Below are 144,179 nucleotides of genomic sequence, written 5' to 3' on the forward strand. Positions count from 1 at the left end.
CCCAGGGGTGCAAAGTTCTCGCATCCTGACCCCCAAACCCTGGTAGGTGCCAAAGCCAGGGGGGAAATAGGCTGACCAGATGTTCCGATTTTATAGGGACAGTTCTGATTTTGGGGGCTTTTTCCTATCGAGGTGCCTGTTACCCCTCCCACCCCCATCCCGAGTTTTTACACTGCCTATCCGGTCACCCCAGAGGGAAAGGACTGGGAGCTTAGTATTAACAAAACCGAACAGCCCCGCAACCCCCCCGCCTGGGATTTTCAATCCGAGCTGGTTTCTGGGGGTCTGTGAACTCTTGGGATGGGTCAGACTGAAGGCTGCGCTACGGCCTCGACCCGCGGGGTCCCGACCTGCCCCGGGGGTGGGGGGAGCCGGCCCCCCACCCCCTCGGATCCCGCCCAGCCTCCCCGCCCCTGAGGGGAGCCGGCCCCCAACCCAGGGTCCCGCCCCCGCCGGCCGTGGGGGCGGGGGGGACAGAGGCGCCTGCCCCGCCTCAGCCTCCCCCGGGGCCCAGGCTCCTCTCCCCGCACCGCCAGTAGGTGGCCGGGGCAGGTCACATGACCCCCCCCAGTTGCTACCGCAGAAGCAGAAGCGGGGAGCCTCGGAGAGTCCCAGCCACCGACCGGCCCGGCAGCGGCAACGGGGGAGGCACCGGCACCGGCACCCTTGGCTCCGCCGCCCTCGCCGCCGCCGTCTCCAGCGCAGGGCACCGGCCGGGAGGCTCCCGGGGCTGCAGCTCCCCGCGCCCAGGTGAGGCGGGAAGGGGGGCGAGCGAGCCCGAGGCTGCGGGTGAGGGGGCTGGAGGAGGGTGCGCGCGCTCCCCGGCCGTTGGCCCAGCGCGCCACCCCCCCTCCCCGGCCGTTGGCCCAGCGCCCGGGCGGCACCTGTCCCCCGGCCGGGGGCTCTCGCCAGCCCTGGGCTCTGCAGCGGCGGGGCCGGGGCCGGTCTGCAAAAAGAAGGAAGGAAACGCTGCAGCGCTGGGAGCCTTTGACAGCTGCAGGCGCGGCCCGAGCGAGGCGGGGCGCGTGCAGCCGGAGCTCCCTGCGCTCGGGGTCGGGGAGGGCGGCGGGCGAGCCGGGGAGCGGGTGCAGAGGTCTGGGTGTTTGGGCCTGGCCTTGCCGGGTTGTTCCTGGGGCTGCAGCGGGGCACTTGGGTAGAAAGGCCCTTTGGGGCTGCTTCTCCCTTCCCTTCTGGCCGGCCTGAAGCTGTCCCGAGGGTAACTTCTGCTGAGAGCCCTGCCCAGTTGCGCTAGGCGCTGTACAAACCCAGCTCCAGGCGGTCCCTGCCCAAACAGCGCTTGCGATCTAAGTAGCTAAGACCAAGCAGGGTGGTGAATGCAGGTACTACTAACTCCTTTTACAAAGGGGATTTAGGCCAAACAAATAGTGAGTGACCTGCCAGAGGTCAGAGATCTCCAGATGCTACTGCCACACCATCCTTCCTGTCCCACCTAGGATCCCTGGAAAGTACCTTGCATATCATGTGTGCAACTGCAAGAAATTATTATCATAACAAATGCTGCAGCATCACATGAGCCTACATTTGTTATAATTTGCATTTAGTGCAGTTCTTTCTCTTTTCCCTGCTTCGCAGCAAAGGTCTGTTAGCAGGTAGGTGTGGAGAGCTCTTGGAATACAAAGAAGTTGTCTTTACAAATTATGAAGCACTATAATAGAGTAACTCAAGTTACCGTTGCCTGAATAAATAAAGGTAGTATATCTTCTGTTCGCATTGTAGTTGTTCTTAGTTATTTGAAATGTTTTTCTAGCCTTTAGTGCCAGTTAGTGAGATTATACAGTAAATTCAGTGTTCCCAGTCCTGCAGTGTGATGTGTGCAAGACCCCCCATCACCTCTATTGTCTGCCCACATCAGACTGTGGGAGTAGGAAGGGATAATCTAGTTAACTGGGGACTAGATATGTGTTTAGAACTGTTACTGTGTTCAATTCCCAGCTCAGTCATAGACTTCTTTTGCACTGGTCATTTATTTTCCCCTCTACTCCAGGTCCTTATCTTTAAAAGAGGGATAACACTTCTGTTCGTCACAGTGGTACTGTGAGGCTGAAGTCCACTGACTGTGGCATGCTCAGATACTGTGATAATAAATAAATACTTTGATGAATAGACAAAAAAAATTTCTGATAGGTCAAATAGTACATCTACATTGGTTAAAAAAAAACCAAAAAAACACAAGGAGTCCTTGTGGCACCTTAAAGACTAACAAATGTATTTGGGCATAATTTTTTTTGTAGGCTAGAACCCACTTCATCAGATGTATGAAGTAAAAGATACAGGACCAGGTATAAATACATGAAAGGATGTGGGTTGCTTTACCAAGTGTTAGGTCAGTCTAAGGAGATAAATCAGTTAAGAGCAGGATACCAAGGGAGGAGAAATAACTTTTGAAGTGGTAAGAGAATGGCTCATTACAGACAGTTGAGAAGAAGGTGTGAGTAACAGTAGGGAGAAATTAGTACTGGGGAAATTAAATTTAGGTTTTGTAATGACCCAACCGCTCCCAGTTTTTATTCAGGCCTAATCTGATGGTATCTAGTTTGCAAATTAATTCCAGTTCTGCAGCTTCATGTTGGAGCCTGTTTTTGACGTTTTTGTTGAAGAATTACCACTTTGAGGTCTGTTACTGAGTGACCAGAGAGACTGAAGTGTTCTCCTACTGGTTTTTGAATGTTATGATTCCTGATGTCAGATTTGTGTCCATTTATTCTTTTGCATAGAGGCTGTCCGGTTTGGTCAATGTACATGGCAGAGGGGCATTGCTGGCACATGATGGCATATATTACATTGGTAGATGTGCAGGTGAATGAGCCCCGGATGGTGTGGCTGATGTGGTAAGGTGTCCCTTGAATAGATATGTGGACAGAGTTGGAACCGGGGTTTGTAGCAGGGTTTGGTCCCTGGGTTGGTGTTTTTGTTGTGTGGTGTGTAGTTGCTGGTGAGTATTTGCTTCAGGTTGGGGGGCTGTCTGTCAATTTAAGATTTTTAGTCCACCCAACAGATCTTTCTCCATGTCTGTTCAATGAAGTAGATATAATTAAATTTAGGATGATTTCAGAGTACAGCACAAACCTGATCACTGATAATGTATCTTGAGATTTAGAATTAATGATCAAATAACTAATGAAGATGGATACATCTTTAGTGGGGAAAAGATAATCTTTTATAATTCTCAGAAAATTTAGGAGCAGAAATTTATTAAAACCAATGTACCATATACATTGAAAAGTGTACAAAAGACTACCCTCACTAGGCAACTTCCTGTGTTAAAAGACTGCCCAAAAGCATTCCTCAAATGAAATAAACATAATCCTTTAATTTGTCAGGTTTCTCTTCACAGCTAGTGTTGGTCCCTATAAAAGACTGTTTTGTTAAATTTATCTCATTTTCTTGATAATCTAGTAGTCAGGCCCTTGACTGTATATAATTCAGTGGAGCATTAAAAAACCCGAACTTCTAAAAGTTATTTTTTGAAGACTCAGTGCTACAGATTTGAATTATGGTCTGATTGATGTTAATGCAATTCTTAATTTTGGGTCGTGTGCGGGGGAGGGAAGGGGGGAGGAAGGAAGGAAAGAAAGAGTGAGAACAGTAGTGCATGTTTAAAAGTCAGATCAAGGATTTCCTTTGATTTTTTTTTTCCCCCCTCATGAATTGCCATTATATCCTGTTATTGGAAGGCATTGTAACAAGGGATTATGGGTAGATCACTAGATATGAATCCACTATAATTTCATGAATGAATTATGTGATTAGTCCTATAGAGACAAAAGGGTCGATTGCACTTTCGGCTAAATCCTACCCACACAATGGCCCTGAAAGGTAATTTGTCATCGTTCCCTGGGGATTGGCGTATATAACTCCCATTAGAGTTAGTAGAATAATTTAATATGAATAAATGGGTACAGAACACCATAAACCCCTGTAGTGCTTTGCAAAACATGGGCTAAGGCATGGTCCCTGCTCCAGAGAGCTTAGAATCTAATATAAAAGTGTACAGTAGGAAGAATTCAGTGAAGAAGTATTATTTAAGAAGGGATTTGAAAGAGAAGGGTGACTATAGCAGAGAACTTTGAGAAGGTTGGGAGAGTGGACATTGTGAAAGGAGTGGATGATGAGATGGTGAAAAGAAAGTAAGTGTTGAGAGAGAGAGAGAGAGAGAGGAGGAGGGAGATCTGAAGAGAATAGTATGTAGTAAGGATCAGGTCAGGAGGCGGTGATGGGGGGGAAGATAGGTTAAAGAAGGAGGTTACAAGGGAAACAAGCAGCAGCAGATTCAGATTGGTTATCCACATGGAAACTGAAACTGTTCATGTTGAAGGGTAGTGGATTTAGGAGAGGAAGAGAACCAGAGGAGATTCTGGAGCTGGTAGTTGAAGCTGCTCTGAGGGGCTTTAAGCCCTTCCTACTACTGGCCTTGGTTGAGAGAGATGTCAAGAAAGCTGTGGTGACAGCCACTGTTTCTTGTGCAAAAATTAAACCACTTCCTCCTTTGCTCGTGGATGAAAGAGTAGGCTCCACAGTGTCCATTGTGTGCAGGATTCTGCACCAGGGTGAGGTGTACCTGCGACTGTAATTAGTTCATGGCTGCAGTGATGTGCAGGAGACTGAGACATGGAAGCCTTTCGATATTTATGAGAGTTGCAGCATGTGTATTGGGCCTCTTGTGTCTCTCAGCAGTGCTTAATTTGTGCCAGGTCTCTAGGCTTGCCAGTTCATAGTCCCGGCACCTCTGAGCTTGCTGCATTAGTTATGAATGTAAAAAAAAATGGCTTGAGCCTCTGCACCTCTCTCATTACAAATTAAGCACTGTGTCGCAGCGGTCTCCTCGCTTGATGGCTGTCATGTACAGAAACATGTGCCATCGGTCACATAAATAAGAGATGAAGTGACCATGTGGAGATGTAAGTACTGTATGGTCATAAGGCTTTAAAAGTGCAAAGACTGACATTAAATACAATATTGTAATTTGTTTGTATTTTTCCCTGTGGTCTTTCTTGTCCTCTTCTGAGTCATGGGTCATAGCCTCAGCTGGTGTAAATTGTCATCACTCTACTAACTTCAGTGGAGCCTTGACAGTTTACACCAACTGAGGATCTGACCCAGGATGTAGCCTTTTCTTGCATTATCCCAAGTTTCAGTCACCATCCTTCCTGCAGCACTCTCAGCTCCTCTTGGTGTAGTGGCAGAGAGACAGCAACACTAATTTGGGTTCTTCCCAGCCAACTTTCTGCCCAGACATCAAAGGCCCCCTCAAGTGTCAATTTAATACTTTCTTTATAGGACAGAGCAAGAGAATAATTAGTTCTTTTTCCCTTCTCACCCCAATTAGAAATAATCCAGGCTTTTCCCCAAGCAGTTTATAAGCAGCATTTGCACCCTGGAAGAAGGCCAGACTCAGAGTTAGGGATAAATTATTTAAGAATGGTAAGTTTTTTGGCATACTTGAAAACTGTTGCAGAGCCTTATTCTCCCTTATTGGTATCTAAGCCACTATGCTCTTAATACCCAGGATGTAAAGGGTTTCTAGAGATTTCTGACAGGAAGGGAAATCGTAATATCCGGCTTTCAGGCTCAAAGGGTATGTCTACACTGCAATTAAAAACCTGTGGCTGGCCTGTGCCAGCTCACTCAGGCTTGCGGGGCTCAGTCATGTAGATATCTGCAGGTGGGAGGGTCCCAGATCTCAGGCTGCAGCCCAAGCTGGAATATCTAAACCACAATTAAACAGTATGTTAGCCCAAGCCCTGTGAGTGGGCCAGCCGCGGGTGTCTAAATGCAGTGTCAACGTGCCCTAAAAGTTTTAGTTTGCACATAGAACACTTGAAAAAAACTGATATAGAAGATAAATATGGTGGTATTCTAAAATGGGAAGACTTATAGGGAGAGAAAGTGAGCAGTGCTTTCACATTTGGAATAAAGCTGCTACCTTCTCTATATGTGTCTCTATTAAAGAGAATTGCTAAGAGTGATGGGTCAGTGGTCCCTCACTCCTTGTAAAACAATAATAGTTTTAAAATAGAAAAAACCCTTTCTGACGGTTGTTGGAGAGCTGGGCCATGGGGTGGAAGGTACGTCATTTAACATCTGCTGAGACTACCCAAAGAAGGCCAAATTCTGGACATTTGCCTGTGATTTAATCTTTGAATTCACCGGATCCAGACTGCATTGGCCCCTCTAGTGATACTACTGGGTCGCCATGTAAAAGAGAATTATTCGCTGAAGGATTCAAAGCTTATTTTTTACCTTTTGGTGTCAATGGGGTGCACCTTAGTAAAAGAAAGACCCTGTAGACATTATTATGTGGCGTAAAAGGACCCAGGGCACACTTCTTATGGAAAAGTTTACTGACCACACAGAAATGGGTTCCAGTGGTTACAATACAATTTGGATCAATTTGTTAGGCCAAGTCTATGCTGGAAAAGGGTTGCCAGTCTAGATATACTAGATATACTGGTATACTAGATACTAGGTATACTAGATATACTGGTATAGCTATACTGGCAAACTCTCCTGTTGTTGACACAGTTTACACTGGTAAAAAAGGTTATTTTGCTGGTATAGTTTATACTGGTTTGGTAAGCAAAATAAGATATACTGACAGGTATTTTTGTGCCAGTGGAAACTGCATTATACTAGGCCTTTTGCTGCTTTAGAAATGTTGCAAACAAATCACACTTCTAACTGAGGTTCCTATACCAGCAAAAGTTTCTAATGTAGACCTAGACTTAGAATTTGAACAAAATAATCCCTCACACTTATCTGGTTTCTTGATTATTTTTAGCTGCTTTCTTTGTTATAAGATAGGCACAGTCTTCTCTCATGTACACGTGCATCTCCTTTTAGTTTCAGATGCTTTCTCCTCTTTGTCACAGCTATGCTTATAGTGAGCGTATCTCTTATGTCTCTTCTTATACTGTTTTCTCTCCCATGTCTTCTCTGTTGTTTCTGGGGAGAATCAAATCATCCACTGTATAAAATATAATTTTGAGCCTCCTGCATAATGTTGCAGATAATATTTGAAAGAGACAGACCACATTTGTAACTGTGTGTGCATGCAAATCAAGAGTCGTGCATTTGTGCTACCTTTTCATGCTTGCAATCCCAGCTTTCCTGCATACACCAAAGAGATGGGGAGAGCATTTGTTCACATACTGTTATAAATTTGGGCCAGAATGACCTTAGCACGCCTTATGCTACTATGGAACGTTAGATAGTCATTATCGTTGCATTGTTGATGAAACAGTGGAGTTCTTGTTTTGTTGTTTAGTATCTGAGATCATATTTCATTGAACGCTAAGGCTGCTCCACCCAGCTGATTGTTCTGAATCCTGCTGCACTGGGTCACTGATCCCTCCCCCAGTGAAACACTTTTCATAAAACCTCACAGACTAGGTAGGACTGTTGTCAAGGTTAACCAGATAGCTATAAGACAATATGCTTGCACCTGAAGTGCAGTGATTCATATTGATCTTTTTTCAACACTGATGTGCTTTTTTTTTTTTTTTTGGTAAATTGAAGGAATTAAAACAAAATAAAGTTATTTAAATATTAAATTTTGCTCCTTTCTCTCCTCCCCCTTTTCAGCACATCAGGAACGTATCAGTTTGATGAAATTTGATTTTAAAAAATGTCCAGGAAGAGCACAGACTATGGAGTGCTGCCGGAGTATGAGAAGAGCCAGATCAAAAGGGCTCTGGAGCTGGGAACAGTTATGACAGTGTTCAGTCTCAAGAAGTTTACTCCAGAAAGGAGAACTATCCAAGTCATAATGGAAACCAGGCAGGTGGCCTGGAGCAAGACAGCTGACAAGATTGAAGGTTTCTGTGAGTATTGGCAAGGCATGTCAGAACTTGGAATTTATTACTGATAAATGTAATTGACAAAGGGTCATTTAAATCAGTATTTAACAGTTTGCTTCTTTTCACCCAAGAGCGTAATTAAACTTTAAAAATTGCATTCTGCGAGCCCTGTTCGTTTACTGTAATGTAGACCAAATGTCTCCTACAGTTCACTAGTTAGGCAGCTAGCCCCGCTGAAGGCTAACTTATTGCTACTCAGGCTTTTCTTCCTAGAGGCCTTTTGTCAAAGACTAAAGATTCAGATCCTGATTTTGCAACCTTACTTTCCATGAGTAAGGGATAACTTGCCTAATTAAAAGTAGTAGGATCAGGCTGTAAATACTTACTAAAAAAACAAACACAACCAAATTTAAAACATGCTGGAAAGAAACTTAACTCAGTTTGAATGAACTAGGGAGGCTGGGTTGGGAAAGCTGACTTGCAAACTTTGTTGTTGTTTTTCTTTACCTGTAACTCATTAATGTTTTTAAAAATAAATCTTTGCAGATTATTAGTTTGTACTAAGAGTCCGTGTCTTAGATTATTTTCAATTCTGAGCCATTTCATTACAAGAGGGGGAAAATATTCTGAGTATCGATGGCAAACTGGGATCATCCATTAATTGCAGTCTCATTGTAAGGGCACAGAGGTCTGAAATGCAGCCCTACCTTAAATTTTACTAGATGTGCAAAGGTGTGTTTCCTTGGTACGAAAGCTTTGTTGCCATAGGCTCTGTGTTTAAAAAAATAAAAATCATTTCTGTATACATGGATCTCTTAGTCTTCAAAATCAAATCAAATCACAATTAATTAAAAAAATAAAATCAGACAACAAAAATAACACACAAAAATGAAACTATCCAACAAAAACTACTTTGGGATCTGAAGGAAAAGGACAAAAGAATCATAGAAATATAGGACTGGAAGAGGCCTTGAGAAGTCATTAAGTTCAATCCCTGTGCTGAGGCAGGACTAAGTATACCTAGACCATCCCTGACAGATGTTTGTGTAACCTATTCTTATCAACCTCCTTTGGAAATCTATTCCAGAACTTAACTGCCCTTTCCTCGGTGGGTGGGATTGAACCGGGGACCTCTGGAGCTTAGTGCATGATCCTCTACCGCCTGACCTAAAAGCCCGCTGGCTGAAGTGCAGACTCATTTAACTCTCTCTCTTTCTAAGTGGTCTTGGTGCCACTAGATGGGACAGAACACCACCCCCATGAGATGTGTAGGTTACATATTTCCCCTAGCTGAGAAAGCACCTCCCGAGCTTCAGAGACTTTTTAGTTGAAGTCCCAGATGAGCCCCTACTTGTAATGCCAACAGACCCCAGTTGTCGGTGGGATTGAACCAGGGACCTCGGGAGCTTAGTGCATGAGCCTCTACCGCATGAGCTAAAAGCCAACTGTCTGTTAGCTACGGCTGTAGAGCAGACTCATTTAACTCTCTCTCTTTAAGTGGTCTCGGTGCCACTAGATGGGACAGAACACCACACCCAGAAGGTGTGTGGGTTACGTAACCACATCACATTGTTGACTTTTATTCAATTTGTGATCCTCTGTCACTTCCAGATCCTTTTCAGCAGTACTACCACCTAGCCAGTTATTCCCATTTTGTAGCTGTGCATTTGATTTTTCTTTCCGAAGTGAAATACTTGTCTTTATTGAATTTCATCTTACTGATTTCAGACCAGTTCTCTAATTTGTCAAGGTGGTTTTGAATTCTAATTCTGTCCTCCAAAGTAATAGCAGCCCCTCCCAGCTCGGTGTCATCCATGGATTTTATAAGCATGCTCTCTACTCTATTATCCAAGTCATTAAGGAAAATGTTGACAAGTACCAAACCCAAGACTGACCCTTGTGGGACTTGCTAAATACATCCTCTCAGTTTGACAGCAAACTATTGATAACTACTCTTTGAGTATGTTTTTTCAACCAGTTATCCACCCATTTTATAGTAATTTCATCTAGACCATATTTCCCTAGTTTGTTTATGAGAATGTCATGTGGTATTGTGTCAAAAGCCTTACTAACATCAAGTTATATCATGTCTACTATTTCTTCTCATCCACTAAGCCAGTAACCCTATCAAAGATGGAAACTGTGTTGGTTTGGCACAATTTATTCTTGACAATGCCATGCTGGCTACTCCTTATAACCCTGTTGTCCTTTAGGTGGTCACAAATTGATTGTTTAATAATTTGTTCCAATATCTTTCCAAGTATCTAAGTTAGGGCTGCCTGGTTTATAATGCCACGGGTCTTCCTTGTTTCTCTTTTTAAAGATATGTACTGTGTTTGCCCTTCTTCAGTACTCTTGGACTTCACCCGTCTTCCATGAGTTCTGGAAGATAATTGCTAATGGTTCTAAGATTGCATTAGCTGCTTAAAGTATCCTAGAATGAATTTCATAAGCCCCTGCTGACATGAATACATTTATCTTATCTAAATAGACTTTAACCTGTTCTTTCTCTCTTTTAGCTTGCATTCCTTACTCCTTGTCAATGTTAATTATCTTGAGTATTTGGTCACCATTAACCGTTTTAGTGCAGACTGAAGCAAAATAGACATTGAACCGCAGCCTTCTTGTTGTCATCATTTTTTAGCTCTCTTTTGCCATGAAGTAGAGGACCAATACTTTCCTTCATATTTCTGTTGCCCCTAATGTAGAAAGTAAATTTGAAGTACTCTAGTAGCTAGGCATTATGGACTACTACTAATTATTTTCTCGTTATGCCCAGGAAGTCCCTTTTGCCCGGATTCTGCAATGGAATCTATCTGGTTAGTCCAGTTGGCTTCAGTGGGACTCTAAACTGGTAGATCTAAATTTGCAGAATTAGGGAGATAATCTGGAATTTACAGGTTTGGGTAATTTTCCCCTGGTCCTCTCCTTTAACCCAGTGGTGTGTGTGTGTGTATGTATGTATGTATGTTTATATATATATATATATGTGTGTGTGTGTGTCTATATATATATAATTAATAAGCATATGTGTATGTATGTATTACCATAGGAGATGTCTGATTGCAGAATATCAGGTGCAAATACTTTGTCAATGTGGTGTAAGTTTCTGTAAAAGTGAAATCCACAATTTTTGGCCTGAAAGGTATTGAGTTAGCCTCTGTTTCTATATAGCATAAAATCTGGTTTAATATCTGAGGCTGATCCCATACTTCAAGGACCTTTTATTTTATCACTGTACTGTTTTTGTCTGCCTATTTCCATTATAATATTGTACTATGTAAGAAAGCAAATTAAAATAGTTAAAAGAACTATAGTGGTGTGTGAGAGAGAGACAGGAATTAGACAATAATTTACCAGTATACATTTACTGACAACATTTTCCTTTCTTTTTACAAAGTTGCATTTAAAATGAAAATGATATATAAATGTGTCAGTCCTGTTCAAGACATTAAAATGATGAATTCTTGTCCATGTTTCCAGTAGAAATAAGTATGTTGACATTTTAAAATGTATATGTATTTAATTTTTTTGTTTTAATTTTCTTCCTGTCCCTGTATACGGAAAAAGTTCTCCTTTCCTCTCTGTGGTAGTGGCAAGCTTGCTTTTCCATGACCCGCCCTTATTCTTTCAATAAAGAAATTGAAGATGAAAGGGATGCTGTTAAGTATTTTAGGTCCAGAATGTGAGGTTTAATTATATTTAATTAAAAAGTAAAATTGAAAACATATTTTCCATGCAAAGTTGGACACTTTAACACTAACAGTATTCTGATAATGGTAAAGAGCCAGAAAGTGAGAGTGATTATAAACAATCAAACTGACAAGTTCAGCTTCATTGTCCAATTTAAGTGTCAGGTATATAGTAGTAAAAAAAAAAAAAATTATAAATTGTAAAATGTAAATTTTAAACTTCCACAGTTAAAGTGTTTCCTTATCTGTTTTATTCATAGTATCTTAATTTTTTTTTAAACATCTAAGATTTTGAAGTCTCATTCACCATTCTGTTACTCTAGTTGTACACTAGTATGACAGTAATATTATGGCAGTAAAAATGGTGTATTGTAGTGATCGTCAGAGATGCTTTCTGAAGCTTAATCAATAAATATTTAAACAGTGCTCTGAGATTCTTGGATGAAAGAAACTGTATTGAGGGTGGGGCTGGTAGTGCTACCTATTCAGGTTACTTGATCTCCCCATTACAAGACCCTGTTTTTAGTTGCTTATAACTTTGTCAGACTTTAACTATTTGAGCTGAAATGTTCCATGCTGGATGTCTGCCTCAGGGGAATTATTATTATTATTTTATTTTAATTTCAGACACAAGAGTGAAGCTAGATATGTTGTTTTACCCTTGTTAAGTTCTGATGACCTTTTATTTGAAAAGCTCTAACGCCCCCATGCTTTGGAGCAGGGACTTGAAATTTAACAGGTGGGCTAAAGATGTGTCTGGGATGTGCCTTTTGCATCCCTGTGAAAATCCACTTAAGTTTGGCCAAGGCCTTTGAAAAATGGCAGTTTGCACATGCTCAGCAGACATGACTTAGACTTTAGCAGCTAAATTCCACAAAGATTCTGTCCTCAGTGAGCATGCTCCAGCACAGGGCTGAGCAGGACTTTACTTGCAATTGCAGTTCTGGACTGCGGTGGGCCATCCTGGGTCTGGGCATCTGAACTGAGATCAGGGAGCCTATATGTCCTGTGCTCTCAGTGACCTCCCTACTGGGCCCAGGCAGCATGGAGGGGAAAACTGCTTGCTTCAGATGCAGAGGGGACAAGTGCTAGACCTGTGCAAGGGGAAGGTGGCAGGGGAAATGTATTGGGACAAGGAGCCTGGGAGTGGGGCAGAAATTGGTACTGGAGACTGATAGTGGGTAGGGAAGAGGGAAACTGGGATTGGGAGGGTAGGGTAGATTGGGATTGACTGGGTAAAGAGACTGGAACTGGGAGCCAAGAAGCAAAACGGGTGAGTGTGCTGGGAGCCAGAGAGTGGGCGGATGAAAGACTGAGACAAATAGTATGTGATAATGCAATTAAAGACTGTATCATGATGCATACAGAGAAGGGGGCATTTCCTAACTTTTGAATGATTGACTTTGCAACCTTCTTTTAATGTAGCTTTGGTGGTTTGTGTAATAATAATCCTTGTTATTTATATAGTTCTTTACATTCATAAAAATGTACCAAAGCAATTTGCAAAGGTAGATGAGCAACGTTATCTCCATTTTACACTTGGGAAAACCAAGGCACAGAGAAGCCTAGCAACTTGTTTATGGATATGCAGTGATTCAGTAGCAGAGCTGGGAATATAATCCATGTGTCTTGATGCTTAGTCCTGTGATTTACCATTGGGGCCATGTTGCTTCTCTCCGTGTAAGCGGAAGTATTAATGTAATTCGACTTCACAGTTATGTAATTACCCTTTTTAACGATGGAATTTTGCAAATATGAAGTGTCCCTAGGCATGAAAATCAAAAGATTCCATTGTAAAATACTATTTTGCAGGATCTTTTCTTTAGGACATGCTGTAACTCATGTTAATGACAAATCACAGCTGATCTGCTTGAAAGTAAAGTTACTGTAACTTTGACTGGTTGACAGTGTTTCTGCTTAAGAGGAAGAAAACCTGTTTTTTTAAATTAAAGCTTGTTTTTGCCTTTTTTCACAAATATGAACCCAGACTTCCACTTTGTTGAGGCAGTAGAGGTAGTTTATGAATCTAAAGTTTATGTAGCACAGTGGTTAAATGTCAATGGAACTCAAAAGAATTAAAAAAAATCTCCATCCAAAAGAATTATAACTCTTATTTCTACAGAGCTATAACATAAAGATATCAAGCTTGTCGTAGTTTTAAAAAAATGAAAATCCCTGTCAAACTGTGTAAAATATAAAAGAGAGAAAAATATTCAGCTACAAATTATGGTAACATTGTAAAAAACCACATCTGGAATATTTTAATGGTCAAGAAAATGAGTCCTTATTCAGTTTTCTATTACACAGTTTAAAAAAAAAAAGTCATGTAGAAGTTGCAACAAAACTGAAGTTGCACTAATAAAAGGGTTTTTTGAATATAGTTTAATAATTTTCAATATATCAGGCAACATGGCACGGTATGGTGAAACCTGGAGCTTCTGAAAGATAATCCTGGTAATAAAATATACACTGAAGACAGCAAATATGTAAGTGATTTTATTATTTAAATAGCACACACAGAAAAAGTTTTCTTTCTGTTAAAAATGTAGAAAATTTGAAAGCAAAAAACTTCATTTAACATTAGTTAAGTTTGCTCTCATCCATAAATTAAACCATAATATATTAGGAAATACAAAGTTAAGGATTAAAAGGTTGCGAATTCAAGCACTCTCAAATTGGTACCAGAATTAATGTTCCCATGCAGCCTTAATTTGGCCCCCTGATTCTTTCAGCGTACAAGATGGATCTGCTCTGGGGATGAATCAGGGTTGTGTAATGAAGGAATCTGTTTTCTGTAGAATCCCTGCTTCTTCATATCTGCATGTTGTTAAAGGCTGTATCATAATGCATGCTCACGGGGGGACCAAATTAAGGTTGCATGGGCAATGTTCATTTTGGCTTTTCCTGTTTTGAGAGTTCTTGACTTTGTAATCTTTTACAGTAGAACCTCAGAGTTACAAACACCTTAGGAATGGAGGCTGCTCATAACTATGAAATGTTTGTAGCTCTGAACAAAATGTTATGCGCTGTTCTTTCAACAGTTTACAACTGAACATAGACTTAATACAGCTTTGAAACTTTACCATGCAGAAGAAAAATACTGATTTCCATGTATTTTTTTAGTAGTTTGTTTAACACGGTACTGTACTATATTTGCTTTTTTTTTTTTTTTTTTTGTCTTTGCTGTTGTCTGGTAGTATACTTCTGATTCCAGATCGGGGGTGCGGTTGACTAATCAGTTCGTAACTCTGGTGTTCTTAACTCTGAGGTTCTTTTTTAATCCTTAACTTCGTATTTTCTAACTTTGCATAGCTTTGCTCATTGATGAGAGCAAACATAATTAATGTTAAATGAAGTTTTTTGTTCGTGAATACCAGTATAATTCCCTGTATATACATTCATATTCTGTTATATAAGAGGGTCTTTTTCTGATTTAGTTTGTCATTTTGGAAGTGGTTAAAGTTAAGATTAATAAAAAAGCCACTTTTTTGTTCTGAAATAAGTGCGTCCATGCAGAAGGGATATATGGGTATAATTACAGCTGTTTATTTCTAAGGTATAACTCGAAGAATCTCCTGTATAGATGATTCCTGAGTCTCAGGGCATGACAGTACTTGTATGGTTGAAATCCTGTTTCCTCTTGGAGAGAGTTGTGATTGTGGTCATTTCTGTATAACAGCCTGTCTGTCTTTAATGGGATGGTGGAGTTTCTAAAACTGCACTTCATTTCCAGCCCAATGCAAGCGGTTGTTGCTGGACAAAGAATTTTGGATGGAGATACTTCCCTGGTTCCAGAAGAGGTGATCCGTTAAAGCCTAGAGACCTGGGCCTTACAGGTGATAGCAAATGAGGATGCCCAGAGGCTAGCCAATCTCCATTTTCACAGTCCTCAACTCCACTATGGTATTTTATGTTCTGTTTTAAACTTAAAACTCCCCTCTGCCAGCTTGACTGGACGAGCATTTCATTATAGAGAGTATCAACAATTTAAACATCGCGGTGTACAAAGGAGATTTTTTTGACAAAAGTAGTCTTGTGTGAAACCGTTTTGTGTTTCTTTCACTCAGAGTTACATATTACTCATGTTCTCTTGGAAGGAAGTGCTGTGTCAATGAAAGATCACTGGGCCAGATTTACAACTGAAATAAATCAAGTAAATCCCTTGACTTCAACAGAGCTACACTGATTTAGAGCTGCTAAGAATCTGGCCCCTATGTGTTTGGCCTATGCATTACTCCAATGGAAATGAGACTGCTGCTTCTAATATCTTTGGGACTAAGAATACTTATTTATTTAGGGAGGAGGGGTCTGACTTTACAATCCAGCCTGAATAAGGGATAGCAGGTTGCAATCTTGTTCCTGCTTCCCCGGGCTCTGTGTAGGAGGAAGAGGAAGTAATGTGCCCCAGCACTTCTGGCACAACTTACTTCCCACTCTGCCCGTCAGCAATAATATTGCTAAGTGCCTTGATGACAGAAGAAGCAAACGTCAGCCCCTGATGTGTTTGTTATCAATCTCCTTTGTGACCTGGAGAATGTCTAGCTTTAGTGCTGTGGCATCTGAGGTGAATCTAAGGAAATCTAAGTTGGGCAAGAGGATTAAAGTAGATTTTATTAGGTGCACTAGAAATTCCAGAGCCTTTAGGAAATGCACTGTGGCTGGCGTGTGCAGATTCCTAGCTCTGCTGAAATTGAGATACCAGATCAGTTGCTTGCTTTCCTTTGTGGCTGCATCTTCTGTTGCAGAGGAGTAAGACTTGCCTTCTAGTTGGAAGGTGAGAGGTTGCCAATAAGTAATCAAGCATCTGCGTGTCCCAGGCTGCTTGACTAGATTTAATGTGTCCCTTAAAGGTTCTTGGTGCCAGTATTCTTTTTCTTTCCACTCCCAATATTTTATTACTGCAGAATAGCCTATGTAGCCCTCCTGCTAGCTATGCTGTGTAAAAATCAAATGTAGCCTGTTGTGCAGTTTAAAAGCCAGATAGACTGAAGAAAATAACACACCTTTGTGAGAGAGCTTTTCCCAGCAGGTGCTGGGCACAGAGGATTTTGTGAACTTATTAAAATTAAAACCAACAACATGTGTATCCTTATATGGCAATGCAAAGTATTATGCAAATAGCTGTCTGTAAAAAACAGATCTGAGCTTGCACTGGCCATGTTCACTCATGCTTGAGGTGTTTTTGGCCATCTTGATATTGTTCTGCACAAAAAGACATTTTTTATGTTTGTGCAGCACTGAATTCCCCAAGATACAAAACAGTGAGATAAATTCAACTGCAGAAATTGGCTGCAAAATAATGGGTTTCTTCCCAAACCCCCAGTTATTATATACTGTTTCTTATAGCACCTCAGATAGTCCTCCTGACACCTTAGAAACTGTCATACATATAAGATATTTTAGAGGGGCGAAGGTATTGGTGATCAGCTACCAAACCCTATAAGTCACTAGCTCAAAACCATCCTATATTAGCAGTAACCAAAAATTATTTAACCTCAGATGGCTGAAACTTTGCCCGTAAACTGGTTTCCATTGTGCTTAAATACCACACCATCCCATTTGTAGTACATGGGATTACCCAGTATTCAGAAACCTTCATTTTATTTTTATTTCAAATTTTTGGTAATGCTGTGCACTTTGGGCTCCATCTTGCGTCCTCCAAAGTCAGTGGGAATCTTATCATTGATTTCAATAGGAGTATTGGTCCCATATTACTTCAGTGGATTTGCACTGATGAGCTTTGCAGAAGAAGTGTGCTTTAAGGATAGATCTGAGTGATTACCGTGTGGTCATTTTGGTGTAAGAGCACTGGACTGTTCATCAGGAGGCTTGGGTTATATTTCTGTCTCTGCCTCTGTGACTCTTGGCATATTACTTAACCTCTGTGTCTCAGTTTCTCCATCTGTAAAATAGAGATAATGCTGCTGTTGTAAAGCATTTTGAGAGTAAAAAAACAAGTGTTATCTTAGGATGGGGCAAGAAGTTCTGGATGGAGGTGATAGCATGTGAGAAAGTGCAAAGAAAGATTTTTGTGACAAAGACGCACCGTCCCACTGGAATTTTTACTGGAGATGCTCACAGGCCCTGAACTTTGACACACTGCTGCTAGTATCTAACACATCTTCAAGATAAGGAAGCTGATCTCATAAAGGACAAGTCTACGCTACCGCTTAAGTTGATCTAACTTATGTTACTCAGGGGTGGGAAAAAGACACTTCCTGACTCTGAGCCAGGGGTGCCAGAACAGGGTGGGCCAGGGGGCTGTGTCCCTCCAACTTTTTACCAGCCGTAAAGGCGAGCAACAGGGAGAGGTGGTGGAGAGGAGCAAACGGGGGGCAGGGCCTCTGGGGAAGAGGTGGCGCGGGGGAGGGGCCTCGGAGGAAGAGGCAGTGCGGGGGAGGGGCCTCGGAAGAGGTGGCATGAAGGCAGGGGCTCAGGGAGAAGGGGAGGTGTGAGGGCAGATATTGGGGGAAGGGCCATGGTTCAGGTGCCTGTGGCCCTCCCACTTTCAGGACGCTTCCACTGCTCCTACCTTGAGTGATGCAAGTTACAGCAACCTAAGCGCTGTCCACGCTGGCGCTGTGTCGGCTGGAGATGCTCTTCCATCAACATAGTTTCCATCTCTCATGGAGGTGGAGTATTTATGCTGACAGGAGAGCACTCTCTTGTTGGCATAGAGCGTCTTCACCAGAGGTGTTATAGCGTCGCAGGTGTGCTGATGTAGGACTTAGACCTGCCCAAAGTCTAGATCCTTTAATCACTGTAGCAAAGGTGAAATAATGGTGGTATCATGGTCTAATCCAGAAAGGAAGGCTTGGAGTGTCTGACATTGGGTGCATTAATTTGTTCTTTTAATTTGCAGCAATTGTTTCTGTTTTGCCCATACCATCTTAGAGATGTTGGGGATGCAGTTGCAAGGTTCTAACTCATGCTGACCTTGGTTAGCAGTGCCTTGTTCGTTATGTGGTTTCCTTACAGTTCTGCTGTATATTTTCAGTGCCTAGGTGGTCTTTAATTTAAGACTAAGTATGCGTCTGGCTACTTTTGGACTGTATGAAAGGTTGAAGATCTCTTCGCCCATGAGTTTGCTAGTGAAAGTGTATTTTCTGCTCCAACCTCTTCTGTTAGTGTAATATGAGAACAGTCAGCGAGAGTAGCAGGCAGTTGTTGTTGGTCTTTTCTAGCCAAGCCAGGATTTCCTATAATAATAATAATAATTAGAATATTTTCATCTAAGCCTATCTAATTTAGCCTCACAAATCTCCTGGTATTATGATGTCCCTTTTACAGATGAGTAAACTGAGACCTAGAGAAGTTATGACTTGCTCAGGATCATGCAGCAAGCAGTTGACAAGATCAGGGCTCAAAGAGACCAATCCATAACAACCATTTCATCCTTTAACTACATTGAGCTGCTTCGTGGAAAGCCTCTGAGGGGAAGTTTGTGGTGACTAGGTTCTGCTGGAGTCAGTGGAAGATTTGCAATTTTCTGCAAACCTGTTCCTGGATTCCCACTGCTTAACTTCCAGCTGGATGATTCACAGCTGTGCGAACTTACACTCAGATGAGTTAATGGTGTCGCAGTTGAATGTGAAAAAGGTGCATGCATGCATGCAAAGATTTTGAAAAGAAGCTTCTTGCTGAAGGTAACAGGGTGCTTTATCTTGACATTTCTTTATCTACTGGGTCATTTTGAGAGCACCTCCAATCCTCTATAAAATGACTTCTGCAATCTTTTTTTAAGAAAAAGGACGCTGACCTAGATTGTCAATATTTTTGATTTCTTCCATTGTGGTAAAATCAAGTTAACTTTCAGATATGTGGGAATGTTTATAAAACTGGGACAGGTCACATCTACTAGTCAGGAAGTGGGGGAAAATTTGGGAAGGTTCCTCTTTTCGCTAGCTCTTGGCAATAAATGCCAGTAGTTTGATCCTACAGTTTGGAATAAACATATTATGGGCTAGCTCCTACCCAGGTGTATATTTCCCTCTCCCACTTGTCAAATTTAAAAAAGACTTTGATTTTAAAGATATCCAAACTAGAGTGGTAAATTTTATTTTAAAAAAAACAATTAATTGATTTAAAAAGAAATTAAATTAACTACAGGGTTATTTCTTAAAAATAAATAATTTTTTAAAATTAAATTTGAAATTGACCATGTATGTTAAGGCCTACATTTATTATAATCTATTAACATAATTTAAATTAAATACAAAAATATTAAACAGTACCTGAATGCCACCAAGTTAAAAATTTTTTTAAAAAAACCACTGAACTGGCGGAAGTCACTAGCTAAGCACCTAGAAGGGGCTAACCCAGTTTTTGACAACAACAGCCTCTTCTCCAGGTGCAGAGAGAATATTTTTTTCAGTTTATTCAACCAGTTCAGTTCCATTGATTAGTTCATTCAAAGTTAGGAAACCAGCTGGGAGTTGAAAAATAGGGAAAGCTTGTCTTCATTTTCCAATCTATGAATGAAAATGAGGTGTGAGAGTATGAGACCTACTAGTTTTTAAAATCTTAAAGGACATGGTGATGAGAAACAATCAGTTTAATTAATTAATTACAGGTAATATTTCCTTTGTTTAATACATTGAAAAACATGTTTTGATAAAGTTTTTTTTTCTTATGTATCCAGCACATTGAAGGGAATTTTATTTAATAATAAAATTAAAATGCTGTTTTTATGCATTTTAAATTAAATTTGGATTTCTATCCAAACAGAGCTTGACTCAAATCGCAAATAAAAAAGAAATAAGAAATGGATTAGTCACCATATCCTGACACAATAAAAAATATAAAAATTAAGAGTATGAAGTTAAGCTATGTAATTGCTTAAATAAATGTGTATAGGTGTAGTATATTCTGTTGGTTAGCAAAAAGAAACACCAAATTTACTGTAAAGGCTATATTTAATTGCAAATCAACATGTTTTAAACCAATGACAATCAACCTTTCTTTAGGAAAATAACTAAAAAGTAAAAATGTAAAACACATTTAAAACTGATAAATTAAAATCAAGGTTTCCTTCTTGCTGAATTAAAATCAGTGATTTAAATCACTTTGATTTAAATCAGTCCACCTTGATCCAAATCAGTCCACCCTGACCCAAAACCATTAAGCTTCTGTTTGGAAGCTGGTATGTCAGTAGATACTAACTAGGTAATCATAGCATCCCATCAGACTACTGATATAGTCGTCCGTAGGGTGCATAGTTCTCATCCTCTGAGAACTCTAAACTCCTGTTGGATTGGTTTAGGCAGGGAGTGAGGTAACAGGAAGGCTGGTTAAAATAATCAAGGCAAGAGGTGACCAAGGCACAGACAAGGATTTTAGCTGGTAGAATGGAGAGGAAAGGATGAAGTTTAAAGGAGGAAGTTACAGGATTTGGTGATGGTCTGGTTGTGGGAGAAGTGGGCAGAGATACATCTGACGTGCAGATTGTGAACATCACTAGGCTGTAGGGAGGGCGATGGAATTATTGACATTGATGAAAGGGGGAAGTTTTGCAAGGAAGCTGAGAAGTTCAGTTTTCAGTTGGAAGTGGGATATACAGAAAAAAATGGTCAGTCATGTGTGGCTGCACAGAAGGTAAAGGTAGATTTTGAGAGTCAGCAGGGTAAAGGTGGGAATTGTAGCCATAAGAATGGACTATGCCACCCAGGGATAAGTTGGAGAGGCAGAAGAGGAGGGAGGTCAAGGACGGAGGTAGGCTGACAGTTTGGGAGGAGAGAAATGCGTGTAGATGTGGTCTCCTCTTCTTATTACTTATAATTATTAAATTGTCTGTTCTCTGTCTCCCTCTGCACACTTCTGCCACAGTATGGCTGCTAGTCCCACATCGAGCCCCTGTCAGCTCTCTCTGAGTTTGCAACAAACATGGGGTTTTGCTGTTGTGCAAATCCAAGCTCTTCATGAGCTGTCTGTGATCTGCATAAGAACTGGACTGACAGTAAAGCTCACAAAATTTCATTTGGAATGGAGTCTCCAAGTCTTCTTCCTCTTTCTCATCATCATTCTCTTTATAGTATTGTAGTAGCTGCTTGGAACCTGAATCGGGGCCCATTGGGCTAGGTACTTTACAAACACTTTCTAGAAAGATGGTTCTTGTCCCAAGAGCTTACAATTGAAGTATAAGATGGGAGACAACAGTTAGATACAACGAATGGATGTGGGGAGTCAAGACAGCAGTGGGATGGTTATGAAGAGTCATCAACTGTGGTTGTAGCATATCAGCTGTCAGACCTTTATCTGATGTGTTTTTTGGTAGGCCTCACATCAGCGGGGAGTTTCAAGGAGAACAATCAGGAGGTTTTTTTTAACGGTCTTTATTTTTTCTGCAATTGTTGTTTTTCTTAGAAGGTTAAACAGCTGTGTTTGTGAGTGACAGACATGGACACCCAGAGGCTTTGCACAGATAATGGGCTAACCGTTGTTAAACACTGGAATATAAGCTATCTGAATTAAGGCTTTTAATGCTGATGATATGCATCAGAGTAGAGCATAATAACCATTTCTTCTTTCTTAAGCCCAGTGCTAGCTGGATGCAGTGTAAGAATATTGTGCTTGCTGCTGTCTGCTACTTCCTTCATTTCTAGTGGAAAGATGTGAAAAGCTCCATAGTGCAGCATATTTTATTTTAGTATAAACTAAAATAAAATACTTATTATTTAACATAACCTCTTGCTGCCTCAGTTTCTTAATTTGTAAAAAGAACATAATTTTTGTATTCTAGCTAAAAAATAAATCTGGCTATGGAGAACTTTTTCCTCTTAGTTCTCCCCTTTCCAGTATTGGCATGCAAATATGTCTTTATAACATATGGCCTGTGTTTTCTGATTGCAGCTACCCTTCTTGCACATGCAAATATTAAAGATTTGGGGAAGCATTGTGGCCTAGCAGATAGAGAACTGCACTAGGGTCAGAAGATTTGGGGTCTATTTCTGGCTCTGTCACCGGCCTGCTGGGTGACTTCAGCAGGTCACTTCCCCTTTCTATGCCTCAGTTTCCCTGTCTGTAAGAGGGGATAATGATACTGACCTCTTTGTAAAGCGCTTTGTCATCTACTGATGGAAAGCTTTATAAAAGGGCTTGGTATTATTATTTGTGCTTGTAAATTGGGTGGTTAAGTTCCCAACTATCCGATGTACAATCATGAACCATATGGGTTTTTGTGAGAGACTGCATTGTGGAAAATGTGGGCTTAAGAGCTTTGTAACAGCCCTGTGAAATAGGCACTATTCTACCCATGCAGTCCAGGAGCCTTGAGAGTCCCCCTGCCTAACAAAGGGAATTCCACTGAATTCATGTTTAAAACAATCAACCAACCAACCCTTTCCCTCCTCCCCCACTTCCTTTCTGGAGGATAGGTGGGATTTTCATGCTCCAGTACTGTATTTACAGTGGATGAATTTAAGGCAGAGAATTAATCTGGCAAGTCAGTGGCAGACAGAAATAGAATCTAGGAGTCCTGTTTTGTGGGTCTGCTCATGAGATTGCACTGCTTTTGTTCTCATTCTCAGATTGGATTACTCTGTAGATAGGAAACTCTGCCCGTGAAATGTGTCCCTTGCAGTATTTCACCCTTTTAAGAGGATATCTGATTATCAAGGTTTGCCAGAGCTGCACTACACAGAAGCATAGTGTGATTATCTGGATACCAGATGGCAGACTGGGCAGCCATCAGGATTGGACAAGAGGAGTTTGATGTAGATATTGATACAGTCATATCTATCATGCCAAAGATATCGCCACTCTGATTACTAAGGGTGGTATTTCTTTTAAATTAAATTCTGATCTGTATAACTCTTGAACTGTATACTGTTGTGCAAAGTTTGTGTCTGAAAACAACTGTTAATTTTAGTTTGAGAATCTTAGTTAATGGCCTTCCAATGAGAGAACAATTCAATTGTGCACAACTCCCCAGCGTTCAGAGACAGTTGTAAACATTTTTTAAAACACCTGTGAGTGCTATTTTAAAAGTGATGTAAGTGCTTAAATCTCATTGAAAGTCACTGGGATTTTGCCTCCTCAGCATGTGAGTTGCTTTTGAAAATGTAACTTAGGCACCTGAGTCACTTAGTTGCTTTTGAAAGTTTTACTCAAGATCATCTTGCTGAAGGGAACATGCTGTGTAGTGGAAAACGCTCGTCTCTTTCCCCTTCATATGAACTGATCTAAAAACCAAAAATAAACATTCACGCCACCTACACCTTATGGGAAAAGTGGTGAATATTTTGCATATTTTCCTATTGAGAAGTGAAGGTTTTTACTGTGTGTAAAACAATAGGAGTGCTTTTGTTGGCTGAATTTTAGGGTTGATTATGTCAATTTCTAGGAGTAACTTTTATTTTCTTGGTTGTCAGAGCCTTGTCACTCTTCCTTTTACCTGTCTGAATTTCCTTAATTAGCAATGTATGTATACATGTAAAGTTTTACCACACCAATCTCTTTAAAATTGCATTCCATCACTTCTTTTTTCTTGCATATCCTAAATGCCAGCTATCTGTTTTATTAGCTCATTTTAAAAATGTAATTTACTTTTTGATTTGTATGAAGTTACTTTTCAAAGAGACATTAAAATTCACCATTTTTTTTCCCTTTTGAAGCTGATCTATTTCAGTTCTTACCCAAGGGACTTTCAAGTACTTTGGTGTTAGTGTATATGTGTTTTTTTTTTTTTCTGCTGGGTATTTAGAGCTTGGTTTCTGTGGTAAAATGAAAAGATGAACATGTGTAGCTTTTAACTGCTATGTGATCACTTCTTCCCTTCAGCAGCTCATGCACTTGTGTTTACATGCTAATTTACAAAGGCCAGACTTCCTGTTACGGCCAATCAGTGAAACAGGGACAGCGTTAAATGAACTTCATAGCACTTCTGCACCATAAATGTCCATAAATGCGCCAAGCATCCACAGCTCCCATTGACTTCAGTCAGTATTTTATTCTTCAAAGCCCAGGACTCCATTTCCATTAAATGTACCTTTTATTTATTTTTATTTTACTTCTTGGGATTTAATCCTCCTCCCCCCCCAGCTCACGGCCGACTTTTTTTGTGTGCAAGTAAATCAGGGGTGGGCAAATTTTTTGGCCCAAGGGCCACATTTGGGTATGGAAATTGTATGGTGGGCCATGAACGCTCATGAAATGGGAGATTGGGGTGTGGGAGGGGGTGAGGGCTCCAGCTGGGGGTGCGGGCTCTGGGGTGGGGTGGGGGATGAGGCGTTGAGGTTGCAGTAGGGTGCTCCAGGCTGGGACTGAGGGGTTTGGAGGGCAGGAGGGGATCAGGGCTGGGGCAGGGGGTTGGGGCATGGTAGGGGTGAAGGCTCCGGGTGGCGCTTACCTCAAGCAGCTCCCAGAAGCAGTGACATGTCTCCCCTCCAGCTCCTACGTGGAGGCGTGGCCAGGCAGCTCTGCGCGCTGCCCCGTCCGCAGGTGCTGCCCCTGGAGCTCCCATTCATCGTAATTCCTGGCCAATGTGAACTGCAGGGCAGTGCTTGGGGTGGGTGCAGGTGCGGAGCCTCCTGGCTGCCCCTATGCGTAGGAGCTGGAGGGGGGGGACATGCTGCTGTTTCCAGGAGCTGCATGGAGCGGGGCAAGCCCCTGACCCCGTTCCCAGGCTAGAACACCGGAGCGGGGCAAGCCCAGGCCCCGGATCCCACTCCCCAGCGGGAGCTTGAAGGCTGGATGTGGCCCCCAGGCTGTAGTTTGCCTACCCCTGATGTAAATGTTACAAAGTGGGATAGAAATAGTTACATGATTAGGGTGACTTTGCCTTACAATTTCAAGCCCTAGCCTTTTCACATTGACTGCTGCCTAATCTAAAAGATCCCAAACTAGAGAGAACTATAAAAAGTTCCGTGAAGTTTTGTGAGCTGCCTAGTGAGAAGTCTTCTGTATAAAATGTAGTTATAGTCAGGAAAATGGTACTTGTGTGACCTGAATTTGTTAAACTATGGGTGTTAACTGTGCACCTCCCACTAGTCCAGTCTGTCACATGGCTAAATTCCCTGTCGTTTGGAACTTTAGCCCTGTGTGTCTTCTGCGTTGTATCAAATCCTTAGGCTTTGTAACTGTGTTTCAAATAGTTTTGTGGTTTATAATCTTTGCTCAGTCCACTGCAGTGTAGTACTTCTCATTAAATTTTACTATCCTTGGATCAGGGCTTAATTTCTCAGAGTATTTCCTGGAGTGCCAGGGTTAGGGGCTTATGCCCCATGAGGGGCACTGGGGCTCAGGACTTGTGTCCCAAGGGGGGGGGCGAGGCTTGGGGCTTCTGCCTCACGGGTTTGAAAATATTTACCAGAGCTCTGCTCTGGACAGCTTCGGCTGAACTGAAGCGCTGCCTTGAGTCAAGTTGTTTTCCAAACTGTATGTACACCAAGGTGTGTGAGTTTTCTAGGGTGTGTACTGTCTGTAGATGGCCAGGCCACCTTACTCTCTGATGGAAAAACATTGCTTTGCACTCACAGCCGCACACCATATTCATGTTTTGACTAAAACAACAGGTGTACAGTGGCACACCTTGTCAGTGGCAATTTGATAGTTAATTCTTGGGTTATGTGGAAGTGAGAATGGAGCCATTGTCTCTGCTAACCACAGCAAGGTGCATTTGCAAAAGGAAACTAAAAAAGCTTTTTTACATTCGCTGGGTGCTCATTTGCACACTTTCCTACACTGCAGAGTTCTGTGTGTCTGTCGGATCAAGTCAGGTTTCTGCCCCTCCAAAGAAGAAACCTTCTCATTTTGCAAATGGCTGATTATATTTTCGGAAATCCATTTTTCAAATGCATGAGCAAAATTTTGGCTACAGGCAAAATCATCCTCTGTTCCTGTGTTTTAAGTATGTATGTATACTCCTATCCATACTTACGTATATATTTCTCTCTGACCATACCACTAAAGTTTTCGAAGCTTCTTATCTTTTCACATCTTATAATCTGTCACCATCTTCTCTCTCGTCTTCCTGAGACCCTACTTATTCCATCAGGTCCATTCAAAGCACTGCTCCTAAATTACATTTCTTGACATGTTGTTCTGACCATGTTGCCCCCTCTTTGAGTCCCTTCACGGACTCCCCCTTCTCCAGCACATCAAAAACTGACTTCTGGGTCTGATCCTTAACCTGTTGATGTCCTTAGAAAGACTCTGATGGACTTCACTAGGGTTTTGATAAGGTTCCTGGTCCTTACCTGTAAGGCAGTTCATAGCTCAGTTTTTCCCTCCCTACTTACTTGTCCTTATGTATTATCACTTCAGCCCGGCCCCACTAATGAAGTCAGCCTCCATTGTCTGTTTGTCCATGTCTTACACAGGCATCTTTATACGTTCTTTTATGCCTACCTCTCATGCACACAAGACCCTCTGTGGAGTTGTCCATCAAACCACTACTCTTCCTTCCTTCCTGGAAGAAAATGGAGCAAATAATTAAGCAATCCATTTGCAAACACCTAGAAGATAATAATGTGATAAGTAACAGTCAGGAACAGATCGTGTCAAACCAACCTGATAGCTTTCTTTGACAGGTTAACAAGCCTTGTGGATGGGGGGAAGCAGTACACATGGTATATCTTTCAGAGTAGCAGCTGTGTTAGTCTGTATTTGCAAAAAGAAAAGGAGTACTTGTGGCATCTTAGAGACTAAGACATTTATTTGAGCATAAGCTTTCGTGAGCTACAGCTCACTTCATCGGATGCATTCAGACTAACAAATTTATTTGAGCACAAGCTTTCGTGTAGCTCACGAAAGCTTATGCTCAAATAAATTTGTTAGTCTCTAAGGTGCCAAAAGTACTCATTTTCTTTTTTTGGTATATCTTGACTTTAGTGAAGCTTTCGATACAGTCTCACATGACCTTCTCATAAACAAACTAGGGAAATACAACCTAGATGGAGCTACTATAAGGTGGGTGCAAAATCGTTCCCAGAGAGTAGTTATCAGTGGTTCACAGTCATGCTGGAAGGTGCATAACGAGTGGGGTCCTGCAGGCATCCGTTCTGGGTCTCGTTCTGTTCAATATCTTCATCAGTGATTTAGATAATGACCTAGAGAGTACACTTATAAAGTTTGCGGACGATACCAAGCTGGGAGGGATTGCAAGTGCTTTGGAGGATAGGATTAAAATTAAAAATGATCTGGACAAACTGGAGAAATGGTCTGAAGTAAATAGAATGAAATTCAATAAGGACAAATGCAAAGTACTCCACTTAGGAAGGAACAATGAGTTGCACACATACAAAATGGGAAATGACTGCTTAGCAAGGAGAACTGCGGAAAGGGATCTTGGGGTCATAGTGGACCATAAGCTAAATATGAGTCACCAGTGTAACACTGTTGCAAAAAAAAGCAAACATGATTCTGGGATGTATTAGGAGGAGTATTGTAAGCAAGACACGAGAAGTTACAGTTGGTAACAGCTGGGTAGATGGCTTGTAGGGATTTCTGAAGTTTATTTTATTTATTGGTTACAATGAATAAATATATATCGGACTTGGAACCATCTAGCTGGGGTGAAGCTGGCCTATGCATATGCATTTTCTTAGAGAAACTTTGTTTCCAATTGTTTGTTACATCCAGAGGGTTAATTTTGTCATTTATTCTGAGTTTGTACAGCACAATGCATAAGGGTCCCAGTCCTGATTAGTCCTTGCCTCTAGGCACTACTGTATTAAAAATAATAGTCAGATTGTTCAAAATAGGCATTATTTAAATAAGTATTTATCTTGGTAACTTGTTTGAATAGAGAAAAATAAAGATTTCTTGGGTCAAAAGTTGTTGGGCAAAAAACTTGAGCCCTGCTGCAATGGGAGCTCCTGGAGACATGGTGCATATTATCCATGCAACATCTGTGTTATAATACTATTTATCTACTTCCCAATCCATAGAAATTAAGACTTGCCTAAGGCCATTCATCTCATTGGCAGAACTGGAACTGGAATTTGAGCCACATGCTTAGGCCACTATACTATGCACATGCATAGGCCACTATACCACGAGTCCACTTGAATAAGTTGTCAAAATCGAGAAGATGACTGACTAGCCTCCCAAGGAAATCCTTTTAAACTCCACAGAAATAACCATATAATGGAATGGATGAAATGTAAACTAGAAGCCTGACATTTTGAAACCGGTTTAGCGGGTTCTGGCTGTCCAAACTGGCATGAGATTTACTAGAATAAATGTGAGGTTTTTCTCTTTCTCACCTTGCTGGGTTTGAGTCTGTTGCTTTATTTGATTTGTTTTATGGTTCTATATTTCCTTGGGATGTGTGCCAGTTGTATTGTTCTGAGTACTCTTTTATGGACTAACAGGGAGTTTCAGAGTAACAGCCGTGTTAGTCTGTATTCGCAAAAAGAAAAGGAGTACTTGTGGCACCTTAGAGACTAACCAATTTATTTGAGCATAAGCTTTCGTGAGCTACAGCTCACTTCATCGGGAGTTGAAACTCTAAGTACTACCTTTCGGGCCCTGTGTGATTTCCATTATCTGGTGGGAGCACAATCAGGCCATTGGTGTCAAAATTTACCCTTGGACATACATACTGATGTAATGGGAGTCCTTGTGCATATCTGGGGGTGGAACTTGGCTTTATATTTTGAGCACACAGTTGGGAAGATGAAAGGGTCTAATGCTTCAAGACAGCAAGAGAGTGTCAAATGGTAGAATTTCTGGTGCATTCTACGAGTATCGCTGGGGCAGGAGTTATTTTCTGTTTGTATTTCCCAGTAAAAGACCATTCTGTTCAACTGCCAGTGCATTATAGATCTTTGATTATAAGATCTTGTCAGTATAGCAAACTTATCAGACTGAATTTGCGACATTTTTAATAAAATCTTTCTCCAGGGTATGGATTTCCCTGGCTATACCCTTTTCTCATTCATTCAGGGGCAGCCAGATTGGATAGTGGAGTTGTAGAGTTTGATTCTACGGTGAGCTCTATGCCTGTGAAGTCAGCGGAGCTCTGCACAACAGCAGGGTCATGTCTGTTGTGGCTCTTCCCCTCTCTCTAAGGGGGTCTAGCCCACGATTTTCACCATGACAGTGCCCTGGAGAGAGCACTTGTTCCAAGCGTGTTGTCCCCCCTCACAATACACAATATAGGCCGTATGGAGAAGCCTATAGTACTTAATACAAAAGGATAGCCTTCTATAGGGTGGCCTAGTTTTAGTCATATAAAATTCAACACACAATTATGTATCTTTATATAAAATTCAACAAAGGTGGTTAAAAAACAGCCTTATAGAATGGTTATCCTTTTCTATTCTAGAGTTTATTTAGGATAGTTTCTACAGCAACCTATTGATTTCATCCCTATAAAGTTCTATAGAATGTTTTTTCTAAGGGAAATAAAGTATAATAATTTCAAGAACATAAAAGATACTGAATTTGAACTCTTGAAAGGGAAGTTGACCTATGTCACACTCATTTTTTCTGTTCTCCCTCCCTCGTAACCTCCTTCCCTCATGGTTGAGCTTAGTCACATAGGTCCAGTTTTTTAAAGGTATTTAGGTGTTTTTGTGCTCACTTGGTGCCTAAATCCCTTTTGAAAATGAGATCTAGACACCTAAATCTGTTAGGCATTGCAACACTGAGCAGAACAATGCCTAAATATCTTTTAAAAATCTGATCCTAATCATTCAGCTACCTGTTCTAACTGGGTAATAAGTTTACTACCTTATTTGTCCTCCAATTAAATGAATTCTAAAGCACATCTGAGCAGAGCCTGCGGTGCAGTGTGGCTCTTCTCATCCACACACAAAACTTGTTCCACTTTAACTATGCCGATATAGTTAAAACTGTATAACCCCTGCTAGTATAAAAGTGCTTATAACTGGTATAGATTATTCCTGTAAGGAAAGGGGAATGAGCTGTACCTTATATCAGTATAACTGCATCCATGCTAGGGGTTGTACCAGTATAACTATATTGATTAAAAAAAAAAATCACGTCCCTAACCAAAATAACACACACCCACACACCAGAGAGGGTGAGAGCACGAGAGTGAGGTATCAGGGCTATAATGCAGAGAAAAGATGGTGGGGGTGGGGGGGTGTGCGTGTCTGTGTGCGTGCGTGCAATAGAGAGAAGAAATGAAGCAAGCTTGACTCTTTCTATGTTAGAGGTCAGTATGGAGAAATAGTAACTCAAAGTGGAAACAACAATTAGGGTTGGGAAATCTTAGTTTTTATCTCTGGGTTTTGTGTATGGTGTTCAGCAGAGTTACAGTGAAGTCAAATTTCAGAGTAGCAGCTGTGTTAGTCTGTATTCGCAAAAAGAAAAGGAGTACTTGTGGCACCTTAGAGACTAACAAAGTGAGCTGTAGCTCACGAAAGCTTATGCTCAAATAAATTTGTTGGTCTCTAAGGTGCCACAAGTCCTCCTTTTCTTTTAGCGAAGTCAAAGTTTCCCCAAGCCAATGGCTCATTGGGCTGACATGGTTAAAGCATGTCAGTTTCATAGCTCACAGTACACAAGGGAGGGATGAGGCCAGTATCATGTCAGACTGCCTTTGACTGCCCTAACCCCGTGGATCAGGTACCCATTTTGCAGTTGTGTGAACTGAAGGTGGCCTTTCATTTTGAGATCCATCAAGACAAAACCCATAACCTTCAAGACTGGAGGTCTGGAGTGGTGCCTGAGTGGTTAAGGCACTCAAGTAAAGTTACAGGGAATCTGATAAATGTTTCCCTGTTGCTTTACTTTGAATTGAAATCTGCTATCTGCACCCTGATGTGTCTTTGTCAAACTCCTTTTGACATGCTTGAGAAGTAACACCAACATTTTCAAATGTGGATGCTGTGACACTATGGTAACCTGTCACAGACACCTTAAAATAAGCTGAGATCTGTTTTAGGTACCTAAGTAAGAATTTCAGAGGGGCTGAACATTCAGTGGGAGCTCTTCATTGCTCAACATTTCTGATATTCAGGCTACATATTTCAATACCTAAATGTATATTTAGGAGCCTACTCTATGCAGCCACATTTGAAAAATTTGGATGGAGATTTTTTCCACACTATTCTTACTGGGAGTTGTTGGGTGGAGTCTGGGAGAAGGAGTGGTCACTTTATTTTGCAGATAAATATCTGGGGGACATAAAGCTCCTTGGGGCAGGGACTGTATCTTTGTTCCATGTTTCTACAGAACCTGGTCAAAGGCTGCAGCTTATAAGGGCTACCTCAATACAAAATAATAATTTTCTTCCCCTTTCCTAGCAGTAATGTCATCTCTGGGATAAACAACTCCAAATGGAGAAGTAAGTTTGGCCTGGGATAGTCTCACTCACAATAAGAACTTCCCAGGTGTATGACTATTCTACCATCCAGGCTTTGCTGATCAACCCTCTCCACCACCGCACACCAAACTACATCACACAAAAATTAATCATCCCACAGAGCTTTAGAAACAGGTGGTTAGCCCTTCCCCTCTTTATTTCACTACATTTGATATGTTGTGATCTAGTAGCAAGGAGATGCTCTTTTAAAATACATTGTCTGTATCCCTGAATTGTAAACACACACAAACAGAAACCCCCAGTCAGTTTCCTCTGACACTCTATGGTTTGATAAACACATTTCAAGAGCAGCTGTGCAACTTTATTTATTTATTTATTTTTGGTTCAGTCCTCATCCTGTAAGCAGTAACTCTTGACTTGTCAAAAGTAGGAAGAGCCGTGTGTACTTCTGTCCAGTCTACGGGCAGAACGAAACCACTTCCTCAGTTTTCTAATAAATATCTTATCGTAAGAGAGCACATATTCTATTTCAGTGCTGCCTCACAAATATTATGCAGACCCAGGCCTCCGACTATGATAAGCAGAGGACTGACTCTAGGCCACATATCAGCACAGTGTTCTCCTTTCATGATTTTTTTAAAGTGTAGCTGTGCTCTGTGGGAAGGCATAGGTCACTCAGCAGTGCTAAAAGCTGTATTAAAAGACAGAGACCTGTTTGGATCTGAGCAGAGGAAGGTTCATAGATAGCTTAATGGTTACATTGAGGCTTAGCCAAAGAAAGTTCTAAAACATAAGTGTAAAGTGTAGATTTCCCCACAAAAACTGCTCAAGTTCTGCAGACCAGAAAAGGTTTGAGTTGGTTTCGTGGTGCAAATAAAGTAACATCAATTGGTGGTGGTGGTGGTGTGTTGTCCCTTTAGAGTACCCTCAAACAGTTTGCCAGTCAAAAAGGGAACTCCAGCGTCAAAGTAAATGACACTTGCAAAAGTGTGCGGACAACTCTTCCCGTCAAGCCTATTGATTTTATACATAACTTGGTCAGTGGAGAGAGTGTAACAGTCCCAGGAATGTTGTCACTGCATTATTTTAAGTTTCTGCAAAAAAGCTACCCTCTTCTTCCTCTCCCACTCTCCTCTGTCCCAGCCTTGAGGGCAGAAACACATTTAAGCAGTCACCACCGTAGCAAGTCCCAATACAATGATGATAATTAATAAATGTTTTGACATGTTTGTCTTCCTGCATTGGTCTCTGCTGGAATTATGTAAGTACAGTTTGTACTGACACATGTTATTTTCTTTCAGTGGATCTGAGGGAAATAAAGGAAATTCGCCCTGGGAAAAATGCAAAGGATTTTGAGCGCGGGAAAGCAACACAGCATAAAGAGCATTGCTTCACTATTTTTTACGGTACCCAGTTTGTTCTCAACACCTTAAGCTTAGCAGGTAATTTTTTTTGTCTGTCTTCTTTAAGCCTCAAATAGTAAACCTTTTAGACGAGAGACCTATAGCATTGACAGAGCAGTAATGCAAAGCTTTGGCTGTTTTTCTTTTTCCCTGGCCTTCCTAAAACATACCAAACATTCAAAATTGAGGAGGGTGAGAGAGAGCACCCTTTCCCACTTACTGCTTTTAATGCCCTTGAATTGTGGCATTTGTAATTTTTGTGTAAAATAATGTAATTTTTATGTAAAAATAATTTATTAGGTGAGATTTTTTTCCTTGTGCTGTTTAAAAGGATCATTTTCATGGCTTATGAGCGGGTCATTTTAGGTGTTTGAATTGTTGCAAGCAGTCTTGTACCCTCCTTGACACCAGCTCTGTATGTTTTAGGAAGATGAAATGCCTATCACTCACTGCAAGGCACAAGTATAAGTGAGGTATAAGCAGCAAATATATAGTAAATCCCTATGTGTGTGTTTCTGTTGATTCATTTCTTTATACCCTGCAGCTCCCTGATGTCCCTTTAGAAGGAACATTATAGAGAGGCTTTTTTATGAAGTACTTATCTTTTATTCATTCACTCATGTTTAGCAGTGTAGATCCTTTCTGGTTAAATATCTCAGGTGAGATTTTTTTTTAACACTGGAGACCTGTGTGAAATCCTGGCCCTATTGAAGTCAATGGAGATTTTGCCATTGGCTTTACTGCGGCCAGAGTCTCGCCCCTGAGTCTGAAACCTGCCTGGGGTCACACATAAAAGTGAATTTAGGATCCATAGCCTACTTCTTAGTGACCACATCAGAAAAAACTACCACACAACTGGCAGGGTCTGTTTACTTAGGCCTGTTTATACTGCAAAATTAAGTCAACCTAACTTACGTTGGCATATGGCTGTGGCAGTAATTACATTGCTTGTGTGTGTCTACACTTTGCTTCTTGTGTCAGCAGTGTGCTTCCTTACCAGGAGCACTTGTATCAATTGTACTGTCAGTGTGGGACGGCTTGTGAAAGCCAGCAACAGTCGATGTAAGCAATGCAGTGTGTACGCTGACGTTGTGTTGACCTAACTATACGACTGTGACTTTACACTCCTAATGGAGGTGGAGTTATTAAGTCGGCGTAGCAGGGCAGTTACATCAGTGGGAGTGAAATTTAAGTGTAGACACTTCCATGGTTAGGTCAACCTAAAATGGCTTGCCTCGACCTAACTCAGTAGTGTTGACCAGACCCTACGAGAGGGCAAGGACTGGAATAGGAGGTGAATTGCATGCTCAAGTGCACCGTAAGGGCTGTGCATGTCTATATGAGGAGAAGGGATGTTAATCAAATTGAAAGACAGGGAATCAAAAACTAATACAAGGAAATACTTTTTATGTGCAACACAATATTATGCTATGAATCTCTTTGTCACAAGATATCATTGGACACACAAGCTTAGAAAGATTCAAAAATGGATTGGATATTTTTATGGAAAATGAGATAATCGAATTACATTAAAAAGGGTGTTTTTAAAAAGAGCAAAAACTAGAGTTTTGGATGTGATATAAACCCTTATATTTCAGGGCATAAGACAGTTCCTAATCAATGAGATTAGGAAGAAATTTCTCTTTAAGACGGGGATAACTACCTACTGAAGGGGTCTTGAATCTTCTTTGTTACAGGAATATATGGACTGCTGGTTTCATTGCTTATGGGAATTCCCTTGGTCCTATGCTAGATCAGCATTGTCAGTTTCATGAGCATTAAATTCATTTGCAAAATTGTAATAAAAACTGAAGTAATTTTTAAGATGTTCCTAGTAGAGTAGAGAAGTGATCAGTATGTTGTAAGTGTTATAATCCTAACAGTCATAGAGATTTTTTTTTTAAATGTGGAAGTGATGCTCTCCCTAGTTGAGGTACTTTCCCATGTGTGTAAGTAAACCCTATATTTATGCTTGTAAAATAATGTACAGTTAATTGCACAGAGGATTGGTGTACTAAATGTGGGTTTGCATGTGAAGGAGTATGCTCAAATTTTGTGTGTTGAAAATTAATGGCTGCTTGTGAAAATTTGGCTCTACATACCAGGTTTGAATTTAGATTAAGCCCAGAATATCCTTGAAATTTCAGAATGTGCAGCATCATTTTAAATATAATTGTGCCCTGAGCACTGTTGGGCTGTATTTTCCCCTTGTTATTTTTTCTCAGAATCTAGTCTCTACAAGTAGTTTGAGAACAATCAGTACGAGGAGGTCTGTTGCCATAACACAGATTCTTAGAACAACATGACTGATATTTTCAATATCAGGAAAATCCTTTTCTTTGTTAAAGCACTTTGTCTTGGTTTCTGAGAACAATACAAGGTAACTGTTACTTAACGGGGAATGGCAGCTTTCTTTACACACAGAATAACTTTGGGACAGTTAGACTAGCAGTGGGTGGTGTCTGTCCTTTCCAGAAACGTAACTAATTGAAAAAGATTTCCACAGGGATCTGAAGCTGGGCTCTGCTTCAGTTTTGGAGAATATAGCATTGTTTGAAAGTATAATTTTAAAAACAATGTGTATCTTTTGAGAGACTGTTTTTGTTTTAAAGGATATTGCAGAAATTGCTCAAGTTGGAGATATTGGCAGGAAATAATTCTTCGGGAGGACTGTTTTGGTGGAGGGAAGCTTTGATGAATTTCTGAACTGGAATGCTATAATGCAGGGCTGTCCAAATTCTGCCCAAAGGCTGCACCTAATCTGCAGCATGAAAGGGAAATTGCAGCCCACCTGCACCTTTAATAATACAAATTTGTGTCCCTCAGGGTCTGTAGCTCCCAGAATGCAACGCATGAACTTGATCTGACTAGTAGGTACTCAGATCAAGTTGGATCATCACCAGCAAGCCCTTCTGGTTTGCATCTGGTACTAGAAGTGTAGATGCAAACTCATTTTGGAACAAAATAAAATTTCTAGCTATTTTCCTTTTGAAAATAGACTTGAAAATGTAAAGCTAAGGATGAACGGATCAAGCATCTGAGCTCTAATCCTGCCGCAGGAGTCTGAGGGAACTTAAAGACTCTTCTCCCAAATACACCTTTTATGCAAGAAGTTAACTTTCCCACAAACCATAGTCTGGCATAGACTGTGCATAGTGGTGTGATTATGGCAGTCAGGATGAAGGATTTGTTTTGCAAGCCACTCAGAAATGTTAAGGGTTAGAATTAGAGCATTGCATGCTGGAATCTGTAGTATCCACAGGTCACATGTTAATTTTAAAGGAGAGGGTGGCTCTGGGCTACATTCAGCCCACGGCAGGTACTTTGGCCACCTTAAGAACAGAAGATGGAAAAAGCAAAAATTCTGCTGTTGTCACAGTGAGAGTTGTAGGTTGGCAGTAATTCTGCTGCAGCTTTGGAACGTCTTATGTTCTGATTAACAAAGTTTTAAAAGGAGATGTTTTTGATAGGTCTAGCGGGTTTTTTTTTTTAATCCTTAAAAACTAACATAGATTCTTTCACTGGGATGTGTTGGATTGACAGCGTAAAGCTCTGTAATGAGATTATCACAGAGAATGGGTAGCCAACCCATGTTATACACTAGGGTTTATATAAACATCACAGATTATGTCTTTGTTATGTATTAATGTTTCTCACAGTGTATTAATCTTTGCAGCTGATTCCAAAGATGATGCTGATAAATGGCTGTGTGGCTTGAATATCTTGCATCAAGAGGTTATGAATGCTTCCACACCTGCAATCACAGAGAGGTACATGGAATTTTCCCCCTTTGTTTATGAGAGACTCTTCAACAGCTTGACATTTCTTTGCAATTTGATAGTGAAAAACTGAAAAGACATTTTCAAGGATGAAACCAGTGTGGTCTGTAAGTTACATTAAGAGCAATACTCTACAGACAACATGCTATACTTAGAAAGTGTGGTCCAAATTCAGGTCTTGTAAAAGCATATGCCACTTAATAGTCTTCTATGGAGTTATGGCTACTTACACTGTGATGGATTTGGCTCTCTGGTTGGTTGGTTTGTTATATAAACTCACCTGGTTCCAGGTTTGGATGCCAAAGAAAGTCTTTAAGAAGTTCATGGGAATGTCTGGTCTATGTGTGTGTTGGCATCTCCATTTCAGGTGACTCAGAGTTTCTCAGGATCTCACAACTAGACCCTCTCCCCCTTCCCACCACTCGGCCATGGGCAGAGAATCCCTCTCTTCTCAACAGGCCCTGAGCCCCCTCCCAGACTTGATCTTTTCTCACCCCATTCACCTTTCGTTCACAGTGGGGAAAAGTCATGGCCTGTCTTTCTTCATTGGTTGTTTGTCCAAATTACAGCTCAGGTGTTGACGCCCTGCCCATCTAAATCCAATTTCAGCTGGGAAAAAGTATTCCTCACTTCCTGTCTTTAACTTTTGTGTGGTATTGCTCTGTACTGTTATACAGTTGCTGTGCATCACTCTCGAGGTGGCTGCATTTCAGCAACAACAAAGTGATTCCTGTATAGACAGAGTATATGAGTTTTTTAGTGAAATGCTATGATTATCCTTTGGGGTGAAACCTGTCTATATGAACAGAGCTTCCCTGTCAGTATTGCCAATATCATTAAAGGGATGCTGGTCCTAAAATTGACACTTCTGTCTGATTTATGGTTTTTTAACCTAAGATAGGTAAAAGATTACTACAGCTGAAAGAGATTAAGCGGATTTTCTTTTTCATTTTTACTTCATGCATTTGATGATATTTGGGACCACATCCTCAGCTAGAGCCAATCAGTGTAGCTCCGTTAAAGCTATGCCAGTTTATACCAGCTGCAGATCCTGGCTCTTTTGTGCCCAGTTATTTTCACTGTTTCCCATTTGTATGGTTAGTCATTACCCTTGTTTACATGGGCTTGTCACACACAACAAGGGGACAAAAACATTTTGTTTAGAAATAGGAAAATATTATTGTAAAGCCACAAAAATGAACCAGGGCAGATGCAGCACCTGAAAATGCTTGTGACTCGTTTTTCAGAATGTGCTAGATTTCCAGTTTAAATATCTCTGCTTACTTTCATCACTGAGATTGCGATATTGAACAGGCTCTGTTTGTTTTTAATTCTTAAAATAACTTTTCTGTTTTGTTTTGTATTTTAAGCTGGCTGAGAAAGCAGATCTACTCTGTTGACCAGACTAGAAGGAACAGGTATGAATCTCACCCTTTTTAGGTTTTGCTTAGTTTTCATGGTCAGTTTTTCTACATGAAGTATAGGAGTGGAATTTAAAGTAACAAACATCACTTTGTATAAGAAAGATGTGACGTACGTAACATGTGAGAGTCCAGGACGCTGTACCTGCTCTTTCGTTAGGAATTTGTGTTCTGTTTTGTTATGGAGACATCAAGCATATGAAATTCACTGATGTGTATAACAGAGAAGGAAATGACCACCACTGTATCATTTTGTTTTCTGCCCTTTCTTCATGGCTGGAACTAGGATACATGTAGTTTTAGGCAGGGAGAGGGGATTCTTTCTCCCTCCCACTTTCAGCTCCCCACTCCCAGCAGCACCTAGCTGCTTCCTTTGTAGAGGCTGTTGCCCCTTTGCCAATCAAGTGGGAACCCAGAGGCTGGGACTCTGCTCTCTGGCCTTGGCTAGGCCCCCAGCACTGCCTGAGAGGGTGAAGAGAGTGAGGTGGGTCACAGAGGGAGTTGGACTAACAGCAACAGCCACAACAGTCATTTTTCCCCACAGTGAGTCAGAGCCTTGAGGAGGGGGAGCATGATGGGGTGAAAGGACAGGGGAATTCTTGGAAGGTGAGGTAGGGACAAGGAGATCCCTGGGGGACAGTGTGAGTAGGGACAGAGAAACCAACGGAGGGGGGTCATCATGGAGATCTTGGGAGTGGGGTAGGTTAGGCAATGGGAACACAAGATAGTCCTTGAACATAGAGGTGGGAGGAAGCCAGCAGTGGTCTTTCAGAATTAGATTGAGGACTCTGGCACTGTTCCAGAGAGTTTGTAGAGTTATCACTTGCAAGGACTTGCTTTGGAAAATATAACTTGGTGAAACTGGCTTGGTCGTTTGCGATTGTTACTCTGTTATGTGTTGGTGAGGAGACCTAGGCTTAGGAGTTACCTCAGGATTCATGCTTCTCAGTTGAGGAAGCCGCAGCATATTGTAACTATGGAGGTGGCATATTTGGGTTCTTGTGGGAAATGGAAGCTGCTCACTGCAGGCCCATGCAAAAAATGGTGTAGATTTTAGTCTTCAAAATTTCCTTTTATGGTGAGTGAGAGTGAGAGAGAATCCTTGCTCTGCTAGCTGAGGTGCCGGATAGCCTGTTGCAGTGCAGAGTATGCTCTCTTGCAAATTCAGCTGCAAATTTCTCTTTAGAATTTTTGTAAGTTGTACGATGCCTTGAGAAGGAAATTAACTCCTTGGTGGGTGACACTTTAATGCAGCTTAGCTACCCCCTTTTCCCAGCAGCATTAATGTTTGTACTTCTAGTTCAGTGCAGAAAATAACATTCGTTTCCTCTCATTTAGCCTTTTCCTAAGAGTAAAATAAAACATGTTCTCATTGTGTGGATGAAAACATGTTATTTCAGGAAATAACACCATTCTTCAAGCAATCTGTGGTACTGGGAAGATGATTGCTATACAAAGAGAGATGGAAGGGCATGAACGGAATTTGGTTCCCAAGCATAGGGGCTCAGAGAGATTTTAGATATCAGAGACAGACTCGCTTAGTCAGGAGGGGAAGGACAAAGTGTGCCAGCTGCACCATTTTTTACTGGATGGCAGATCACGTCACTGCACTTGGCTCTTGCTCTGCTGCTGCTGTGTTTCAGTAAGAAAGCACCACAATAGGGGAGAACCATGAAACAAAGGAAAGCCATAGGGCAGAGAAGCTTCAGCTGATACTACATCTAGTTAAGGTTATGTTAGTTTCCATAGTTGTTTTACTACCGGAAGGTAACATAACTGATCCCCCTTTGATATGTGCTGAATTGTGAGGTGATGGTGTTTCCACTTTACCCAGAGAGAATTCCCACCTTTAGAAAACTCCAGGAAACAGATGAATGCTGCAATTAACTTTTTTTTTTTTTTTTTTTTTTAAATTTTTAGTCAGCTAATTATAAAGCTGATACTTCCTGGCTGGCCCCAGCAGTGAAGCTTTGCTGCCATATACAGTAATGAAGTCAGCCCTAGGTTTAGGCCTTTGCTTGCCTGTCCAGAAAGAGCTGTTGAGTGGCAGTGTGATCAGCCCCGGGGGTGCAGTGGGAGAAGTGCGTGTTCTCATGGTCTGACAGCAGGACCGGGAGCCAGGAGCTTCCTGAGTTCTAATCTTGGCTCCAACACTGACTCCCTCTTTGGCTATTGACTGATCTCTCAGTTTCCACATCTCTCAACTGCTCTGCCTCACTTTCCGTATCTGCAAAGTGGGGATGATGACACCTCACAGGGCAGCTGTGTGGATGAATATTTGTAAAACACTTTTTGAAGAGCAAAAGGGTTTCTTATAAGTGTTAATTGTTGGGGTTTTTGATCTCTGGTGAGCATTTCTGGCCAGTGCTTGGAGCAGCATTGTCATCTAAAGGGTCACAACAAAGGCCTAGAACTTGAGGCCTTGGTTCCCACCCCTGCTCTGCCAGAGACACCCTGTGTGACTACTTAGTCGTGATGTGCCTCAGTTTCCCCATCTGTAAAATGGGGATGATAGCACTGCTCTGGAGATATGTAAATTAAAGATTGTGAGGCACTCTGATACTGTGGTAATTGGTGCCATAAAAGTATCTAAGATACACTGAAATCAAAGCTGAGGTTGATGAGGGAGGTGGGAGGTCTGAAGCCCCATTCACTCCTCAGTTGCTGTGGGAGGGGTCACTGTACAGAGGGAGCTGCTCCACAGTTCGCTCAGCCCCCTTGCATCTGGACTCCCCCACTGAGCCCTGTGCACCCGAGCCCCTACCCTGCTGAGCCTTACCTCTGCATCAGGACCCTCAACCCTGCACCCAAACCACCCCCCACTGAGCCCTCTACACTCGGAGCTGCACCTCCGACACCTGGACCACCCCAACGAGCAACCCGCACCTGGACCCCCACCCCACTGAGCCCCAACCAGCGACATCTGGATCCCCACATCTCCAGCACCCGGAGCCCCTGACACCCAGAGCCCCCCTTAGTCCCAACCACCATTGCTTGGACCCCCCCTGCAGAGTCCCATTACCCCCCACTGAGCCCCCCCCTACACACCCAGGCTCCCCACTGAGCCGCCTGCACCTAGATTGCCCCACACAGAACCCTATTACCCCACAGCTGGATCCCCACACTAAACCTCTCCACATTTCGATCTTGCTAGGCTGAGCCTGTGTGCCCCACACATGGATTGTTCCTCTTGCACCTGGATTGTCTTGGTGCACCTGGCACAGGGGGGCAGGACCCTGGTGCATTTCTGGGGCAGACCTGGCCCTTGTGCTGTGTCTGCTTCGGGTGCAGCCTCACTGCCAAGTCCGTGTCCCAGGGCGGGAGGATGGGAGCTGCAGGGTTTTTATTTTTTTGGTGTAGAATTATTATTTTTTTGGCACAGAATTCCCTTGGGAGTATTGTAGCTCTTCTCTAAATCCTCTCCAGTGTATCCAATTGTGAATTATAGACAATGGACAATGGGTGTGGATGATGCTATGTCTTCAAAGGAACCCATTCCTGGAGTTATTCACATGCAAATTCTGCTTGAGTAAGGAGTATAGGAGCATGCCCCAGCGTTGCATGAGGAGTCTTTCACCAATAAAAACCAACTGTAATACCTTAATGTAAAGCGGTTGGAACTGAGGTCTGACATTATCAAATGCTATTCTAGATTTCACATTCCTAAAAATGTGTGTAAAAGTGTTGTTCCTGCATGATTGCAGAATACCTGTTTTGCACATGGAGAAGGACAACTGTTGGAGATGTGCCAATTATCCATTTGTGTTTGTATTTGTCTGTGCATAAACAGGTTCAGGCTGAATTTTATGGGCCCCAGAACTGATATGCTATTTTTTTATCACAAAACCAGGGACTGATTTAAGGGCCATTGAATTTTTTATCTTCAACTTTTACAACATTTGCTACCTACTTATCTTTAAAAAGGAAATTTACTGTTTTTATAACAAGGTCAGTATAGTTTAGTCCAGAAGTGGGCAAACTTTTTGGCCCGAGGGCCACATCTGGGTATAAAAATTGTATATTAGGCCATGAACGCTCACAAAATTGAGTTTGGGGTGCGGGAGGGGGTGAGGGCTCTGGCTGGGGTGCAGCGCCGGGGCGGGGTCAGAAATGAGGAGTACAGGGTGCAGGAGGGGACTGGGGGTGGGGTGCGGGGTAGTGGGCAGGGCTCCGGCTGGGAGCGCAGCTGGGGATGAGGGGTTTAGAGTGTAAGAGGGTGCTCTGGGATGGGACTGAGGGGTTCGGAGGGTGGGTGGGGGATCAGGGCTGGGACAGGGGGTTGGGGCATGGGGGGGTGCAGGCTCTGGGGTGGGGCTGGGAATGAGGGGTTTGGGTTGTGGGAGGGTGCTCTGGGATGGGACCGAGGGGTTTGGAGGGTGGGAGGAGGATCAGGGCTAGGGCAGGGGGTTGGGGCACAGGGGGGTGGCTCAGGGGTACAGGCTCAGGGCAGCACTTACCTCAAGTGGCTCCTGGGAGCAGCAGCATGTTCCCCTCTCTGGCTCCTATGCAGAGGCACGGCCAGGTGGCTCTGCTGTGCGCTGCCCTGTCTGCAAGCGCCGCCCCTGCAGCTCCCATTGGCTGCAGTTCCTGGCCAATGGGAGCTGCGGGGGCATCGTGCGGAGCCCCCTGGCTGCTGCTACGCATAGAAGCTGGAGTGGGGACATGCTGCGGCTTTTGGGAGCCGTGCAGAGTGCCCCCAACCCTGCTCCGCGGCTAGAGTCCCGGAGTGGGGCAAGGTCCAGACCCCAGTAGGAGCTCAAGGATGCAATTAAAGTGGCTGGGCCATAGTTTGCCCACCCCTGGTTTAGTCCAACTCCTAAAGAAGTCAGTAGACTTCTGTTGCACTTGGATTGATCTATGGACAGAGAATGTTTTAAAAATGTATCAATAATTCAACTTACGTGTTGATGAAAATGGTATACCACTGGATAGTTGTAGGTTGCATGCATACTAATAGAATGCTGTTTTTGCCCTCTTGTTTTTCAGTATCAGCCTTAGAGAACTGAAGACCATACTTCCCTTAGTAAACTTCAAAGTAGGCAACGTGAAATACTTGAAGGATAAATTTGCGGTAATTATTCAAAGCACCTGATGTCCAATATTTGGTGAAAATATGTATTGATTCTTACACACAGCATCTTGCCTGTGGCTTTTGCTTCTTATCATGTGAATTAATCTGATTTGTATTGGTTAATTTCAGAGTTTAGGTTTGAATGTCATGCAGAAGAGTTTTTTAATGATCTTTATTACTGGTATTAATATTGCAGTACTGTCCAAAGTCAAAATCAGGCTCATGGCCCTCTTGTCGGCACTGTGCAAATATATAGGAAAATCTGGTCACTGCCTGTTTTAAGGGTAGAATTTACATTATGAATGAAGTGATACTTTTAGTTTCTCTTCAACATGAACTACTGTTAATAACTTTTGAGGCCCCTTTGCATCCCTGCAGGAACATTAAAGATCCCCTTATTTTTCCTGCTTTATACCTCTCTATTCTCCAAGTCCCAAATTATAGTTACTGGTACTCTGGATAATGAGCACTGAATGAGTCATTCTTGAGAATCTGCCAGCAGTCGTCTTAAGTGAGCAACTGGCTAACTGCCTGCTGGTACTCTGAGCCTGGGTGGTGGACAGAGATGAGGGGCAGGAACAGTGTATTACAAATTAAGGTTCTGTTTGTTCAATTAGCATATTAATGTTTCTCTTCAGAAATCAATTAGCCATCATGTCAAAACAATTAAAGTAAAAGTATGGCAGCCATATGTGCCTTGGAAGACTATGGCACCTGGAAAGGGTATGTCAAATTTGTTGCTATACAGATATAACCTAGGATATTCCAAATATGCTGTTTAATACTTCCTCCTCACAGGAAATAGGAGCTCCCAAGGAAGAACTTAGCTTCGAACAATTTCACGTGTTCTACAAGAAAATTATGTTTGAACAGCAGAAATCGGTAAGCTCATATATAGATAGATACTATTATCCTGTCTGGTTTGAATAAAAGGTGAAATCTGATTTCTCCTCCCTTCCCCCACCATCACCACCATAGAAAAGCCCTCACTTACCGTATTGTATTTGATGTGTCTGTGACAACCAATGCCAATAACTGGATTCATAAAATAAATAGATAAGAAGTTTGTGTTGCTTCTTGGGTGTTTAAAAGGTGAAATTGTGCACACATGTAATGGGATTTTGTTTGTCATGTGAGTCTTTCTGTCTGGTTTGTAGGATATCCTTAGTCAGGTGCAATTAATAAATGTTAAGTGAAATACAGGTTTCATTTTTGCATGACTTCCCAGTTTAATTTATCCCATATGCCAAAAGATACTCTTTTAATTATGGCGCTGACATGTCATGATCACCAAATAATGACCACTGCCATTCTCACTTGTGTCTGGAGATGATACGTGAATATATTCGGTGTACTGCATGACATGCTTGTGACAGTCACTGGGATGTGTCAATGCCATGGAATTATGCTAGGGATTTATTTGGCTAACTATTTTATCACTACTTCCAAATGTTCATTCCATCCAGATTCATGAAGTCAATGGGAGCTGTAAGTGTTTAGCATCTCTGAAAATCAGGGCTCTTATTTAGGTGCCTCACTTTAAACACCCAAGTTTGAAAATGTTGACATAAATATCTGAATGCTAGTTTCTGTACCCTGTTAACTGTGCCTGCAAATATGTAGGACATTGTTAAAACTGAAACCTTCTTTCCTCAGTTGTACATGGGCATGGTTTATTAGTAATTCTTTTTTTCAGCTTTGCAGATTAAGCATAATCATTGTAATCTAGATCTGTACAATGCTATTAAAAAGAACCATACGCTTGAAGTAAGACGACTTTGTTTTGCTAACCTTATTGATATGTCTCTTTTCATGATACTTCACTTAAACACCATAAACAGAAAGAAGTTACTTAAAGAGGAGAGCATAGCACAGTATAGTGAGGTTATCTGATGTACTGGTTATCTGATTGTCCACACCTTTGGTGCACCATTTCAAGAAGACTCCTCATCTTGCTTAACTACTGTTTACAGCTAAGTTTCCCAAGCTCTGTACTCTGCTGGTCCAACCTGGAGGCCATTTAGTTTAGATTTTGTAGCCAGGTGACTAAATATGATACAAGATACACGTTTCCAGTTTTTCCAGACTATCTAGCAGGAAACTTGACTGCTTGTGTTTATTATGTGCATTAGCAAAACCAAGTTTGGCTGTGAATTGTGTGCTTTTACATGGAGAAGGCCTGAAGTGTAATCACGACACATGACAGCCTGTTGTTTCTCACCTTTCATTTTAACTCAAAATTTATTGTGCTACCATAGCTTGTATAAAATGCAAGTAGACATTTCTGTTCCTGCTAAGAGTTACAGATATTTCTGATTATTGTGTGTCTCTCTTTTTCCCCCCCCCTCCTCTTAAGATTCTTGATGAATTCAAAAAGGATTCTTCCGTGTTCATTCTTGGGTGAGATTTCCTGTTACTATAATTTCGTGCATGTTTGCGTTAGTTATAACACTGCAGGACTTTGCATACCCAAAGTTTTCATGGAATCTCAAAGTCCATTCATATTTTTAAGTGATGTCACTGTTCTCTATTATGATATTTTCATTAGTGACTAGAGGTGGCATATCTTGTTGCTCTGGTATTCGTTAAGATGAATGAAAATTTTTCATATACCGTTTTATATAAATTTTAACATCTCACATTTTAAGGCACTCTTCCTAAAATTCTGACTTCAGTGGAAGATTTCCTGAGTAAGGACAGAGTAAAAGTGGCATAAGGAAGCTGTGGATAATAGCCAACACCTTGCCCACAGATGGATTTCAGTCGGAGGTGCTCATGCTTAGTGTAGGACAGACGTTGTCTCTGTGTTTTCTGATGGAGAAGTTTTAATTTTTAACTGAAGAGGTGTGTGGTGCATGGACTTGACAGTAGCAGGGCAGAATTCTAATCCCAAATGATGTACTGTCATTGCATCTCAGTTTCCCTGTCTGTAAAATGGGTATAATATTTATTTAGGGGAGTTGAAAATTAACTGATTGTACAGCATGTTGAAGAAATGAGATGCTGCAGCATAAAAGGGACAAGCATTGCTGCTATTATGCTTTTCTGAAACTAGTTTATCATAACTTTGAATATTACATCTACAATTTTGTTTAAAACATTTGAGAAGTTCCGTTAGAAATGGTTGCCGTTTAATATAGGGCCCAATTCTTTAGCCTCCTGGGTAGAATTTATAGAACTTATTGGGACTGCTGGCATCAGGTTTTGGTTCTCCATGTCAGCTCATCCAATAAGTATCCAGAAGAAATGGCTTGTGGGATTATGGCTATGCAAATAATTTACAATAATAATATTTTTATAGTGCCATAATTAAGCTGCACAACATCCTAATGAGATAAGTCAGTGTTGTTCCTACTTTACAAAAGGGTAAACCGAGAGAAGTTAAGTAACTTGCCCAGGGTCACAGAGTGAGTCATTATGAAAGCTGGGAAGGGAACCCAGAAGCTCTGATTCAAAGTCTTCTGATCCAGATGCTAGACAGTTGCTTGTGGGGCCTGATCCAAAGCCCATTAAAGATAATGGAAAGACCCCCTTCAACTTCAGTGGATTTTGGATAACGTTGTAAATTCATGATATAATATATTGAGTTCTCTACTATGGCTCTGACTTAAATGATATTTGATCTACTCCCCCCCCCCCTTTTTTTTTAATGAAACATTTTTTCTAAAATTTTTCCCTTTCCTCTGGTCTAGAAATACTGACCGTCCAGATGCTTCCGCAGTTCATTTGCATGACTTCCAGAGATTTTTGCTACACGAGCAGCAGGTGAGAAAGTTATGAAACTCTGAATTCTTCCTCACCAAGGCTCAGAGCGTTATGTATTTTTCAAAGAGTCACAGTCTGACATACAGAATGACTGATGATAATTGGCATTGAACCTTGTGGGCTAAATCTGAGCGTTGGTCTTAATGATTAAGATGTGATCTTTCATTGAGCTAACGTTTTTCAACTGCACAATGAACAAAAAGGTGTGCAAATGGATTTTTCTGGCCTTTGCTAGGCTGCTAAATGAAATGAGATGGTTATTGACAGACATCATGTAAATGTCAAGGATGATATCCTGTCCCCATTGTGGGTGAAACCTTGTAAACATTTGGACTGAAATCCTGGCTCTGGCCTCATTGTGGCTGACACGATGTAAATGTTTGGGATGGTGTGCTGTCCCCACTGGAATCAAAGAGAGTTTTGCCATTGACTTGAAAAGGGTCAGAATTTCACTTCTGATGGGTGCTCTCTTTGAAGAAGTTGCTGTGTACTTGCAGGCAGTTGTGTTCAGTGATCTGGGAAGGGGCTTGTCTTCATCTGTAACAGCTCTGATCCTGATTCACAGACAGCATGGTTTAGTTGGACTGATAAAATAATTAATGAATTAAAAAAATTGTCAGGCAAAAGATTCACTAAAGGAACAAAGCAGTTCATTTTTGAAGCTGCCTGTTGTTTACAGTGTGCATATTCTACATCTTTGGAAAGTTTGGAGGTCTTCTGTACGTTTAAGCTTTATGATGTTCCACAGCCACTACTGAACTCCAGGTTTGCAAATTTGTTTGAACGCTCAAATCAAACACAGAAGTTCATTGTTCCCATGCATTCCCTGTATGGGAATACCTAATATCTTTTCCCCTACAAAACGATGTTGAAAGAGCATAAAGGTTGCAAAGTCAAGCACTCAAAAGTTAGGAGAGACCAGAATGAAGATCTTTTCTGTCTTCAGTAGGGCCGGGATTTCATCCATATATAGAGTCCTCACCTGTGGCAGCCTAGCATTTAGACAGGGGGCATCTTAGATCCCTAAAACATCACATAGGCTTTTCTTCAGCTAGGAAAGACATTATCTTTTATTTTTAAACTATCATTTATTATTCGTATTTCTGTAACGCCTACGAGCTGAGTCACTGACCAGAGCTTATTGTGCTAGGCCTGGACAAACATTTAACAAAAAGACATTCCTGACTATCCTTTAGGGGAAAAAGCATGAGCCTAAATTACAGTAGAAAAATTCAGTGAACTCAAACAGCTAGAGAGGTTTGTAAAAGCTCCAAATATTCTGGTTTCACCCGGTACGTGATCTTAAACACTGATTTTAAATGCAACAGTAGCCTGAACCACTGATAGTCTTTCTTACTGGCTGGGTTCATCAAAAGATGCAGTTCTGTTAACTGTAGGCAGTTAAGAACGCTGTTTAGTAAATCACTGCTATAGGTGTCTGTCTGTCTCTTTCGTATTATATAATATATAATTTCATTCACAAAATCTTATTACCTTTTTTGGTAATAAAATAAAACAACTTAAATGATAAACTTTTCTTAATTTAAAGGAATCTTGGGCACAGGATCTCAGTAAAGTCCGAGAACGAATGACAAAGTTTATAGATGACACTATGAGAGAAACTACTGAGCCCTTCCTCTTTGTAGATGAGGTGAGATAAAATATTTTCTCTTATTCTATATACATTTAACTTTCTCTTCTAGTTCTTTGAAATTTAGTTTGCTGGGCAAATCCCCCTCTATTAGCAAGAGAGCAGTTTCTCTAAGCTCCATTGTTAGTGTTATATTCTTTTCTTTTTTCTATTGAATGCATTTAAATCCATTCTCTTTTTTTATGTTTCAGTTTCTCACTTACCTTTTCTCAAAAGAAAACAGTATTTGGGATGATAAATATGATGCAGTAGATGCTCAGGATATGAATAACCCTTTGTCCCACTACTGGATTTCTTCCTCTCACAACACGTAAGTTTCCAAAATCTTTATCATCTCTGATCAGACAGACCTGGTGTATGTTAAGAGAAGCAAATATTAATTTAAGTTTTATGCCAGGGGTGCTCAAACTGGATCTGTGAAGGCTTCCTGAGAAATTGCATCTCATAAGATTCACTCAGTTATATTGTCAGAAAACACACCCCCTTCCCTCCATCTCCTGCCCCCAACAGAAGAGCACAAGAAACTTTGTTAAAAGAATGTAGTCCAGAAGCTGAGCTCAGACTGCCACAGTGAGCTTCCTGAAACTCCTTGATGCCAGAAGATGGGGATTGAATGACTGCGGGTGCAAAATTTCATGCTAATGAGGGAGTCTCCACTCCTCCTGACACCTACAGCCCTGTTCAGTTAGCTTCATTACAATGCCTAAAGAGTCAAATCCTGCTGGCCACACGTAGCAGGATGTTTGCCTGAGATTGGGCTGCAGAATTTGGGTCAAAGTCCTCTGTCAGAGAGTCTCCATGGCACACCTTATTTACCACTTCATTTCACTGTGGTGGGTTGTATTTACAGAGAGATACCGATACTCTGAGCATCACCTGTATTACAGCATTTTAATCTGTTGGGCATGCATCTGTGATTATAAACATCTAGAGAAAGGTTATGATAATATTTTGAGTTTATATGTTATCTGCAGTTACAAAAGAAGCGTGTGACAGGACCTGGAATAGAACCCTGGTGTCCTGGCTCCCAGGCTGCTTCTAAAACCAAGATAATATGTAATATAACTTTACATGGTTGGATCATCTTGAGGAAACTGTCATCCTCCTTTATGTGACCTGAAATGTAGCAGAACTGTGGTGGTTGTGCTGAGCAAGATGGGGGAAGAGCAGGCTGCTGGTGGGGGTGGGAACTCTGGGCGAGACCACAGCTCTGTGACAGTTTACACTGCAGAAGGGGTGACTCAGGGAAGAGAAAGCATGTGGCTGGTGGATCTTGGAACAACATGTTTCCACTGGTCAGGAACTAGCCCTTTTTATGGGAGACAAGGATTCTAGCAGAGAGGGACCATATGTGCCTCTATACCCAGGCATGTGGGAGCGGAATTAAAAGTAACAACCTTCAACAGCCTTCCTTATTGTTTGTTACAGTAGTGTCTAAGGACCAAGAATGGGGCCCTGTTGTGTTAGGTGCTGTAGAGAGTATTAGATGGTCTCTGTCCCAGACAGCTTACAATCTGAATAGACAAGACACACACAGCATAAGGGAAGTATAACACAAGTAGAGTGAGCAGTTTGATGGCAGCAAAAGGCATGTTTGTGCCATATTAATTTTTTGGGGTGGGTTTACTTAGGGATCAGCTAGATGGAAAGAGAAGAAAACCAGGGTGAGGAGGTACAGGTCAGGGGAGAAGAGGGTAAGGGGAGCAAGTGTGGAGTGAAACTGAGGTGAAGAGACTGCGTAGGAGTGGTAGGGAGAGAGGGGGACGGTTGGAGCAAACAGCCAATCGGCACAAGGCAGAGAAAGCTTGGTCAAAACCGTAGAAATTCTCTGAATTGTTGTAAGGCTCTCAGTACTTTTCCTCTGTGAACTGTGACATGCAAACTGCTAGGCCAGATACAAATCTATGTGATGGTTAATTTTCATACTTAAACAGTACTGGATGCAACAACAACATAACAAACTAGAACGTTCATTCACTGGAATGGGGAATTTTATCATCTAACATTGTTTTAAAAAAAGAAAAAGTGGAGAAAATATCCCAAGGAATTTAAATAACACGTACAATTAAAAAAAAAAAAAAGGCTCGTGAAGTGTATAGGGACCTTTCCCTTTCACTAGACAGGTATGCTGTTTGACCTGGCCTCGACTTGGTGGAGTTTGGATATATTGTAGAGATATGTTCTACTCTACAAAAAGCTGGCAAGGGGCAATGAATGAACTCTTGGAAATTCTTGCTAACTGATCCATGCCAAGGTGCTTTAGCATCTGATTCAGAGGAGTCCACTCGCTTCACAGAAAGTCAAAAATTCAAGTATTCCAAGCCTCCACCATAGAAAAAGATTTAACATTCAGAAACTCAGCAACAGAATATATGGGACCCTTTTTGGAATTGTTGCCTTCCTTCTGATGGTCTCTCTTTACTGTTCAGATACCTCACAGGAGACCAGCTTCGAAGTGAATCTTCCACAGAAGCTTATATCAGGTGCCTTCGAATGGGATGTCGATGTATTGAGTGTGAGTAACAAGCTTGTGGAGTGGTTTGTGACAGGAATGCTTTTGTTCTCCACCTTTGCATAGCTTCCTGTGGTTGCTAAGCACAGCAAAACCAAAACTTGTTGTTTTTTAACACAAAATTATTCCTCTCTATTAGAACCAACATTCTTCAGAATTCCATCATTTTCCTGCTCGCTCTTCTTTTATTCCTTTGATGCACTAAAATTCAAGCAGCTCTTTTAAAACCTATTCGAGTGTGTACACCAGAGATGAAGCTACCAGAATGACCAAATTAATTGGTTAAGCCCCAGCATGCCCTTCTCCAGTACATCTGTGATAGAGGTTTGCAGCTAATTGTTTTAATTACCTTCATGCATATTTTCTTAATTTAGACAAAGCCACAATCCTTCTAGATTTTTATGTTTTGGTGTCACAAAATTCGTATCTGCCCAACTAACTTTTTATAAAAGTTAATTTCACCATGCTCTGTTTTCCACTAACTGCAAGAAAAGAGCTTCTTTAGTTCTGCTCTTGTGCATCTTACAGAAGGGTTTGGCCAGAACCTCATGATATTTCACCACTTCAGTCTGGCCACTGACTCTTTGTTGCACTTATTGCTATTGCTTCTCAGTCCTAATTACAGGAGTCCCCGGTCTGCAGTTGTTTACTCTGATACTCAAGAGTTTATCTTGAGTAAGGACTTCAGGACTGGGATCAAGAAGACTTCACAGGACAAACTTTCAGAATCTCTCTTGGAGCAGCATATTTGCCACTTTAAACTCTGGTGAACACTAGTAAACCCAGAATTCAGCTGCCTAAACTCCTACTTTTCTATTCCTAGCTGTGTGTGCTTTTAGAACCTCCATACTGTATTTTTTTATCACCATTACTTCATGCAAACTTAACCTCCTCTGTGAGGGATATAAATCTACTTAGCAAATCATTTTAATATAACGTAAAAGTATATGACTCATCGTAGGAAACACAGTGGAGCGCTGAATGTGTGTTGCGTTCTGTATATTGGAGTTATTTAGATGCCCTCTTCTTTCTTCCGTTGTCTGCTGTAGTGGATTGCTGGGATGGTCCTGACGGGAAGCCGATCATTTATCACGGATGGACACGGACAACAAAAATCAAATTCGATGATGTGGTGCAGGCAATCAAGGATCATGCATTTGTCACATCTGAGTGGGTTTTTGTTAATTTATAAACCTGGTTTAGAGGATTTTAGAACTTTCCTCAGGAGAAAAGGAACCTTTCATGTTTGGTTAATTGAAAAGGCTAAGGTGCCTGTCTTTTCCCCATTTCCCTGCTTGAGATCTTCTCTATAAAGATGAGTTTGCATCTGTAAAACTTTAATAAGTGTGATTTTTAAAAATACGAGAAGTGGAAGACAGAGCATTAGTGAGAGGGAAGCTCATAGCCCCAAACTTACCATCGTAGATGAGGTTGCAGCTGAGGAGATGGGGAATCCCTGCTCATGCTTCCTGCAGTGGTAACATGGGCTGCAGCAGTGTCTCAGCTCTCTCCTCTTCAGGCCCTTCATTAAAACACCTTTAATAGGAAAAGTGTTATCTGTCGGCAGGGAAGGGATAGGAGGGAGATGGGGCTGCAGAATCCTTTACTCCTCACCGTGTAAGGTAACTGGCTGGCCATAGAGGAGAGAACAAATTTCACCCTCTTGTGGGTGGGACAGGCTAGGAGATCTAGGAGATGACGTACTTCCCAAAGCTCCCACTGGGGTTGTTGCCGTCTACATGAGTCTGAGCCTGTACTCAGTAGCTGCAATCCGGCACATCATTATTTTGGTTGGAAACACTTCCTGGATGGGATTTTGGGAGCTCGATAATGAAGAAAAGGCATGTCTTAATATTCAGGGTGTTCCAAGCCTCTTTTCTGTGGTTGGCTTACTGAGCTGCATGGGTATCCTCACCACGGATAGACATTCAGCTAACCATGTACAGTGCACATAGAGGTCCCCGTGCTTCAGACGTGTCAAACCATCAGCATGGTGAACGTATCGAGGACTGCAGTGACACTTCCTCACACTGCTCATGTTTGGTGGTGCGACCCAGTGTTTGTACGTCTGTGGACTTGCCCCAGAGCCACTCAGTCCTCAGTTTGCTTTGGATATTTTTTTTCCCCTTCCCTGGCTTTTTTAGATGCAGAAATTGAATGCGGCCTCTGCCTTTCTGTTCCCTTCTACCAAGGTTCCCAGTGATCCTGTCGATTGAAGAGCACTGCAGTGTGGAACAGCAGCGCCACATGGCCAAAGTATTCAAGGAGGTGTTTGGGAATCAACTCCTAATGAAGCCAATCGAAGTCAGTGCAGATCAGCTGCCGTCGCCAACCCAGCTGAAAGAAAAATTCGTCATCAAGGCATGTGTCCTTTCTTTCAGACTGGATCTGGATATTAGAATATTTGAAAGCAAGTGGATTTAATGCAAACACTGTTAATCTATTTTAAAGAATAAATATTTGGCAAAATTTAATTACAAAAATGAACGGCATTGTCCTGAAATAAGAAACTGAGGGTAGAACTATAGCTTGGCGAATAACAGGTTTTTCAGATCACTGGCAGTTCTGGGGGGGGGAATGTGGGTTGAACTGAAAATAATTCTTTTGTGAAGGCAAATATTTTTCCCCAGCAAATTGAAAAGTTGAAAAAAATAATTTTGTGTCAAATGAAACATTCCATTTCAGCAAAATTGAAATGTTTCATTTTGATTTCAACCATTTTTAAATGATTTTGATTTTTTAAAAATAAAATTAAAGGAAATTTTGAAATTAAGTAATTTTGAACTAGAAAATTGAAACTTTTTGTCTCCAAACAAATGTCAAAATGAAACATTTTGATTTTTTTCTGAGATTTTTCTTTTCCCAACTGAAACAATTTGGCAAAGTCAACACAAATTCATGCAACATTTCAGTGTAATCAAATCTACATTTTTTTTGATGAGAAAATGGTCGAAAAATTTTGCCCAGCTCTAGTAAGAATCCTTCCTGTCTACTTTGTGCATCATATGCCCTGTCCAGTTCCTCTTTCAGAAACTCCTGTCATAAAATATTGCATCTACTGCCATTTCATCTGTTTAACCTTCTTTGGAGTATCAGTCACATTGGTTAGGTCTTCACTTCGTTTTCTATTTGTGCAGTCCTGTTCTATCCCTTTACAATATATCTCCGTGTCACACTGGGATGCTCTGAATCTTTGCTGTATCTTTTTTCATTATAGCTGAGGACTTTGTTCCATATATCATAGTTGAGATTACACACAAGCTGAAAACTCTCTTCTCCAGGGTACTGGCATATGCTTTGCATGTACTTTCCATCAGCCAAAACTTGGTCCCCTGAACAAAATAAAAAGCTTCATGTCTATATTTGTACAACAAGAATCCTCTTCCTCCCCCATCTGTGAGCACCCATGTAGTTCCTTTGCTCCCAGTAGGTGGGATTTTTTAATTACAGACCCACTAGCTGTGCTCTTAAAGTGCCAACATCATGCCTGAGTCCCCACCTTCATCCTCCCAGTATTCTCCCCCCCTCACCCCCACCACTGCTCTAGAGAGATCTGCCATGGAACACTTCTCTGTGGCATGCATGTGGCCTTTTACCCCTTGCACAGTAGTATTGTAGTGGTGCTAAAGAGGTTAGGGCTTTATATCCCTATGTGGAGAAGCAAGCAGGATTTGGTCACACTGAGAAATAATCACCCCTGTTTCCTTCTTATAGTCCTTTTCCTGTTTCCTCTTTAATTTCTCTCCTTTTACTCATGTTCTTTTTCTCTTCACCTTGAGGTCTGACAACTACTCCTCTTTTATCTTCATTCCTTCCTTGCCACATAAAGGTCACTTAACTTTCTGTCTTCTCTAATGAATTGTGGACTCTTATCAGAGTAACTGATCCTCTGTCTCCCTCATTTGAAACTTGCTGTCAGGAAGTTAGAAGAGCACTTGGCTCATCTATATGGTGAGCTACTGCCAGGGTGTAAATCTATAGCACATCAGCATGCTGAACCTTAATGACTCTGTGTGGACATTGCTACAGTGCAGTGCAAGCCCTCGTGTGTGGTTCTCATTGCATTGTAGCAATGTCCAGTGAGTGACAGGCTGGTGCACTGTCGATTCGCACCCTGGCTTGGTGCACACTAACTCACCATGCAGACAAACCCTCAGGTTAAATTTGCAGTCAGTGGGGAAAACTAATGTTTAAGCCTGCATGTAGCCTCCACTCTCAATGTCCAAACAAAGGAGAGACGCTCGAGAGGAGGGGTGTGTCAGATAATATTACCAAGATGTGCCAAGGTGATCTGACCAGGCTTACATATGATTTTTATTTATATTTTTTAGCATAAAAAATTGGGACCAAAGGGAGACATAGATACGAACCCAGAAGACAAGAAAGAGGAGAAAAAGCAACAAGGAGAACTCTACATGTGGGATACGATAGAACAGGTATTATTTCCTAGATATTTGCTGCAGTTTGTTGCAAGGTTTTTTAATTTCTTTAGCATTTGAGATTTAAATGAGCATTCTCAATAGCAGTAGGGAAAAATATTTGCTCTTAGCTGACCCAATGTGAGTATGGAAAAGAGACGCTGCGTAAGATGTTACATTGTTAAATTACTATTTATTATTACAGCTTCTTGGTGGTTAGGAGTTTTCTATTTTTATCTCTTTAATTTTATGTTAACAGTCTTGTGTTAACAGTTTTAACACTTGTCTTTGTGTTCTAGACATGGACTCGGCACTATTGTGCTATAGCAGATGAAAAGCTCTCGTTCAGTGATGATATAGAACAGAACGCTGATGACGATTCGTCAAAGGTGATTACTGGGCTTTTTGTTGTTTTGTTAAGTTTATTCCTGTTACTCTAACCCCTTGGTAAAAACTAGCTAAATGTATTTTAGTGTCCTCATTAGACTGGAGAAATTAAAAATCATCTAGTTTGTTATCCCAGACTTCCAGAAATGAACACATTTCCATCTTCCTCACTTCTGCTTTAAGCCAAATAGAGAATTCTACCACAATGGGTTTCTGAATAAAAAAGGAGAGGTGCACTGAAGTTCTTTTCTGCTTATATGGAATAAGTTTAAAGGGAATTGCAGTGCAGAATGATGTGGGGTTACTCACTTCATAGTATTAAATACAACTCCTGTCTGGTTTGAATACTTAATTATATACCGGGGTGGCCAAACTGTGGCTCGTGGGCCACATGTGGCTCTTTTACCATTAAAGTGTGCCTCATGAAGCCCCCCCTCTCCCCCCCATTCTCCACCTACCAGACTGGGACTGGGGGTGGGGTGGGAAGGGAAGCTCGGGACCTCTGCCTTGCAGTGCGGAGGGGGGTGTAGGGCCTTCTGCCCTGTGCAGAGGGGGGCTGAAGCCCGGAGTCCTGGCAGGCACCTCCCATGGAGCTGAAGCCCTGAGCCCCGGCAGGTGCACCCTCGCTCTCAAACTTCTGAAGATTGTCATATGGGGCTCAGAGGGTCAGTAAATTTGCCCACTCCTGGTATATAGGAAGAATTACACTGTCTAAGGGAGTGTCATTCTTCCTTATCTCTTGACCAATGGGAATTACGTACTCACATCAGGAGAATAATAAAATATTCTTTTCTCCCTTTAATATAAAACCAAAGGGAGATGAGTTTTACATGAAGCTTTTTAACATGTAAGGTCAAATTCATCCTCTTAAACTGCCCCTGCAGTGTTTACAGATGCATTTGTTTGCAATTCACAAATCATTTGCACGTACAATTGTTCAGTGGAGGGTCTGTGCCAGATAATTGGGTGCACCTGCAGATGTCACTTAATGAAAATTTGGGTCTTTATTAAGCACTTTGATAACCCAGTTTTCAATAAAACAAAATATCTTTAGTGTATGGTTAATGTTCAGTGTAGATGAGCATACGAGACAGTGAAATGGCTTGTGGGCAGTTAAGTGCTGAAACAGGTGTGTTTAACAACAGTCAAATGCTTTATTGTGAGTATATTCGTCTGCCAGGATATTATTCCTATTCTAGGACTAAACAAAAAATGATTAATTAAATAATGATACATAACACAACACACCTTTTTTTTTCTTTTTACTGTTTGTTTTGGAAGCATTAACAAGTTTAGAAATCTTTATTATGTAAATATCAGACACAAAACAATAATCATTACAACAGTGTGCTTTTGTTTAAAGAGGCATTACACAGGAATATAGTAATCAGATCTCTCTAGCAGGGTGTTACCATATTTCAGAATAAGCATCATTATAACACCTATAACATGTAAAAAGAAAAGGAGTACTTGTGGCACCTTAGAGACTAACAAATTTATTTGAGCATAAGCTTTCGTGAGCTACAGCTCACTTCATCGGATGCATTGTTGTTTCTAGTGATTTTATGAAACTGAGTGAAATGTCTGATTATGCGTATTTAACAGACCAGGCAAGACTACCAACTGTTAATATTCAAAACAATTAGACAAGTGTACTGGTTTGTTTGCAGGTGAATCTACTTTGCCTGAATATTGAATAAAAGATAACCAAATATCTAAGTATTTTGTTTATTTTCCTGGGTTCACAATCGGTCTGTTAATTTTCCCATAGCAACAACCTCTCATTTGTTTTAACTGTTCCTCTATGGTAGGACTGTCTTTCTTATCCAGTGAGAGATTACTGATAGCTGTGCAACTACTAATGAAAGAGAGGTTAATTTTTCATTTCCTTTTGTGTGACCATTTCCACTAGAAATCCCCAGGAGAATTTCCAAAGGATCATTTGGGAATAAATATCTAATAGTTTGTGATATCTGGTTATGGATTGCATCCCAATACTCTCTAGTGACTGGCAATGTTTCCTCTCATTTTCCCATGCATGTGCGGAATGAATTTTGTTATGGACGTGATGTGTGGCAGGGGTGGGGCCAAGGGGTTCGGAATGTGGGAGAGGAGTCATGGCTGGGGCAGAGGGTTGGGATGCGGGTGGGAGGGGTGGGCTCTGGCTGGAGGGGTGGGCTCTGGGGTGAGGCCACAGATGACGGGTTCAGGGTGCTGGAGGGGGCACAGGGCTGGGGCAGAGGATTGGCGTGCAGGGGGGCGAGGGCTCAAGCTGGAGGTACGGGCTCCGGGCTGGGACCAGGGATGAGGGGTTTGGAGTGCAGGCGCCTCTCCTCGCAGCAGCATCTGGGGTGGGGGGGAGAGGTGCCTCTCCCTGCTGCGGCAGCTCCAGGGCTGTGGCCGGGGGAGAAGGGTCTTTCCACGCCTCTTCCTGCCATGGCAGGTTTGGGGCTGGGATTGCGGGAGATGGGCCTCTCCCCACCGCAGCCGTGAGCACCTGTGTGGCCCTTGATAGGCTGATGCATGGCTGCGCAGCTTAGAGGGAACTTAGGTGACCAGAGAGATCCACCATATATGCATAAAACCTCCTTCAGCATAATTTCTCCAACATGTATTCCTGTTCAACATATATTAACCTGATTGGTGCGAGGTACCATTGAAACAGTATCTTAAAGAAATTTTCTTTTATTGGTTGTTCTGAGGTTGCGGGCCCTCATTTCCAGATCAATCCCCATTCCTCTGGGATAATTTGTCGATCATGGTCCTTTTCCCAGTGTATCACATATGGACATTTTTTGGTCAGGAAAATTGTCTGCAGAGATTGATATAAATTAATTATAATAAAAAGAAAAGGAGTACTTGTGGCACCTTAGAGATTAAGCAATTTATTTGAGCATAAGTTTTCGTGAGCTACAGCTCACTTCATCGGATGCTGTAGCTCACGAAAACTTATGCTCAAATAAATTGTTTAGTCTCTAAGGTGCCGCAAGTACTCCTTTTCTTTTTGCTAATACAGACTAACACAGCTGCTACTCTAAAACCCATTAATTATAATGTTTTTGTTTCCTAATTGACCAGGTGCCATCGCTTCTACTAAAGTTATCTTTCTGTATAGACAGTTTGCTAGAAAGTTGAGAAACATAATGCCTAACTTGAAAGTACTGGTACGATGGGAGAGTGGGCCATTTAAAATGACCTTTGATCTCTAAATAAGTTAGAAAAGTTTCTTTACTAGGTAGTTGGCTTCCACTGCTTGTGTATTTCACTGCGCTCCCAATCTTTAAAGCTCTCTGGCTTGACAGCACATCTCTGTAAATAGCACTTGTCATCCAAAGGTCTTTAAGAGATGACCAGTTATTATCCCCATTTTACAGATGTTAAAGCTGAGGCACAGGACTCAGTAAGGGCTGGAATTTCAGCGATGCCTCAACCTGGCTTCCACCTGTCAACATGGAAGTTTGCATGTGCGCTCTTTCATCACTAACATCTGTATGCACAGTTCCGCCACATGCAAGCCAGATCACCTGTTCATGCAGGTTTTAATGGTGGGAGAGCCATATATGATTATTCAGGGCTGTGATTAGCTAAAATCCTCTTGTCAAAAAACCCTAAAATAGAAGATGCTCTGATCTATAAGAGTATTTTCTTTAAATTTCTGGCCACAGATCATAACTACTTGCACAAGTCTAGGAAGGTGAAAATCTTTTGAGCTTAAGTAACCTGAAAAGTGATCTGAATTACCTGAATGCACGTTATAACCATAATAAACCTCTCCATGCTGAGGAAAGGGGAATGTGAAAATCCTGACACAGAACTTTTTGAGGAATATTAAGAAAAGGTGCACAATAGCCATAACCCCCCACAGCAAATGTCTAATAGTTTGTTTTTCGTTTGACAGCAAACCATACTTCAGATTTTAGACAAATATTCCTTTTTTTTTAAAGGGTATTGAAAGTTCAAGGAAGCTAGAAAATTGACCTACCATTGTAGAAGTCCTTTTAACCGAGACAGAACCCTTTACTATCATGGTAAAATATAAGTTAAAAATAGGAACTCTTCTCTTGTGATCTAGGAGGTGAAACATACTGAGCTGCACTGCAGCGAGAAATGGTTCCATGGGAAAATGAAAGAGGGGAGAACAACTGCTGAGAGGCTGATCCAGGAATATTGTGCTGAAATGGGTGGCAAGGATGGAACATTCCTAGTTAGGGAAAGCGAAACTTTCCCTAATGATTACACCCTGTCATTCTGGTATGGCTGTTTTTTTGATACTGGTGTTGTTTATTCTACTATATTGTGTAAGAATATATTTTTTAGAAAATATGATTTTACAGCTGCTATGGGAGGAAGTAGGAGTGGGGGATTTAGTGCAGTTGTGGAAAGATCACACCTTTTTAATTAAGGTTGTGACGGGGCAAGGCCAGATGGCTATGGAAAATGGAAAGTGGGAGATAGATATATTAGCTCCAGGCTAAACAAATCCCTGGTACCAGGATAAGTGAAATGGCAGCTGCTCCAGGGCCAATTAAGAACTTTCCAGAAGGCAGGGAGAATGCTAGGTTGATTGGGACACCTGAAGCCAATCAGGGTCTGGCTGAAACTAGTTGAAAGCCTCCCAGTTAGTCAGGTGGGGGTGCATGTCAGGAGCTTTGGGAGGAAGTTGTGCTGTTGGAGAGATTGAGTAGTACACACCATATCAGGCACAAAGAAGGAGGCCCTGAGGTAAGGGTGAAGTGGAGCTTGAGGAAGTGAGGGCTGCTGTGGGGGAAGTAGCCCAGGGAATTGTACATGTCATGTTTCTAAAAAGTCAGCTACCATAGCTGATACTATTAGGGTCCCTGGGCTGGAGCCTGGAGTAGAGGGTGGGCCTTGGCTCCCCTTCCCTTCCACCTTTGCCCCCGATTAATCACTGAGACTGGGAGACAACAGAGACTGTGCAAGGAAGGATAACTTCTCCTCACCTCCCTCGCTGGCTTATGATGAAAATGGCTCAGTAGACTGTGACCCTTGTCTCTAGAGAGAGAAGGGTTACGTCGAGGGTCACAGTGAGCCTCTGAGGCTAGCGAAATCCGCCAGGAAACGCAGGACCCATGGAGGCAAGGACAGAGCTTTGTCACAAGGTGCAATTTAGTCTAACGTTCCTAGGCATGATTGGGCTCCATTTGGGGTTATGTTCATTGATTGGAATAGATAATAGAGGTCTAATTGGTCTAATCTTCCACTTCTCTAAAGCTATAGGAGCATGAAGAATTTGTTACAATATTTCTTCAATATGTGGGCCAAAATTGTATTTAATTTGCACTGGTGTAAATCAGCGGTTTCCAAGCTGAGCAGATAGTTTCCCAAGTTCATTTCCCTTGGCAGAGTTTGATCTTGTTGATAAAAGAGGATGTCCCTATAGGGGAAAAAATAAAAGATTTTGCCTAATTTTTCCCAGTCTGGAGTTATAAATAACAGTATATCAGATAGATCTACTGGTGAGAGAGCCTTCTGCGCTAATTCTACAGTGATGCATATTGCGACATCTGAAACTCTGTAGGTTGAAAAGAACAACTCCCAACAATCTTATTATTTGTTAAAGAAAGAACATGATTTGCTGTGACTTTATAAACTCACAAACTAGAATTAACCAGGAACAAGTTAGATAACATCCTAAATGTCCATCTTTATTAACTGTTATTTTTCCTCCCTCTTCATTTTTTAAGGAGGTCAGGTAGGGTCCAGCATTGCCGTATCCGTTCTAATAGTGAAGGAGATACCATGAAATATTACCTGACCGACAACCTCACCTTTGATGGTATTTATGATCTTGTTCAACACTACAAGGAAGCCCACTTGCGATGTGCCGAGTTTGAGCTGCGTCTGACTGATGCTGTGCCTAACCCCAAACCTCATGAAACTAAAGAGTATGTACAGATGAAGGGAAGTGCTTGGGTTGTGTTAAAGGGTGGAACTTTTTGTTGTCATTTATGGCCATGGATTTCATGCATTCAGGAACACTTTGGTAGCAGCTGTCATGGGAATAAACTTCATTGATTTCTAAGAACCTTGAAAGATTCAGCTTCTACTCTGGGCTTCATGGGGGGCTAATGGTAAAGCAGGTGCTCACTGGTAACTATACTCAGTTCAGAGAAACAGTGAAAGCTGCAATTCACCCAGAGGGTACCAAGTCCTTCCTCTCCCTGCTCTCTTTCTTTGCTTGATAATTTAAAGAACTCAGCAAGTAGGGTTAGGTGTTGAGTTGTTGCCTGTGGTCTTGCAACGAATTTGGGGAATTCAGAAGTTACTGTTCGTGCACCATGTGTACTTTTGGTCCATTGTTTGGTCTACAGATTGAAAAAGAGAGATTATTTTGTGTTCAAAACTTATGTCCATGACTTTTGACAGTTTTCATGGTCTGGTCCCTGGTTCTGTACGGTCCTATACATCCTGAGATATCTTTTGAAGTCAGTGTGAGTTGAGGATGCCTGCTGGGACTCAGCTGATTTTGTTTTTACACCACTGGGTGGAGATCCGCAACTAATGTAAATTGTTCTAGCTCCACTGAAATCAATGGAGCGAGAACATTTTACATCAGCTGTAGCTCTCCCCCTTGGTGCTCATTAAGAGCCAGATTCTACCATTGTTACTCACCTTGAGTAGTACTTGTGAGAGACAGAATCTGGTCCTAAGGAAGTATCCAATGTCTTCTGTTTTTCCCTAGCCCGTATCTGGACTCTTCCTTAAAATCTTCCACGTCAAAACTCTGGCTCCTGTCTGGCATTTGGTTATGAACAGATAAAGCAGCATCTGCCACTGTTCTATGGAGACAAGTTGATTTATGTTATATTACTATAAGCAGACAAGGTGTTCCGATGTTTTCCTGATGGTTTTACCCAAAATAAGCTGATGCGTTACAGTATTTTGCTTTAAGATGCTGTCATATGTGCCATGATGAGGAAAATCTAATGTATAATTTATCTTGTAATGTCTCAGGCTATAATTCTAGTAACACCGCCAGTTATTCTTACTGAGTGACACTTTGACAAGCTTTGTAATCGCTTGTCCTTTTTCTTTCCCTCTACTGTAGCTGGTACTACCCTAACCTGAGTCGAGGAGAAGCAGAGGACATGTTGATGCGAATTCCTCGAGATGGAGCGTTTCTGATTAGAAAGAGAGATGAGCCCGATTCATTTGCCATGACATTCAGGTAAGAAAAGACACATGTGACTGTGCAAGGGATAGCTCAGTGGTTTGAGCATTGGCCTGCTAAACCCAGGGTTGTGAGTTCCATCCTTGAGGGGGCCATTTAGGGATCTGGGGCAAAAATTGGGGATTGGTCCTGCTTTGAGCAGGGGGTTGGACTAGATGATCTCCTGAGGTCCCTTCCAACCCTGATATTCTATGACTCTAACATATAGGGCCATTCATGCTCTCTGGTTTTGAACATTTAAAATCTTCCTGTTGTATCTTTTGCATGTATAAAATCTGAGTTTGCTCTTGCAGATTAGGTAGTTAGCCACACAGTTTCTTGATGTGCACACATAAGTGGATGCATGGGCAAAATATATGTGCACGTATGGATGAAGTGGATAATTTTGAGTATGGCTAAAAACTTGGCCCAGGATATCTCATACTGTAGTGCGTGTGTGGACCTTTCTTGGCTTCTGTGACGCTGTATGCCAGTGCAGTTCTCTGTGCCGGATCAGCACTACAGATCCCAGGTCTCTGACCAGAGGAAACCTAGTTAAGTTGCATAATAATTTGAGGTTCATTCATTCAGCATCTGTTACATTATGCAGCTCACTAAAAACGAAAGTTGCCATTTGTCTGCTGTTAAGTATCCTTGCTAATAGCAACTGCTTTATAACAACAGTTTCTCTTATTGAAACTGTGTGTTTATAAGAACTGTAATGTACTCTATTGCAATTTTGAATCATATTAAGTTTCTTCAATCGTGTTTGTTAATGCAGTATAGAATATTGTCTTGGAGAGCAGATACATGCTGTCTTTTATTTATGTACTTTACATTGAAGATTTTCAGACTTCTCAAGTCTGCAGTGAGCTCTAGTTTCATCTTTCTCCTATTGGGAAGATAGGGTATTAAAGTCCATTATGGATTCTAGACAGTAATGTCCTTATGAAAACAATTCATAGCCAAAAAAGTTTGTAGGTCTGGAAATTTTGTAGGTATCTTCCATGTATAGAAAAGTGGTTGGGTGGTGGTTTTTACAGTGATTACCAAAAATTCAAAAAATTTTCAAGTTGATAGGAATTTTTCCTTTAAAAGTAGATTGTAGTGGCTATCAGAAGCATTATGGGGATAAAGTAGCCACTGTTTCTGGGGAGACTGCTTCTTATCACTTAAGTGATTGACGGTGACAGGCTTCCAAAGAGAATCTTAGTCCAGATAAATTCTTTTTGGCTAGATGACTGGTGAAGCTGAGAGGAGTCTGGAGTGTGAGGGTTAGTGGGCAAATGAAAACAGGAAAAAAATGAGGATATTTCCAATGCTCCACATATTGGAGATGGGAAAGACAATTCCTGAATCCGTTCTATTTGTGAATTGAATGGGGGAACCTGAAATTAATTTGGATAAATGAGGCTTTGGAAAAGTGCAGAACTTTTTAATACATTTAACATGTGTCAAGGGACAATGGTAACAGTTCATGGTAAGTGAGGTTTTACTGTGTTAGGCCCCAGTGACTTTTAAAGTATCACAGCACCTGTACTAATTCCACAGAGCTGAGGGGAAAGTGAAGCACTTCAGAATTCAACAAGAAGGCCGCCTCTTTGTGCTGGGCACCTCTGCCTATTTTGAAAGCTTAGTTGAACTGGTGACCTACTACGAAAAGCACACGCTGTACAGGAAAATGAAACTGCGTTACCCTGTGACTGAGGAACTGCTAGAGCGCTACAGCACGGCAAGTGATTACCTTTGTAATGAAGTGATTCAGTGAAAGATAAACACCCTCCTCCGTAGTAGTAGGAGGTGAAGGAGGATAAAATTCCAACCCTCCCTCCCTCTCCCCTCCCAGGGGGAAAAAAGTAACCGCGTACATCAAAGCAGCTTTTTGCAGCTTAGTTTTTTGTCTGTTAAAGAAAAGCTAGGAGACCTGCAGTGATTATGAACCAAATCCATAGCACCACCTGCTAGGTTTTTCAGTTCCACATAATCTCCCTCAGCCTCTCCAAGTTCTTCACAAGCATTTAATGAATTAAGTGATACTTCTGTGAGGTGGTGTGGTTCTACTACTGTTTGATTAAAGATAGGCATAGGCAGGTTAAATGACTTTCCCAAGGCTACATGATGAGCTAGTGATAGAAATGGGCCTCTAATAGAAGTCGGGACTCCCAGCTCTGGTCAGCCCCACAGTTTCTGAATTGCTGAAGTGATACTGTAGATACGTGTGTACAGCACATAAGGATCCCCCACTCTGTAGAGCAGTCCTGTTGTAGATTTAAAATATATTTTCTTAACTTTTTTTTCCTCTCCATTTTTAGGAGAAAGATATTAATGCGCTCTATGATGTCAAGATGTATGTGGAGCCTAATGAAATAACCCCATCAGTGGTATGTTTACGTTCAAGTGGTTTTTCGAACTAAACCTTCCTGTAGTGCCTGAAAAGATGTCAGAACATTTGTGTTGATTTTTCTGTTAATTTCAATCACACTTTTCAATATTTGTATCTGGCTTGTGGGGGAAGGTAAAACTCAAGAGGGGTATAATTTTTCCCTACACATTTTCTATATGCAAAGCTAGTATTTACTCATGCAGACAAGAAATTGAGCAGCTGGCTTCTCAGTGTGCATAGGTGATTCTGATTTTCACATGAATGCTTGTGTGGATGTGCCTGGAAATTTGAACCTACATATATGCACCGAGTAAAAATGATTACTTGTGCAGGATTTTGCATGCAAATGAAGGTGGACAGTCTTGCACACTTCTTATACAGTATTGAACTTTTAAAATTTCTTTTATTATGCATGTTTTTAAATGTTAAACAAAAATGGCATGGTAAATACATATTTAGCTGTAATTCTCGCAAAAGCCATCTTGGCTGTAAATGCACATTCAGCTGTAATTCTTTCCCTTCGTGACTAATGATTGTGCATTACTGTGGAAGAATTCAGGTAGAAGTAAATTTCAAGATAAGGAAATTGCTTGTCCTGACAGAAACTTGGGTTTCCTAGAGGAAATGTATTCTGTAGTATTGTTGATGAGGTTTTGAAGGGGATGATAGGACTGATGCATACCCTGAAGAGAGAGAGACCGCATCCCAAACCCTGAGGCTCAGATTGTATCTGGGTATATGTGAGCAGGGATGATAGCTCACGGTTCTCTGTGTAGAATAACCATGCATCCACAAAAGAAGTACTCTTTTGGCTGGTGTTTGAAGAATACTGGTTAAACAGTGCCACTTCCTTACACCAGCAGATGTCACTCTGGAACCTTAGAGTTAAGCTTACCCAGTCTAATAAAGAAAGATCTTTTTTCTTTTGAGATGGATTTATTGATCATTTTGTGACCTGTCCCTCTCTCTGACCCTTTTATTTTGTTTCTTTTACAGCCTCAGAGAACAGTGAAAGCCATATATGACTATAAAGCTAAGAGAAGTGATGAACTGAGCTTCTGCAGAGGGGCCCTAATTCATAACGTCACAAAGGAATCAGGAGGCTGGTAAGGAGAGTGATTCCTTGTAGAAGAGCCGCCACAGAGTGTATGTGATGAGGAAATGAATTCAGCTTGTGCAGGGGTTCTTAAAATCTCTGCTTCTGACCCAGCCACTGTTCCTTATACATCCCAGAAGTTGATGAAGAAAGAAAATCCCCTTTTACTTTTCTCACCTTCCCACCTTGACACACGTTGTTCCTGCCTGGCTTTTTGACAAGAAGTACTGTAAAGTGTTTGGTAACTGTCAAAGAGCTTTTGAGAGGAGTGACCATGTGGATAGCGCTCTCTGCTGCTGTGTGACATCCAGGTTTGAGTCCTAGCCAGTCCTTTGCTGTCTGGGATGGAAGGGGCAGGGGTCACTGTCTTTATCAGGAGGGAGTGACTTGCATCGCTTGGTAACTGCATTGTGGACAAGCCAATAATGAGGTTGATGGGATCTGAAAGTAGTCCTGTCCGTCTCTCCTAGGTAGTGGCATTGCTAGCCCTCGAAGGAAATGGGAGAGAAATGGGCAGGGGAAAAATCTTCCACTGGGAATAGTAAAACTTCTGCTATGAAGGAAATCAGTGCTGCTCTCTGGAACAGCTGGCAGTAGTGGTTCCAAGTATGACATGGCTTGATTTTTTGCTGCTACTCACATTCTTTTGATGATCACCCTTTATTGCAGCCTCAGCGCTCCCTTCATTGCTTTCTCCCACTGTCATATCCGTACCTTCCCCCGATACCAAGAACCTATGCTTGGTACAGCCTCCCTATCTCAGGGTGTCAGGCCTGCTTCCTTTCCCCATTCATATCCCTCCCAAAAACCCACTTCTTGCAGGAGACCCTCCAAAGGCTAACCCTGGGTCAGTGCAGCATCCCTCTCCATGCTTTGCACAACACCCCTTGAAAACCAAAATGGATTTAGGTTATCTCCATCCTCTGAGTATCTGCCCACAAGTTTTCATTCCTACCTGGCTTATAAATTGATTGGAATGCTTAGGAATCTAATGTCCTCTAGTTGTTTCCACGAAGCAGTCAACCACATAATAGTGTTTAGTGCTGGAGGGGAAGCTCCTTAAGTCATTAACTGCAGTTTGCAATAGCTGCAATCCCTTTGAAATCACCTACCACAGTTAATGATCTCTTTGTTAGAGCTTTTAGCTGCTTCATCACTTTTATTTTGGCAATAGCCAACTAGCAAGCTGGTCTTGGGTATTAATGACCAATTTCTTGAAGATTATTGCTTAATTAATGGTCTGTGTTTGAAGGTCTTCAGTTGTCTCTTTTTTAAATTTTTAAATTTCAGGTGGCAAGGAGACTATGGAGAAAAAGTCCAACACTATTTTCCATCTAATTACGTTGAAGACATGTCAACTGATAACTTAGCAGACCTTGAAAGCCAGGTGAGGAGTTCAGGGTTTGGTTCATGTCTTCCATTAGCACGATGCTGCCCTCTGCACACTGAGTTGGTTTCTCTCATTCATGGGATTTCTCTCATTCAAGTTGCAGTGGGGGAGGTTTAGATTGGATATTAGGAAAAACTTTTTCACTAAGAGGGTGGTGAAACACTGGAATGCATTACCTAGGGAGGTGGTAGAATCTCCTTCCTTAGAGGTTTTTAAGGTCAGGCTTGACAAAGCCCTGGCTGGGATGATTTAACTGGGAATTGGTCCTGCTTCGAGCAGGGGGTTGGACTAGATGACCTTCAGGGGTCCCTTCCAACCCTGATATTCTGTGATTCTGTGGATTATAACTATATGTTGTGCATGATGCAGCCTTAGCATAGAGTAGAAAAATACACATAGTGTTTGCCGTCCTTGGGGCTGTGCAGACACAATTGTCTTTTGTCCTTGATGCCACTAGTTGTGTTTGGCAGGTTATTCCTAATGGAACTGCATTTGGGGAGAGGTATAGACGGGGTGTGTTATAAGCAATTCCCTGCAGGCTAAAGATTAGCATACAGTAACTCCTCACTTAACAGTCTAGTTATGTTCTTGAAAAATGCAACTTTAAGCGAAACAATGTTAAGCGAATCCAATTTCCCCATAAGAATTAATATAAATGGGGGGGTTAGGTTCCAGGAAAATTTTTTTTCACCAGACAAAAGACATTATATACATATACAGTATAAGTTTTAAACAATTTTAAACAAATAATTAATTTAATACTGTACTCAGCAGTGATGATTGTGAAGCTTGGTTGAGGTGGTGGAGTCAGAGGGTGAAAGAGGGTGGATCGTCCGGCTGCTCCTCTTGCTATTCTTTCCAATGTGCTGGGCTACTCAACCCCCCGGCTCTGCCCCAGGCCCACCTCCACTCCACACCCCCGGCCTCTTCCTGCCTCTGCTCCACTGCCCTCCCCAGAGCATGCCATGTCCTCACTCCTCTCCCTCCCCCTCCCCCAGCCTCCTGAATGCCACAAAACAGCTGATCTTGGAGTTGCTGATCCATGGGGCTGCCGGTGGGTGGGAGGTGCTGGGTGTGGGTGTGGAAGGAAGCTGATGAGGGGCTGCCGGCCCACCCTGGTTCCAAGCCCCCACAGCCAAACAACGTTATAAGTAAACATTGTTCTACTTTAAATAAGTATGTTCTCTAATAGATCAACAGCGTAACAACAAAACAACGCTACCCAGGACAACGTTAAGTAAGGAGTTTCTGTACATGGTCAGATTTTCAGATAGATGTGTGGAACAATTATGTGCCCCACATATGCACTTAATTTGCCAACATAGTTACTGCAATGGTTTTTGCAAATGGGAAAACGGAATGCACAAATGCATCTAATTAGCTGTTTTCACACCCTGTTACCCAGTAGGTAACTGAACCAATTGTGCCAGCCAAAAGCATGTGAAAATGTGTTCCAGAGTCTTTGACAAAGAGCAATTTAATCTAACAAATGAAAGCAAAAGTCTGAGTAGGCAGTTATTAAATTGCATGAATCTTTTTGGTTTTTTAAAATAAAATGTTTGATGAACCCTCAGATCAGTGATGCCTTGGGTGTGTGTGGGGAAATTTATATGAACACTTTGGTTTTTCTGGTATTGTAAAGGAAAGCTTTAAAAATGAGTAATTATGCTAGGACAGTAGCTTTGTAATGTAATAGTCAAAATACAGTGAACCGGTTGAATTGAAGACCCACAGATGAACCAGGGTTATTCCCAGCCTCACTAGACATCTTTCATCCATAATGAGAGATCCTCTCACTAAAAGTGAACTTTTTAAACAGAGCCCTTGACGGTTTCTCCATGACACTGTGGGCAGTTATAGGCGGTTAACTTTGTGTTTAATTTTTGTTATGCATCCTGTGACTAATGATTAAAAAGGGAAAAGATTAAGAGAATCAAATTAAACCCATTGTTTCCTCACAGATTATTGAGGACAACCCCTTAGGATCTCTGTGTCGTGGCATACTGGTCCTCAATGCATACAATGTCGGTACGTAGCCTCTGAAGCTTGTAGCGGGATTCCTAGATTTTCCTCCTTTATTTGGGCTGTTTCCCCTAGAGAAGGAAAGATGATGCTATCTATTCAGCCTGACAAGAGATTTTATCATAGTGGAAATCTGTATGGTTGGCTGCTGCATTGAACCAGCCATTCATACAGCATGCAGTTAAGACTAAAAGAGTTGATACATTTTTGTATGTGTCTGTTGTTACTGTGCTGTCCAATAGTGAAAATGCCGCAAGGGAAGTATGGCAAGGCTTTTGTCTTCGTACTGGAACCCAAGAATCCAGAAGACCCTCCGGTTGAATTTGCAACAGATACGGTGGAAGAGCTGTTTGAATGGTTCCAAGGCATCAGGGAAATCACACGGAAAACTGCAGAAGAGGTACCAGTAGAAAAGGAAATTTTTGTTTTATTTTGCAATGGATAGTTATAAAATTAGGAAATAATGAGTCTTCGGCCATTTGAGAACCACTTAAGCTCCCCAAACCTCACTAAAGCCTGATCCGCTGAAGTCTCTTGCATATTTATTTTACAGGACTTGGTTCTGCAGTTTGACTTCAGTGCGGCTATTTACATGGTTAAAGTAAAACACCTCACTAATCTGGGTCTTGTTTTCTAAATTTTCAGGCACCTCAGGACAGTTAGCAGAACGTCAGCCATCAAAGAGAATTTTAACACTTTCAGCAGAGTTCTCCCTCAAGTTGATGACTTGAGTGCTTTATGCCTTGTGGTGTTGCCTGCATCTATGCAGAGTAAATAGGATATACTAAAAAATGATAATGGTAGTGTTTTACGTCCACTTAGCACAGGTGTAAGTTATGGCATGCCTTGTGCAAGGCAGTGGAGAACCAAGCTTGAAAAGTATTATAGTAAATCCCCGAATGTATGTGCTATCTGAGCTCCTTTGCCTAAACTCCTCTTCATAATCCTGCTTCCTACCTCTGCTGTCTAGTGTATACATTTGTAAAACACTTTCCTACTTGTGCCAATAACTTTATTATATACGGCTAGTAATAATTTGCAGTTTGGAATTCCTCACTTTATCTTCACCTGGGTGTTTTCCAGGTCTCTGAAGATTTCCCCCCACTTCAGCTTCTCAACTCAGGGCTTTATCCATTTTGTCATCCCTGTTTTATATCGGCACTAACCGTGTCCTAGGAATAGTCTATTATTGTTGGTATTCATTCCTGGTTAGCTATCCTTAGAAGTGTACTTTTAAGAACGAGTTTACAGCACCTGGAAATGCTCCTTTGCTCGTGAAAACATTGCTTTTAAGTGAAAGCTGTATGTCTATTAGGATGTTACACTGTGGTGGGTCACTATGTATTACAAAGAGGTAATAGCTTATATCTGCACTTCTCCAAGGCTATGTCAGTTCATAATACTAAATTCCTCTTTGCTTTTCTTAGACCACAGCACACAGTCTCTGGTCTGGTGACTGCTTCTGGAAAAACGTCTCTCTGCAGCTCCTGTTTTCCTCCCTCCTCCTGCTGTTGTGAGAATTTCTTTTGGAGATTTCCTATTTCCTACTGCTTTGTAGCCTTTTGTACTGAAGCTAGTAACTATTCAGTATGTGACTCCATTTATACTTCCTATCCTGCAATCACTTCTTGAATCTTTTTTGTAATTTTGATCACTTCCTGCCAAATTCTACCTTCACTTGATGCAGGGCTCTCATTGACTTCAGTGGCTTCTAATCTGCACCAGGAATGGCCATGAATAGCTGCTGCCTGCCAAAGTGAGGAGTAGCCTGGTTCCCCAACTCCCATTTGAATGGGTTGCAGGTATCCTCATTCAGCTCCCACAACACCAAGATTTAAACCGTCTAGTATTGCAGTAGATTATGGACTTTTCCATAAAGATGCCTGTTTGATCGTAAATTATTTTTTCATACCTGGAAACGCTGGCTTGCTTTGCAAAAAGTGAACTGCTGGAGCAGCGCGCTTTGCATTTGGAGACAGCTGGAATTCAGTCTTGGAGGCACAAGAGATACTTAATCCTCATCGAGATCATAAATAAATGGAGATAAACTTCATTATGCTTTGCATTTTTTTGTCTGTGCATTTATATGAGGGTGTTGAGTCAAGAATTTAGCTAGATTTATATGGATGTACATAAAAACAGTAATTTAGCTGCCAAGCTTCTTTATATGATTCCGATTCAGGAAAATGCTTAGGCCTAGATTTTTAAAGGTATTGAGGCGGTTGCTGCACTCGACTTGCAATGTCTAAGTCTCATTTTGAAAATTAATTTAGATACTTAGGAACCTGAGTGCCTAAATCCCTTTTGAAAACGAGACTTAAACTGCTAAACCCATTAGGTATTGCAACACTGAGTGCAGCAACACTTAAATGCCTTTAAAAATCTGGGCCTTAAGCACATGCTTAACTGCTTTCTTGAATTGGGGATAAATGTGTATGTAGGACCTCTGGTTTTAGGTTTTAACCAATAAAGACCACCTCCCCCCATTAAAAAAATGAAATAGGTGTTTTTATCTAGCAAACACTGGATAAACACTGTAAATGGTTATTTGCCTCTATTGGCCTGTCCAAACAGAGCAGTAATGTGGACTACAGGAGTGTGATTCCTAAAGCACAATAGGATGTTGTACATTAATTGGTCCATGTAGACCCTGCTGGTGTGCACTAAAGGCTCCCTAGTGTGCTTTTATATAGTGCTGTTTGAAACAGCACTATGTTAAAGTGCCTTAGGGAACATTACAAAGAGATTACTTGTTACAGTATATACTACTGTAATGAGTAATGGATATAAGATAATATCCATTACTCATTACAGTATACAAGTGAGAGACCCGAAAACCCCGAGTTATTGGAAACCTACATAAAACTAAAAAATTGTTAAAAATGAACACCCAAAATTATATTAATAAACCCTGAAAAACAGAAGCCCTAAATATATGTCACATCCAAGTGCATTTATGAAGTGTTAAATATGAAATCAGGGAGCTGGGAGTATTTTAACATAATCATCCTTTCTTTAGAATATGTCCTAGTTTATTGTGCCATCATGTTCTACATATGTGCAATCTAAAAATATTTTTTTAATCTTAAACAGGAGACTAGGAGGAAGTACTGGGAAAAGAATCAATTAATTGCCATTGAATTATCTGACTTGGTAATCTACTGCAAACCTACAAGCAAATCCAAGGACAATTTAGGTGATTTATTTTTAATAATAAATTTCGCCTTGCCTGCTTGCATGCTAATCCTGTTCAAAGAAACATTATTTGAAATTTCAGAATTGAAAATAAAATACCTCCTTTCTGTACTGGGAGAGCTCATGCAGCAGGATTTTCAGTGGCAAATTGGAATTGTACACTGGAGAGAGCTTTATAGTATTCAAATGATAAAGTGTCAGGTAAAATCTAGTGAGTTATTAGAATTGTTTTGAGCATACATCTCAACCTGTCGAGGCTCAAGTCTGGGACAAAATATGGAACAAACTCAATCTAAAATAGACTTGCTCTACATTATGTAATATTTTGCTGTAACAGTCTGATTGTCGCTTACAATAAGACCCCTTGAAGCTACTGGAGTGACATGAAGATGTCTTAATGTAAATGAGAATGTGGGGCAATAACAGTAAAAATTTCTGGATTGACACTGAAATTGATTACTTGCTGGGTTTTTGCCATTGTAACCAGATCCATGGAATACCCAACAAATATCCCCTTCCTGCTTAAGATTCTTTGTGAATGCTTGCAGTAAGCCGTAAAGGTAGATTTGAGGTGTTAACCATGGCTTGCCCTCCATTCCTCCACTTACATACAGGAAAGGATGTGCTGCAGTGCTCAAATGAGCATTATTAGCAGTGACGGGATGAGAACAACACTGTAGCCTTCATCCAGTCCCACCACAATGAGCAGTTAGAGAACTTGTCAGGCAGACAGGTTATTTTAATTTTCAGACTTGATGTTCAACTTGCAGTGTGTGCATTAACAAGAAGTCAATTATTCTGTGTTAAAGGGTGAGGTAAAGCAAGGCTCCAGTGGAAATGGAGAATAAATGGTGGTTTCTTTCTCCTTTTTTTGCCTTTTTCTCCTCCCCTCCTTCTGTGTAGAAAATCCTGATTTCAGAGAAGTCCGTTCTTTTGTGGAAAACAAAGCTGAAAGTGTTGTCAGGCAGAAGCCTGGTGAGCTGTTGAAATACAACCAAAAGGGACTGACGCGGGTCTACCCTAAAGGACAGAGGGTTGACTCATCTAACTATGACCCATTTCGCCTCTGGTTTTGTGGCGCCCAGATGGTGTCTCTTAATTTCCAGACGCCAGGTAACATTCTCATAAAGAGGAGCTTTAATTTGTTTTTCATTCTTTCAATTGACCATTAAGAAGTTCCCCCTCTAGTTTCTCCACCACCCTGGACATTGTGGTTGATATCTTACGAAAACAGGAAGATAGATGGAAGAAGGAATGTGAGTGCTTGAGAGGATTGAAACTATATGAGTTGTTTGCTTGTGACTCTGTGGATTGGCTACTCGGGCAGATCACAGAAAATTCATCTCCATACACCCTGCAGAGTTCACTTGTGGGACCTGATCCAACTCCTTTGAAATAGTGGAGTCTTTCTCTTAACTTTAATGGGTGTTGGACTGGCATGTACGACCACAACAAGTGTAAATCAGCATAGCTCTACTGATTTTGATAGTGACACCGATTAACAGCAGCTGAGGATCAGGCCCTCTTACTTCCGTAGGCGCCGACTTCTACTTGCGCTGGTTAGTGCTCAACCCCCACTTTTCCCCCGGCCCGGCCCCACCCCCTCTCATCCCTGCCCCGCTCTCTCCCTGCCCCTATTCCAACTTCTGCCCAAAATCCCCATCTCAGCCCTGCCTCCTCCCCTGAGCGCACCACGTTCCCGCTCCTCCCCCCTCCCTCCCAGAGCTTGCTACACTGCCAACAGCTGTTTGGCAGCAGCAAACGCTGGGAGGTAGGCAGAGGAGCGGGGATGCGGCGCGCTCAGGGGAGAAGGTGGAGGAGGAGGTGAGGGGTAGGGTGGGGAGAGGAGCTTGGCTGCCGGTGGGTGCACAGTAGCTACTAATTTTTCCCCATGGGTGCTCCAGCTCCGGAGCACCCACGGAGTCGGCGCCTATGCTTACTTCACATTGTACTGTGTTGTGTTAACTGAGTAACTCAATTTAATGATCAAGAGATACTAGAAGAGCTGGTTGGAGAAATTTTGGTGTCAGAATACACAGTGCCATTAAAATTGATACACTTCATGAAATTGTGTCAGGTGCACAAGAATTTCATTTCCTGTTTTAACATTTTTGGATATGAATTGTATAGATTTTTTTTTTCATTTTGAGATCACTTTCATTTTGTTTCTTAATTTTGTATGATCATAAAACTATTTTTAAAAGATCAGAATCTAAACGAAATATTTCAATTTTGTCAAAATGAAATGTTTTGATTGACCTGGAAAAAAATTGCAGAATTTTCTTTCATGGGGAATTTTGAAATGTTCCATTTTTGTTCCTTTCAAAACCTCAAGATGTTTTCTGAAAGTAGCTTTTTCCCTTTGCACAGCTCTAGCGATATCAGCTTGTATTTGTTACTATATTGATATTTTGACCAGTTCACTGGCAAGGGAAAATGTGTTTTGAATTGGAAATGCACAACATTTCTGGTTTGACAGAATTTTCTCTTGGCTTTGATATGAAGTTCAGTGTGAATCCAAGTGTCTCAGATTTCTAATCAGTGGACCAATGACAATCAGTTCTAATTACTGAAGTGAAACATTAGTCATCACCTAGTCTTTGTGAAAGTGGCAACCAGTGGGAATGGCACTAAGGAGCCATCAAATTGATACTTTGTCGTCCTTTTGGATTTAATAAAATGGGGAACTCTACTGTCATGGCTATTTCATTCTTTCCCTAGATAAATACATGCAAATAAACCATGCCTTGTTTTCACTTAATGGACGAACTGGATACATTCTGCAGCCAGAAAGCATGCGAAATGAGGACTATGACCCAATGCCAAGTGAATCAAAGAGGAAACTGCAGATGCTTTTGACAGTGAGGGTAAATGTTTCCTTTTGTAAATATATTCTTACAAGTAGTAAAGGTCTATATGACTCACTACAAATAAAACTATTATTTTCAGAGCAAGAGCTGTGACAATTGCCAAAACATACTTTATTTAAATGTCAGTGTTTTAGGAATAAAACTAATTCTGCTACTTTCCCTGAAATGAAATAAGTTTCTCTCTGTCACGTCAATGAATATAGAACAGAAAAAAATGGAATGCATATGGTGACTATTCAAAATCAAATCAAATCAACTTACATTGAACCCCACCTTAGTTCTCATTAGAAAGATCCGATTAGAGACTGGTTAGCAACAGAGTTATTAGTTCAGCAGGTTTCCAATTTGACAGAAATAGGTTTTTATAATGAAAAAAAGAAACTAAGAAAAAAAATTAGCTTTAACACGATAGGGGAAAATGCAGCTATTTTGGTTCACTTCATCCTTTCAGAATCTCATTTTTCATTAAGAAAAAGAGTTTATTGTTTGAAAATTACACTACAGTGTGTCCTGGCACCATCTGTAAGCTGAACTTGTTTGTGTTCTCAGCTGCTATTCAGTAAGAGAGACGTCTTCCAAAATAGCATATGTTTTATGAGAAATGATGGTAAGGAACAAACACACTGTAACCACTTCTTACTGCAGTTTGGATGCAGACAGGAGCTATAAAAGTAAAGCAAAAGAACAAGTGCTTTTTAAAAAATGTAAGAAGTGCTAAAAGAGTACAGAACCTCACTATTATCTCGTCATCTTGAGAGTGGAACTGTGGCATTTGAAGTGAGGCATCTTCTGTATGTTCTGTGAAAGTGTGGTATACAGAGCTGCATTTTCAGACACAGTTCTCCATTTTTGCAGACACATTTTTGTACCCATACTTATTTATGCTCATGATTTAGGTCACTTAAATGTTTGTCAAGTGCATTCATTGACATGCATTTACAAGTGCATTCATAGACCAGCATGTGGAAGTGACCAGAACTGTGGTCACAAGTAATTGCTTGTGCCGGATTACACCTCAAATAATTTGTGCTTGCAAGAATGGAGGTCCACTTAAAACTGGATTGAAAATTTGATTCAGACTCTTGAATGCATATGAGCAAGAGAGAAAGAAAGAAAAAGAGGTTGTGTGTGTATCTATATATTGCATCCAAGAAAATCGACCTTGAAAGATGTTCAGATTGCAAAGATAAGCACACACAAATCAGGAAATGCCAGAATTATGTTTGCATGTGCAACTCTGATTCAACCCCTTGTGTATACATTGAGGTACAGTCTTTAATTATATAGTCACATACTATTTTTTCCACAGAATCTCACCTCATTCGGTAAGATTGAGGTGCACTCCTTTTCCTCTTATCCATTTTTCACTCCTCTGCATTTGAGTCAGGCACCTTCCTCCTTCTACACCATGATGCCTGCAGGGAAGTATTGAGAGCACAGGAGGAACAGCCTCCCTGCTCTCAGTTTCTGTGTCTGCTGCCACAGTGGCCCCTTAGCAGCTGGGAAGAGCAATTGCAAGCAAAGTCCTGCTCAGCCTCCCTGCAACTCTTCACTCACTGTAGGAAAGGCACATGCACAGTCTAGTTGGCACATAAGAGCTGTGAGGGGATGGAGCATGCCCAGTACAGACAGAATCACTGGAGAATTTAGCTGCTAAATTCTAACAAGTCTGTTCTGAGGATGTGATTTTTTTTGGAGGCTTATAACTTGGCCATATTTGCACGTATCTTCACAAGGATGTCAATGGGCACCTCCCTGACAGCAGGGAAACCCCTTGCCAAATTTCAAGTCCCTGCTCTAGAGCGTGGAGGTGCTAGAGCTTCTTAATGAAATGGTTATAAGAGGGTTTTTTTTGTTTGTTTCCCTCCCCTTCCCCCTCCCACCGCAGACCAAATATCCTATTTTTCTCTAATCTCATTTCGGAAATGGCTGAACCATTTTAGCTGAAAATTAAAAATAAACAAACAAACCACTCTTCCCCATCAGCCTGAGGCAGATACTCAGCATGGAAAATTTTAGCTTGAATCGTTCAAGCTTGGAGTTATGCAAAGTTATAAGCAACTGAAAACAGGATTTTACATTGGAAAGTGTAGGGCAATCTTAACTATAAGTGTAGTTACCTGTGCCAGTGATACTTGTGTGTGTTTGTAAATGTATATATTTCTACACACATCCATCTGTCCAGGAGAGAAAGGGCATATATGCGTGCTCTCTTGAGGACTATTTGATAAGAAAAATAGTTGCCTTTTTCAGTGGCACTGTTTAATAGTTCTGTAGACCACTAGCAGTGGTAAAATGCAGTGCCAAGTTTTTTTTCAAATACTGGTATAACCTATTGTCCGTTTATAGGTTTTAGGTGCTCGCCATCTGCCTAAACCCGGCAGAAGCATTGCCTGTCCATTTGTAGAGGTGGAGATTTGTGGGGCCGAATGTGATAATAGCAAGTTCAAGACAACAGTTGTGAGTGAGTATCTGCACAACTTTCTGGGTGGGAGTGGAGTTATATTTGCAGTGCACTAAATAAAATTGGTAGAGGACATCCATCATGCATGCTATCTATAATTAAGGTTAAAATTTTGTCATGATTATTTTTAGTAAAAGTCATGGACAGGCTGCGGGTAATAAACAGAAATTTACAGAAGCTTGTGACTTGTCCGACTTTTACTAAAAATAATGGGTAGAGGGTTGACCGGTGGACAATTGAGCGGGAGGGAGGGCGGGAGCCCTGCTGTGGGGCGGGGTGACCAGCACCTGCTGCATGCAGTGCCTCGGAGCTGCAGGGTCTCCCCACAACCCCAGTGCTGAAGTGGAAAATGTCACGGAGGTCTCTGAAAGTCACAAAATTCGTGACTTCCATGAAATAATCTTTTCCTTATCTATAATTTACAAATATCATAGACCAGAAGGATAAGGTGACTTTATTGCTCTTAACTGATGATCATGTATTAGTAGTCTAGTGCTTGCCTCAGAACCAATTAATTTTAGAACCTTCACTTTGTGTCAAATTCAGGCAGAGAAACATGCAAGTGTTAAACTGTGTTAGGTTCATAATGTGCATTTCTGTTAAGTTTCTGACTATGTGTAATTTCCATATTTTTAAATTGCTTGGTAAGTTGAAAGTGTCTCTGAAGATGCTAGATGCAGTGTTCAGAGCTCTGTGTAGCTTGAAAGCTTGTCTCTTTCACCAACAGAAGTTGGTCCAATAAAAGATATTACCTCACCCACCTTGTCTTTCTGAAGATGCTAGTCAGTTTCTGAAGGTGCACTCCAAACAGAAAGATTCTAAGTCCTGAGGCTATTATATTTAGGTTTGAGTTCAAAGATTAGATCATTTGTTTGGCGATATCTTGGATAAGAAGGGTGGTAATACAGCTATGGAGCATGCAAAGTGTTATCGTCTTGATCCAGAGCCCAATAAAGTCAAGGAAATACCCCCATTGATCTCATGGAGCTGTGTGCGCAAATGAGGTTCTTTTACTAAATGTATCTGTGTGGGCCAGAGTTACACTAAAAGCCAAACCGGGGTAAGGATTTTAAATGTGAGGGTCCTACTCCACGATTTTTCTTACTTTAAGCCATGTGATTGGCTGTCTATTTTAGTGCCTGATTTTGGCATTTCTAGATGCACTGCTGTTTCTCTGTGACAGATGAGGCCGTGCAAAATTCTGGGTGTGGAATGAGTTCAGAATGTTCAGTAGAGAGCTGCACCAGTAGGGGAAACTGCAGTGTTTCCCAGAGAAGAGTATTTTGACCTTTATATTTTGTATTTGTATCAACCTTCAGAGCCAGATTTTCAGCCTCCAGCACACGTGCAGATGACCCCACAAAACTCCACCAATGAGTATGCAAACTGGATAGGTGCATATCTGTCTACTTAGTATGTTTCATGCTAGTGTCTGTTTTTAAGCTCAGACCTGGGGCTTGTTTTTCATTAATGCGTGGGAAGCAATTCACCTTTTAAAAATAGATGTCCAGGGAGGTTTGTTTATATAAATATATTAAATATGAAGAAATGTATTTAAATTTAGATTTTTTAAAATAGATTTTTCCTCCCCCCAAGAACTTCTTGAGTGGGCATAGAAAAACAGCTGGGATAAGGAATTTCAGACTTCATATATAATCCCAGCATCTGCCCTTGGATATACACTTGTATGTGCATAAAGGGAAGTGATTGCATCATATCAAAAATTTTTTCTTTTCATTTCAGATGACAATGGCCTTAACCCAGTTTGGGTACCCTGTCCAGAGCAAGTGAAGTTTGAAATTTATGATCCTAACCTAGCGTTTCTGCGCTTCGTTGTTTACGAGGAGGATATGTTCAGTGACCCCAACTTCTTAGCACATGCCACTTTTCCCATCAAAGGAATCAAATCAGGTAAAGATCAATAGGGTGTCATAAAGTGTTAAGCAAGAAACATGGTCTTTAGAACTGGTAGTACTGCGCATTTGCTCTCAAAACTTAGGTAGTAAAGGGCCCATCCAGCTGAAACACACCTTGGGAGATAGCTACTCTAAACTGAAAATACCACACCCTCGCTCTGAACAAGGATGTCCGGCGTGTTGAAAATAATCTTTTAAATGAATCGCCCACCACCAAATTGTTTTTCATTCTTTCTGCAAGAGGAAAGAGTTACACAGAACAAGTTGTATCAGCAACAAGAAAGTGGGTATGGAACAACCTACTACTGCAGTATGATCAGTTTCACAGTGGGAAGTAAAGGCATCTCCTGCATTCTTGGTCCCACTAGTTTGAGACTGATAGATTTAAATCTGACCCTCTGGATTAGGAGAGAGCAAATGCCAAAAAAGGATCGATGTTCTCCACCCTGCTCAACACCCAGTTATAGGTTTATTTTGGAGAGGTAACAGTATCAGCAGTGCTGTGTTTGTGCCTACCTTCTAATGATTTGATTATGGAATGATTACTGTGATTTAATTCATTTTGCCACAGTCTCCATTTCATTAATGTGATTGTGTGCCCAGAATGAGTTCTGGAGAGATCACTGCTTAAGATTCTTCTGCTACCTTGTGTTTTACCTTTGCTTTTTTAGCTGATCCAAATGTGGGCATCCCTTGAGTTAACTTCTGATTTCTCCAGACCTGGTTTGATTTGCAGGGCTGTGGGAAAACTTCGTCACCCCATCTCTGCCTGCTGCTTCCTTGTAAACTTCAAAGCTCTGCCTGCTCCAAGGAATGGAGCAGGTGAGCAGAATGGAAGGATCTACCCAATCCCATATATGCTTGCCCCCAACTGCAAGCAACCCTTCCTCCTTACTTTAATTACCTCTGTGTACCTTCTCCCCAGGTTTTAGGTCAGTACCTCTCAAAAATGGTTACAGTGAAGATACAGAGCTGGCTTCCCTTCTGGTTTTCTGTGAAATGCAGCAAGTTCTGGTAAGTGCAAAGCCACTTCCTGTGTGTTACACTTTCCTCATCACTTCCGCTACGCCCAAAGCATGGGTCAGTGAGTCCTTTGTGGTAACTAAGAGGTGACAGTTCGCTCATATATTTCTGCCTGATATTGTGTGACCCTTAAATCTTTCACACTGGTTCCTGAATGTTCACTAACCAGAATTCAGTTGCTCGCTATCTGGGTGGAGAGATGTCTCACTCTTTTAAAGAATGTTCTGCTCACACAGCAGCATTGCCGCTGGCCTCCTTGATTTGAATAAAACCGGATAGAATTTAATTCTCTGGCAGTAGGAAAGAGCTCTTCTCAAGCTTTTATGCCCTTCTTGGAGGTGAGACTCACTAATATTGAAGCCTCACTTGGCAGTAGATACTCAGGACAGAATATATTCCTTCTCCAGTCTTCAGAATCAATCTATGGGAAAAATAGAAGGCTTTGCCAAAGAGCAAAAGTAAAAACAATAATTGGCAATATTTCATAAAAACCAGAGACCCAGCACTGGATCCCATTGCAGATAAACCTGCCTCATTTTAAGCCTTCACAGAACATCTGTTTGAACCACTATAATTTTTTGTGCACATAATCCTCTTCTTGGAAAAAAATTACAAATCGTTAGGAATGGAATCAGCCAGGCAGGTGGGTGAGCCACACGCAGTTAATTACTATTGATACCCAAAGTTATTGCATACAGTACTTTAAACCAGACCCATCTTGTCTAGTTAGTGCTCTTTCCACTTTCCAAATTTTCAAGTCACAATTCTCCAGGCTTGATAGACACTCTGTGAAACAAGTGAGATGCTAGGGAGTCAAGGTGATCTCCCACATACTGCAAATTTCAGAGGAAAAAATACTCTGTTTCTGCTTTACGTTGGTGTAAGCCCACTGGAGTTGATGGAGTGACTCCAAACACAAGCTGCTGTAACTGACACCAGAATCTGGCCACTGCATTTCTTACAGCAGAACACTATGTGCTTCTCATCAGTAAGTCACTGGGTTTCTGGAGGGATTTAGTCCTGCAGCTACGTAGACACTGAACTGGAAGGTATTGCATTTACAGTCATGCTCAGTTTCACAGGAGAAGCAGGAGACTTGGAGGAGTTGGGAAACACTCTTTTCCAAGTTGTGTAGAAAGTCTCATGAGACCCCCTATGCAATGACTGTATGCAATCCTGTCAGCTTCTTGGCAGCCATTGTAGCTTTCCATTACCCACTGGAGAAGGGAGAGAAAAGAGGAGTTGCAATGAGGGGGGGTCTGAGGGAAAATAAGAGGTCAGGAGGTCAGGATCATGAGGGGGAAGGAAGGGTCCCAAGGAAGAAAAGGGGTCAAAGGTGAGGGATCGCAAGGGGGGAGAGGGTCATAATATGAGACTTGTGTATATAAATAAAATGTATATCCTTTAAAAAAGAGTTTTTAAACACATAAGGTCTCAAATCCCATGGGGATGAGCCTGGCATAGAAGGCTAGATAGGACTTTGTTGTTGCCACCTCCTACAAATCCCTCCACCGATAGTGACTCAGTGCTTTACAAAGTGATATCCATGTTCAATATGTAAATATGCTGAGAATCCCTGGTGTCTGGGATTTTCTTCAAAAAATCCCACTCATTATTTGCCTGGGGCAGTGGTGTCTTTTAAAGTGTTGTTCATAGCAGCCGTGCACCTCTCAACCTTCTCAGCAATAAGTCCTTTGACTATAGCACATCTCCCAGCCTCAGTCCCCTTTCTTCCAGCTTGGTAAACCAAAATTGAGATGCAGTGCAAATGTATATTTACAGTGATGAAACCTCAGGATGCTGATGCAGTGGTGGGAGAAATTTTAAAGATTTTTTTTTTTTTTGGACAGTCTATAGTGAACAAAGACTTGCCATGGTCATAAAACTTTTAAAACCTTTGCCAAACCAACCTAGAAGCATCATAAAAACGATCAAGGTATTTTCCATCTGTTACGCTGCTTTTAAAGAAAATCCTCCATAAAATGTTATAATTTAATAACAGATCTATTTATACAGAAACCCCACCTGCATACACTTGGAGAGGCAATCTAAAATTATGAAAGGTCTTGCAGATGGTTTTGAAATTTGTTGAGACATAATTTATACACTGTTACAACATTTTTGCATCTTTATCATGTCAGGCCTTATCCAGTTCCTATTGAAATTAACTGGAGTCTTTCCATATAGTCTAGAAATGTAAGTGTATTAAGAAAGTTTTTAAATTTAGAAGCATGCTTATTTGCTTGCAAATTTGATTTACTTGCTGTCAAAAGTATGACTGTTTTTGAAGCATTTTCAGATTATCATCAGTTTAGCTGGCATTTGTGTTTTTAACAGAAATTCCCAAAGTGTCCACTTCAATCTTACTTTTCAAATCCAGCGTTGGTGGATACAGTTACTTGTGAGAATAAATGAGGGCATGTAGCTGTCTAAGTGGTCAGCAATTGGCCATTTGCATGTCCTCATTTATGACTGAAGGAGGCGAGCTTGGTCCCCTTTAAAAATGAGACCCTTTATTTCATATTTTTAAAATGCGTAATATGTAGGGTAGAGCAGAGAGGTTGTGCTTCAGCTCCTTGACATCCCCAGAGAGGGAGCTGCAGCACGGTATCAGCTGTAGTGCAGGGGGATGGTGTGCGTGTGTGTATGTGTGTCCTTGATTTTACAGTTTGTTAACCTGGTAAGCATGTTGCGAAGCTCATCCATTGTCTTAGGCATCTGGGGAGCCAGTGGGCTGAGGGGTGAAAGGAGCTTGATTATTAGTATGTCTGCTGTGACAGTGCCTTCTGTTTACTGGTCGCGTGTTTCTTTGTTGGTGTGGGATGTTTTGATATTGGTGTGGAACTTAAGACCCCAGTCCTGCCAAGATTTACACAGATGGGCACTACACAGATGAGATTACCCGTGTGCATAATGTTTTAAAATAGTCCATAAATGGCTCCCGGTGTCAAAGGGGTATTGTGGTTTACTAACTGTTTGTTTGTGAAGAATTTTGAGAGCCCTTTTTCTAGAAGATGACATGCAAGTACAAATGCAAATTAAAGGCCTAATCCTGCAAACATTAAGGGTAAGCTTGCACTGCAGCTGGGACCCCTCAGCCTGGTGAACAGACGCGCTCAAGCATAGTTCAAGCTAGCGTGCGAAACATAGCAATGTGGACTTAGTGGCTTGAGTGGCAGCTTGAAGTCTCCAGCCCACCTGACCCCCTGGGTCTGAATTTGGGTGGCTAGCCTGAGTCTCTGCCAGAGCTGCAACCTCTGACATTATTTTTAGTGTACTAGCTTGAGTCCCACTAGCCAAGTGTATCTGCTGGGATTGGGAGGCTCATTCCTGGCTGCAGTTTAGACATATCCTAAGGAGCAGATACTTCGCTGGTGTAAACTGTCATAGCTGCAGTGAAGTCAATAGAGCTATGACAGCTTACACCAGTGAAGAATCTGCCCCCTTAGCCATAGTACTAATGGCCATGAATGGTCCCATTTAATGCTTGGTGTTTGAAGAATCTGACCTTTCGTTTGCAGTTTAATAAGAAACTCCATTGGAAGCAATGAGACTTAGTAATAAGCCCAATCCTTGGTAGTGTTTGCATACTGGGCTCTATCAGATATAACCTTCAAAAATTAAAATGTCTTTCCAGTGTTTCAAGACTATTAGAAGATAAAGTAACAATTGTAACACACAGCCTCCTCCCTTTCTTTCCTCAGCATACCTGTATACGTCATCAAATGCTTTCTCTGTAATCCATTTATTTCTCACTGATCACCATGGTGTTTGAACACCTTACCTTTTTTAAAAGCTTATTTTTATGAGCATCTTCTTTTTTTCAGTGTTTTCTCAGTTATTTATTTTGTTTCCACATGTGTCTTACAAAAAATAATTTACAAACTACTACTTAGAAAAATCAGGGAAGAATAGCTTGTGTAAGATGCTGAATTGGTTTCTGATGTTCTTTTTCTCTTGAAGGAAAGCGAAGAGGCGCTTTATTCATCATGTCGGCAGCTTCGGAAGCGCCAGGCAGAGCTGAACAACCAGCTCTTCCTGTATGACACCCACCAGAACTTAAGGAACCCTAACAGAGATGCCTTACTAAAAGAATTCAGTGTGAATGAGAACCAATTACAAATGTATCAAGAGACATGCAGCAGGAGGTAGGTTGATCCTCTTTATTCTGCCCAGGGCCCCCCAAAAGGGTCCTCATATCTAAGGGGTCCTGTATGGCACAAAGGCTTCAGCTTTATTAAGATAAGATAATTTCTGGCCCACTTGGCTTGGACTAGAAGCCATGCTTCACTCTTGTAAAGGGAGTTTGAGCCTCCACTGAACCAGACTCCAGCAGCCCATGCTGATGAGTCTCTTGGTCCCAGTGACTCACTGAATGCCACAATCTTTGGAGCTTAGACCCTTTCCTACCATCCAGCTCAAACAGCCAAATAAATTACCCACCATAAAGACTGCATTGTGACATAAACATACTGGAACATGTGGGACCAGAACATAGTTCCGGTTTGACTCAAACACCAATGAAAACACAATGGTTAGTCTTAGCGACAACATGGAATTGCCAGTTATTCCCAGACTCTATCCTAAGGAAAAAAGACCCCTTGCCCTAAGCCTTGCCCCAGCTTATGGGTGGGTACAGGGAGAACAGGACCTTCCTGTAGCAGGAGGAGATCCTGAATGGATGTTTGCTCCTCCCCCAGCCTAAAGCGGGGAGAGGGGTCAAATCCTTTCCTCCCAGCCAATCAGAGGCCAGTCTTTCAGGTCTCTTTAGAACCAGAGAAGTGACCAATGCCACAGCTCAATGCAGAGCCAGGGTTATGATTGGTCAGTAGGAGCAAGGTGCTGCTGGCATTCATCCAAGGAAAACCCAGTTGGCAACTATCCTGTCACCCTGTGAGTCTGTGGTAGAGCTGAAGGTGGGGAGCTGAGCTGAGTTAATATTATGGGCTAGTGGTAGGCGCAAAGGACTGGGAGTTGAGATTCATGAGTTCTATTCATAAGTCCACATAATTTCTGTGTATTGGTGCGTCTCTGTGTTCAGTGGGGATGGTATTTACTCACTTCCTTGGGGTGTGGTGTGTTTTTGAGATTCCTGGATGGAAGGTGCTGTAAGTATATGTTGTGATAATTATAAGCACACCCCAAGAGACACTTACCTTTTAGTAAACTGGGTGGAAACTGGAATATTTGGGGACCAAATATTTAAAGATGGGAAAATGGATATTCCTAGAAGGACCAGCATTTCAGCATGCAAATAGAGAGTTATGAAAGTAGTTTGTGTGTGCATTTTTGTGGGAATGTCCATGACATTGTTCTTTGAATTTTTTGGCTCTTTTTAAAAAATATATGTACAAAGCTTTGAATATATGAAGTGCCATATGTATGCTGTTACTGTGTTCACATTTTAATTTAAAGAAAAGAAACGGAAGTACACAGAGTTGCTGAGTTGACCTTTGTATTTTTTCTTAGAATGCCTAGCAGAATTGTTGACTTGAATTTTCTTTTTCCTGAAGGTTAAAGGAGAAGAAAGTCAGTAACAGCAAATTCTACTCCTAGAGAAGCTATTCCTTTTGGTGCACCTTTTAGAAAGCCACTCAGGAAGAGACATTAATTTACCCTGATCGTCATACTCAATGAAGGTCTCATCAGGCTGAATTTACTAAGAAGAAAGATGGGTTTCCTTAATTTTTCTTGTAGGAGGAACTATTTTCATTGTTGTTTAATTTATCTTCTGTACAAAGCATACACACAGTGCAGGCTAGATTGTCTGCATATTCAAGTCATTATTTGCATCCAGTATCACAAACCTTAGAGTAAGAAGGAAACTAAGGGTCAGCTTTTCACAGCTACAGGGTGTGCAGACAACTTGCATGCATTTCTGCAGGGCTAACTTACCCTTATGAATACACAAAGTACAAGTACAAATCATCTACAGTATTTGTGTGCACAGGACACAAGTTAGGCATTCACAACCATTTGCACACACACAACATTAATAATCTGACTCCTTATGATTGACAGATAATGGGTTTAATTTATTAAATGCTGTAAAAGCACTTTTACAATATGATTGTGACATCAGATACAGCAGATTGTATCCCCCACACATAAAATATTCTGGGCAATGGATGGTTATGCTGTATTTTCTTCTGATAGATGTTTCTTGTTACATTTTTTAATGCCAGTGAATGAGTTAATTTTCTAAAACTAAATGTACTCCAAGATTGTAGATGGGTTATTTGTTGGATTCTGTGAAAAGCTTTTAAAAAAAAAAGAGAGAGAAATACGACATTATTTTGTGTCACGTAAATCAGCTCCGTCAAGGCAGTGCAAGAAAATATTTTTTATACATAAGGTAGGAGCGAGAAAGGAAAGGTATTTTAAACTCCAGTTGGATAATTTACTTTCGTGTAACATTGTTTCTCACATCCTTCCAGCTGCTAATCTGCATACAAATGAATTGTTTGAAAACTGTCCATCTGTAGTCTTGCAGACCTTCTTACAAGATAATGTCAATCAGTGCTGTTTGTTTTTTTTAATGTTGTCTGTTTACCCAAAATATATTTAATCCATAACATAACTGTGCAGAAATACAGATAGATACATTATCCTTATGGCTTCAGTCACTAGTAGGAACATACAAGTTATAGATGGGGAAAAAAACCTATGAGATCAGCAAGTTTGTTTCTCTGCAAGAGCATAGAATCATAGAATATCAGGGTTGGAAGGGATCTCAGGAGGTCATCTAGTCAACCCCCCTGCTCAAAGCAGGACCAGTCCCCAACTAAATCATCCCAGCCAGGCCTTTGTCAAGCCTGACCTTAAAAACTTCTAAGGAAGAAGATTCCACCACCGCCCTAGGTAATGCATGCCAGTGTTTCACCACCCTCCTAGTGAAAATGTTTTTCCTAATATCCAACCTAAACCTCCCCCACTGCAACTTGAGACCATTACTTCTCGTTCTGTCATCTGCTACCACTGAGAACAGTCGAGATCCATCCTCTTTGAAACCCCCTCATTCTTCTCTTCTGCAGACTAAACAATCCCAGTTCCCTCAGCCTCTCCTCATAAGTCATGTGTTCCAGTCCCCTAATCATTTTTGTTGCCCCCTGCTGGACATTTTTCCAATTTTTCCACATCCTTCTTGTAGTGTGGGGCCCAAAACGGGACATAGTACTCCAGCTGAGGCCACACCAATGTCGAATAGAGCGGAACAATCACGTCCCTCGATCTGCTGGCAATGCCCCTACTTATACAGCCCAAAATGCCATTGGCCTTCTTGGCAACAAGGGCACGCTGTTGACTCATATCCAGCTTCTCCTCCACTGTAACCCCTAGGTCCTTTTCTGCAGAACTGCTGCCCAGCCATTTGGTCCCTAGTCTGTAGCGGTGCATGGGATTCTTCCGTCCTAAGTGCAGGACTCCGCACTTGTTCTTATTGAACCACGTCAGATTTCTTTTGGCCCAGTCCTCTAATTTGTCTAGGTCCCTCTGTATCCTATCCCTACCCTCCAGCGTATCTACCTCTCCTCCCAGTTTAGTGTCATCTGCAAACTTGCTGAGGGTGCAATCCACACCCTCCTCCAGATCATTTATGAAGATATTGAACAAAACTGGCCCGAGGACCAACCCTTGGGGCACTCCACTTGGTAGCGGCTGCCAACTAGACATGGAGCCATTGATCACTACCCGTTGAGCCCGACGATCCAGCCAACTTTCTATCCACCTTATAGTCCGAACATCCAGCCCATACTTCTTTAACTTGCTGGCAAGAATACTGTGGGAGACTGTGTCAAAAGCTTTGCTAAAGTCAAGGAACAACACGTCCACTGCTTTCCTCTCATCCACAGAGCCAGTTATCTCGTCATAGAAATCAGTTAGGTTAATCAGGCATGACTTCCCCTTGGTGAATCCATGCTGACTGTTCCTGATCACTTTCCTCTCCTCTAAGTGCTTCAGAATTGATTCCTTGAGGACCTGCTCCATGATTTTTCCGGGGACTCAGGTGAGGCTGACTGGCCTGTGGTTCCCAGGATCCTCCTTCTTCCCTTTTTTAAAGATGGGCACTACATTAGCCTTTTTCCAGTCATCCGGGACTTCAGAGTTTTCAAAGATAATGGCCAATGGCTCTGCAATCACATCCGCCAACTCCTTTAGCACTCTCTGATGCAGCGCATCCGGCCCCATGGACTTGTGCGCGTCCAGCTTTTCTAAATAGTCCTGAACCACTTCTTTCTCCACAGAGTGCTGGTCACCTCCTACCCATGCTGTGCTGCCCACTGCAGTAGTCTGGGAACTGACCTTGTTTGTGAAGACAGAGGCAAAAAAAGCATTGAGTACATTAGCTTTTTCCACATCCTCTGTCACTAGGTTGCCTCTCTCATTCAGTAAGGGGCCCACACTTTCCTTGACTTTCTTCTTGTTGCTAACATACCTAAGAAACCCTTCTTGTTACTCTTAACATCTCTTGCTAGCTGCAACTCCAGGTGTGATTTGGCCTTCCTGATTTCACTCCTGCATGCCTGAGCAATATTTTTATACTCTTCCCTGGTTATTTGTCCAATCTTCCACTTCTTGTAAGCTTCTTTTTTGTGTTTTAAGATCAGCAAGGATTTCACTGATAAGCCAAGCTGGTCGCCTGCCATATTTACTATTCTTTCTACGCATCGCGATGGTTTGTCCCTGTAACCTCAATAAGGATTCTTTAAAATACAGCCAGCTCTCCTGGACTCCTTCCCCGTCATGTTATTCTCCCAGGGGATCCTGCCCATCAGTTCCTGAGGGAGTCGAATTCTGCTTTTCTGAAGTCCAGGGTGCGTATTCTGCTCCTCTCCTTTCTTCCCTATGTCAGGATCCTGAACTCGACCATCTCATGGTCACTGCCTCCCAGGTTCCCATCCACTTTTGCTTCCCCTACTAATTCTTCCCGGTTTGTGAGCAGCAGGTCAAGAAGAGCTCTGCCCCTAGTTGGTTCCTCCAACACTTGCACCAGGAAATTGTCCCCTACACTTTCCAAAAACTTCCTGGATTGTTTGTGCATCACTGTATTGCTCTCCCAGCAAATATCAGGGTGATTGAAGTCTCCCATGAGAACCAGGGCCTGTGATCTAGTGACTTCCGTGAGTTGCCGGAAGAAAGCCTCATCTACCTCATCCCCCTGGTCCGGTGGTCTATAGCAGACTCCCACCACAACATCACCCTTGTTGCTCACACTTCTAAACTTAATCCAGAGACTCTCAGGTTTTTCTGCATTCATACTTGAGCTCTGAGCAGTCATACTGCTCCCTTACATACAATGCAGCTCCCCCACCTTTTCTACCCTGCCTGTCCATCCATGACAGTACTCCAGTTATGTGAGTTATCCCACCAAGTCTCTGTTGTTCCAATCACATCATAATTCCTTGACTGTGCCAGGACTTCCAGTTCTCCCTGCTTGTTTCCCAGGCTTCTTGCATTTGTGTATAGGCACTTGAGATAACTCGCTGATCGTCCCTCTTTCTCAGTATGAGGCAGGAGCCCTCCCCTCTCGCGCGCTCCTGCTCGTGCTTCTTCCCGGTATCCCACTTCCACACTTACCTCAGGGCTTTGGTCTCCTTCCCCCGGTGAACCTCGTTTAAAGCCCTCCTCCCTAGGTTAGCCAGTCTGCTTGCGAAGATGCTCTTCCCTCTCTTCATTAGGTGGAGCCCGCCTCTGCCTAGCACTCCTCCTTCTTGGAACACCATCCCACCAGCAGAAGCGTTTGGATGATGTATCAGATACCAAACATCTTAATATTTGTATGCATTGATTCTTCATGTTAGCAGCACATTACTCATTAATAAGAAATGACTAGTCACAGTATGCATATGTGGGTGGAGTTTTGCAATCTGTATGTTTGAATGTACATTTCAGGTAAGTGCAGAAGAGCTTCTTTTCTTCTGTCTAAGTAATTGCCCAAGGCTTAAAGTGACACACAGGTGATGTTGGATCTCTCACCACTGAAAGCGTGTTTGCGTTTGGAATTCATTGCACAGTGAACTGCCTCAGCGATTTTCAGTTTCCCTTGCTCCCCATGCCACCACTTCTGCTGATCTGCTGTCTCAAAATTCATTTAATTGATTCCACTATGCATTCACAGCTGATATTTCAAGGAGCACCCTTGAGGTTTCAGTTATTCCAGAAAGACAGTCTTGTCTCATTTAACTTCATATGAAAGTGTTATAGCAGAGAGTCAGGAAATACTAGGGTTGGGTTTTGAATTTCCCTCTGCATACAAACTCCCTGAAGATGCAGGCTTCTCTTGTACGTTTTTTGGAAATTAAATACCAGGTACCAAATCCAAAAGATAAGAGAGGAGTAGCACGTTCAAGTACATTTACTCTTCTCCTTCCTGATAAGTCAAAAAACTATTCTGTCCCCAAATGAAGTTGGGATGCACAGCTTGGGACTTAAAGGAAAACTTTTTGCATGTGGATTCAGATTTCTTCCCCATCCTGCTTCCTGCCAAATCACCACCACAGACCATATTGCCTAGTGGCTGCCCTGGGGGAGTTTGCTACGATGCCAGGCAGCCAATTAACAGGCAGGTCGGGAAAGCGAAAATTCCAGAAATCCTTGCATGCTAGACCACTAGGTGCCCAAAAAGTTTGTTCTTACAGGAAAGCCACCTCCCTTTAAAAAAAAAAAATAGACACTTTGAACAGCTCCTCGAGCCATATGTAAGATTAACACCCTGACAATGCTGTTTTCTCATTTCTCAGTGAAGTATTTTGGATATAGTGTTATGACTGCTAGAGCCCCGAGGTGAGAGGTTCTCCTTGGACAAGATCCCAATAATTTTCTGCCAAAAATTCAAAACTAAATAAAAACATCAGCTGTGGCTTCTGGACATAAATTGTCCACATGGCATAATTGTCCTGGCTTCTCTCATCGTTATAAGCATTGCTGCCACAGAGCAGCATATGTATGATGAATCATATTGCCCTCTACTACTGCTGTGTAAATGTTTATGAATTAGCACATTGCACCACACTTCAAAGATTCTCTGCACATGTGCTATGTTAAACTGGTTGTGAGAAGAGCCCTTAAATGTATGTTTAAGTTCAACTCATTTTACAGTGAGCTACTTTTCCAGAATCACTCTTCCCAAATATTGTACTATACCTGGAAGGAAAAGGGTTGAATTACCAATTTTGCAGGCATTCAAGGCCTTGTCAAAATTGAACAATAGTTCTTTCTATCCTAATTTCTTGTGTTCTATGTTAGAACACATTTACCCAAAAGCCTCTGGATACTTTGCCAGGGTAAACTCCATGTCAATTCTCTCATGGCTTTGAGGCTGTTACGATTCTGTTGATATTGATGTATGTCAGATGTTATTCACCCTAGAGGTGAAGTCTTACCAAGACAAAACTGAAGGCTGTATCTACTTGGAAGGACAGTAATCCTGATGTTCACCAGACATTAAATTAGGGAACAAATTTCTGCATATGCAATTTCCTTAATTACACAGGCAAATGCCCTTTGCGTGAGCGCCCAGTTACCTGCTCATGTGGTAAATTTTATGTCACTTGGGGTCCTTCAATCAAGGCTGGAAGTCTTTCTAACAGATCAGTTCTAGTTCAGCTACATGTTACTTTGTGTGATGCAGGTGAAATGTGTAGCCGAGGTCACGCAGGAAGTCAAACTAGATGATCTTAATGGCCTCTGCTGGCCTTTAAATCTATGAATATGTGTATGTGCCAAATTAGAGGCCAAGTTGAGGCTGGCTGAAAATTTGCATCTGTGGCTTGTTACATACATTCTGAATGTTTTCCTCAGACACATCTGGAAATTTCTCCATTTTGGCCATGATTCTATTTTTTTAATATTGCAGTTTCTTTTAACTAACATTCCAAATGAGAGATGAATTCAGAGGTTCAGAAAAGATCATTATTGAATACTCTGGAACCAATCAAGAGGCAGTGGTCTGACTGACTGTAGTATGAGTTGAGGGGAAATTTTTATTGACCTCAGCTGATTGAGTTAGGATGTAGGTATTTCCATGTGTGATCTCACTGGTTGACTTAGTTCCAGGCCAGAATATTGTTTACCTCCTCAGAAATAGTAGAAATTTACTGATTCTCATCACATGACTATTTTAACCCATCAAGAGCCAAGATTTTCTTCTCCTATGTAACAGCGGTGTTTATGGGCATGTCTACAAAGCATCTGGGCCTGAGCCTTCCAGCCCAGGTCCACAGACTCATGTTGGTGGGGCTCACACTAGCTCTGTACAAATAGCTGTGTAGATGCTGCGGCTTGGGCTGGAGCTTGGAGCAACCGTGGCTTGGGCTGGGAAGCTTGCTTTCAGATTCAGTGTACACTTAGTCCTTGGAATCAAACAAACCTCCCAGAGCTACTAAAGATAAGGATTTCTGACACGCTTAGAATAATGTTCCTTGAGGATCATTTCGTATTGTTAGATTAAACAATCCAGTGTATTGTTGAAAATTTGGGGACTTTTTCAGTAATTAGAAAATAATGAACATTTTTGAAGGAAAATGCATTGTTTTTTTTTTAGCAGCAGAGGCTGTAAAAACCCAGTCAGTTCTCTGGGAGCTGGGGTGGAGATAATTGAAATTTAATTTATTTTTTTAAAATAAATAAGTATATATGTGCATATGTAAGTGTGTGCGTGTTCATTGGTATCTGTTACTTTTGTGACAGGTTAAAGAGCTGCCATAAATTCTCAATGAATCTCTAGTGTGTTAGTTTCTTATTTACAAATATCAGCCTCACTACTTCATCTCTTTAAAGATGTTTTGAGAAGGAAGGGAGGGACACATGTCAAGTGTTGACGTAGTTTGAGCACTAGAAATTTTAATGGCATCTCTTCTAAAATTTCAATAGATACATTTTCAATTTGTAGTTGTACTTTTGATGATTCACATTCAGGAACACCAAGCGGGTACTAAATTTTGGAAACCTTGTGGCATAGCCTGCGAGTTAAAGTAATACCTTAATGATCTTTACCCAGTTGCACAAGGAAAAAAAAATGTGGAGCTGGCTTAGATAAAGGATCATTATAAAACACTGGAAATGGAACATCTGCAGCTGATTTTTGGGGATGTTTAAAAGTATTTTTCTTAGTAAGCTGCAGGTTTCCTATTTTGATTTTGAAAAGTGAAAGAGGCAAGGTGTCCCTCACCTTTCTATCACCAGTCCTTTGTTCTATTTACTAGGAAGAGCTGGAAGACAGAAGAATTATTGACAATACCAAATGCTGATCTAGTATGGACTAGCGTATACAGTGCTTTTCATCCATAGATCTCAAAGTGCTGTACAAAGGGAGATCAGCATCATTATCCCCATATTACTCACATACAGCTAACTGGTTTTGGGAGTGGGTGAGCAGGCTATTTTGGGGGCTGGGAAGAAGGTGTGTTCCTCCCTGTGCATGCTGTCTCAGGAAAAGGGTCTGGAGCTAAAGGATCTGCCATTTCGTGGATCCACATGTCCTTCCACCTGCAGGGAGCAGGAGGGAGTAGTGGCTATGGACCAGCTCCGTGGATGAGCAGAGAATGATTCCTCCTGCATCCTGCTTGCTTCTGTGCAGTTCTCCTGTGTCCAGCTGAGCTCCATAGGCAGGTCAGGCACTGGGGAGAGGCTCCTGGAGCAAATCATGTGCTTTTGGGGTTATTTTGCTTTGGTTTGTGTGCATTTTGTCTCACTGCATGAAAAGACTACCTTCCTCACAGTTTTGCTTGTCCTGGATGATCCCAGAGCCCTTACTCTTGCAAATAATCTAGTTTAAGTGATCCAGGCCTGCTCTTATAAGTAATGACCAAAAGCAATCCAGTGCTCTACATAATCTTTATCCATACAGCCATCCAGGCCTTTTCGCCCGTCAGAAATATTGTCACGGGTTAATCTTTTCACTCAAGATGTTGGCATATCTCCCTGAGGTTCCCAGCAAAGCTGCTGTTGAGGCATTATAAACACACAGGTTTTCAGTGTCTGCTCTGAGCCAAGGTCCTCAAACACAGGGCACGACTTATTTGCTGCGCTGGCCTCAGTGCTGCCTTCTATCATGGGCCCAAGACTGGAATCTCTTTGATCTTCCACTAAGAATGAATCCCTTATCTGGCATTGCCTGGCGCTAGTTAATTTGAAAGTGGCAGTGAAGAGCAAACCAGTACAGCGTATTTAGGCACAATAGCCTTTGTGACAATGCAGGAAGAACTCCCCTCAGTGCCTACTCTTCATTTGGCATAGTAACCACTGGCACCAATTCCAGACATATCCTATGCTGCCAATGTCTGTCTTGGCACAGCAAGTCCTTACAGATGCCTGTCAAGGTAAAAGTAAGAAGAGAGAATCAATAAGAGGGGCATAAGAAAAAGAGGAAGTGCCGTCTTTCTCCTTTATACTCTGACCCATGAAGGTCATGGATTAGGAGATGTATAGAACCCTGCTGCATCTCAGCTAGGAAACCAGTACCCCCTAGTTTAAACACCCATTCCATGGGAGCTGTTGCAGCCCCAGTGGCCTGGCTTAGGCAGGTGCCCCCTGGTGGAGTTAAACAAAGCAGCAACTTCAAGTTCGATGCACACTTTCATCACATGCTGCTCCTCAGAGCTGCTCCTCAGATGCCCAGTTTGGAAGAGCGGTGCGACAGCTCGTATTTAGCTAAGAACTCCTCAGCCACCATCCCCCAGGTGGAGTACTGGCTCTTGAAGAAGGGAGGTTATGGACTGTGTGTGGTGTTCAAGAGTTGCCTCTGTGTATTTCCGCTAGCCATCCACCTTCCCCTCAGAGCTGGAGTTCTGTATAAGCTCAGGACTGCAGGCTAGGCAGCAAGAACTAAGGCTGTCAGGCAATGACAGAACTTAAATTGCTGGGGAATTTCTTTTAAACATCAGAACTAGGGTAGCTCCAACGTCAAAACGAGAGTATTTAAAATTTAGATAAAAAAACCAAGTGTGAATTTGACTTGTCAACATAAAGGGCAGGAACAAAATTGTTGTTCCCAAAATTATGGATGCTAAAACGTATCAGTATTTCCCCCGTGTAGTAAACTGAAAAATAGTCTACTTAAAAGTGCTGCTGTGAGTGGAATTCCAAGTTTCATAATATAAAATGTTCATAGCTCCTCATATAAAAACATGAAGTCCTTTTGGGGTGATACTACATGTTAAGGAAATTATTGTAATAGTATTTTTAGAAGCTTGAATAACAATGGAACACAAAAATAATTGTTAAACACCATTCCATCAACTGCCCTTGGCTAACTGCTTGATAATACTGAGGCCCTCAGCTACTTAACACTTGAACCAACTCCTTCATTTTAAATAAGCATTTTTTATAGTTGGAAAAATCTAGAAACGTGAGCTTCTTCAAGCACTTTAATAGTAATTGCTACAGATTAGCCTACTGTATAGAAGTGTGTTCCAGAATAAGACATTACACATCTAATACCTTTAACCCATAAAAGCACCCCCAAAACTTCTAGTTCCGTTTTTAATTTTTTTCCCCTTGTAAGCACACTGCTTGGTCAATAGCAAATCCACCCACTGTGAGTCAAATTCTTCTGTAATGTAACTCTACTTAATTCAATACCAGAGATTAATTTGGCCTCTGAATGAAAAGATGGCTGCACCAATGTTAGTTTGCAAATCATCAAACCTTCTATTAGATCTATTAGAGTTGCAGAACCTGAAGACTAGTTGTAAGGGTTAGAACTAACAGATTTCCTAGATAAATCGGATTTACTACATGTTTCCTTTCTGTTTAACACCAGTGTGCCAGATCATTATGAGATGACCAAAAGTAACTCACGTGGTACAAATTCTCAAGCAAGATCTTGACACCAACTGGTGGTTTATACTCCCAAGCATGTATACTCCCAATCCACCAATAATCAGAGTAGCTAATGATCCTGTCACACTACCTAAATCACTGTTCCTGTGACAGTAAGAGGTATTAGGGTCATAGATCTTATCTAGTATGACAAAATTGACTAATGTGCAGGGATTAACCACTCGAGCGTATTTCAACCTTTTTGATGTTAATCCTAATGGAAAAATTCCCTGTGTGAATTGGAATTAGAGTGAATTTACCACCTCTGTACATGAGGAAGCTTTAGGTATATCCCTCTATCTTAGATCACAGCTCATTTTTGGTCAGGTCTGAGTGCACCAAAGGCTAGGAGTGAACCATAGAATACCAGGGTTGGAAGGGACCTCAGCAGGTCATCTAGTCCAACCCCCTGCTCATAGCAGGACCAATCCCCAATTTTTGCCCCAGATCCCTAAATGGCCCCCTTAAGGATTGAACTCACAACCCTGGGGTTAGCAGGCCAATGCTCAAACCACTGAGCTATCCCTCCCCCCAAGGGACAATGTATGAACTTTTCAGAATACAATTCCTTTGGACAGGGGTACAGGAATCTTCTCAGTAGCAAGGATCATGGATATAATTCTCTCAATGTGAAAAAGGCCAAATGAAGACAATTGGTTATACACCTTGCAGCATGCCTCTATAACTGAAAACAAAATGCCATTTGCAATCATATTGAACTTCACACCCCGTGTATGACTCTCTGCTAAATGAAAGTGCAGTTCTATTTTGAGAAGAGACTGTACACAAAAAATGTCACATTTGTAATCAGTGGTTCCATTCTGTTCGTGTATTCACCAATCACACCTATTTACTCTAGTGACACCAATGAATTGTTCCAGTCCTTTGCTCCAATCACTCAAAGCATGTGAGCTGGATTCTGTTCTTCTTATGCATCACCCACCAAATCAGCATCACCCAGTTCCAATCAATTATACCTGTGCAAGCTGCTGAAAGCACTAATGGCATAACTGGAATACAACAGGATTGTAGATGTCTCTGGGGGCCCAATTTGGCCTGCAGAACCTTTATTTCTTGTGATGATAGGCAAGAAGGAAAGAAGCTTAACATTCAGTGTGAAGGATGAGAATGTAAGGGGCTCAGTTAAAAAGAAAACCTCTCATTTGATATGGAAGTCACAGAGTCATGTGGAAACCTGCAATGCCATTATTTCAATGTATGGCCGCACTTTAATGTACAGTGGAGTATAAATATATACACATAATTTTGTTTAAAAAAACACAGCAATACTGTTAATCCATTGAAACAGAATAGTCCCTTCAGCAGACATAAAACAAACATATGGACTACCAATGCTAAAATATTCTGGTATGTATTATTACATTGTTCTGGAACGCCAAAACTTTTGAAACTGGCAAAGTTATTTTCATCACTGAATGTATGCACTTTTTCAGAGAACAGTGAGATCTAATTTTATTTTAAGTTTCAAGTACTTTGTATATTTTATCACCCTATAAAAAGAGCCCAAGCTCAATGTTCAACATCTATCAAACAGAGAGTGTTACTGCTGCTGGAAGCCATGAGAGCACCACTGCGGCCAACAGCAAGATCAACCCTCCATCCCTAATCAGATGTTTTATAGTATAGATTCTGAGTTTTCTTCCATGTCCCTGGGATTTAAACCACTCAACTACTTCGGTCAGACTAAACTGCTCAGGTTTGTACCCTAGTTCTTTCCTGGCCTTTTCCATGCTGAAATAATGTGTGATGCCAGTTTTGTAAACCTCAGTGCGAGTGAGGAGAGGCTGAAAATTATAAATTCGTCCTACAAAAAAATGGACCATTTCAGTTAGGAATGCAGAAAAATATACAACGGAGAGAGAAAGACGAACAGTTGGGAATTGGTAACCCAAGCCTTCAACTAAAGGTCGGAAAAATTCAAAGTTGTTTATTGGCTTGCCATCTGAAATGAAGTAAGCTTGGCCTGCAGCTATGTGCTGTTTAGTGGCTTTGAGTGCCTCTGAAGCAAGGATATGAGCCTGAACTAGGTTATCTACATGGACAAATTCCACTAAACTCAGAGGGTCTCCATATACAAATTTAAACAATCCCCTTTCAATGTAGCTAACTATTCTTGGAAGATGCCTTTGCTCTCCGGGCCCATAGATGCCTGCTGGTCGGAGAGCACAGGTCCTTAACACACCTTTCCCTTCTTCAAGTTCAGTGTCATTTGCCTGCAGCACTTTCATCTCAGCTAAAGACTTGGTCCGGGAGTAGTGATCAGGATGAAGGTGAAGTGGTAGATAAGGCAGAGATTCATCCCCGTTTTCTATAACTTGGCCCCCAAAGACTACATTGTATGTACTTGTATAAATCAGACTTGACACTCCTGTTTTCCTGCAAGCCTGGATGATATTTTCTGTTCCTCTCACATTAACGTCTTCTATAAGTTTTCGGTTCAGCTGCTCCCTGCCAGACATTCCATAGGAAGCAATATGGAATACACAGATTACATCTCTGAGAGCTTTTTCCACTTCAGAGAGACAGCAGACATTCCCCTGTATGAACTTCACTCCCTCTGGCACAGCTTGGATTGGCTTCAAGACATCAAAGAGAATCACGTCAACTCCCTTTTCGTATAGGGCACAACCTAAACTAAAACATGACCGAGACCATATGTTACTAAGATACATAGCGTAACGATGAATGAAACATTTCACCCATGAGTAGAAGGAACTTGTAAACTATTTCAGTGCTGAATTCTTGCTGGTCAGAGTTGTCTGAGGGTTGGCCTACATTGAATACTTACATTACGCACAGCTATGTCTCTCAGGGTGCGTGAAAAATCCACACCCCTGCAGACATAGTTATGCTGACCTCACCTCTCGTGTAGACAGTGCTAGATTGATGGAAGAATTCTTCTGTCAACATAGCTACTGCCTCTTGGGAAAGTGGATTAACTACAACAATGGGCAAACCCCTCCTGTCGCTATAGCGAGTATCTACATGGAAGCCCTTTAGCTGCACTGGTTTAAGTGTAGACATATTCCAAGAATCTGTGCTACCTATTCAGGTGTGAGTAAGGCACAGCAGCTTCATAGCCAACAGTATACAAGGGAGTGACGGCCAGCATCACATCTGACCACCTCTGACTGCCCAAACCTGGTAAATCAGGTACTCGTTTTGCAGCTGGTGAACTAGAGGTAGCCTTTCAATATAAGAGCAACTGAGCTCAAGCCCATGATCTTTAGCATTGTCTTTGAGGCACTGGAATCACTAAGAGACAAGAAGCACAGAGCCCTGTGATGCTATTTTTACAGACTCACTTCACTAAAAAGATCTGCACTCTAAAGTGTTTGCTACTATATTTAATGTAAAATAAAGTTAATATTTTATGCACTAACCGGAAACCAAAGTAACCACCTCCTCCTGTAATAAGGACTGTTTCCTTGGTCACATTTTCTATGTGCATCCTTTTTCCTTTGGCACTACTTTACTTGAGCAAATTGACCTGCAAATTAAAAAAAAAAAAATGCATGACAAAACTGCATAATTAAAATAATTTTCACTGCATTTTAACATCTCCCCATATTTAGCAATTCTAAGTTATATGTTTGTGCTTTAATTTTAGGAGACTGACTACATCATTTGCTAAGTAATGCAGGAATAGATCCCGTCCCTTTATTCTTCTAAAGGCATATACAAACAAATAACAAAAAGACCACATTGTGAATATGACAGTTACTAATATATGAACTACTAATAGCCAAATAAGCAAGAGGGTTCTCAGTTTCCATTAAATTAGGCCATATTCTGATGTTATACAGGTGTGTACTGAATAATTCAATTAAACTCACTACAAAACTACCCGGTACTATAGAAATGCCACTAATTTATACACTGAATACATTTGCATAACAATTCCATATCAAATATCCATATACCTGAAGCTTTATTAGTGTACTGTGATAATACATCAAGTACTCATATATACATAGTTGTATGTGTATATCTTTATGCAGAAATGGCACCAACTGTGGCCTTAATATATATACTCATTCCCTACCTAAGCCATCATACCTGTCGAAGTATTATGTGTATATTTCACCTGTATACTTACTTGTAAATATCCCTAAAATACTCAAAGAGTGGGAAAACAAAGGGCCAGTATACTTCCTTGGCCCCAAACCTGCACAGCATAGGTTTATACACATTCCCACTCAAATCCAGAGGCCAACTCATGCCCATAAACCTATACAAAAGCCTAAGTCTATATAAGCAGCAGAGTCCTGTGGCACGTTATAAACTAACGGACGTATTGGAGCATAAGCTTTCATGGGTGAATACCCATTTCGTCGGATCATATAAGTCTATATAAGATTGTCAGGCTTTTTTATTTTCTGGGACACCACCTTAACAACATGTGTATCCAGATACACATGCTCCCTATGAAGCCAGCCAATGCAATGCACTCAGTGGAATAGGGGAGGAGAGCTGTGGATGACAGAGGGCTTGTCTACACTTACTGGAGGCGATCGGTGCCTCGGAGGTCGATTTAGTGGGGCGAGTGAAGATCTGCTAAGTCAGCGGCTGATTGCTCTCCCCTCCACTCCACCGGACCCAGAAGAGTGGGCAGGAGCATCTCCCATCCACCCTGCAGTGTGGACCCTGCAGTCAGGAGATCTAAGCGAGGTGGATACGCTCTTCACGTAACTCATATTGCCTAGCTTAGACCGACTTTCCCCCTTGGCTTGGTCTCCACTCGCTCTTTCTGTCGGTCAAACGTTTGTCAGTCCGGGGTGTGCAGAGAGCAGCCCCTGAGCGACCGACGTGCCGGTGCCGGTGCCGACAGCGCTCGGTGGGCAGGAGACGCGCTCCCGCGGGCAGAGCTAACGCTGCCCCTGGCGGCGGCTTTCACTGAGCCGGCAGGGGCGGCTCGCTGCCGGGGAGACCGGACAGGGGCAGGGCCGCCGCCTGGCCGTGCTGACCCGCTGGGGAGCGGCGAGACAAGCGGAGGAGATACGCTCTGCTGCTGGACTCAGTCTGCCGGGGCCTGAGACAGGCGCTCGAGACCCGCCCTACCGGCTAGGCCCGCTCTGCCGGCGACAGGCCCCGACGGCTTCCCCGCGGCGGGGAGTCGGCAGCAGGCCGGGGCAGACCGGCTCCCACAGCCAGGCCCCGCCGCCTGCCGAGGGAGCGGCCTCACAGTGCCGGGGAGGCGCGCCCTGAGCCCCGGGCTGCCAGTGCCCCCCGCCCCGGCCGGGGGAGCGCGGTTTGCAAAGCGCCCTGAGCCGCCCCCCGTCGGTAGCAGGGCGCACAAGTCACAGCGATGTGGGACGGACGGACACAGAGCTCCCACCCCCCGGGGGCTCCCCACAGGCGGGGCGGGGCCTGCGCACCCCTTGCCACCAGCTGGCACCGCCCGGGGACGCGAACGGTGCCCCCCGCCGCCCCTTACCTCCCAGCAGCTCCGGGCTCTCTCCCTCTCAGCCCCGCCCCGGCCCGCGGGGTGAGCCGCTGCCGGAGGCGGGCCCGCGCTGCTCCCATCACCGCCCCATCCCCATCCACCCGCGCGCGGAGCAATCGCGCGTGTCCGGGGCACCGTCGCCGGTGGCTTTACTGAACTGAATGGGCTTCCGTAGGGCGGGTCCTTCTGGGAGTCCGTACAACACGATGGCGGCGCTCTCGTGATCACAAGCAGGTTTCGCGCCGCAAGGGGGCGGCCGCTTGAAACGCCGCTGCCGGTTCCGTACAACAAGATGGCGGTTCCCAACGTGCTTTGAGCAGGGATTGTGGGGCATGGCGGGGAATCTGAAGGCGAGCGAGCTGCGCTCTGTGCTGCGGAGGCTGGACTCGGCCAACCGGGCTCTGGGTAAGGGAGGCCGCCCCAGTTGGTCGGGGGAGGGGGTCATCGCGAGCTGCTGGCCACCCCAGCCCTGCTTTCGTTTCATCAGCCCCCGCCCCGCCCCATGGCTGAGTCCCGGACTCCGGCTGCCCGGTGCCCACGCTGGAGACCCGGGCCTTTGGGACCTGGCCTTGGGGCCTCAGGTTTCCAAGCCCCGGCTTGAGCGTCCACACGCACTGCATTGTAACCCTGACTGACTGGCTCTGGCCCTAGGTCTCTCAGCCGTGCTAACGGCTCCACACGGCACTAGGGGCCCGACTGGCTGGGGTATGTATGTGGCATGAGCTGTGCCCATGATGCAAAATAACAGGGCTTCAATCGGAGTCACCCTCCCCCCGTGCAGATCTAGGAACCCTGGGCCTGAGTGCTCACTGACCCTCATCAGACTGACTTGTGTGTGGATGGAAGAGGGCCCAAACCTGAGCAGTGTAGACCTACCCGGTGCGGCTCTGGTTTTGTATTAGAAAATCTGGGTCTGCAGTGCTGGCTGGTGGTGGTCAGAGCCTTCCTCTTTCCTCCCTATAGTGACCCCCTCAGGGGCTACTACTGAACCATGCAGAAGTCTGTCTTTTGAGTAAGGGCATATCACATTTTCATGATGCTCAAACTCTACTGTGGTGCTCAACCTGACTCCTCTGTACCCCAGTCCGGTATTGCTGTAACTCGGATATTGTCTCTAGGCTTGGGAAGTGTCTTTTGGGAGCAGTCCAAATGCAGTTGCAATTTATAGTTCATGCAGTTGAATAGGTATAGAAGATGGCCATGCTGACTAATTAAGTCTGCATGGGAAACCTGGAATCACCAGTGTTGCAAAGCCAAATCCTGCATCAGTGCTGGTATGAACAATGGTTTTAAGCACCTGTGTTAGAAACTAGCAGAGGTGGGATAGCCTTTGTTTTAAGGCACTATATTTGGACTCAGGAAATCTAGGTTTATGCCTGTAGTTTGAAGTGACTGATGATTTTGGGTGCCCAATCTGAGGCCTCTTTAAAGAAGTCTGATTTTCAGAAGGTGGGTGCTCAGCAGAAAATCAGGCACCTCAAAATGTTTCAAATTGGGCACCCAAAGTCTGAAGAATTTAGGCTTACCCCAACTCTGCCACAGCCTGCCTGTTTCAGAGTAGCAGCCATGTTAGTCTGGTTCACAAAAAGAAAAGGAGTACTTGTGGCACCTTAGAGACTAACAAATTTATTTGAGCATAAGCTTTCGTGAGCTACAGCTCACTTCATCGGATGTATTCAGTAGAAAATACAGCCTGCCTGTGTGACCTTGATCTTTCTGTATCTCGGTTCCAAATCTATAAAATAAGTAATAGTACTTCCTCCCACCTTTTGTCTATTTAGATTGTAAGCTCCTTGAGGTGGGGATTGTCTCTTGCTATGTATGTATAGTGCCTCGCACAATGGAGCCTTGCAAATGCTTGGGGTCTTTAGGTACTACTGTAAAACAAAAAAAAAAATTAAATAGCATAACCATGAGGTCTGTCCTAAATGTCAATTCCACAATGAGCAATTTAAATCAGGTGGTGCTTTAGAATTCAAAATCTATCATCTTTGCTCTTTGTACGGCCAGAATCTGTACCTCTTTTGTTCATTAGTCCTTACAAGTGTAATACCTGCAGTGCCCCCTTTGAATTGCCAAAAGGTCTGAGATGTTTGAGATTATCATATTTACAGGTGTCTGGCTGGAATCTGTGTGTCTGTTTTTCTATTTTAGTCAGTCAGGGCCCTTGGAATCACTTTCTGTATCTAGAGCAAGATGCCAGATTCTGATCTTAGTTACATTGTTGTAAATCTGGAAGAAGTTTGCCATGTTCTGAGTTGCCAAGTTTGCCATGTTCTGCCCTGGGAAGTTACATTGCAGTAGGAATGCAACCATGAGGAGCTGGGGTAAGTAACACATAGCTTTGTCACGTGAGCCCTTGCCTACACAGAGGCTATGTTAAATGCAACAGTCTTATCCTTTACCTGAATACATACAGTTGCATTCCACCATGATGTAACTTTTCAGTGTAAACAAGCCCTGTATGTCTTGTACAGTGCTAATATGGGTTTGTTACTAAGCAAACAATGCATAATGGCAACAGAGATCAGTAGAATCACTACAGCTTTACATTAGTGTACTTTATGTCAGAATCTGGTCCAAGGAGTCTAAAACTTAACCGGTAACAACAACAACAATTAAAAAAAAAATGTAAAATCGCATTACTGATGCTTTTCTTTATTTCAGAGACATGTATTCAGTCACTTGGAGAATGTCAGAAAACACTCCAAAAATCAATTAAGTGTCAGAACTACTTAAATCACGTAAGCATGATTATAGTTTCTAATTTTCAAAAATCTTAAGAGGAAAGTAGGAAAAATGTGCTACTTTTTGTTTTGTTTTTTGTTTTTAAATTCATGGCTGGTAAGAGTAAAACCAAGATCTATGGAAAGTTATTCATTGTTCAGAGGGTACCTTATTTATTAACCTTTTTAATAACATTCACATCTTATCAGCAGTGTGTTCCAAGGTAAAATTTATGCATAACATCTGAAACTATAAGGCATTATGTATGTATTTTAGCCTTCTGATTTAAAATTTCTTTTGGCTTTTAACTATATACGTATATAATGGGCGTACTCTTGTGAACATTTATTCATTCGTATGGTTAATTATTTGTAGGATTGATCTCTAATATGTAAACGTTTGAAAAGTAAGATACTGAGCCCTGAATTTGGATTGAGATCTGCTAGCATTGTCCCATAGTGGATTCTGATGCGATATTGGTACTTTGTACTGTTAAAACAGATTGCACTTCCATCTGAATATGTTCAGACACAGTTATAGCGTGGAATGGAGCAATATTATCCTAACTACTGCCCTGATCCTGGACAATGCTCTGTGTGAGCAGGGCCATGCTCTTGCATGGAGTTCTGTTGATCTCAGCGGTACTCTGTGTAGGCTTACAGATCTATCTATGCAGAGCAATTTGTAGGATCAGGATCTATCTCTTTTGTAAGTAATGGTTTTATGTACTTTCATTCCTTTCTTGCCTTTAGCATATTAACTGTGTTATATGGAGTGTTAAGAAGTTAGTTCAGATTTTTTGGTACCTCCTGGCAGATATTAACTCCATAAACCATACAGCATATGTGAGAAAGGTGGGCAAATATTATTCTCATTTTATGGTGGTAGAGCTGGGTTTAGAACTCAAGTGTGTATGGGGAGGAAAGGATTTTTGGACCCTTCCCCACAGACAGTCAACTAGTCCATACTGCCTCACATTTTAATAAAATAAAACCTCTGGCTTTCTTAAGACTATAAGGGTGCTTACTAAAGTCAAGTATATCATATAATCTTACAAATAGACTTCTCATTCTAGTTTCCTTGTTCTTATACAGTGGAACACATGCCTTTTGAAATCTTACACAAGTTTTAATTCCAGTTGGCTGAGGTGGGGTGAGGTTTACTGCTTCAAACATAAGCCTTGTCAACATTTCAAATTTTACTACTTTTTAAAGTACTCAACATATCAGAGACCTGTGTTCCCTCTAAGCTATGTGGCTGCTCAGGAGTGATTAAGTGCCACACACTTGATTAGCAGAGCTGCGCACATCTGGCAGCATTTGTTCAGGTGCCCCTCCCGCCCTGGTGCTTTGCAGCCACATTGCTCCTGCAGCTGCTCCTTGGACCCTCCTACTGGCTGTGCAGAGCAGGAGGGGAGGGGGGTTCTGATATCAGGGCATCCCCCTCCTCCTGCCCCATACCTCATCCCCACAGAGCAGGGGAGAGGGGACAGGGCTCAGGATTTGGAGCAGGAGAGAGCTGCTGAGGTCTGAATGAGCCTCTGGGCAGTGAGGGAGTTCCTTAGAGACAGCGCATGGTCTCTCAAACTTCCCCACCAACCAGCTCTCACTCTGTGTGTGTGTGTGTGTGTGTGTGTGTGTTTGTCTCTCTTTCTGCCTCCCTCCCCCCCGCCCATGTACCCCATCTCTGCAGAGCGGGGAAGGGGGGACAGGGCTCAGTCAGGAGCTGGAGAGGTTTCAGTGAGTGCCTTAAAGAGCGCACGGCATCTTTCAGAAAGTTCCCCAGCAGCCAGCGTGCAGACAGTCGTTCTCTCTCACCTCCCAACATATACTTGTATTGTTGTTGTTACTTTTTGGTACTTCCTGCAATGCACATATATTCTCTGTAATTTTATTCTTTCAAAGTGTGTTATTTTAGTTTTTGACCTATGCATTTCATAATTTTTATTTCTCTTACACTTAAATTTAATTCTTTGTGGAGTGAGTTCTAAAATGCTTAACCTGTCCTGGCTGGAGTAATTATCCCTATGGTAGCTTTTAAAAAATATGTAGATTATAGCTAGGTTTTTTGTTTCTACTGATGGCGCGCATCTGCACGTTTATTCTACACATGATGGAAAAAATTAGAGGGAACATTGTCAGAGACCCAAACATATAATAACATGGCTTGTTTTGCCTATGTGAAGAGGATCAAGCTGTTATAACCCTTTTAAGGAATTGCTCTCTAACGTGGAATCCTTAAATGGCAAAATGTCTTGTGTAAATGGTGTCTTATTTGTCATGGCTTTAAATGAACCTGAACTTCTGTGCAGTGATGCATAGGGATTTTTAAATCAGCAGTTAAATGGAGCAAAGTAAGCAGCTGTAGTGAACCACATAAATTAGAAAGAATGAGCAGCCAGCTCATTAATACCCCAATTTTTAGCATGCTGATTCTCTGCTATTTAAAATGCTTAATTAGTAAAACGATTTTGCCATCAAATCACAAGGCATGCCAACCATCCTATATTGGAGTCCAAGACAATAAGTTCCTATAAGAATCCACCTTACTGGTTTTACTTTTATTGGGAGAATAAACTTTAATTATGCTATTTTATATGATATAAACTGATTAATTTTGTTTTCTTTTTCCTTGGCTATTCAATTGGAGGAAAGAGGGAAACAAGACTTATAATTACAAATGTGTTAAATCCATGAGAGCCCAAAACATCCTAATGGACTTGCAAAATGTGTAAAACAGTTTGGTTTAAATTATACAAAAACAGGTGGAAATAATTGAGTATATTGTGGGAGGTGAGAGAGAGATTTGTAATGTCTGAAATAAAAATAAATCTTGACGCTTCTTAAAAAGGAAGATTTTTGGAGGGCAAGGATAGTCCTATGGGTAAAACAGTTGGGAAACATGGGTTCTGCTGCTGACTCTGCTGTAGACTTTCTGTGTGACCTTGAGCAAACCATTTTCCTCACTTATAAAGTGAGGGTGATATTGCACTTATCTGCTGCTATGAAGCTAAATTCATTAATGTCAACAAATCTCTTCGAGTTCCTCAGATGGATGATGCTTTATAAATTACTCCTGGGGGAATTCTGCGCCAAAAAATTAAATTCTGCACACAATATTTTAAAATTCTCCATATTTTATTTGTCAAAATAATACCATATAATCACAGCAGTTTCAATTATTTTTGTAATATATTTCAAAATACCTGTCAGCAAGTATGTCTGTAACAGTACAGACAACAAAAAAGATTCAGGAAATGTTTTTTGACAAATAGATTCCTTACTAGGTATATTAATACAGAACTCTGAGTAATTCATTTAAACTGCAGTTCAGAACTGTATTTCTCGTACCCCACAGAAGCAGTGCAAAAGCTTGGGAGAGTCAGGGATGAAGGAGGAGCTGAGGGAGAGGGAAGTAATTGCTGGGAAGGAGCCTGGGTGTGAACTTGGAGGGTTGTTGGGTACAGGTGGGAAAAATATGGAACAGGTTTTTTGGGGGGGGCAGGAAGGGATTGTTAGGGAACGTCCCCCATGTAGACCCTGGCTGACCTCTAGCCTCTCCCATTCAATCAGGCACCTCTGCTCCTGTGCCCATGTGTCTCTGCACCCCCATCTAAGTGTCCCTCCACCCTCACTCAGATGCCCCCTCCCTCTGTCCCCATGTGTCTGTGTGTCCTTATCCCCATGTGTCCCTGTGCCCCCTCAGCCAGCCCTCTCCACTCATCTTCATGTTTCCCTTCATGGCCTGTCCCCATGTGTCTGTGCCCCCACTCAGCCTTCCTCCCTGTAGCTCTGCACTCCCTCCCTCTCTGCCGATATGTCCCTGCAACCCCTCAGCTAGCCCCCTCCTCTCATCTCCATGTGCACCTCCCTCCCCTCTGTGGCCCTGTGCTTCCACTCCCATTCAACCCCTGCCTCAGTCTGTCCTCCTCCACTAGCCCTCATGAGCCCCTGTCTGACCCCTCAGCAGCCTAACGCTGTCTGTCTCCCCATATCTCTTGTCGCCTGACCTGGTCCGACAAGTACTAAAAAGAAGGCATGCTCTTTTTCTTTCCTGTCATAGCTTGGTCTGGCCAGGAGTGGCCGTTGTGTTCTAGGCATCACAGCAACCTCTAGTGGGCAAAAGGAAGAACTGTAGTAACTTTTCAGCAGAAGCTATTTTCTGCCCAAAAAACCCAAACAAAGAAAAATATGCACAGCTCATGAAATATGCACACACATGGTGGCGCAGAATTTCCGCAGGAATAATAAATATAATGGTACTGCTCCCAGACAGCAGGGACCTGGGGCTGGAAGCCATCACAGCCTGGCCTCATCCCCTCGGCACCAATGGGGCTCTCATTGGGGAGCTCTGCCTGTAGTAGGGGAGCCAGACTGCAGGTACTTGGCTCTGGGAACATACCTTCAGAACTTCAGTCGTTTGTGTGTGCGTTTTTGTTATTTTAACCGTGTCCATCTGCCACTACCCATGTCTGTCCTTTGCGTCATAGCATCAGCCCTCCTATCTGCATTCCTTGTTATCGTGTCCCTCTACAGTTTCCACCACCTCTACCTACTCTGCTTCCCCTCTCTACCCTATCTATCGCACCTCTCACCAGCACAAATCTAGATCCCACATCCACATCCTCCGCCTTACCTCTGGTGACCCTTGCCTCAGTCCTGGCCTTCCTTCATCCCAACACTCTTTGCCTCCCACACATAAGCTGCTTATCTTCACTTTCATGACTCTTTGTGGCCTAACTCCACACTACCTATTGTGACATTCTCGACCTGGGGGAAGCGTCCTGTAACTCCCATGTTCCTCCTTTATATGCAATTATGATCTTATCTTACATGGCATTCTTTATATGCATCGGGGAAAGGTTATGAACTGCCCAAATATCTAAATATGTATAGCATTAGTGCATATGAAGTTATGAGATTGTGTTGTATGGTTGTCGGTAATACATGCAAGGAAAGTAATCAACGCCCAGGCGGGTGTCAAACAAACATCAACAGCTATTGTCCAGCAAGGGAGTTACAATTCAATGGCTCATCTGCATAAGGCCACACACCAGGGGAATTGTTTAACCTTGCCAGGGGACTCAGGAATACCCACCAGCCATGCCTGGACTTGTGTTCTCCAAGCACATGGACTAAGAGTATAAAACAGAACATAGTGGCCACATGCTTGGCCTTGCTCCTTCCATCACCTACGCTGCAAGTAGCAAGGACACTGAGAAGACTGAAGACTCCAACAGAGGGGACTGACCCAGATTTCAAGGGTGAAACCTGCGTAATATGAACTGTAATATCCAGTGGGGTGAGAAACTGCTTAATCAAGGTGTTGCCCACTTTAATAGGGTTGAGAGTTTAGACTGTGCTTATATTTTATTTTAGTAACTAACTCTTAAACAAATTTATTGACTCCAAAAGATAGTTTTTAACTGTTTATCCCTACCAGTGAGTTTGCCTGAAGCGTTTGGTAGTCTGCTCAGGTTTGCAAAGGCTAGTGTGTATCCACTTTCCATTGATGAAGTAGTGAACCAATTAATAAATTTGCACTGCAAGACCATATATTCCTGAGGTATAAGGCTGGGAGCTGGCAGGATTTGGCTGGAGCCTTTCTCTGTGTGATTCAAGAGTGGCTCAGGGAGTGTTCATGCAATCTAGCCGGGTGTTGGGTCTCCTTATGGGGTTGTGCTGAGTGATAGCAGTGTCTGGAGGGGTTTGGTGCTGGTCACTAGGAAGGCATTGTGAGAGACAGCCCAGGCTGGAGAGTTAAGGGGGCACAGTGGTCCAACAGTCCCAGGCTGTACTCTGGGGATCCCGGCACACCTGTCCTCTCTCATTCACTATCAAATCGCCTCCCATCGGCCATGGATGCCAGCCTCCATTGCCCATATGTTAGATTTTCAAACAGGAACCTTTGTGCTTTCTCTCATCCTGTCTCAGGATGTTCCCCATAAATACTGACAATGTTTCCTCCTTCAAATCTCTCCTTCAAACTCTCCTGTGCCATGATGACTACAAATACTTGACAGAGGTTAGGTTACTGATGCCACTACTGGTCATGCTGACTAGTATTGTCTCATTGTTTTTTTGCACTTCCCTGTCTGTATCCTGTTGTCTGTTTATATTATACTTAATCTCTACCCCAAAGAGTTTAGAATCTATTTTTGTTCTGCTTGTGCAGCACCTCGCACAATAGGATCCTGTTGCATCACAGAGGCTCCGGCGTACTACGGTAGTAATACTTATTAATAAACAGGAATCAGTTATGTGGCTTACAGATTTTTGGTATGTAAGCAAGTCTGACACTGAAAATTGAGACCATGCCTTTACCTAAGGGTCTTTATTGTTTATAACATGGTATTGCTCTAGGAAAGTCTACCTTTAGACATGCAGAAAATCCCACACATAATGCACTTATCTCGGCATAGAAACAATCCAGCAGGAATAAATCCTTCCATTATTGAAACTATTTGTTCCACAGCAAGAAAAGAAAAAAGATTTAAAAGTTAATGGCATTTGCTGTTTCCCTGGCACTAATTCAAATAGCTTGATATTTGCTTATCTTAACAGTTCTCTCATCACTCTGACCTACCTTCCTGTACAGAATGTGTGTGTATTATTTAATGCAAACGATACTTCAAGCACTAACTGGAAGAAAGTGGGATCTGATAATTAGAGCAGAGGATTCCCAGTCAAAATGGCAAATACCATCATCAATTTTGAAATTCCTTTCTCTTCTTACTGTGAAATAACTTATCTCTGAAACAAGTCATCCAAACTTTATTTGCCTCAATTTACCTATGGGTAAAATGGATGCTGGAGTAATCTCTTTTTTACAGGAATCTTGTGAGGCTGTAAGCTGTTTGTGAAGCATTTTGAGATCCTTGGATGAAAGGTGGTGTGTAATAGTTTGCATTATGGTGGTTAGAATTACATAGTACCAAAGAGGTATATATGAGTCCCTATATATTTCTTCCAGTGTATATCAAACATGACATATTGCAGCAGTGCCAATCCAGTCCTAGGCTTCTAATGTTCTCATCAAGTTTTTGGATTAATATCCTTTTGTGTATGGCCAGAAGTCAAGTCCGAAAGAGACTCCATACTACGACCTAGTCAACCACACACCTGGGCTTTACTTTTCAGCAGCAAAGTGGTGGGTTTAATATTTAGGTAGTTGCCTCTGCGACTACTGTATTTTTCACTCTGATCTGGCAGATGGTGCTGTTGTACCACACACCTGATTTAACACCTTTCAGAGACGTTTTGCAAAACTATCATAATTATATCATCGGTACCATAGCGTCAGTACTTGCATTTTAACTACTGACTAGGGGCAGCACATTCATAGCATACCAGCAAGCTACAGGAAAAGAAAGGCTAGCTAATTTTGTTCTGGATATGCAGGTCTAGAATCAGTACAATTTATGTCGGATAGTTGCTCTTGGCTGTGTCGGGATGTACAGGAGGCTTTCAACGTGTAATATGATGTATACAGCTAGAAAATCAGTGTTTTGGGGTCTTCTGTAACAGTTCTAAAAAATTTCACTATTTTTAGCACATGAACTTGATTCAGGCTTGATAAGAAAGATTGTATATGTTTTATTCTGATAGGTTTCAGAGTAGCAGCCGTGTCTGAACCAGTCTGAGAACACTTCAATCTCTCTGGTCACTCGATTAGAGACCTAAAAGTGACAATTCTTCAACAAAAAAACTTCAGAAACAGACTCCAACGAGAGACTGCTGAATTGGAGTTAATTTGCAAACTGGATACAATTAACTTAGGCTTGAATGGAGACTGGGAGTGGATGGGTCATTACACAAAGTAAAACTATTTCCCCATGTTTATCCCCCTCCCCCCCACCCACCGTTCCTCAGACATTCTTGTCAACTGCTGGAAATGGCCCATCTTGATTATCACTATAAGAGGTTTTCTCCCCCCCCCCCACTGGTATTAGCTCATCTTAAGTGGTCACTCTCCTTGCAGTGTGTATGGTAACACCCATTGTTTCGTGTTCTCTGTGTATATAAATCTCCCCACTGTATTTTCCACAGAATGCATCTGATGAAGTGAGCTGTAGCTCACGAAAGCTTATGCTCAAATAAATTGGTTAGTCTCTAAGGTGCCACAAGTCCTCCTTTTCTTTTTATTCTGATGAATCAAAAATTTACTGTTTTTCCCTCTACCAAAGTCGTCCTTTTAAAAATATAGGTTTACATAAATTCAGGGTGGTCATTTTTGTTATGTTGGGCTTTTTATAAAAATTAAAAGAAACCTTACATATTTTGCAGCAAGTTAGTGGCTAGAAGATGCAGCCAAAGGTCAGAACTCCTGTTTTCTCTTTTATAGCTTTAGCATCTGTTTACTGAGTGACTTTGAACAAGTCGATTTAACCAAACTTTTCAAAAGTGGCTGCTCATGTTGTATCTCCGTGTTTGGGTGCCCTACTAGAGGCATTTAGGGCCTAATTTTCAGAGAGGCTGAGTACTCCAGCAGAAGTAAATGGGTAATGGGTACTTAAGGTCTCTTAAAACATTCTTATGTATCTCAGGCTGGGCACCTAAAATTAGTAACCAACTTAAAAATGTTGATATTAACTTTTCTTGGCTCTAGTTTCTCCATTTTTAACAGGGAAGCTATACTTCCTGGCTCATGGGTGTTGTGAGGTTCAAATAACTACTGTTTGTAAATATATTGATTGGGAAGTGTTGTTGTTGCAGCTGTGTTTTGGAGGTAGGGGAGGCTTAATTTCATATTCTATAATTCTAAGTACAAGGGACCCAATCCTTTGTGAATAGTTCCAGTAATTCAGCACAACTACATATAAAAGCAAGAGCTGCAGAGTTTTGCTTCCCAGAGACTAAAACCATTTAAAAGTAAATGTATATAAAACATCTTTCAAAGACTTAGAATATTGTTGGAGAGAGAAACTTAAATGCAAGATTTTCATAGCTGTGTCTGTTCTTATAAATAAGGACAGAATCTGAGCTTCAATTTTTGAATCTCTTGGCTTTAGTCACTTGAAACTAGACTCCCAATTATTTAAATAAGACTTTATAATTCTGAGATAATAATATATTAAGTTTAATGATAAATTGAGTTCCCATTGTGGTTGATGTTCATCCAAGTGCACTGATCTACAAAACAGATAACAAGGAAGGTTCATCACATGCTAGTAATTCATACAGCTGTCTGTGAATCCATACGTTTTCATTGATGTGTGACGACCTCACTTTCTCATCTTGTGTGAGAGCTGTGTCAAATCAACCTGCCATGAATCCTCAGCTCTAATTATTGAAGGTGAGAGGCGCGCTTCCTTTGATCATTTGGAAGAAATTAAAATCTCTCAGCTGCATAAACTTCAGGTTACATGTAAGGTACAATATATGCAACTATCTTTAGGCAAAATTTCTCTTTGATCTGTACATCATACTGCATTAACTGTGCAGCAACAATGACTCTGTAGGTACAAGCAGCAGTGATGTAGGAGATATTTCAGCAATAACAAGTGTGACCTAACTAAAAGCATGAATATTTCTGGTTATGTTTTTGAAGCTCTTTCCTCCACAACTTCTGGATTCTCTTTCCCTCCCTCCCCAATAAACATGTATGGAAGCTTTGTGCATTGTATTGAAAAAGAGTACTCAAATGGCACATGCTTATGACTTCTGATTTTTCAGAGAAATCCATCAATAGTTTGCTATTAAACTGGGAGAAGGTATCTAGCATGATTACATGGGTCTGTGATGGGGCTGTTAATATTCAATATTTTCACTCGTGATTTGGATAATGGAGTGGAGAGTCCGCTTATAAAACTTGTGTGTGACACTAAACTGGGAGGGGTTACAAGCCCTTTGGAAGACAAGATTAGGATTCAAAAGGACCATGACCTTGGATACTTGGTCTGAAATTGGCAAGATGAAATTCAATAAGGACAAATGCAAAGTACTACACTTTAAGAAGGAAAAATTAAATTGAATATGCGCCAACAGTGTGGTGCAGTTGCAAAACAGGCTTGTACTTCGTGGTGTACTAACAGCAGTGTCCTGTCTAAGGCATAGGAGGTAATTGTTCCTCTTTACTTGGCACTGGTGAGGTCTTTGCTGGAGTTATTGTGTCCAGTTTTGGGCACCAAACTCTAAGAAGAATGTGGACAAATGAGGAAGTCTAGAGAACAACAAAAATGACAAAAGGCTTAGAAAACCTGATCTAAGAGGAAAAGTTCAAACAAACCCCAACAAAACAAACTGGGCATGTTTAGTCCTGAGACTCAAAGATTGAGTGGGGACCAGTTAAGTCTTCAGCTATGTGGAGGGCTGTTATACAAAGGACGGCGATTAATTCTGCATATCCACTGAAGATAGGGCAAGAAGTAATCAGTTTAATCTCCAGCAAAGGAGATATAGGTAGTTAAATACTGAAATAAGCTTCCAAGGGAGGTTGTTGAAGCCCGTCTTTGGAGGTTTTTTCAGAACTGGGTTAGACAAACAACTGTCAGGGATGTTCTAGTTTACTTGGTCCTACCTCAGCACAGGGGTCTGAACTAGATGACCTTTGGAGGTCCCTTCCAGCCTTTCATTTCTAAGATTGTATATCCAAAATGACTGTATTTTATAATAACTTCAGGATTGTGACACAGACCAACCAACTGTAATGTGTCCAATGGGATATCTGGTCTATGTGAATAGAGCATGCTGAAAGGACATCCACGGTATTTTTCATACTTTAAACGTTTCTAATCAAGATAAAGTGGAGCAAATCTGAGCCCTCATCCTTGGAAAAGCCATTCCACTGGTACTTCAAGACCCAAGTTTCAGTATGTATCTTTCCCTTCATCCTTACTAACTGCTTCAAAGTCCCATGTTGTTATTCAGCAGACAATATTACCTATCTTTTTCCAGTTTCACGAAGCAGTGTTTCTACAGTTGTCAGTGTCCTGATCTGACAAGAATCCCTAGCATCCCTGTGCTGGTGACATAAGTAGACCGTACGATTAGTAATGGAAGAGGAAGCTAGTCTGGTGGGGGAAGTAAGAAAGGTATTCTGGGTTCTTTTATAATAGCCCTTATTCTTCTTAAGTTTTATATCCTTTAGGATGTAACAGGAGCATACTTTCACTTTCTCAGTCAAATTCATTAGTATTTATATAAAATATTCATGAAGCTTTACAGTGATGTAATAATGTCTCATCCTGAAGAGTTGATAGTGTTACGGGATGTTGATGTTATAGAACAGTGGTGGTGGGCTTATTGTCATAGCCATTGGTAAATGTGGAAGAATGGTAACCTAGAATTGGGAAAGATCTAACCAATGGTTTTCAATGCAAAAAACAATGTAAGTAGTCTTGGGGACAGAGCAAATCTGGATATGAGAGGCATTCAAACTGTCCCATTTGCCATGCCCCTCATGTTTGTGATACAGTGGCTGCGGTTTAGACAATGGGCTCCTAATTTTCAAGTATTAACAATGTAAAACAAGCAAACATGTAAAGTTCTTAGCCTGCATATGCATTCCACCCACTGCTAAAAAACTTAGTATGTATTATTCAAGACATAGTTTGGTAATACAGAGGGGGAAGGAGGGAAGATTGAAAGTGAAAGGAAAAAGAAAACACTTTTTTTAAATAGATGCAAACTTTGGCTGGGGGGGGTGGTGGGGTGTCTACTTTTAAAAGATGGTATTTAAAATGTAAAATCAAAGGGCCAGTGTTACTGAAAACTATTGAATGGTTGGACTCATTATTGTAATTCAAGGAGATGACCCTGCTACTGAAGCTTTTAACTCTGGTAGGTTTTGGTACTATGTATTTTAAAACTTCATTCATGCGGAAACAGTGGCAAGAGTCCTTGCTTTAAATGCATTTAATCTAAAATGATTTGCATATGAAATATTTAACCACCCTCTGATATTTGCAATAGCACCACTATCTTCCACCTTGATATTCTACCTCTGTGCCCAATGAAGTTTGACTATGGAGCTCTGAGAATCTCTCGTAAGGAAATTTGTCCAAAAGTTCATAAACCTTTGAGCAGCACTGATTTATCATGTTCGTTCCAAATCATGCAAAATCAAGTGGCTTTGCTTTGTTTGGAGTTTGTTCAAAACCAAAAACTCCAAAAGAATTTGAGTTTGAGAATCCACTCTAAAGGAAACCAGGAAAAAAACACCCATGAATTTCTTGGAGGCAGCTGCTTTCTCCCTCATCTATAGGTAGTTGCAGGTGCTGTAGAGTCAGTTTTAGACAAGTTTGAAATATACCATATAAAGCACTGAATAATGGCGAGGTTACGTGGTTACAAACATTTCTTCCTTCTGTCAAGCTATTTACTTTCCATTTGAAACTCTTATCTGTACAGTTTGCTTTGCTTTGTCTGGAATGGTAACACGCAAGAATATGGTAACATGAGAATTATTCAAATGTGGTGTATAGTGGGATTTTAACCACTCTATCTAACTAAGCATCTGTTATGTTCCAGTTACCGTTTGTTAATCGATTGACTGTTTTGCATCTGTTATAATTATGTAATGCAATAGCATTGCTGTCTTGCCTGTGTGGCTGCATTTCGTTATGCATGTGGTCATCTTAATTATATGATAGCAAGAACTGGGAATAGCATATAAGTACTTGCTAAGGGCTTGCTCCTGTGAGGTTTCTATACCTTCTCAATTATCATTCACTTCAACAAAAGTTGAGTGCTCTATGCATCTCCCAAGCATGCTTAGGTTCTGGCTGTAAATGATTTATTACAAATTAATATTTTTGCTACTTTAGGGGAACGAGGAGAACTGAATAGTTGTGGAATTTAAATATATGACCTATAGCAACAAGTTTTTTGTTTAGTTCAGACAGTAAAACCAGGATGATTGAATCTTGCATTTAAACACCTTTCTTTCCCCTCTCCCCCGTTGTCTTTTACAGAGTATTCAGCCTATCAAAGCAGGCTTTGTGCCAAATGAAAATGCTAGAACTGTTCCAGGGCATGCAGCAATTTAACTCTTCATCTGTCACAGCAATGTGTAGGAGTCAAATTACAAGTATATTCATATTTGTGTATAATTTCATCAAACATGCAATGGATGAATTGACACTGACATTTTTCTCAATCTCTGGATGACTTTGTCTAGAGGGAAATGTTATTTTAATGGTAGAAGAGCTGCAGTTTGTAGAAATTGAATATCCTGATGCTGTGCACTAGTAGTGTTCTCAATTCTAAGCTCTAACTTCCATAGTTAATTTATTTTTTAACATGTACAGAACTGTAATATTCCAAACAATTCTTGGTATATTGATTGAATAAAGTTACATAGGGAAAAGTTACTAACTCAGTTACTTTACCCACTGTGTTTTTAAACAAAGCACAGGGATTATTTTCTGTAATTGGTGCTGTAGCAGTATGATCTAATATGGCCAAGGCTTTGTTCTATTCCTAGTTCTGCCACTGATACATTATATTATACAATCTTGTGGGAGTCATTTTAACCTTTTTGCACCTCTTCCTGCCCAGTTTTAAAATAATGCCCTCCTTTTGTAAAAGCACTTTGAACTCTGCAGTTATACAGTGATTGTCACCTGTAAAGTATTATATTAATATTATAGCCAAACTAAGTGATAAACTCCCATCTGCTGGTAATCTCTTGCCTGAGAGAGATTGTTCTCAGGAACTATGTGTTTTATCTGTGCTAGGAGCAGGAATCTACTAAGTCACTTAATGTTAGCCCAATTCATTCATAACTTGGCTGCAACCTGCGAGAGAGGACCATTTTTTATTTATTTTAGTTTTTTTAATAACTTGTAAGCTACAGGAACCTTACTATCAAATAAAAATGCAATTCAGAATCATCACACCCCCATCCACTCCCCCAGCCAGAGACCACACCCCTACCCCAGCCTGCTCCCACTCTCCAAACCCCTTGGCCCCAGCCCAGAGACCCCCTCCTCCACCCCAAACCCCCTGCCCAGCCTGGTGAAAGTGAGTGAAGATGGGGGAGAGTGAGCAATGGGGGATGGAGTGAGTGGGGTGTGGGGGCCTCAGAGAAGGGGTGGAGTAGGGGTGGGGCCTTGGCAAAGGGCGAGGGTGGGGCAAGGGTGTTCAGTTTTGTGCAATTATAAAGTTGGCAAGCCTAGCTCTAGCTGTCTCGAACCTCTGCGCCTATCTGTTCAAAAATATGGGCTTTGCAGCATGCCCTGAAGGCAATAAATGAGTGAATTCCAAAGTTGGGGCGGGGAAGCCCTCATAAAACCTGTACCCCTGTTCCTTCTACCTACAAAGAGAATTTCCGTGCAAGAGTTCTCTTAATTACATTTGTGGCAGGATCGCATAAGGAGAGAGGCAGTCTCTCCCTCTAGAGTATTAAATGTTTAAAGAAAGTTTCTCAGGTTATAAACATGAATGTTTATTAAGCTATCAACACACTCCAACTATCCTCTGGCAGGAACATTCTCTACACAAGAGCAAAGAACCCCTTAGGTAGCTTAAGCTGAGCCACCAAAAAGTGAGGCTCACAAAATTAATGGACTTTAAAACATTTTGGTCCCTAGACCACTAGTTATAAGTCTTGTAAGTGTGTGTGTGGAATAAAGAAGCTATGAAAAAGAAACTTGTACTTGCTCCTTTTTTAATTGAATGAGGGAGAAAAGTTTAGTACAAAAAAGGAAGCATACCGCTGTGAACGTTACAAACTACAGCACATACGAAGGGCGCATGGCCTCTTTCCTGCACCAAGCCAGAGTAAAAGGGCTTAACAAAGGTGCTTTATTGGAGGATGTAATCCTGCCCCTCTTGTCTTCCCAAAACTGTGCCATGTGGCTCTTCTGCAGTCCTACACTTGCAGTAGCCATGGTGCCAGCTGTACTATTCCCAGCCCCCACCACTCTCTTCAGGACACGGAATGGGTTGGGTAGTGGAGCTGGGTAATTTAGGTTTTGCTAGTTATCAGACTGTGTATGCTTGCTGGTAGGGGAGACGTTAACCCTTAAGTATTCAGAAAAGTTTTCATTATCTATATCTTGCCATAAAATAGCTATGTGATGTACTTTTTCTATTAAATAGTAGCCAGAGGAAAACACCAATTTTTTTAATTCCCCACCCACACAACTTTTTTTTAAAAAGCCTCTGTTTCCCAGTAAGATGTATTTCCCATCTTTTCTGTGACCGCTCAATTTAATAGAAGTTTTGGGTGTTCCTTGGGACTTCAGTGAAATTGAGCTTTACCTGCATTTTTACAAAAGACTCATTTATAGTAAGACAGCACAAAACAATGTAAAAGATAGTGTTCATACTTAAAAATCAATGGATGAAAATTAATTGTTGCTAACTCTGATGATTTTATTGCCAGTCTCACAATATTTGATACTTTTCTGAAAATCTCAGTTCTTGCAGTCGTGAGAACCTGAGCTTTCATTTAAAAAAGAAAGAAGTTTCTACTCCTCATGGTTAGGACCCTGTGTAAATCACAATTTATTTTTAGAAAATACATGGCAGTGTAAATAGCAAAGTATTGAATTTCAGAGTTTGCACTGAATGAATTTTACAAGTAATGTTGGTCAATTTCAAGGACGGAATGAATTTTACAAGTAATCATTTGTCCTAAATTGACTAATTGAGGTGTAAAATTCATTTTGTCCTTGAAATTGACTAGCTAAGTTAATTTTTTTGTATGAAAGACTGTGGTAGACATTTTCCTTTTCTAAAGAAAATATTTAAAAGATCATGGTGTGGGGACATTTTCATGATTTCCATGCCCTTTGTGAAATTGTGATTTATATAAGGTCCTACTTGGGGTTGGGAAGAAGAGCTTGAAATTGTAAACCCTAAAGACTTAAAAGCAAGACAGCAACTAAAGAGACCCTCAAATGTATTAACTTTAAAGATGTCTCATGATCTTTAAACCAATCTTATGCTTTTTTGCCAGATTCATGGTTGGTGAATATGTGGAGCTGGCAATACTGAAATTGAGATTCTTGAGTTTGTGATAGCAAATAAGTAATGCCAGTGAAGCAAATCTGAATGAAGACTTAAGAGAAAGTACACAGGAGAAATGGAATATAAAAGTTATATAGTTTTCCTTAGAATGAAAGTGCAGCTACAGCACGTTTCTGAGAAGCGAAACATACTAGGTATGTCATAAGTAGTAATTGTCTAAGGGAGAATCACCATGTTCTTTTTTGCACACAAAGAAGCAGACAGGAATGGAGGTCTGTGTTCCCTGTAAGCTGTGTGCTTGGGCAGCCGAGTCGTTGATTAGCAGAACCACGCACATCCAGCCTGCAGCGTGTGTTCAGGTGTGCCCCCCCCCTCGCCCCACTTTGCAGCCACATTGCTGCTGCAGCTGCTTCCAGGACTCTCCTGCTGGCTGTGCAGAGTGTGTGTGTGTGGGGTGGGGGGCAGAGTGGAAAGGGAGGGTGCTGATGTCAGGGTTTCCCCCAGCCCCCATACCCCATCTCCACAGAGCAGGGTAGAGAGGACAGGGTTCATCAGGACTCTCAGCAGCTCTGAGGTCTGAACTAGGCTTCGGGTGAATGCCTTAAAGAGACAGCGCATGGTCTCTTGGAGACTTCCCCGGCAGCCAGCACATACACTGTCTGTCTGCCTCACACACGTGCACACGCGAGCGTGCACGCACTCTGTCTCAACCCCCAGCCCCCATGTATCCCAGCTCTGCAGAACGGGGGCGACAGCAGGTGGGCGTCTCTCAGAACCTTCCCCAGCAGCCAGCACACACACACAGTCTCTGTGTCTCACACATACACTCTGTGTCACACATGCAAGCAATCACACACACACACACAGTCTGTCACAAACTGTCTTTCTAATGTCTGTCTCGCACACGCGTGCGCACACTGTCTCACGCACACATTCTGTATGTCTCTCTGTCACACACAGTCTCTCTCTCTCTCTCTCTCTCTCACTCACACACTCTGTCTCTGTCACGTACCTCCCAACATTATTGTTGTTATTTCTTGGTACTTCCTGTAATGCATATATACTCTCTGTAATTTTATTCTTTCAAGTATGTTATTTTACGTTTTTGACTGGTCTATGCATTTCATAATTTTTATTTCTCTTACACTTTAAATTTAATTCTTTGAGTAGAGAGTTCTAAAATGCCTAACTTGTCCTGGCTGGAGTTAGTATCCCTATTGGTAACTTTTAAAAATATATATTATATCTAGGTTTTTTGTTTCTACTGGTGGCGCACATCTGCACATTACCTTGGTGCACATAACATTTATTCTGCACATGGGTGGAAAAAATTCGAGGGAACATTGGTGGAGGTGATGTTTGCCTACGTGAGAGCCATGACTCCTGTGTTTTGTTCCTGTCTTTGTTGCTGGCTTGCTGTGTGACTCTCTGTGACCCATTTTACTCATCTGTACAATAAGGTAGGTTTAGCACTATTACCCTCAACAGGGAGTTTGTGAAGATTCAGTTGCTTATGGTTGTAAAAGACATTCCTGAATGAAAGACATCATTTAAATGCAAACTACTTAGAATAATTAACTGTGGTAGTTTCCCTTCTCAAAAGTTTTTTTCATTTATATATAAAATTATTCTTTTTAGTAGGGGTTGATTTTCAAAGTTGCAAAGGACACAAAGGGAAGTCAGTGGGATTTGGGTGCCTAATTCCCATTTGTGCCTTTGGAAATCTTCCCCTGGAGGAAGATAAGCATAATTATAACCATTTAGCAACACTTAAACATGTGGTGCTAAAATTATACTCTCGGGTACATAAGAACGTTGCGGGTTGCTGGGAGCAGAATTTAGTCCATTGTTCTTTTTTCCAGCACCAACTAAATTCTGTGTTCATTTGGCAGAGTTTTGGCATAATTGTGAGACTTTGCTTTTTCAGCTGTTTTGAAAGCATATTGCCATTCTCTTGTATGCGGCTACTGAGTGGCATTTCCTGGGTCTTGACCTGCATCATGAGGCAGTCAATATGTGGTGAATTATTATATTTTGACTATAAATAATTCAAATTAAATCTGTTTCAAACTAATGGTAATTAACGCTTCTTTGTAATGAAATGTAATCATAGGAATTCTTAAAGCCCCTCTTATGACACAGCAGTTTTATTTTAACTGCTGGAAAAAAAAATTGGAATGGAAACTTTGCTTAAATGAAAAATTGCTTCTAGGCAGAGACTGTGGATGCCAATTTTCAGCCCAGAATAAACATTTTAACACATGAGTTAGAAAGCCATGAAATAAGAGGTTTTTAAAAATGGGAAACACTTAACCTTAACAATTGTAGTTGTAGTCTCTGATTTAAAATCTCTGATGTGCTGTAGGGTACGTTTAGAAAGAGGGGAAAATGAAAACAGTTAGGATCTCATTATTGATAGCAATTTAGGGCTAAACTCTGTCCCCGGATGTGTATGCTGCCTCCACTGAAGTAACAGTATGTGTCTGAGATCAGAACTTCTGTCTAAAACAATCTGTCTTAAATAGTTTGAATTCATCTACTGTATCTTGGGTCTTATTGTTTGGTACGTAACTTCTAGGATGATTACATGATTCAGGAGGCTGGTAACTAATAAAGATCCTGTTCAGTAATGAGCAAAAGAGTGAAATGAGTCAGATGGTCGCAGTCCTGTTCCACCGGGATATTTATCAGTACAATTGATGCCCTCGTTTGCAGTCTCAAAAGAGCCAAAGGAGGAGAAATGAACTATCTTAAAGATACTCCCCCTATGGCATTGCCCAGGTGGAGGGTTATCACTAGTGATAAAATTCATTAAATGTATCAAGAAGAATCTATTGATGTTCCCACAGGAGGCTGTAGAGTAGACGGTAAGTGCGGCAGGACCGCTTAAACTTCATTTACTCTGTCCACAGGAAATAATCTCTGGAGACTGAAATTTCACTTTTTTTTTTTTTCTTTGCTGCATTGGGCTAAACTACAGTGAATGGAGGAGTTCCTAAAACATGTCAGCCCATAAGAGCCTGCATACAACTGCAGAACAGAGCTGTACTCTGGCATCGCTTTCATGGGTTAATTCAGTCACTTCTAGGAGAGCTGCTTCTTGTTTTTTAAAAAAGAGTGGAGACAAGACACAGAACTTGTATATCAGCTGACATGCCTGACAAGCTCTCCAGAATTAATCTGTCTGGGAGCTGCAGTGCTGAGTTTAATTATGGAAAGACTGCATCTGTGTTCAAAGCAATTGAGAAAAAGAAGAAAGTAAAAAGTCTGTTTATCCATCAGGCTGAAAGCAGTTAATCAAAGACAGATGGTTACTCTATATATTTTGTTTAATGGATCGTGGAGCTGTATTCTGTGAGTAAATTAAACCTATCTGGTCAGAATCTGCCTTTGAAGATGCATGTTGCAACCCTCATTGACTCCAATAAGAGTTATATGCAGGCATCCTGGGGCAGATTCAGGCCCTGAGGTTGTAGTATGCTGTGTTAAAATGCAATTTTGAAATGAAACTTAAAAGGCAAGTGATGCTTTACAGTATTGGTAAAACTGTTCATGGTGGATTATTCAGAGTTCAGGAAGCCTCTTCCATGAATGATTTGTTAAAAGTATAGCAGCGTAGTCAGAAAAGTTTCTTCTCTCTACCCACACAGATATGACCGCCCCTTCTCCCCCCCACCAGGCTTTGCAATATTTAAGTCCTTACCATATAAACAGGTAAAAGCCTCATAAAAGCCTCAGTTTTTTTTGCACTGCAGATTGTTTCAAATAAACACCTAAGTATTTGATATGGTTGCAATTGGGTCCTGAGGCGTGAATTTTTTTTGTGTATGTTTAATAAGGTAAATATGTCGTGGTAGAGATAAACACTTACAATATGGGAAGAAATCAAATTCAGGTAGTTTTCTTCTCTCAGGTCCCAATCCTGCAAGCATGCGCATGCTTCACCAAGCTTTTGAGCAATTCTACTGAAGTCAATGGGACTACTTAATACATATAGTTAAGTACATGTGTGTCTGCAGGATCAAGGCCTTAGTGTGTATTTAGTTTGTGTTGCTTGGTCCCCTTGGGCACTTCTACTGCAATGGGGGGGAAAAAAAAGAAAACCTACAGCAGCAAGGCTCAAAGTCTAGGTCAGCTGACTCAGGCTCCAGCTATAGGGCTAAAAATAGCAGTGTAGACATTCCTGCTTGAGCTCTGAAACCAGAGAGGGAGAGGGGGTGTCAGTTGACCCAGGCTCTGAGGCTCTCTGCCCTGTGTGTGTGTGTGTGGTGGGGGGGGGAGGGTTGTTTTCTTTTTTGCAGTATAGACATACCCTTAGACCCCAAATCAACAATGTACTTAAAGTTACACGCAGGCTTATGAATAGTTCAGCTGATTTCATGGAACTACTCATCTGCTTATAGCTAGGCACCTTCTGAATCAGGGCCTTAGATGAGCCCATAATATACAAGATCTAAGATGAACCGTATGATAAAGGAACACAAAAGTATTAAACAATCCAGATATCTAAAAATGATACTTCCTAATGTTCAGCTTATGTGTAAGCCCACAAAATGAATGTGCACAAGTCACTACACTTGCACAGAAATGGGTTTACTTCAGCAGATTGTAAGTAAGAACATTACTATTTGCTACAGCCAGAGCATTTTCCTATTGAAAAATGGTATTTAGCTATAACTCTTCTTACTGTCGTTGACCGCGTTAGAATGAGATTGAAGCAGTTTTGCAGCAGCACAAACTAGTGTTTAAAAATAACAAAATCAAATCAATAGCATTAAAGGATAGCGGGTGATGCTTTGTATGTAGCACTCTGTATTTAATACAAATAATAAGGTAAGTCAATGAATATGGACAAGGTGAAGTCATGATTATTTAACGGGGTATGTACTTATTTGGCTTACTTCCCAATTCATAACCAAATGACTTGTTTTTCAAGTGAGAGGAAACAGATTGTGTGTCAGATAACTTCCATTTTGCCACAGTTGATCACTTAATCCTATATCCCAATAGAGGTAATTCAGTTGCAAGAGGAATAATGTTTCACTGTATAGAAGGCTGCCCTGGGCTTTGTGAAACCTAGCTTTGATTCCCCACAGCACCACAGACGTTGTGCAGGCGTATCTTTTGCCAGGGCTTGGATTGGATTGGCCAATGTGGCAGTCTGGCATAATGACACATCTTTCAAGATGCTATCTTGTTCTCCAGATTCCCAGCTTTCATTTATTAAAAAAAAAAAAAAAGTCCTTGTCTCTACTAAAAACTTAAACTGGCATAGTTGTGGTGGTCAGAGGTGTGAAAAAATACACACCCCTGACCAACAACCAACCTCTGTTGGAAATGGGAAGGAGTTTTCATAACACCAGAGGTTTCACTGATTCAGGATGTCTTGGTCTGTTGCACAAAATTTGCAAAGTGTTCATCTAATAGTTAAACTGGCACAAAGCTTAGTTTTGATGGGCCTGAAATAGGAGGGAGATTTTCCCTTTTGAAGTATTAGATCTTATAATATCAAAAGTGGGCAACTGCAGTTGCTTATTCACTGTAAATCAAATCCAATTTATTAATATAGTATTTTAGTCTTAAGTAATAATGAATATCAGATAACCACATGTTTTAAAATCAACAAAGTTCAATAAATTGGATACATATTTTAAATATACAAAAAATTTTAAAAACCCACAAAATTAACCCATCATCCTCACCAACACGAAAATAAAATAAGAGTTAAAAATACCCAATTTCATCTAGAGCATAAGGAACCTCTCTTTCACTTGTACTTGTTTTTGTGGCCAACCAGGCAAATAGCGCATCAGCCTGTATAATTAAGGTATTTTCACTACATAACAAGTATTTTTGTTTTTTAGCTGGTGTGGTAAAAGGTATTTGAGCCAGGAATGGAGCTAAGCATTTATTTCTTACATGACAGTACAGGTTACAGGAAAGCTGACGTGTGCTACATCTTCGATCTGGCCACACCTGCACAGAGAAAGGTGATTGTCTCTCAATACCAGCATACCTCCCTTTCAGATAGGCTGAGAGCATAAGAACATAAAAGGTCCATCTGGTCCAGTATCCTGTCTTCCGACAGTGGCCAATGGAATGAACAGAACAGGTAATCAAGTGATCCATCTCCTGTCACCCATTCCCAGTTTCTGGCAAATAGAGGTTATGGACACCATCCCTGCCTATCCTGGCCTAATAGCCATTGATGGACCTATCCTCCATGAATTTATCTATCATAGCTTGAAAATGGAGAACTGCAAAAGCTCTCCTTAAAATGTTGTTGTTAAAAATGTCCAAATATTTCTCAGAACTGAATATTGTTTTAAATGAGAAAGCCAAGGGGGTATTTGTTGTAGGAATATCTTCCATATCCAATTGTTTGTAAATAGCTTCTGCTCTAAACATGATTATAAAGACTTCACACTTTTGTCCAGGTCTTGCCAGGTCAAGTTCCAAGAAGTCCAAAGACCGAAGCAGGGACTTAGTCAGAGAAACTTTAGGGTATGTGTTTTGTTAAGTTGTTCCTTCAGACATTGCCTTGGAAGATGCTGTGGATTCATAAGCTGAATACACAGCCAAGAATTAATATAAATTCACTGAGCTTTACTCAGAATAGCACATTCCCCTACTTGTGCTCTAAGTAAGGCAGCTGGTGTGAAATTTGAGAGGCTGAGCATTTTCCTTAAAAACTTGTTTTGCTCAACTCCTAAGACTCTTAGGAGTTTTCCAGCCCCAGATTTCCACGCCACGTAATATTTGGTCATGGAGTTTAGCCTTTAGCCCTCTAAGAGGAAAAAGTGATTAAATTGCCCCCTGCCCTGGATCCGCTTGCCTAGAACTTAATGCTTTCTTTTATTACTTCGTCCAGATGTTTATCCTGTTGGCTATTATATTAAAACAAACACCTAAATAGGGGAAAAACATGACCTGTTAAAATGTAGTGGAACATCAGTCATCCATTTGTGTAGCCTTGCTTTGCAGGCAAAGGAAATTACTTTAGTTTTCTGGTAATTTGTGGTCAAGGATTCCTGGTAAAAAGAATCAAAATCCTGTAACATATGCTTCAACCCCAGACGCGTTTGGGACAGCAAAACCACGCTGTGTACATAAAGAGGGACCAATACACACCAGTTCACAATTTTGGAAGAAAAATACTACAACCCTTCTAAAACCATCACAGCCTGTAAAATTTTAACTGGAAATGTGCTAATAAACAACCCTGATGGACGTTCTTTGTGATGGATAGAGGGTCAGTTAGCTTACCTTGCCACTCTATCCTAACAGCTGCCCTTTGGCTGTGAAGGGTTCAAAAAAGTAGCAGATGTTCTAGACTCGTAGACTTTAAGGTCAGAATGGACATCATGATCATCTAGTCCGATCTCCTGCACATTGCAGGCCACAGAACCTCACTCACCCACTGCTATAGTAGACCCCTAACTTCTTGCTGAGTTTACTGAAGTCCTCAAATCATGGCTGAAAGACTTCAAGTTACAGAGAATCCACCATTAACGCTAGTTTAAACCTGCAAGTGACCTGTGTCCCAAATCTAGCCCAGTCCTCAAAAGTTTCTCCCTGAGGTGACCTCTGTCAATGGAGTCAAAAGGCAATTTCAGGTCAGCAATGGCTATTCAAATTTTACATCCACTGTGGAGCAATATTTATGAATCAAATGAGCAAAAGAGTTATCAATGATAGAGTGGCCATTCCTGACACTGGCTTGTTCCTTTGCAAATAAATTACAGTTCTTCACCCAATCCTCTAATCTCCCCAGATATAGATTTTAAAACCCATAACTAAGAGGCTAATTAGTCAATAATTCCCAGGATCATTTGTTGCCTTTTTTATAAAGAAAATAATACTGGTGGACCAACCTGGTGGAGAAATTCCTGTATTATTTATATTAGTAAATAATTTTGCTAACAATGAGGCCCACTGATCAAAATTGTTCCCATAAACTTCTGCGGAGATAAAATCCTACCCAGGAGTTTTATTATGATGTGGTTGGTTTCTCAAAACTCTAACTTGCCTTGGGGTCTTTCTGGAAAGGGACAGCAGGTGGGGTCCATGAAGATAGACTGTACCATATGGTTGATAGATGGGGTATCATGAAAGGCAAAAAAATCTCTCCCAAGCATGTATGAGGATAAGGGCTTCTTTAGTTACTATAATAATAGCTAGTTACATGTATCATAGGTAGTTGCCACCAATGTCCAAAATACAGATGAATTTTTCCCTCTGGCCACAAGTTCAAATTCTTTCAAAGGGCTCTTTGATTATCCAACTTTTTCTAACTCAGAAATTTTTTTATATTCCCTCCTAAGGATCTTTAATAGGATTGGGGAACCATTATTTTGGACAGCTCTTGCGACTGAAGGTGTTTCTTATGAGTGAAGCAAGTTGAATAAAACAGGATTTTTAAAAAATCTTTTGAAGGGTGAAGATATCTCTCTTAGGTGGTTAGATTATCCTGTTTTTTGTTTTTAAATCTCAGTCTGTACTCTGGGGGGCTTGTGATGGATCACTAAGGTCCAAAAGTTGGTTTTTCAGAACTAACAAATCGCTGGATATAAGTTCTCTCTGATTTTAGACAATTAGTGGATTCCTCTCAATTTGCTTCAAATTTATAGCTTAAAAGATCAGGAGTTTAGATGCAATTGGCCAAAATTCGTCTGGGGAAAAAGTAGCCAGAGGGCAGAAATTGACTTAGGAGTTGATGATTGCTGTCCAGTTTAAAAGCCACTAAAGCACCTGAGAAACAAGACCAGTTTTAAATTGCAACTGTGATATTAATCAATCCCACAGCCCCTTTAGGAGAGCTTTAAAATGACCCTCCAAATCATCACCCCCTCTACCATTCAAAACTCCAGCCAAAATTTATTTAAAATTTCAGAAAATTTATAACCTTAAAATAGCAAAGGGGAAATGAAGGTGAGTAAACCCCCTTTACTCAGTTGGAGGGTAGATTAAAGATTTCCTTATCCTCAGAACCCACTCGGACATTAATCTCCCAGAAGGACAAAATTACGAGATTTAAGCTCTGTCCATAAAGACTCTCTAGGTAAAGGAGAATCCAGAGGGGGCAAACAAACCAGCAGAGCTAAAGGAATAGCTCTCTCAGCAACTAATAATGTAGGCCTGAAAACAGGCTACTAGCAGTTAATGTGTTAGTTATAGCATTTAATTTGGCACAAATGGAAAGTGCTTGACCATGTGCCAGTCAATCCCTCAGTGCATGCTTAACAACCCCTCTAAAAAGGATTCAAAGCCTGGTAAATAAATGAAAGCATCCTTAGAAGGTCGAGGTCCTTGGAGGAAAACTCAGTCAAATTGAGATAAATAATTCCTAAAAGTCCAAATCCACGAAACAATTTTGAAAGAGGTTTTACTGGAATCCCTATCAGGCCCATCTAGGGCCTCAGCTGACAAACTGCCATGGAAAAACTGCACCACTGGTTTTGTAGTTAGGCCAAGTTCTCCCAGGATTGTGATAGTCAACTCTCTGGATGGCTTGTAAGTCGGGAACAATATGGCCTAAAGCAGTGGTTCTCAACCAGGATCTGGGGCCCCGTGGGGGACCATGAGCAGGTTTCAGGGGGGGCTACCAAGCAGGGCCAGTGTTAGACTTGCTGGGACCCAGTGCAGAAAGCTGAAGTCCCAGTGTGTGGCTCCCAGCCTTGCCACCTGGGGCTGAAGCCTGAGCAATTTAGCCACAAAGCTCCTCTTAACTAGAAAAGCCATGTGACAGAAAAAGTCAAAAGAAAACAATATGTGAATATACAAACCAAAAAAATGTCTGTCTAAACAACACAGTAAATGACCAGGGCTCCCACAAAAACCTGTTGGACAATATCCCATAGGTGAAACCAAATGGCCTACCCTTATCCTAGGGGTTCTCACCCTTTTTCTTTCTGAGCCTGCCCCCATAACATGCTATGAAAATTCCACGGCCTGCCAATGACACAACTGTTTCTCCATAGAAAAACAAGGAACAGCATTAGGGGATAGCAAGCAGGGGCCCCAGGCAATTGCCCTGCTTGCTATCCCCTCTGGCGTAGAAGTGCCTGTCATTACAATTTATTCTTCTTATTGTGCTATGCTGCCGTGGAAGCTTCTGTTCACAGGGCCTTGTGGCTGCAGGCATTTTAGGCACATGTGAGGTAGGAGCCTTTCCAAATCTCCTGTCCCCACTTCCTTTCCTCTCTACATCCACCCATGCTGTCCGTTTGCACCTATCCCTCCTGTTTTCAAAATGGGAGTGGCTCCGGTCAGGCAATGTGCCTCCGTCTCCTGCTAAAGCCCTGACTTCTGACCGTTTTCTAGCCCATGCCATGGTGGTTCTTGCATGTTACTGTCTGCTGCTGGAGCCACTTCCACTCTCATTCTGGCTCAGGGCTGCTGCTTGGGATTCTCTCCCACTACCACTTCCCCTTCCCCTCAGCTGCAAGGGTTATCACGGATTCACCGTGAAGTGATCCCCAGGAACTTACTGTCCACTTAGCAAGTTAAAAGCCTGTGAACGTATTTCTGAGGCCAAAATCTTTCAGAATGAACAATTTAAAAGACTTAAATAACTCACCAAAGAGACTTTTTTTTTCCCCCTTGAGCTGATAGACTAGTAACGTAGTTCTCAGCCTTCTAATGTATTGATACCTGGTACCATGGGGGTTATTTCCCATAAGTAAATATTAGCCATATAGTATAATGAAAAAGGAGACTCGAGGTTGTGTATTTTCAGGTCTTGTCTACTCCTTGTATATGTTCAACTTTATGCCTGTACTTTCAATACACGAACACGTGTATGCATAGGGGGCTTCTATTTAGCAAGGTACTTAAGCACATACTTAACTTTAAGCACATGAGTAGTCTCAGTGACTTAAGTGGGGCTACTCACATGCTTAAAGCTAAGCACATGCTTTATATACATTGCTGAATAGGGGCCAAAGGACTGATCTTAACATGGTGTGAGAGGTAGATAGATTTTGCACATAGAATGTCTATCCGGCCAAATGGGTTTTGTGCATGAAGGAGTTGCAGTCTTTCAGCTGTTCACAAAGGTGGTGTTCCACCCAAATGTAAATATGTAAAGTTGTACAGGCACAGAGGGAAGCTGTGGGAAGGCCTGACTAAAAATCAGGCTCTTGTAAACCAAAGACAGATTATCTTTGATTTTAAGAAGTGATTTAAGAAGAATCAGTTACTGTTTCCCTCAACTAGTAAACCCAAACTACTAAATGATTTAATATTTTCCCCCACTCCTGAATATATCTGCTCATGGATATACTTTTACAGACTTAGTTAATAATACATTTGGTGGAAAAAAATCCAATTTATTTCATGCTGGTTTTATTTTCCAGGAGAAAGTGTCTAGCCAAGAATCTCTCCACATAGCTTCAAAGAGAATAAGTCAAGTACCCAAATCTTAATTTGATTCCAAGATCAGTTCTCATACTTAAAAACCTCTTGTCTGTAACTTCCTGCAGTAGTTGAGTTCCTTTATTATTATTAATATCCATTTTAATTTATCTCTAAAGTGCTATTTTACTTGAATATCGTACCTTTGACTAGAGCTTTTTCTAGACTGAGTAAGTGTACATTAGCAGATTGTATTTGAATGATTCTGTAAGTACCTGTTTACTTATGAAACTTTTAGTTTGATATTTATAATCCTGAATTTTTTCTGTTTTGACATAGGGTTCATAGAATCATTGAATATCAAGATTGGAGGGGACCTCAGGAGGTCATCTAGTCCAACCCCCTGCTCAAAGCAGGACCTAATCCACAACTAAATCATCCCAGCCAGGGCTTTGTCAAGCCTGACCTTAAAAACCTCAAAGGAAGGAGATTCCACCACCTCCCTAGGTAACGCATTCCAGTGCTTCACCACCCTCCTAGTGAAAAAGTTTTTCCTAATATCCAACCTAACCTCCCCCATGGCAACTTGAGACAATTACTCCTTGTTCTGTCATCTGCTACCACTGAGAACAGTCTAGATCCATCCTCTTTGGAACCCCCTTTCAGGTAGTTGAAAGCAGCTATCAAATCCCCCCTCATTCTTCTCTTCTGCAGACTAATTAATCCCAGTTCCCTCAGCCTCTCGTAAATCATGTGCTCCAGCCCCCTAATCATTTTTGTTACCTGCTGCTGGACTCTTTCCAATTTTTGCACATCCTTCTTGTAGTGTGGGGCCCAAAACTGGACACAGTACTCCAGATGAGGCCTCACCAATGTCGAATAGAGGGCAATAATTCAAATAATTAAAAGTAAATTAACATCGGTTAGTATGGTTGGTTATGAATTAAAAACAAACCTTTAGGCTCACGGTCTTCTAAGGAATAATGACCTCATCTGAAATATACACTAGATAATAGCCGTACATAAACATTTTTATTAGCTTTTAAAAGAATTTATGACAAATAGAAATATTATTTCCTAAAACTAAAGTCATGAATGGAGAAAAATTACTTGTATCTTTTGTTGGATTCACATGCCACCAAGCTGTACTTAAATACCCAGTCTCTTAGACTCTGTTTAGACTAGAAATAAAGATACATCTTAAAATCAGATTAACTAAAAGATTGAAACACCACTTAGCGCTTGTAGTAGACACAAATTTAACACCTTTAAAATCATGTTAGTGGGTCCTTGGGGTAAGCGCAGTTTATAACATGATTGACCAATATGGTTTAAAAAGCGTTAGTACTTAGATACAGGTTTAAGTGATGTTTCAATCAATTTAGCTAATTCTGTTGTAGCATCGACTTTTTTTAATTTAAAAAGACCTTCAAATACCCCAGCGTAGATGTTAAATATTTCTAATCCAATTTATTGACTGTCTCCAATCTTCATGTTTTTGGACACAATTTTGAACAGCACGCACCTGCCAAAACTTGCTTAACAAAGCCTTTAAAGTTCAGTCCAAGATTTGGTCTGAAGTTAGTTGACTAGTGCTTATTTGGAATCATATTCTCAGAAACATGAGGCAAAGCCCCTCCAATTTCAATCAACCAAAACCGCAATGATCATATGATATGAATATGGGTACGGAATGTGTCAATATCCAAAGGAACACATTAAATCCAGGAAAGGCAATCTTGTTTAGCTTTAGTGTTTCCTTGAGATAAAGTGGGTGATGATAGCATGATGGAAACACTGAAAATATTAAAGTAACATTAGTGCAATGACAGCGACGTATTTTGAATTAGAAAGAGTAAACACTGCTGGCCTGATTCTCAACATATGCCAGTGTAAATCAGAAGTAAACTCCACTGAAGTCAGGCCCCCAAATTCATAGGAAGGACACTTCTGTTTTTCTATTTAGTGAAACTCCATTTAAGTGTTAAAGTTACGTTTTGTCCTAGACCAGGGCTTGCTACTTCATGTCCTGGCTCTGTCAATCATTATCCAACCAGTGTATGGGGTGGAGCTGAAACGCAATAAAAATAAAAGAGGTGAGAAGGAGAAGTGTTCTAGTATTTATACCAGTACCAGAAGTGATTCAGATAAACCAGTCTTTCATTTTGCAATATTTCTTTCTTAACTTCAGGATCCTAAACAAATTCCCCTTTTCCTGCCCCACCCCCTCACCCAGTTCATATAAAACTCACTCTGCCTTTAGCAACACCTTGCTAGGCTGTTGTCTGTTAGTGCATGAGTGTCTGCCTTCTCTCTAGGAGAATGGACACTTACATCTCTACAGCTGACCCTTCTGTCTTGCTCTGCTTGGGTGTGACTGCAGCATTTGGAGTAATCACCTTTTACAAAGTCAAGAAGAACCAGGTGGAGAAAAAGTGTATATTTGCCCGTGATCTCCTTGTGCTACTTTTATTGGAAATACTCTGTTTTGTCACACTGAAAAGTTACGTAGGCTTAATCCTGTTCTCTATGGCATGTCTCATCTGTTACATTTACTTACCAGTTCAAACAATGTTACCTGTGGATAACAAAGCTGTATTGATCACAGGTAAGAGGGAACATGCAAAGTTTGGGGAGTCAAATCTGCCCCATTAAACAGATATGCTGTACAAATTTGTGTAATCTTAAAGGTTATTTACTAAATATCTTGTATTCTTTTTATTAATTTTCCCAGCATTCTTTTTGCAGGTAATTAAAGGTTCTGAAATCATGTAGGAAAATATTCTTTGTGCTTATTTTATTATTTTTAGTGGCTTTGTTTCTTGAAAAGAAATTTTACAGATAGATTTTCAAGATGCGCTGCTAGTTTCTTTAACTAATATTTATTAGTGAAATACATATGATGTTGCTTATGATTGTTAAGCTTTTAGAACTAAGCTTTTAGAACTAAGATTTTAATGAGTAGATGCATTTTAAATGTTACCTTTGTTTACTTCTGGAAAATGTTTTTATTAAACTATGCACGTGCATACAATTATTTTTGACTTATACCTTTAAACACTGCATAGTCCCAAAGAATATCCAATTCAATACGGTAAAATATTATACACACACAATGTGTACATTATCTGTCCATCTCTATGAAATGATTAATGAATGAGAGATTTTCCTAACAATGGAAGTTCATATACGTAACATTGCTAATGAGCTTTGCTACTGTATGAACTAACTGTGACATGTTGCTCATCTGTTTTTTGCTAAATGTTTTTATTTTGTCATTTAAATATTTCAATCTGCTGTTTTGTCTGGAGCAATTTCCTGGTGCTCAGTTGCCTTCGTAGCCCTTTCTTTCTTATTCATTTATTTATTTGTTTATATATATTTTTGTACCTGAAAGGGTGGATTGAATCTGAGTTGTAAAGCTGATTCATTTGGCTGAGAGTTTATACGGAAACTTGAAAAGTAATTTAGTTTGGATTGACAAGTGTTATTACTGAGATGAAAAAAGACAAATGATAAAACCACATCAGCAGCAAGGTCACGTCTTTTCTTGTAGCTCAGCCAAGTTCTGTCTGCTGCTTCCAGTCATGGTTCATTTGCAGTGGTGTATGGAATGAGGATGGATGTGAGCAGTGGGTGAATAGGGAATAGATGATTGTGAATGAATGCACAAACTTGAATTGATTATCTGTAGCAATACTCTAGGTTTACGCTCCGGGCTCTGGAGAGTTGCTTTTCTCTTTTCTTTTTTTCTAATACCTTTTGCAAGACGTTTAGATTTTGTCATTCTTTAATAAAAACCCATCAGTTTCTCAGGACTTATCTACACCAGATTGTGTGGATTAATCAGTTGTGCTTCAGCTGATTATATTGCATTGAATCAAGTTCCAGTCCACCTTCAATTGGTTTAAGATTTGCCTTTGCATCAACATAAGGGCTGCCCTAAACCAATAAAGGTATAGGCTGTCCTCTTTGAACTAGGAGGAGGTTTTCCATTGCCGACTGGCACACAATCAATTGAAAGCAGGGCTTATCCCCAACGCATTTCTATGTTAAGCTGCACCAATTGTTGCCTCCCCACTGACTGAAGCAATTATGTGTGTAGATGCAAGGTGCTGTCCGGTCAATTTCAGTGTTGTTTTCTCCAAGGCAGACAAGGCCAGAGGGAGAGTTTTAATGACATGGTGTATTTCTTTTCCCTTTTTTTCCCTAAATTGTTGTGGAGCGTTGCTGTACGCTGTTACACTCCTACGTACACTATGTACACATGACTTTTAAAAACACTCTGTATTTGTGGGTAATCTAAGCACTGTACCCAGATATACAGACTCTCTGTTCTCGACCTATGTATTACATAATTATTTTTAACATTAGCTGTAGTAAAGTTTTTAAATCTGTTCTCTGACATGCCAGAACAATGCATTCTTGGGATTACCTCTAGGCAAACATGAAAGAGGCTGCAGATGTCACTAAAACCAAACGGTGGTGGTTTTTTTTTTCAATTTGTTGAAGTAAAATCACATTTCTGTGCTGAAAGTTCCACCTGCCCTTTCCTCTGCCCTGCCTGTTAAGTGAGAACATACAATAAAGAGATCTGAGCTTAACTCAGTTGTTAGCTGAGGTTTACAACACAGCCTTAAGGAGGGAAAGGGTGAAGCGGTGGGGAAAAGGGACAGGTTTAGCAATGATGAGGAGGAAATGCAACATTTCTTTCACCTGATTGTTAGGCACCTCTCTGGCTTCCAACCAAGCTTCCAACCAATTCACCTCTGTCCCATACGAACCTGATTTGGGGCCAGCCCTGCTCCCACTGAAGTCAAGGCACTTTTGTATCTTTGTTCATGGATTCGGTCATCGATTTTAAGGCCAGAAGGGACCATTAGATCATCTAATCTGACCTCCACAGGCCATAGAACTTCACCCAGATACCCATGTTTGGGGCCCAATAACTTGGGCTTGACTAAAGCACATCTTCCAGAAAGGCATCATCCAGTCCTTATCTGAAGAAATCAAGAGATGAAGAATCTACCATTAATCTGACTATTAGTACCCGTAACCTGCCAGTTGACATCCAACATGCTGACTCACGAAGCCATATGGAGGAAAACGTTGCATGTGCTGAAGAAATTCGTCCCACAGCACGTAAAGCTTTCTCTTCCTCAGCTAGTCCATAGCATCGTCTCAGCTCTTTTATAGCATTTGAGTCTCTGTCACTTATTTCAGAGAACTGTAGCATGTATTTGGGTCTGGGAATCCTTCAAGCTATATGACAGGTTTCAGAGTAGCAGCTGTGTTAGTCTGTATCTGCAAAGAGAACAGGAGGCCTTGTGGCACCTTAGAGACTAACCAATTTATTTGAGCATAAGCTTTTGTGGGCTACAGCCCACTTCATCAGTTGCATAGAATGGAACATATAGTACGAATAACAATCTATAATATGTTTCAGAGTAGCAGCTGTGTTAGTCTGTATTCGCGAAAAGGAGTACTTGTGGCACCTTGGAGACTAACCAATTTATTTGAGCATAAGCTTTCTTGAGCTACACATCCGATGAAATGAGCTGTAGCTCGCGAAAGCTTATGCTCAAATAAATTGGTTAGTCTCTAGGGTGCCACAAGTACTCCTTTTCTTTAATCTATAATATGTTACGTGTTTATCATGGTCCATCGCAAAGACCCAGAAAAAGCATTTTACAAAACTTTAAACTGAAATACAAAATATGCACAAAGATCACTTCTTCCTCCACTGCAATGCAGCCATCTCAAGAGTGGAATGTGCCTTGACTTCAGTGGGAGCAGGGCTGGCCCCAAATCAGGTTTGTATGGGATGGAGGTGGATTGCTTGGAAGCAAGAGAGGTGCCTAACAATCAGGTAAAAGAAATGTTGCATTTCCTCCTTGTCATTGCTAAATCTGTCGCTTTCACCAACACTTCACCCTTTCCCTCCTTAAGGCTGTGTTGTAAATCTCAGCTAACAATTGAGTTAAGCGCAGATCTCTGTATTTGTATGTGTTATGTAAAGCCTCTGCTCAATCCAGCAGAATGGGATTGTAAGATTTGTAACTTTTCAGTCATTGCTAGTATGATTGTTAAGTTCTGTAACCTTTTTGCAAACTTTGTAACTTTAGTTCTTGTTAGCATAGCCTTTTAAGCTTTGTAACCTTTTCAGTTACTGCTTGTATAAACCTCCAAGCTTTGCAATACCCCATCAGGCAATCAGAGAGAGTGTGAACAAGGGAGTGTATGTGGGACTGGGTGGAGAGGAACTGCAAGGAGAATAGAGCCAGGAGCCAGGTGTGTCTGATGTAATCTGCCCTAAGGCGGCAATCATGGGGTGCTGTAAAGAAAAGAAGAACCTGGTATGCATGAAAGGAACGAAGTCTGGGAATGCTTCTCGGTGACAGACACAGAAGGGAAACTCTGTACATGACAGGAGCCACCCAGTTCCAGCACAAGGAAGAAGGCACACACACAAGCCCCCTGCTTCTTGACCTGCTTGCCGGCCCGGATCCATGACCACAGGTGGACACACCAGATCTACTATGCTTTGGCTTCCTCTGCTGTCTCTGGTAACTCTCCGCCTGTGTGCGTGTGTGGGTGCATGAGGGTATGAATGTGATGAATGGGTGCATGCACAAATAAGCCCCATCCCTTTTCGTTTGATCCAACAGCGGCATTTAATAAAAACAATATAAGTAATCCTGGGTTGGTGTGGGGGCTGCTGAGTCGGCGCTTGGGGTGGGGGTAGCTTGCAGAGACCTTCCCCCCCCTCCCGCCCCGGCCCTGCCTCCACCTAGGAGCCGCAGCTGGACATGCCGGCCGCTTCTGGGAGCGGTGCAGAGCCAGGGCAGGCAGGGAGCCTGCCTTAGCCCTGCTGCACCACCGGACTGTTAGTGGCCTAAAATCTCCTGGATTGGCTTCAGTATCCTCCAGAAAATTGAGCCCAATTCCAGGAGACCCTGGGCCAAACCGGGAGAATTGGCAACCCTAAACAATGCTCAATTTAATTTTAGTGACTACGAGACACATGTAACCAATAAAATATGTGCTGAATGTGTTATAATAATCCTGAACCATATCCTGCAGTCAAAACTTCCATTGACTCAGGACTTTTGGTACAGTAAGGACTTCAGGATTGGGTCCAACACCAATAATACATAATACTTTTACTCTTCACAGTGCTTTACAGAGATTAATCATCACTAGCCCACAGTGAGGTTGGTAAGTAAGCAGTATTATCCCTGTTTTACAAAAGAGGAAACTGAGGCAGAGAGGTTCAATGACTTCCTTGTGGCCACAGAAAGGTTTAATGTCAGGACTAGGATTAGGCTCAGGAGTGCTCGCTTGTAGGCCTGTGTTCAGATGTCTAAGCCATACTGCATAGTTTATTTGGAAGTCAGGGGTCTTCTAGCCAATGAATTTCCATTATGTGAAATAGCCAGATGGTAGTGTAGCACCCTTGCCTTCAATGTACATTACATAGTGCAAGAGCTTCTGTGGTGCAGATGTGTAGCCACATTGTTTAATGCACTACTGGAGGATACTCAACTACTACAGGGAAGAGTGCAGTGCAAAAACCCAGACAGATCAGAATAACAAGGAGGCATGTTATGACTTAACGATATTTCTCTTCTTTATAATGTGGGACATCCATGTTCTGAGACTCGGCATTACACTCTTTGGCGTGCAAATAATAGCTTTCAAACACAAGCTTAGCATGACCCCTCCCACTATGGCCACACTACCTGAGCTCCTCCTGGACCATTTCCTCAGGAATCTCATTGAGGAGATGAGGTAGGACAGTGCTTAGCAAGTGAGGAAGGGTCAAACAAGGGATTCTGTTTGGTGGGAAGGGTCAGAGACAAGAATCAAGGATTTGTTGCTAGTATTTTAACAAGATACTTCCCAATCCCACCCCCTCCCACCCTTTGTGGTTATTTCTGTGTGAAGGGATGCAGTGAGCTCCCAGAGAGGTGAGAGACTGGTGAATGCATTCATGTAGTAAATACTCATCACTGTCTATGATGAGTGGAACTGCACAGCTGTCACCAAGAGAGAAGCAATATCAAACAAATTTACTTATGGGCTTCTGCTGGACACAGTTAGAGTTTTCCCCCCACGGTGTATTGGGTTGGAACACTATGCTCAGAGCCGGTAGTTTTGAAGTAGGGGTGGGTGGTTAAGGGGGACAGGGAACTGTTCTCACCTGATACAGTTTCTGAAAAAAAAAAAAAACACAACCTTGATAGTTGGTGCTATTTGGTCTGTTCTACAGATAGAAATTTGTTCTCTAGAAGTATTTTTATGAGCCTCGGGGATAAATCCTCCATACGGGGCTGGGCTCTCTTCCAGACTGAGAAACCACTTGCCTCTCTCCAGTTTGGTGGCAGAATGTGACCAGAAGAGCTGCCTTCTGTACACCGATATTCTGACTGTATTTTACATAATGTAATCTCTCTTGGCTCGAAAGTCATTTTGCAGAGTGATTGCTTTGAGATCCAAAAGTACTTCGGAAGATTGTCTGTTTCAGCTGAGATTTCAAGACCTGCAACAGTAGATATCTCTTAGGTTTTGCTTTGTTTTTTTCGCAGAACAGCTTTGCTACAACCAAGATTTCAATCTGAACGCTATCTTGCATTGAAGCAATTCAGCATTTTTCAATCCATTTCTCTTGTATTTGTGGAGTCAAATCCTAATGGTGCACCTGTTTGTGATGAAATGAGCAGACGCCATCATCTCCAGAGCCTGACCTACTGGGAGACATTCTCTCTGAGTCTTTCAGCTGTGTTTTCTTATATGCATAAAGGATAGGGTTTCATAGGCAGTCTCCAAGTTCCCACAGACGCTGCTCCTAAAGCCGTACCTAACTTCCTTATATTTAGGCTTGGAATGATTAGGTTTCTATCAGTAAATGTCAGTAAACGTCAATTTCACAGCACACACACAAACCAACAAAAAATACTTTCATCAATAATCAAAATTTGCAGAGAGGTAAAGTACGAAAAATGCTGCTTGAGAACTTAGGGTTTGATTGAAGGATATTTGCCTTGTATATTTCAACATGTAATGTTGACAGCTTGCATTTGAAAGGTTATAAAGGTTTAGCTTTTTGAATCTCAGTGAACACTACCATTAAATAATTGTCCGAGCCACAGAATTTCCTGCAATGTGAGAACTTATACAGATTCCAAATCTAAAAAAAGCTTAGAAATAAACATCTGTTACCCATCAAAATTATAAAAAAAACAAAAATTGAATTCTGCCAGGCCTACTTATATTGCATGTTAAACACCAATGCACTAACGGACCAATTATCTAAGGATCCTTTACTTGGCCTCCATTTGGATGTATGCATGGTTTTCCTGGCAGTCATTTTACATTATTATATTATTCTTAATAGATGATAAAGAACTGTACGAAAGTTTTCAGTTAACTTTTTTTTTGCCAAACCATTCAGATTTGAGTTGAGCCAAAATATTTCAGTGACTTGTGTCAAACTCAGATGTTTTTTGTCAAAAATCACACAATAATAATAATAAAAAAAAGAAACGTTTCATTTTGCAATTTGCTTCATTTTATCTTAATTTTATTTTGAAAGATTAAAAAACACACCCCAAACAAAACCAAATGTTTCTTTTAGGGTCGAAAAAAATGTTTCATTTGACCCAAACTAATGTTTTTTAATTTTTCGGTTCAATGAAAATTTAAAAAAAAATAAATCATTTCAGACCAACTCAAAACAATTATTTTTCCTGAACAGTCAGTGAACCAAAAAAACTAACAGAAACAAACATTCTTACAGCTCTGTTTAGGAAGGAGTTTTTGTTTTATTTTGCCTAAGTTGTCTTTCTGATTTTGATGTTTTCAGGAAGTGATTCCGGGATTGGACATGCATTGGCAAAGTACTTTGACAGTTTAGGATTTGTTGTATTTGCTAGTGTCTTGAATAAAAAAGGACCTGGGGCTGAAGAATTAAAAAGAAGCTGTTCCCAGAGACTTTGTGTCCTGCAGCTGGATATAACCAGTTCTTCACAAATTAAGGAAGCCTATCTTAACATTTCAGAGATGGTGCAAAATACAGGTATGGTTTCTGTGACATTTTACGGGGTGGTGTGCAGATACCTCTTGCAAGGGGCTTCCATTGCATCACTGTTTGAAAATGTGTCCGTGTGTGTGTGTTCTGCATTTCCCGCCCCATCTCTGTACCTCTATACCAGTAAGGATATTTATATTGAAGAGACTTTTGCTTTATGGAGTACTCCCAAAAATGGGATCCTTGTCAAATGGCACTAGTATGCCACCTACAAGAAGCAAGTGGGCCGAGAGGAGGAAAGGTGCAATGTGGGTACATGTACCTACAATTGCACAGCATCCTAACTTTGGTTTTGGCTGGGCCAACCAGACTAGAAGCTGGCATTTTAACAGTTGCGCTTTCTCCTTGTTAGGGAAGTTATATTTACTTACCTTCTCTGGCAGCATGGACTCTGTAACAGCAGTGTACGTTTTCTTCTCTTCCTCAGGGTTATGGGGTGTTGTCAACAATGCTGGAATCCTGGGGTTTACTGCAGATGGTGAGCTGCTGCCCATGAGTGTGTACAAGCAGTGTATGGATGTGAATTTCTTTGGGCATGTAGAGGTGACCAAAACGTTCTTACCGTTACTTCGGAAATCCAAAGGAAGGCTAATTAATATATCAAGTATGGCAGGTGAGTTAAACTAAAGTTTCAAGTTGACGGTGCTATATCAATAATTATTTAGAATTTACCTGATGTAAATATTGAACAAGGTTTTGGTCAATATATCTCTGTTTGCTAATTCTCAGAAGTCCATATCTGCTTATTATTTCATTATCTATAGGCCTCTGTAATGAACCGTCTATTTTGTCTAGTGACTGCCTCCGATAACCAACCCCTAAAGAAGAGTTTTTTATAGGGATAAAAACAGTAGCATCCTAGAGAAATTAACTCTTGTTCCATAGAAACTAATATAATAATCTAGCATGCCTAGATCTGGATGTGAAAGGTGGAAAATCCCCAGCAGGAGAACAAGGAAACCAGGTGTTGGTAGGGGCGCAAACATAGGTGCTGGAACTGGGGGGGGGGGGGGGGGTTCCCTGCAGGACCCCCTGGCTTGAAGTGGTTTCTGTCATATGCAGGGTTTACAGATTGGTTCAATGGCTCTTAGAACCCCTAAAAATTGTTCCAGGACCCCTTGG

General features: G+C 41.5%; 3 protein-coding genes and 1 long non-coding RNA gene across 11 annotated transcripts in view; 3 read left to right on the forward strand and 1 right to left on the reverse strand.

The window, feature by feature from the left end:
• The first annotated feature begins 581 nt into the window (after positions 1-581).
• Positions 582-94,399, forward strand: PLCG2 (phospholipase C gamma 2). 3 transcript variants are annotated; one of them, XM_077831517.1, is made up of 33 exons: positions 582-750; positions 7,603-7,841; positions 33,047-33,187; positions 36,825-36,918; positions 38,298-38,345; positions 43,335-43,419; positions 44,218-44,301; positions 45,776-45,819; positions 47,112-47,184; positions 48,734-48,835; positions 49,027-49,145; positions 51,265-51,350; positions 52,397-52,517; positions 53,540-53,708; positions 55,679-55,783; positions 56,065-56,154; positions 60,225-60,403; positions 61,858-62,058; positions 63,222-63,341; positions 64,875-65,055; positions 65,636-65,704; positions 66,703-66,812; positions 68,093-68,189; positions 70,154-70,220; positions 70,457-70,614; positions 73,308-73,410; positions 74,313-74,522; positions 76,131-76,276; positions 78,629-78,743; positions 80,487-80,654; positions 81,585-81,673; positions 85,646-85,830; positions 87,196-94,399. In XM_077831517.1, exons 2-33 carry the CDS (start codon positions 7,646-7,648, stop codon positions 87,236-87,238), a joined length of 3,798 nt encoding a protein of 1,265 aa, XP_077687643.1. In that variant the 5' UTR covers positions 582-750; positions 7,603-7,645; the 3' UTR covers positions 87,239-94,399. The 3 variants fall into 3 exon arrangements, 2 of the variants coding, with proteins under 2 accessions (XP_077687643.1, XP_077687642.1); XM_077831516.1 differs by having other exon boundaries at positions 87,203-94,399; XR_013347715.1 differs by lacking the exons at positions 78,629-78,743; positions 85,646-85,830; positions 87,196-94,399.
• A 4,292-nt stretch (positions 94,400-98,691) lies between these two features.
• SDR42E1 (short chain dehydrogenase/reductase family 42E, member 1) lies at positions 98,692-103,092 on the reverse strand. Of its 2 annotated transcripts, none has more exons than XM_077830750.1 (3): positions 102,960-103,092; positions 100,906-101,012; positions 98,692-100,156 (listed from the first exon to the last, which is right to left on the reverse strand). In XM_077830750.1, the coding sequence occupies exons 2-3, from the start codon at positions 100,971-100,973 to the stop codon at positions 99,049-99,051; spliced, it is 1,176 nt and encodes a 391-aa protein (XP_077686876.1). In that variant the 5' UTR covers positions 100,974-101,012; positions 102,960-103,092; the 3' UTR covers positions 98,692-99,048. The 2 variants fall into 2 exon arrangements, with proteins under 2 accessions (XP_077686876.1, XP_077686877.1); XM_077830751.1 differs by lacking the exon at positions 102,960-103,092 and adding an exon at positions 102,028-102,158.
• A 60-nt stretch (positions 103,093-103,152) lies between these two features.
• Positions 103,153-124,593, forward strand: LOC144272610 (uncharacterized). 2 transcript variants are annotated; one of them, XR_013347598.1, is made up of 5 exons: positions 103,153-103,373; positions 105,636-105,712; positions 118,609-118,706; positions 122,863-123,072; positions 124,525-124,593. It is a non-coding gene; the product is annotated as an uncharacterized LOC144272610 (long non-coding RNA). The 2 variants fall into 2 exon arrangements; XR_013347597.1 differs by lacking the exons at positions 122,863-123,072; positions 124,525-124,593 and having other exon boundaries at positions 118,609-120,283.
• Positions 124,594-127,547: 2,954 nt separating this feature from the next.
• The window catches only part of HSD17B2 (hydroxysteroid 17-beta dehydrogenase 2), a 30,626-nt gene continuing 13,994 nt past the window's right edge, over positions 127,548-144,179 (forward strand). For 3 of the 4 annotated variants that reach the window (XM_077830745.1, XM_077830747.1, XM_077830749.1), the window contains exons 1-3: positions 134,706-135,575; positions 142,833-143,045; positions 143,485-143,670. In XM_077830745.1, the coding sequence (XP_077686871.1) occupies positions 135,263-135,575; positions 142,833-143,045; positions 143,485-143,670 (712 nt within the window). In that variant the 5' untranslated portion in view covers positions 134,706-135,262. Of the gene's footprint in view, positions 127,725-133,306; positions 133,475-134,705; positions 135,576-142,832; positions 143,046-143,484; positions 143,671-144,179 lie in introns of those variants that run through there. The other variant, XM_077830746.1, reaches the window with a different exon arrangement.

This window comes from Eretmochelys imbricata, chromosome 12 (assembly GCF_965152235.1).
Source record: "Eretmochelys imbricata isolate rEreImb1 chromosome 12, rEreImb1.hap1, whole genome shotgun sequence".
Classification (NCBI taxonomy): Eukaryota; Metazoa; Chordata; order Testudines; family Cheloniidae; genus Eretmochelys; species Eretmochelys imbricata.

Bases quoted from the DNA above. Each gene is read 5' to 3' on its own strand.
- PLCG2 (XM_077831516.1), top strand. From the start codon at position 7,646: ATGTCCAGGAAGAGCACAGACTATGGAGTGCTGCCGGAGTATGAGAAG. The intron at 81,674-85,645 runs GTAAGTGCAAAG...TTTCTCTTGAAG, and splicing joins GTGAAATGCAGCAAGTTCTG to GAAAGCGAAGAGGCGCTTTA. The intron at 85,831-87,202 runs GTAGGTTGATCC...TGAAGGTTAAAG, and splicing joins CAAGAGACATGCAGCAGGAG to GAGAAGAAAGTCAGTAACAG.
- SDR42E1 (XM_077830750.1), bottom strand. From the start codon at position 100,973: ATGCACATAGAAAATGTGACCAAGGAAACAGTCCTTATTACAGGAGGA. The intron at 100,157-100,905 runs GTTAGTGCATAA...GTCATGTTTTAG, and splicing joins GGTGGTTACTTTGGTTTCCG to TTTAGGTTGTGCCCTATACG.